The sequence below is a fragment of the Dipteris shenzhenensis genome, chromosome 3 (genome assembly GCF_047967505.1).
Source record: "Dipteris shenzhenensis isolate YYH24624 ecotype China chromosome 3, Dip_SZ_1.0, whole genome shotgun sequence".
Taxonomy (NCBI): Eukaryota; Viridiplantae; Streptophyta; class Polypodiopsida; order Gleicheniales; family Dipteridaceae; genus Dipteris; species Dipteris shenzhenensis.
This window is the reverse complement of record NC_141598.1, coordinates 25,146,841-25,256,607: the sequence shown is the minus strand read 5'-3', so window position 1 is coordinate 25,256,607 and position 109,767 is coordinate 25,146,841. Positions and strand designations below refer to the sequence as shown.

Sequence of the window (109,767 nt, the reverse complement as noted above, 5' to 3'; positions counted from 1 at the left end):
AATGGGGCTACTGCATGGTGGTCTTAAAACATTGATAGTTATTAGTATTGGTATCTAGATTCACCCTAAAATGGAAGAAAATGAAAATGCACAATTTGTGCATGTGCAAATATCTTTTAATAAATCCAACACTATTTACGATTTTGAATTGTTTCTTTTTCCATGCACTTGCTTGCTATATGGCTCATAAGCATGCCAAAGTTCATTACATTTTATAATACATAGCATCAAACCCGATAGCATGTCCTTTGGCCTATTTATGTTTTGAAGCATTTGAGGCCACATTGCAGTTGTTTGGGATATCCAATTCTGTTGACGTGTATGGGTCAGTAGACGGAGTTGTATCTCAAGTTTATGGATCAAAATCCTAAATTTCAATTGGACAGAGGAGCTTTGAGCATTCTAAGTCTTGGTACGTCAGGAATCTCAAAGACATGAATGCTTGTTGTTACAAAAGAGACATAGAATTTGACCTGGCCCGGAAAGCTATGAATGACTTGAGATTTGGTCATGTTGGAGCATTGTTCTATGGGGTTTGATGCCTATGTCTCCCCGATGAATGTGTAGTTTGTAGGCCACTTGGATCCTCATCATGTGTTGCAAGGGAGAGCATCTTGTGTAGCCTAAGGTCTTCGTGGGAGCCAGTGGTTTGTCCAAAGGGAGACCGTGATTGGCACTGCATTGAATGCATTCGTGACACATGCAAGCATTGTAGCCTAAAGTTGAAGAAGAAGACATTTCATGTCGGTCCAAATGAAATGAGGGAGGGCAACCATGTTGCTTTGAGGAGATTTGAAAATGTCAATGTTAAAGGATCCGATAAAAAGAGATGCTCCTATTGCATGAGAGCACTCAGCCAAGGGAACTTATAGGTCGCGTGGTTCAATCCATCCCAAAATATGTGCTTCATAATTTCACAGCCAGCTAGCACGATAAGTCGTTCAAGACATACCTTGCCAATTTTCCCCATGACACTATTTTCTCTCTCATAGATTTTGCTTAAAATTATTCATTTCAAGAACAAGATGAGATACAAAGTGCTCACTGGTACAACAAGCAGATAACAATTCTTGTGCATATCACATATAATCATTTGCTTGATTCTTCTATGACTGATGCCAATCTGCTTGTTGACTCATAGGAGTCCAGGTTAAGTGCAACACACATACCATTTCTACATTTCAGATGATAGGGACCATGACACCTTATGTGTGTACATACAAGAGAGGCCACAATGTACACCCATAGTAGCTTCTCCTTTCGGTCGGGGTCCTCTTCATCTTGGTATTGGCACTCTATACAACTTCGTGCCACCATCATCTCTTGCCAAAAGAAGCCTACATCATGAGCTTGACAAGTACCTTAAAGGAGTAGGAAAAATGATAGTTAGGGAAATTAATATTCACCATCTTTGCTGACTCCAAGTCATACAGCCAATTGCGAAGCATGTCCTCCTTGTAGCTATCTTTTTCCCTTGTCTCTGGGTCTGTTTTTGCGAGAAGGTCATCAAACATTGTTCTTAGATAGAACATGAGCATTCCAAAGTCTTTTGGATATGCCATAGATTTGTAGTAGGTGGATTGGTGTACAAAGTTTCGAGGCTAGATTTCATAATGGGCTCTTAGTTGTGTCTATAGTGCACTTAAATCAGGAGAGAGTTCGTTGAGCCCAGCCTTCTCATTCTTCTTTCATACAACCTGACATATCCACCTCTCATCATTTGACTGTTTAATCAAAATCTTTTGTCTCGAATTAGTTGTTTAATCGAAATCTTTCATCTCACATTAGTTGTTTAATCGAAACCTTTCATCTCACATTATGGTCCTTGGCTTGTCAAAGGACAGTATCTAGTCACATAATTGAGAAAAGATCACTTCAGTCACTTTGGAGATACTATAATATACATATACATATATTATTATATGTATGTATATATATATATCTTAACAATTGTACTTACATTAAGAAATATGAAATCCCATAACTAATCCACAATTCCTAAACGGATGATTTGTATGCCATTCATCTTGTCTCGTAATAATAATAAAAGAAGCAAACCATCGCATTGGTGGCAGTTATATTCATAGTGTGCAACCAACCACCGCACTGGTGGCAGAGTTAAATTAATATCCTCGTAGTAATAGAAGCAAACCACCGCACTAGTGGCAATTAATTTTTGGGTGTAGCGATTAGCTGTACCCAAGAAAACGTTCACCCACATAATAATAAAAGCAAACCATCGTGTTCATGTTATCCTAAAACAGATACATTGCCCAAGCAAACTCTGGTAAAAATTAATAATTCAATAGATTACACACAAATTAAATACATTACATCTCAAAGACTCCTTTCCTTCAGATTACATCTCAAAGAATCTTTTCCTTCAGAGGGCTGGTTCCACATTACTTTGAGAAGGTTACCTTTTTGAGCTCTCTGATTATAGGCTCGGCCCTCCTTGCTCCTTTCTCAAAGGGGGCTGGTTTCTTCCTTCAGGGGCTCGGCCCCTTCCTTCATGTCGCTTCCTTTCCTTGATTTGAGCTTCTTGGTTGCGGGCTCTCGACCCTTCTTTCTCCTTTCCTAAAGGGGGCTGGTTCCTCCCTTCAGGCTCCTTTTCCTCTAAGTCAGGGCTTGTCCTTCTTCAATTTGAGATCCTTGTCTCTTTTGCAATTTTCACCCAAATGGCAAATTGAGCTACAGCATCTACTTTCTCGTCATAGATAGTTGTAGCAGGCAAGCACATTTGATCTGTCCATGACCTGGGCAATGGCAAATGACATTCTCTACATACCGAGCTTGCATGTACAAACACCCCAAAGCAAAAACCATGCACAGGGTGGTAGTATGTAGGCCATCGGATCATGCAATCATCTATGATGGGGTATGGCAGACCACACATTTCGGAATGTGCTACATAACAGGATAGGCATCCAATTTAACTATTGTGGGCATCAATCCACAGTCTTGGTCTGTACATGATGAAGTTGCTTCTTGATTCCTTCCTTCCTCATCCTAAGGCTACAGATGTTCTCCTTCATCTCCTCCACTCTTTTCTCACTCAATGCATCAGCTTCAACTAATTCCCTTAGCATCTCTTGAAGCTACTTAAATTGCTCAAAAACATCAACATGGGCCATTTCCAAGACCTCCACTCTAGTTTGGAAATCTCTTATGACAATGGATTGCTTTTCAAAACTTTCAAAAGACACTGCAAGCTCGTGCACAACCCTATCGTAATCTTGTTGCAGGGTCTTGTAGCTTACGCTTTGAACTTCCAACAGTGTCTCAAAAAAAAAAACCCCCACTGTGGCTACTGCAACTTGCTCCACTGTGGTTGCTCTCTACATCCTTCCTAGCCTGGAGAGCTGCCTCACTATCTTCTCTACCTCGGCTACTCTCTGCCCCATCCTTCCTGGCCTTGAAGCTCTCTCGCATTTCCTGCATCACCGCTCTAGTTTTTGCATTCTCCCTTTTCAATTCCTCCATCATCTAGTCTTTTTCAATGTTCAATGCGTTCTGCATGTTGCAGAGCCATGTGTAAAGTCCTTTTTGGCTCTATGATCTTTAAGCTTCTTTTGCATCATTGCTAGCTCCTTGTCCGCGATGTCCCCACGATCACTTCTAACTTCTTCAAGCCTATCTCAGAGCTTCTTGATGTGCTTTTGTGCTTCTTCTCTTCTATGCCTTTCCATGTCGACCATTTTTGCAATGGCTTCAACTTGCTCTTGTGCCTGAAAGGCCCTCACTTCTACCTCCTCTACCTTAGCTTCTACACCCTCCCAGAGAATTTTCTCAAGTTGCACTGTCTTTGCTATATCGGTGGCTTTCTCTTGTAGAAAAGTCACGTTCTGAGACATCTTCTTATCCTATTGCTCAAAAATCCCTTTGAGGGTAGATGTCATCAAGTGCATTGCAACTCCAATGGACTGAGATAACAATTGGGATTTGCCATCCACACATTTCTTCAAGTTTGTTATCACACTCTTAGAGATTGCCCTTGAGAAAGATACATCATGTCCTTTCAATTGTCTATTGCTGCTTGAACCTGCTAGAACTTCACGGTTCCTCTCGTATAAGGAAAGAAGTGCATTGTCTTCTTCACAGCACATCTTGGAGGTCTGTTGGCAAGCTAGAAAGCTTAATTCCACCATCTTTACTAATCTGAGCATTGGGGTATACATCTAGAATATCTTGTCTCTTCCACTGCTTCTTGAAATTCCTAGTGCATTTTTAATCACGCTTTCACCGATGGTAATCTTTTGACCTTGACAGACTATTTGTCCCTCCACGTTCACCTCCTATACCAACCTGGTGAAGTTACTGAGAGCATCCAAATCGGGATTTTGAAGAGTGAGTGAGGAGCTCTAGTTGTCATGATTTCAAGATCAAGGGAGGAGAGGCTCTCACAATATGCTATAGTAGAGGGGGAGGAAAGATTGTGTGAGGAGCTCCCAGACTGTGCAGGGTCCATTATGAGAGGGGATAGAAGTTGCAAGAAGAGTGCAAGGGAGATAGAAACAGTCGAGAGGGATAGAAGATGAAATAGTAAAGGAAATGGAATAGTGGAGCCTTAAGTTTACAGTCCGAGTGCAAGGGAGAAAGAAATGATCGAGAGGACTAGAAGATAAAACAGTGAAGGGAATGGAATAGCAGAGGCTTAAGTTTGTAGCCCGACACAAGGAACTATCAAGGAGAGAGCCACCGCGGTGGTTGGTCCAAATTTTAATTAATTCAAGGTGGCAGTACTACCTTGCATTGTACTGAGTGAGTAGAGGTGGTGGCATCTAAGATTACCAACTATGTCTATGGTGGTGGCTAAGATTCCACTGGGATGGGAGATAATTACCAGCCACCTCAGTGGCCTGCAATTACTCACCTACCAGTTACCACCACCGGGCTTGCATACATGATTACTACAAGTGCAGTAAATTACCAATCGTCGCCGAGCTTGCATGCTCAATAGAGTATTAGAGTGCATGGTAATGAGTGATTAAAGGTGATTAGAGTTCATGATTTACTTTTGTGAGTGATTAGAGGTAATGAGTGATTAGAGGTGATAAGAGTTCATGATGTACTTTTGTGGTAATTACTACCCAGTGGTGGTGACTCTCATCCACCATGTTTGTGGTGGCTAAGATGCCACCAGGCTGGCAATTAATTACCAGCCATTGCAGTGGCTCACAATTACTCATCTGCTAGTTACCACCACTGAGATTGTATGCATGATTACTACGAGTGTAGTAAATTACCAATCACCGGGCTTCCATGCTCAGTAGAGTACTAGAGTGCATGGTAATGAGTGATTATAGGTGATTAGGCTTCGTGATTTAATTTTGTGGTAATTACTATGGGGTGGTGGTGGCTCTCATCAGCCACATCTTTCATGGCTAAGATTCCACCACAGTTAATTACCAGCCACCACAGTGCAGTGGTCGCTCCAAGACAACCTTGAATTCTGGGCAATGATAGGTCGTCAGCTGCACTGAGGCAATGTTCAGAATGATAGATTGCATCTTATTATTATGCCAAAAACTAGCGCGGTGGTCTCTCGAAGCCAACCCATGATTTGCATGGGCATGCTGCCCAATGATAGACAGTAGAGCTATGGTAAAAGGTTGCATAATGACAAGTGGTCAAGCCAGAGACTACACTACGGTGGTGTTCAGAATGATAGATTGTGTCTCATTATTATGCCAAGAACCAGCGCAGTGGTCTCTCCAAGACAACCTTGAATTTTCATGACCTACATGGGCATGCTGCCCAGTGACAGGTGGTAAATCTGCAACAAAAGGCTACGTGATGATAGGTGGTCAGGCCAGAGACTACTTTGCATGAAGTAGTGTAGAGATGCACGATGTAGTGTAGAGCTACCATGTGTCGAGTTTTGAAGTGTTCAAAATAAATAGATTACATCTCATTATTACGCCAGTGCGGCATCATGACGTTGGGAAAATTTTCAACGAGAGCGCGGGTCTATTTAAAATTCAAAATCTCACTCGAGAGCATGTCATGTCGTGGCCCTACCCTAAAAATAGTTTCGTGATTGGCTACACCCAAGCAAATGTTGACCCAACCACAACCCTAATTTCTAAGTGGCTTTTCCCTACAATCTGATTTGCAACCATGCCTTAATGCTAGAACAGGCTCTTATAGAGAGAAAGTGTTATAAATAACTAGCAATTTATTGAATTTGTGAGTTCAATCTCTGAATTAACTTGGAGACTTGAATTGGCCTTGCTCTCCACTACCTTATGCATGAAATAAATTTTAAAAAATGATTAATTTTTAACGCAAGGTGCAATGTGCATAATGCTAATGTGGCAAGTGCATGCACATGCAGAATCTAGATTGTACTCAGATGGCACTATGTTGAACACATAGAGATGAGGTGGTACTATGTTGAAGTGGTAGGATTTTGATTGGGCTATTGAGATGGACTGACTATGCTACCATATGTAAGTGATGTGATGAGGTGATGATGTGGCCTAATGATGTGGAATCTAGATGTGTTGACATGAACTTGGGTTGTTGTAGTAGACTTTAGGATCATTGCTAATGTGGAATTCAACATGCTCGCATGGACATTGAGATCCACATTTAATGACATGGACTCCGAGATTTGAATTTGATAGTGTAGCACATAAAATAACATGGTAGTTGCTTCCCACTTACCAAATTCAAATTTGATGTTCTTGTGACCTCTTATCTAGCTAGGGTGGTGAGTATTGTCAATGCAACTATGTTGGATATAATCTAAACAATGGAACATATGCAAAAATCACCATTGAGAGAGAAATATGATGATGTAAATGGGATGATAGAGTAGTTGTGAATGTCAAAAACATGTGGCACGACTTCATGAAACTTTTTTATGTGTTTGATGAGAGCTTTTGATGCCATATGTAAATATTATTGGATTTCGAATTGCAATCTTAGAAATGAAATATTAAAGCATTTCTTCCACGAAATTTTACATGCTTTCTTCGTTGATGCACAATAGGTGTACAAGGTCCAACACTGGCAATTGTTTTACTTATGCTTCAAGTCATTAGGTTGTAATATTTGACAATAGAAGCATGGCCTCCAATTATTATATGGAAATTTGAAGTGTATTTTTTACTAATAACTGTCATTAATCCAATAAAGAGAGGATTAAGAATATAGTACAATCTTACTATTTGTATTTGTTTACACAATCTAAAAGCAATATTGGTATTATTAATTTAAATCATTATTATTACATGGCATGCAAGGAGTCCTAGTCACAAATTTAAAGATTGATGTTACTAAATATGTTTTGTATGGCTTTTGAACTATCCTTCTACAGGTGTCATTTTGATGGTAGTTGGTAGAAACCAAGTTTAAAAGAAGTAGGCAAACTGTTTTTCTTTTTGCATTCATCACTCACCAATCTCTTAAGTGAGTGAATATAAGTCTTGTTGCTTGCTTATCTCAGCTTTTTTGACATTTTTGCATTTTAAATCATTTGTACACAGAATCTTTTTTTTAATTTAAAATTTTACACGGAATCTTAAAGAGTAATGCATATAATTTATGCTCAAGAAAAGGAGAGTGTACTCTCTCTCTCTCTCTCACACACACACACACACACAATCTTCTCAATAAAACTTTATCACACATGCACTTCCCCCCCCCCCAATTTCCACTTTTACAACCCCTTTTTTTATCCTCTCTTAGCCTACTTAACCCTTGCAACCGGTAAACTCTTTGTTAAATTAATTAATAGCCAATTTCTTACTTACTTGAAAGTTTTTTTATTTCCATAATAGAGTACATTTTTTTCTTTAACTTTAGTTACGTTTGCTAGTCATATGGAACTCCCCCAAAATTCAACCAAACCACCTAATTGCATTTGGAGTTTGTCTATAATTATGTAAGCTTCATAAAGGCCCCCCTTGCTTTTGTTCTTTCCCCCTTTCTTTATGGGCATTTTTGCTCATGGCCACCCTTTTAATAGTTGGACCATGCTTCGTTTTAGGAGCGCTATTCTCCTTACCATCCCCCCACGTACCCTGCCACCTTCTTTCAGGCACCACCGCCCACGTTGTTTCCCCTTCTTCTATATGGTCGCCTTATTTCAGCTTTTAGTCCTCTCTTTCAAACCGTGGCCCTCAGTGTCTTCTTTGTTTTGCACTTTTGCATTCTCCGTGAGCTCTTCACGATGGAGTATTTACGGTAATCTTACAGCCGTGCCTTTTACTTGTTACTTCTTTTATTGATTTTGTGTCTCCTTGATAGTCGCCTCCGTTGCAGATTAATCGTCTCACTGAAAGAGAATCTCTCGGTAATTTTACATTGGTATTAACCATTTAGCTCGTAGTATTATAAGGATCGCAGTGCTTATATTCGCGGCTTCCCGTCAGTTCTTTAGTGGACAAGCTTCCCTTTAGATCTTTCTTGCTCTGTGCATTTCATAACTCTGGCCACCCAACTTCTTCTCCGTTAAAACTCGTACTTACGCTGTTGTAAGCCTATGAACTTCTCCCAAGCCACCGCCTTCACGTTATTCTTGCTTGCTTATCAGATGATCACCGTGAGCTTTCCCTTACCTAGCCTTTGGTGTCTTTTGCCTCGTAAATCTCTTGCTTGCCCAGGGTGTCTTCTAGCTCTCTATCTGTGTTTACCTGCTTCTGACTCCTAGGTTATAGCATGGCAACCTTTGCAAGCTACGTAATTACTTACTGTTGGTAACCTTCTTTCCCTGTCACGGTCCTATTGCGCTGGACTCTTGTTGCGTTGGATTCACACACACACACACACACGCACACTTACTCATCTGCACCATAGGGAGCCTCGCGGTGGAAGGGGAGGCCAAAAGTGAGTTTTTGAAATGCCAGAGGGAGGGAACTTTGGAAGAGATGACTGGCATCATTAATTACTTTCCCCATGCCCCCTCTCCCCCCCCCCAGCACATAGACTTGAGCTTCTTCATGGTGCTTTGTGTTTTGCGGAATAGTTTACGCACAGTATGTGGATTTTCTTTTGGCTCTTGGCTACGTGTTTTGCGCTCTTCATTTGTGATAAAAGGAGGTCGACTTTTATTGAACAGAGGCTCAAGCTCTAACTTTTTTTTTGGGTTGCATTCATTCGTTTGCCCAGCTACCAAGAAGTTCACCACCTTCTCTTAACACGTTGAGAAACAAAACTATTGGATCCATTTTTTATTTTTCCCTATTTTCTTAGCCAACTTGAGATTTCGTTACCCTACCATCAAACGATTCACTCAATTTATCTCTACATTTATAGTAAGCCTAGTTCCAAGAACTTTGCACAAAAATGTTGGTTTGATAGTAGTAAAACCCTTTTCTAGTGATAAAGTTGGGCAACATGAGACTTGTTTTTTATGTTTAAATATATCAAGGTATTAACTTGATACAGGCATTACTTGTCTATCCAAATTCAACTTCTTTGTTCAAACAACTGGTTGGTTTAGATGGTGGCAGGTAAGTAGACCCTGACCTTGGAGCGTGGACTACCCGACAGATTCGATATTTTTGTACTAATTCTAGTCAGCAAACTCAATATAAAGAAAAATTATTTTGTCGGCTCACCTATTTTCTTTTTTATAAAAGTTTTGTATTGCAATATTCTCAAAAGCTACTTCAATTTAATTTTATTTATTTATATTTTCCAACCAATGCTTTTTTATCCAATGGATTGAATTAATTGTATGGTTCATTTATTGATGGGATTTTTAAATCTAAACACACACACTGATCTCCCAACTAGCCTTTGGTCGGGCTAGTACTATACAAGAAATTCAGTATCATTGGATAATTTTAAGCATGATTAAATCTTTGTCGTTATAAAAATTATTTTGCCAATCCTCCTATTTTCTTTTTTAAAAATAAAAGTTTTGGACTACATTATTATTAAAGGGTACTTCAATTTAGTTTTATTTATTTATTTCCAAGCCGGTGATTTTTTATCCAATTGGTGGAATTAATTGTATGGCTCATTTATTGATGGGACTATTAAATCTAAACACACACACACACACTCTAAAACACACATACATGCGCACATACACAATCACAAGGTGTCAATAATACTGTAATTTCTCCTTGGACACTCTCTCTCTCTCTCTCTCTCTCTCTCTCTCTCACACACACACACACACACACACACACACACATACACACATGTACACTCCTTACATTTATTGCTTTAACCATATGTTGATTTGGAAGTGATACTTATGCTTACATTACAGTGTGCATGTTATGTTGAATGCAAGGTAGCATTACTCCAGTCGATGAATGATTCACTGGGAGAGCCTTTTGGAGAATGGGAAACTTCTAATAAGCTAGTAGCAAGGTAATTTTATGTTGGCTTAATCTAGTTTTGTATGGAGTGTTGATTTATATGGTAGTGCTTTGGCTTACTCTAGTAGTGAGATTTGACTAATGACATGAGCTTAGTTTGTTTGACATATAGTTAGCTAATACAGCATTTTCTTGATAACTCCTCAATTGGGTAGTCTATATTAATTGTGCATCTACTAACGAGTCCTTGTAAGACTTCTTTATTTCGTTAAACAAGCTCCTTGGTGTTCAATTCCTCATAATCCTATACTCAATTTATATGGTAAGTGGGTTCTCTTAATAATTATATTTCTCTAATATGTTTGAATCCTCTATATACACGTACTATTATCAGTTTAATATGTATGAATTTACAATGTAAACATATAATGGTTGTGACAATTATATTGGTATTACTTGTATGGGTATTAGGTGGGGGTATTGCACATGTTATGGCCTTAACCTATTGGATTCTTGTCACTCCTAAGTGTCATGATTGCCATGTGTCTCACGTTGGGCAAGCGGTGTAACAATACCTTTTTTGGATGCACCTTTGATGAGGGTGTGTGCAGCATAAACATGGTACCCTAGACTTGGCGCCTTCTCTGCACCATTTACTAGTTCTCCCAACTGTTGGTTTCAACTTCTTCACATGCCTTTGTCTTCAACATCCTTCTCTAGCTTCCCTACACTTCATTGATCGAGCATTGATCTCACCGGTTGCAGACGCTGCATATTCTGTGGACACGGGGAGTTTGTACACAAGCTTACTAACATTTACTTCCTCATGGTAGGCGTTCCACCGCACCCTTCCCTCATTTGTTTTGATTCTTGCATGGACTTTAGCTGGAACAATGGCCGATTTTGGCCATACCTTTCGGGTTATTTCATGTTGAATTCGAGATTGCTCTTATGTACATGTTGAAGCGTAGTGCTTTTTGGTGGGTTCTTTGCAGAGTTTGTTTCGGGGTTCTGCTTGTAGTGGCATGCTCCTCTGCAGTACACTCATACATTGGCTCTAAGATTTCATCGAAATGTGGTTCACTCTCGGGTGCGGTATATAATATGTGCTACAGTGGTCGATTGGAGATGCGCTTAGGTGCAAATGTAGTGTCTCTAATACGAGGATGGTATTTGGGCCATGACTGTTGTTAGCCCGTATACTCACAATCGCTTATTTGCAAGTGTAGTCTCTTTTGGGCAATCGCCTGTTTATTCGCGTCATTGGATGTGTCTGCTGCTATGTAGTAATGTACTTCGAGTAACTCCTTCGTGTCTTCACATCCTAGGATACATCTGTAGTATCAACTTTTTGTTCGGGTGGATGCTCAACGAGGAGCCTCAGTATCATTGCTGCATAACCTGTTTGGAGTGTTTTTGTTTGCCTCCCTTCATGGATTTGCTTACTACATTCTTCTACAGTCCTCCAAATATCCCATCTACATTCTTCCAACTCGCTTATTACTTGGTTTTGGTCAGATGCATATTAGCTCACCATACGTCTGGCTCTAACTTACGATGCATGAATTATGATGCACATAGAAATCCATTATTATAAGGATGGAAGCGCATTTGTAATGCTCTAATGGTGGCTGGGCTCTACTATGGCCTCAACATTGTGGTTCTCTTGCAACTGGGTGGCTCCACAACTCTTTACGTCGGAATGTTGTCTCTTGGTGTGCTTTTATCCTAGGATTATCTCAACCACTTCTTGTTGTAGCCAATGTGGCACCATTCTCAGTTCACTCATGCAAGCAGTTACATGCTATGTGGCTCGTCAAGGCTCCCTGCTCTTCATGCTTGCTCATTGCTCGAGGGTCTTTGCTTTGATTCCTTTGGCTTTCATAGCAATTGATGCAAGCTCCACTTGCTTATGGCGAGTTCTCAGGTACGAGGATTGGTTGGCTCTTTGATATTCCACGTACATGCTTATAGCCTCTGGGCTTGATGACTGGTATCCGAGAGCTAGCGCTGTGTGGTTTTGGTTAGAGTTTTGGGTACAAAGATGACTAGCTCACATATTAATTTACTTGCAAATGCAATCAATTGCTAGCTGGATATGCACTCTCCAGACTGGAAGGTCCTATAGTTGCTATTACTTACACTTTTTCATTGAAGCTACTTGGCTGGGCTATGGGCCGTGAGTTCAATTGCTTTATTATGTGTTTCTTTGTTTGCAGTTAGGGTAGTGGATCTGAGTTGCCAGTTTCTCTATATCCCAAGCTAGGGATGGGTTGTTAGCTACGTCCATTGTTGTGCTTAGCTCCTTGCTTTTTAGCGTTGTGTTGTTACGTGTAGATTGTGTGCTTGTATCCACGGTTACCTACGCCTCTTTCTCATACCTGACTGCCTTGTAGCTTTACGATCTTCACTATTCCTCTATCGTGGTGATTGATTGCGTGTGGGTACCTGCTTGATAGTTTGCTGTTGTCGCCAGCTCATGGTTGACTTCGTGCTCTTGACCGATGGTACTTGTGTTTTGCGTGTTAGTGTACTTGAGCGGCCGGTTTTCTTTTGCTTTTGTTTTGCACACTGGTTATGTACTACCTGCTTTTTCTCTGATGTTTGTTGCACACTGGTTATGTACTACCTGCTTTTTCTCTGCTTTTTCTCTGATGTTTGTTGCTAATGGCTTGTTTGGTTGGGGGTCTAGAGTGGAAGTTTGAGCCCTTGTGGGTAGTCTATGTTCTATTGAAGTTTGGGTCTACTAGGTCCTTTGTGTGGTAGAGTCCTATGGCTTTTTGTGTGTGGAGACTAGAGCTCCCTCGTGGCCGGGTTAGTGTACTTGGTTGCTTGTTTGGGGTAGTTAGTTTTAAATTATTTTTCCCTCCTTTAATTCTTATACTTTTGAGAACTTGTATTTAAATGCATGCTCCATGGCTTATAATTTTGCACAATCCATACCTTAGGTCTCCTTTAAATGGCTGGCTCAAATCTGTTATATAGTAGTTAACTAGTAATGTCCCACTACTTTAAAATTTTCAATTTTCTACGTGTTTCTTACTTCTAATTAATGTTCTCCAGGTCTATGTTTGGCTGAATTCTTTAGCCATAGACCATATCCCTTAAGTTTTATTCATCTATGTGCTACCAATGGATGGTTATATTTTTCAAAAAAAAAGTTTATGGTTTTTGAAACACATGGCGCATTAAAATGTACTTTTGGGGAGGCATTTATGGATATTATCTTCTCTAAAAATAATGTCTTGTACTCTTGATAGTTGGAAATTTGGAAGGCTTACCCCACACACTTCATGCTTTAGTTTGAAAGTCAATTAATGAATTATTTTCCTTTAACCAATTGTTTACCTTGATTGGTCCTGCACTCCCTTAATGTGTTCCTCTTATGAACATAGTAAATGCATTCCTTCTATATTAATGTCATCTTTTACTAATTGCTTTGGAATTCTTACTATAGGTTGTCAAAGTATAATTGTATATATATGATTTCATTAGTATAGCTTAACTTTATTAGTAGGTAAATGGTATATCTTTTTTTGACCTAGGGATGCTACCTCAGTAGGTATATTTATTTGTGACAACAAATAAATGGGATTAATCTCCCAAGGTTAAGGGTTTACATTCTTATTATTGACTATGCATGGACACCTATTACTTCGCACACATTTCACTTTTAACTCCTGAATCTAGATGGTTGTCTGGATCTTGTCCTGCTACCATCAAAACAAGGTGGCAAAACCACACTGTCCCTGCTTTTAATGAAAGGAAGGGTACATTTTCTATCCATTCTTTAAGGAGACAAATCCCAGAGTAGCCACGTGAAAAGGATTAGGAGGATCGGATTCTAGAGGTTCGGGGGGGAGGAGGGAGGTTTGGAGAGAGAGGAGGGGGGAGGTGGAAAGAGGGGACACATTGTCACAATGAGACAGACTCACGAAAATGCAATGTGACACGACGATGTGAGGGAGATGATTTGGCCAAAGTGGCACACTAGGAAAAACGCGGGTCAGAGGGTACCACGTGGCGCACTGCGTGATGACTGTGCACTGCACAACAGAGTGCAAAGTGCCACATGTGGCAGGCCGCGGTAGAGGGGGCACATGGCAAATGCCACATGGCTCACCACCATTACTTCCTTGGCATGTGGTGCAAATGCTGGCTGATGGTGCCACATGGCACGATGCGATTCACATGGACAAACATGGACTCCAAAGCCCTGCCAGAAGACATGCCGTGCTCGAGAGAGAGAGAGGAGACAAGAGAGAGAATGTGTGAGGAGGGGGGAGAGAGAGAGAGAGAGCACGTGTAAGGGGGGCAGAGAGAGAGAGAGAGAGAGAGAGGGGGGGGGGGAAGAGAGAGAGAGAGAGACACACGCACACACACAGTCTATATATATACATGTATATATATATATATATATATAATTTAATAGTATAGATATAAGTAGGGAGGGGGGAGAGAGAGAGAGAGAGAGAGAGAGAGAGAGAGAGAGAACGGGGGGGGGAGGGGGGGGAAGGAAAAACTAGTAAAATTTCAATATTGAATGTTGAAACCTTGAAACCTGGGAGGGAGGAGAGAGGAGAGACAAGCGAGAAGGTGGGAGGTGGAAAGAGAGGACAAACTATCACAGTGAGACAGACTCACAAAAATGCCATGTGGCATGAAGTGCGGGCTTGCATGTGAGGGAGACGACGAGGTCGACTATTGCAGGAGGCATACGATTTGGCACACTGGGACAACGCCATTCACGTGGATAGACACGGACTCCAAAGCCCCGCTAGAAGACCTTCAGAGAAAGAGAGAAGAGAGAGAGCACGAGGAGGGGGGGAGAGAGAGAGAGAGAGAGAGAGAGAGAGAGAGGGGGGGGGGGGGAGGGAGGGAGAGAGGGAGGGAGAGAGAGAGAGAGAGAGAGAGAGAGAGAGAGGGGGGGGGGACGGGGGGAGAGAGAGAGGGGGTGAGAGAGAGAGAGAGAGAGAGAGAGAGAGAGAGGGGGAGGGAGGGAGGGAGGGAGGGAGGGAGGGAAATAAATAAATATATATATATATATATATATATATTCCCCCAAATATATACAAATAACTAAAATATAGTAAAATTATATATATATATATATATATAATTATATAATATACATAATATATAAGAAGGATGAGAGAGAGAGAGAGAGAGAGAGAGAGAGAGAGAGAGAGAGAGGGGGGGGGGGAGAAAAAAATAGTAAAATTTTAATATTGAATGTTGAAACCCTGAAACCTGCTCTTCTTTTACAAAATTCTCTTGAACTCCCTCAGGCTTCTCCGTTTCCTTCCCTTTTAACATTTCTTATCCTCCTTTTCTTTTGAACACTTCGTTTTCTCCCTATGAGTGGATGGCAAACCTTCTTACTTTCATTGATGAAGTATAGGAAAAGATATGTCCCAAGGTATTCCCATAGCACCTAAATTCTCCTTCTCAATTTCTTCCTTTACCTCACAATATGCTCCCTACTTAAACTTGCTACAAAACCTTTTCCTAACAATAATTGAATTATGAATAGATGTTCTACAAACTCGCTTTGTAACAATAGAGAGAGAGAGAGAGAGAGAGAGAGAGAGAGAGAGAGGGGGGGGGGGAGAGAGAGAGGGAGGGAGGGAGGGAGGGAGAGAGAGAGAGGGGGGGGGAAGAAAAAAATAGTAAAATTTTAATATTGAATGTTCAAACCCTGAAACCTGCTCTTCTTTTACAAAATCCTCTTGAACTCCCTCAAGCTTCTCAGTCTCCTTCCCTTTTAACATTTCTTATGCTCCTTTTCTTTTGAACACTTCCTTTCCTCTCTATGAGTGGATGACAAACCTTCTTACTTTCATTAATGAAGTATAGGAAAAGACATCTCCCAAGGTATTCCCATAGCTTCTAAATTTTCCTTCTCAATTTCTTGCTTTACAGCACAATATGCTCCCTACTTAAACTTGCTACAAAACCTTTTCCTAACAATAATTGAATTATGAATAGATGTTCTACAAACTCGCTTTATAACAATATGCTTCTTACTTACACTTGCTACAAACCTACAAAACCTCTTCCTAACAATAGAATCATAATTGAATAGATTTTGTACAAACTTGCAAGGGAGCCCCCTTAGGGAGACTCTTTAAATGTCACTACATATGGTGCTAACATGAAGGCCAGGTAATCCACAATGGATTCAAAAACATCCCTGTATAGTGTGGAGATTTCCATGGCATGAACCTTCTGCAAATTTCGCTAAACAACAATTCTTCTCTCTCCATGAAGGACTTTTGAGAGAGAAAGAAAAAATACAATCATTGGCTCAACTGCACCCATGTCCTAGCCAAAGGGATATTAACAAAGTTAAATTGTGTTGCCTTTCTCCCAGTCACCCTGCAATATGATTTCAGCTATAGATCATGCATAAATGTGGGGATTGTAATAGCCATTTCACCAATTTTTCGAAGTAGTGTGCGATAGGCATGGCAACTCTATTCATCCCTCAACTCATCTCAGTGATGGAGGTCTAGAGGCATTTCAAGATGTGGCACTGGAGATTTTCTTTTCTGAGGCAAGTTTGGGCAAGGAGCAGGGGAAGGCTCAATCGATGGCAATGGTGGAGGTTGTTCCTATATGGTAAGGGCTGATGAAGTCCTGAACACCACGTTTCATGAGAGAGCAAATAGTGTATTACTAGCACTTAGTAGTGACGATAAACTAGGTTGATGCAATATTGCAAATTAGCACAAATTGAAGTTTTTGGGTTGGTTATGAAGGTGTAGGAATGATTCTCAAGACATCATGGCATGCCATGAAGAAAGTCACCTAATATAAATTGAAGAAAGTCACCTAGTTACTATGATTGTTCGATCAAAAGATGAAACTAGGTACAGATCTTCAAGAGGGTCTTGCAGGGATCGTCGTCGATGAACAACTGCATGGGTGTCAAGCTTATTTTTTTGCTTTTCCCAGTCAAATAAAGGCAAGTTGAAACTTCTCCTATTAAAAAAAAACTTCAAGATTCGAGATGTGAAGTATGTATCAAAGTAGATCAACACACACACACCTTTTTTGTTTTTTAGTTAAAAAGATCAACACACATACACACACACACACACACAAACACGAAGATGGAGCATACAGGTAAGCTTGAGGAGGAGCCTAGGTGTTATGGTCTCTATGAGATGATGGGCTGATGAGTGGTCCAAATGGTAGGCAATGCCATAGCTCAGTGTAGGGAAAATCTTTATTACAAAGGTTAGATTTTTCATTTTGGAGGTCAAAATAGGGGTACATAGTCAATTGAGGTTGTTTGAAATGGCTCGGTTTTTCCATGTATCGCTTGATTGGAGACATGAAGAACGTATTGAAGTAGATCAGAACACACACACAAGATATAAGATTCCTAACAATAATTGAATAGATATTCTACAAGCTTGCTTTGTAACAATATGGTTCTTTCTTAAACTTGCTACAAACCTACACAACCTCTTCCGAACAATAGAATCATAATTGAATAGATTTTGTACCAACTTGTAAGGGAGCCCCCTTGGGGAGAATCTTTGAATGTCACTACATATGGTGCTAACACGAAGGCCACGTAATCCACAGTGGATTCAAAAAACATCCCTATATAGTGTGGAGATTTCCATGGCATGAAGCTTCTTGCAAATGTACCTAAACAAAACTTCTTCTCTCTCCATGAAGGACTTTTGAGAGAAAGAAAAAATACAATGATCGGCTCAACTGCACTCATGTCCTAGCCAAAGGGATGTTGATAAGGTCAAATTATCTTGCCTTTCTCCCAGTGGCTGTGCAAAATGATTTCATCTATAGATCATGCATAAATGTGGGGATTGTAATAACCATTTCACCAATTTTTTTGAAGTAGTATGCGATAGGCATGGCAATTCTATTCATCTCGCATGGCAATTCTATTCATCCCTCAACTCATCTCAGTGATGGAGGTCTACAGGCATTTCAAGATGTGGGGGAGCAGGGGAAGGCTCAATCGGTGGCAATGGTAGAGGTTGATCCTATATGGTAAGGGCTAATGAAGTCTTAATGAACACCTAGTTTCATGAGATCGAGCAAGTTGTGTATTACTGAGCACTTGGTAGTGACAATAAACTAGGGGAAGAATTTGAACTAGACAATGGGAAACAATAATGCATTTTGCAAGCTGATGGTGAGAAGCATTCTCAGCAAGGAAACCATGGTGATATCTAAACCTTCATTCTTCTTCTTTTTCCTTTGCTTAGTCAAAATTTCTCCTTACACTTTGCAATTCATGGCCTGATTTGTAACGAGATGTTGCCAGTGGCAACTAATGAAGCATCCTTTTTTGTTGGGCAAAAGGTGGGCTACCAAGTCTACTCTTTTAATCTTTGGGCAAAGCATTTACAAAAAACATTATGAGCTCTTATGCTATTCATGTTTGGGCATGCTTTAGCTTTTACAATTTCTGTCATAGGAGCTTGAACAATCGGCCGCCTGTGTTGTCAAAGGTAGGAATGTATGGCTCCACATTCTACACATGGGCGTCAAAAGGGGGCAATCAAGATAAGTAGAGGAGAAGTTTAGCAAGGCTAGATGAGGCAATTTGGTTGATGCAATATTGCAAATTTGTGGGCAAAGCCATAATAGAAGCTAGCACAAATTGAAGTTTTTGGGATGGTTATGAAGGTGTAGGAATGATTCTCAAGACATCATGGCATGCCGTGAAGAAAATATGGATTGAAGAAAGTCACCTGATTATGATTGTTCGAGCAAAAGATGAAACTAGGGACAGATTTTTAAGAGGGTCTTGCATGGATCGGGGTCGATGAACAGCTGCATGGGTGTCAAGCTTATTTTTGTGCTTTTGCCAAACAAATAAAGGCAAGTTGAAACTTTTCCTATTTAAAAAAACTTCAAGATTCGAGTCGTGAAGAATGTATCGAAGTAGATCAACACACACATACACCTTTTTGTTTTTTGGTTAAAAGATCAACACACACACACACACGAAGATGGAGCATGTGGGTAAGGTTGAGGAGGAGCCTAGGTGTTATGGTCTCTATGAGATGCTGGACTAATGAATGGTCCATAGGAGAGGGAACGCCATAGCTTAGTGTAGGGAAAATCTTTGTCACAAAGGTTAGATTTTTCATTCTGGAGGTGCAAATAGGGGTACATAGTCGATTGAGGTGGTTTGAAATGGCTCGGTTTTTCCATGTGTCACTTGATTGGAGATGTGAAGAACGTATTGAAATAGATCAAAACACACACACACACACAAGATATAAGATATTTAATATATATATATACATGCATATATATACATATTATGCATATATATAACTTTTTATGTAGTTTTCAATTTTTTTTGTAGGCCAGAGAGAGAGAGAGAGAGGTGTGAGTGTGTCTCTACACACACACACACACACAGTGTACTCTGTGTGTGTGTGTGTGTGTGTGTGTGTGTGCGCACACCGATTAAAGCTAATGATACAATCAAGATATTGATTAAAATTGGGAAGGTGGTGGAGTTTGGAATGTTCAACATTGAAAATATTGTTATGGTCATTGATCATGATAACAAAAGAAGAATTGGTGTCATCAAGCATCATGAGAAGCATAAGGCAAGTTTTGAAATAACTTATGTACAAGATGTAGTTGGACAAGTGTTCCCTACTTGATTGGGTAATGTGTTTACAGTTTCTTTGTTCCTCTATGAAATTTAAATCACAAGATGCAAATACCCAAGGTCAGGTGGGACTTTTGTATCAAACCCAAGCAGGAGGGTGGATTAGGAGTTATTGACATAGAACAAGCTGCTCTGAAACTCTCCTCAACCTGGATTTTAAAGGCAATCCTACACCCTCTTGAAGGTTGGGGCTCAACTTCTCCTTAGAAATGAGATTATATCTTACTTGTAAGATCAATGATACGATCAAATATGCTTGAGAAAAATGATGATTGGAGAAGATTTACACCACTGTAGCTTTTATTAGGGAAGAGTTGCTAAGTCGAAGCCAAAGGGAGAGGTAAGAGGAGACAAGTCATGTTACTCCATGCCAAGGATATGTGCATGTGTGTGTTTGCAGATGTACATGTGGGGAGATCTCCTATGTATGAGTGTTCATGTGTGTATGCATATGAGGAAGACACTAAAGGGAGAGAGCACACACAAATGTGTGATGGAGAGAGAAATATTATTATATGTGCATTGAGAGAGAGAGAGAGAGAGTTTTCGAGGGAAGGGTTGTTTTTTATGAATGCTTTGCCCATCAATCAACATCGCGTGGACGCTCATCTAGCTAAATTGTTGAAGTAAGTGAGCATAGAGCCAAGCCAAGGGTGCCTATGGGGAAAGGGGGTCTTGAAACTTGAAATTGTATTTATCAAAATTAATGGCATTTTTAAGATATCACCTTGAGAGCGAGCGGAGGTGTTCTCAAACCTGTGGTACAAGGGTCATGTTACTAGTTTGTATTATGTTTAGAAAAATGTTTTGTGTGAAGAATGAGTGATCCTATGGTTTGTGTGAAGAATGAGTGATCCTAGTCCCGGTAGGAGGCGTTAGTCGGCCTCGTACCCGACCTAAAATCTAACAAGTGTCTGTGCTATATACATATGCTAGTGCCGACTTGTGAGAGTATAAAATTATCGTCACACAAATCAATTAATTGTGCAGCAGACTGTGAATCAACGCCTCATACCATCTCGCAAACAACGCATGCAACTAAAATCGGACGCTCTCAACTCCTACTTCCAGCATCGCTCAGCGTCATATAATTCATAGCTTGCATTCAAAGAAAATGAGGCGCTCTCATTCCAGCATCGCCTTCCGCGGCCTTATTATCACTACTTTAGCAGCTCTAAGTTTCATTATAGATGTAGCTGTGGCAGAAGAGCGCCCCAGGCCCAAGAAAGTATTAGTAGTTTGCACCTTCCTCTCTCTGACTTTAAACATACGCACTAGTTACGGAGTTGATTTGTGCTCCCGCTCTGTCCAGCAACTTATAAATAACGCGGCCTTTTCTTGCTTTCATCTATTTATGCAGAGATCTCTCGACCCGGTGAAGATTCATGGCTGGCTGATGTACGCTTCCATCGGTCTTCTCCTGCCAGCCGGAATCCTTACAGCGCGTCTGATGAAAAATGCTACAATAAAAGGCGAGAGATACTCGAAGGCTACGTCGATAATTTTTTATTTGCATATTATTGTTCAGGTACGTTACTGAGGCGTGCTGGCAAACGAGTCAGCAATGTGGAAAGTTAGATGGCTTCGAAGCTCGCTGAATCTTGTCGTCATGAAGTTTCGGCACCCGTTAACCTTTGACGTGTATAAAACTGCACTGCCAGACCATTATTGACAGAGTTATTGCGTAATTGCAGACTGCAGGCATCGCAGCAATGACTGCAGGAGCCGCGTTCTCTTTCAAAAATTTCGGTTACAATTTTCGTCACACTCATGAGCGGCTAGGAATGAGCTTGTGGGTTCTCATCTGGGTTCAACCGATCATTGGATTCCTCCGACCTAACCTGTAAAGTTTTCTGACCCCATTGACCGCTAAGGACGATGCCTTAATCTGTCTTAGAATCTGCATACTCTTGCGCAAAATTGTACAATATGGGATAGGACTTGCACAGTTTGCAATTGCAATGCAGCCTGCGGAAGCTACGTTGTTTGGTTTTCTGTTAAATGCGCTGCAGAGGAGTACGTGCAAGATCTATCTTGTATGGAGTTCACTGGCTACTTGGAAGCGGAACAATGATTCTGGGATTTCTAAATCTCTATATTGGCATGAAGGTGTGGGAATTGATAACAAAAGAAAGCATTCGAACACTTAACATCGCCTTCTCGGTGCAATTGTCCGTGATGACATTAGTATATCTTCTACAGGATCGCTGGGTGTATCTGGTCGGACAGGGTTGGGGCTTAACACAGCCAACATCTCCTTCTGAACTGCAGTCGACTTAAGCTCGTCGGAAATATAGAATTTCAGATGAGAAACGAAGCACTCAAACCAGCAACAGTACCCCGCCATTTATTCTTCGTAAAACATTTTTGTGTCGTTCTTGGACATACTAGTGACGCGTGGGGTGTTTGCATAACAGTTGATTTTTTGGCCCTGGTGAGGAAGTGAAGGGTCTTCCGTGTTTTTCCTTTGTATTTGGTGAAGCTTACTTTGTTAAGGAGTCCAAGGTTGAGATCACAGATTGTGTTTAATAAAATTTAAGGTTTCATTTATAAATCTCAAACGTTCAGAAATTTTAATAAAATATACGAAAAACATATACATACATACCAACATGGGCGCACACACACTATACCACACTTCTAAACACACACACACACACACACACACAAACAAAACTCTCTCTCACAAGATTAACCTCCTCTGAAAGTTAAGGCACATGATCTCCCACCAACTTACACATGATTGCTGGGTAACTTCCCAACATGATAAGATCTAGAGACTTGCAGAGAATTCAAAGATAATGATAAGAGGGTATTTCCAAGACATCCAAAGCATGTATCACCAAGGGCTTTACATTCAAGTTTCAACCCTATGTTATAGCTTAGGTCACCTAGTTTTTATGAATCTGTTAATTCCGGCTTTGGAGGGGGACTCCCTAAGAACCCTTAGAGTCCTCAAGTGGAAAAACTACCCCATGTTGTTAGCTATTTGTAACCCAAAGCCCTGCAAACCTAAAGGCTACCAGCTTTGAGTCTCTCTTTCGACAGCTTTTGAAGGGATCAAAAGCCAAATTGTCTTTTTAGGTAAAGGAGCTTTTATGACCTTGGACTCAATTTGGATTTCTATCATTTTCAAAGAAGCTGTGCTTTTTGATGAAGAAATAGCTAAGGCAACTCTTCTCTTTAAAAAGGGGTTGCAAAGCTGGGGGGAGTTGTGGAATAGAGCTAAACTAAGGTGGAAAACATGGACAGAGATTAGGAGAGAGTTCAGCCTAAATAATAAAAGCCAATCACTTGTTATGGGTAGAATACAGCTTTGGAGTGGTAACTAACAGTGGAAGGGTGGATCTTTCCTAGTTTATAGTAGAGAGTTCAGCTAGGTGGAGAGTACCTCTTTCTTCCCTATACCCACACCAAGCAGGGACATGGGAGATCTTTGTAGGGTTCTTAATGACATGTGGAAACTTCATGACTCCAAAGAGAAATGGAAATTTAGGTTCTGTGCCATTTAGTCTCCTTCAATCCCAGACAAAATATCTTCCCTGATGTGGCTCATATTGCATAAATCTGTGTGGACCAATGTTAGAGGACTCAAGATTGGGACGGGTAATGGTAAATGTATGAACTGCCTCTCTACCAATGAAGATATCTTCCATCTCTTTGTGGCTTGTCTTGTGGCCAGAAAGGTTTGGAAAATAGTCCAACTGGAGACAAGTGAGCCAATGAATTGGAAGGCCATCTTACTTAGAGACTCTGCTAGGACAAAACGGGATACTTGGTCACCCCTGAGAGCACATGCACTTTAATTCATATGGGTAACCAGGAATAATCTTTAGTTTAATCAAATTATTTTGCAAGCTGACTTACTGTTTGTTAACTAGCTAAGCAGGACCAGAAGAAAATCATAGAAATGATTCACAATTTCAAAGCAGAGGTTGCCCTCTTCAATGCTGACTTATAAGAACACACTCAAAGCTGCTTTGGGATTGATAATTCCATGACCTTTGTAGTCCCTGCTGAGATCACTAAGTTTCTTAAACAGGTACCCTCCACACCTATCAAGAAGGAACCAGACTCACCTTGTGAAGCCCAGACAGATGACACTGACAGCTTTGGGGACTCAGAGAGCTTCAATTACTGTGACTACTTCAATGATGACAATACAGATGACACTAATGACTCCTATGTCCCCCTCTTTTGACCCTGCTGCTACTGTTTTTTGAGTGTTTTTTACTTCAAGATTATTGCTCAGAAATGTTTTGATGAAACTCTCCCCATGGGGGCTGGTTGTTCTTTACCAAAGAACATGTAAATATTCATGTTGATGATGATGATATTCTAATATAACACAAACTTTTTCTGCACAAAAAAAAAGAGATAGAATCTCATTTGTTTAATTGTTTCATTCTTAGGATGGCCAGTTGGACCCCACCAAGACCCCAAGCTACACAAAGGTGGAGGAGCTTGCAAGTGGGGACACGAAGGAAAGAGAGAAGGCCTAAGGATTGGGCAGAGGTAGGGAGGCTGTGGGATCAGGCAGAGACACGGATGAGTCAAGTTATTCAAAGGACACTTCGAGTGGTTCGGAGTAGGGTACATAGTAATTTACCTTGTATTTATCCTCTCTTCAACAATTTTGCCATAGGAATTAGTCAAGAAGCCATGAATGACATAAATGGGGCCCCCTCCCATACAACTAAGGATGGACGACTAGTAGTTGGTCGATCCTAAGGGAATGCTTTAAGATGTTTGCATCAACATGAGTGGATTGTACTACATAGTTACTCTTGTTGTAATAGCCATAGAGGGAAATGCTACCATCTTTTGTTGGGATTCGGGAAGGCCATGGCTAAAAAATTCAAAGGCTATGCATGATTGGGAAATCAAGATGATGACCATTTAGAACTAAAGATCATGATTATTACTTGACTATTAGAGTTGCAAATACTAAAATCAAGATAGCACCCAACACAAGAAGCATCTCAATTCCACCAGCAAACCTTGCAACTTAGAAGTAGGGGATTTAATTTTCTCAATATGTGGAAATGCATCTCATCGAGTTGAATAGCATCTTTGTACATGGGTTTGATTTGTTGTAGGTAGCAGTTGAGATGGAGGAGGCTCAATAAGCAAACAATGTGGCTTAATAGTGGGACTAAGACTGAGGACATTTCCTTGAATATAGAGAAGGAGAACAATAGATCATGGAAATCTCAAGTACCATGCAATAGCCAGTACTCTATTTTCTTATCCAACCAAGAAGGATTGGGAATTAATGAATTTATCCCCAAGCCTCTATAGGAGTTTGAACTTGGAGCCCTCACATAGTAAAGGTTATCCTCGGGGGGGTCACCATGTATAAACTCTCTATATCACGTGCGTTCAAGGCTTATTTGTAAAATCCCTTATCTGTAGATTTTTTATTAATAAAATGCACCCTTTTTCTATACGAATCTGTAAATTTTTTTTGAAATGATTTTAAATAATCCCTTATGTAAGTTAAATTCTATTAATTTTAGAAATTAAAAATATCCTTCTGTTGAACTCACGTGATAGGGTTACATAATATGAGTGACCTCCCCGAGAGGTTATCCAAATAGTCAAAGTGGCATTATGGCATCAAGTAAGAAAGGTTGTTCACTAAGTAGAAGGATGCTCTTTCTTAGAGTTCTAAAAATATCCAAGGAGTAACCCTTAGGATTTGTTGGTAGCAAATACCAAACCAATCCAGCAACAAAGATACCAAGTAGCCATAAAAATCTATAGAGAGTCCTGCGAGATCTGCTAGGACTAGATACCACTGGTAGTAGATACCAAACCAGTGCAGCAACAAAGATACCCATGATGCCCAATTATGATAGTCAAGTCAAAGTGCAATTGGACTAGTTAGTGCAAGGAAGATTCACCTATGCCATTGATTGAACTGATTAGATATTTCCTATTGTTCTTATGCCAAAGAAAATGGTGATCCCATCCCCTTCATAGTGGATAGCATACTAAATCAAGTAGTAGGACACAAAATGTACTCATTCATGGATCAATAGAATAGCTAGACCATATTTTCAAACATAGAAGAAGATCGATGAAAAATTGGGAGAAAATAGATGCACGGTGATGTCCTTTTCCCTTCAAAATGCAACATCGATTTTCCAAAGATTTATGGTAGACAAATTTTGACAATGCATAATGGATTTTCTTGCTATCTACTTCAATAACTTTTACATCATGTCGACCCAAGTAGAACTTTTAGAAGACCTAACGACTTTCCTCACTATCTACCTAGATTCTTTTTGCATCGACTTTCATATAAAATACGTATGCAAAGCCTTCCATTGGTGTCAAGAAATTATTCTCTCGTTAAATCCTTCCAAGTCTCTCCCTAAAGCCATCCAAGTGCATGCCTTGTGTGCCTTCAAGTATTTTGCTAGGCCATCATGTATCTAAAGGGGGAATAACAATTGAGAGATTGATGAGTCTTAGTGTATGGACGACCCATGGTCCTCAAGGAAGCAGACCAAGGATTGGTTGGATGACACTCCAAGGCCAAACTCGTCACTCAAACACCCCAAAATACCCACTGCTACTAAAGCAAGTATGGTGTTTGCTAATGAGCAGACCATCTTGTATTATGTCGACACTAAATCTAAATTATCCTTGGGAAACCTTTCATGGTAACTCACCCAACCAATCTAAATTTAGTACATTCTACTTGCAATAGAATATGCCACTAATTGCATCAAAGTAAAGCATTGAGGGAAAACATGACCTACAGTACTTCTTGAATTTTGGTTGAAGAACATCATCTATCAAACCTAATTGAGTTTGTTAGTGATTAAGGTACACACTCCTTTCATGAACAAGTTGTTCCAAAACCCTTATGATAATGCATCAAACCACCTTCTATCCCCAAAGTGATGACCAAGCTAAGGCTACCAAAAATTTCATAAAAGCCATACTAGAACAGTCAATCTCAATACAATTGACTCAGTCTCAAAGTTACATGCAATATTGTGGGCATACAAAGTAGCTCACAAAGCGACCACTTTGCTCGCCCCTTCTTGGATAAATTAAGTCTTGAAAAAGATTTTCACACATTGATAGTTTTGAAGAAGCATGGATACTAAAGTTTAGAGTGCACAAGGACACAAAATAAGAGTGAAGATACTACCTAAAGATTTCGAGTGTCTTTGCATTATGGGATTTTTTATACATTCCTTGCTCTTGCCATAACATGTGGTAAGGATTCTCTCTCTCTATACAAAGCATGTGGTAAGAATTTTCTCTCGTTATGTAAAATAGGTGGTAAGGGTTTTCTCTCTCTAAAAGCATGTTGTAGGGAATTCCTCTCCCTATGCAAATAAAGCATGTGATAAGATTTCCTTTCTCTATGCAAAGCATGTGCTGAAGAATTCTTCTCTCTAGTGTACCATTGCAAGTTCGTCTAGATCGTTTCTAGAGACTTTTTTGGTTATATATATCCTATTAGATCAATTGAACATTCTCTCAAGGCTTAAGTTATTACAATCAAAGCTTTGTCGCTACTCCATACACACATTGATCTCATGGCCACTTATCAAAAAAGGGTGAAAATTCCATTTGTTTACCCATCCATGGATAATAGGTTCTTTGAGTTCGAAGTTTTGAGCTGGCCATGGAAATGTTTGGTGGTTGGAATTCGGTTGGTCCACAATTGATCTTGACTTTCTTTAGATGTGGCCATTTTGTTATCGCAGTAGTCATTTCTTCTTAGTTGCAATAGTATTTCGTCGAGCTTCCCTTTCTTCTTGGCTATAATAGTATTTTGCCGAGCTTCCCTTTTCTTTGGTCCAAGATTGATGAAGTTGAAGGTCCTATGGAGAATTCACTTGTGGGAAAAATCTTTATGATTGCTTTCCTTAGGTGATTGTATCTAGAGTTCCTCCTATCATATTGGTTGTAGTAAAATGAGTTGTTGTAATTGGGTCTTTGATGTAGAATTCTATGTGGCATAATCAATTTTGAGAGTATCAAATATCATGGATACAAGATTGTGTGCATTGATAATGATTCCATGGTTGCTTCTTTCTCTTCATTTTGGCATGTAGATTTGTAATGAACAAAGAGCTCCAATGATCTTTGCATTTGATTAATCATTTGGTGATCTTTTAGGTGTGGCTTACTTCATTTGTTGATTTGTATTGATAGTGTTAATTCTAATCTTATCACCTTCCTCTTTTCCCCTATGCATTGTGGAAATGCACTCTTGGAGTTTGTTGACATTTATACAACAATCAAACATGTAGATTAATGTACGTCCAACATGAGAATCCATTAATTTGAATTTCAAAACCAAGAGAAATGGATCTTAGCCACACAAAGAAGATATTAAACATGTCTTTGAGAAGATCAACCTATGCAAAGGTTAAGCAGCCATTGTGGACAAAACAATGTGCACACTAAATTGGCAATGTTTCCATAGGGTGATACCATTTTTAAGTGTGTTTATCAAATCAACTGAGGATGGCCATGGCCCTCGAAGATGGGAATAGGATTCAAGAACACATGCTTTTTGATAATTAACAATTCAAGAGCAATCTAGGAATATATTCTATAAACTGCTAATTCACCAGCTCTTAAGTGCAATGCTTTAATGATTATGAAGGATGAAGTGAACTACATACAAATAAATAATCATAATACCCTTTCTCATTCCACAACACAAACTTTGAGACTAACCACAAAACCATTGCAAGATTTGTGCTTGCTTCTTTCCAACATCATGTTCTCTAGCTTCACTGGCATAGATAAAAGCTAATGGCAATTTTCAAACTTTTTTGCACTGTCAACCCATCATGGGACATGTATGGTACAAGTGGTGTAGGTGAATATTATCTTGCATAGCACCAAGCTAATTAACCTATACAATAATTGATATTTCTCAATGGTTGTTAAACTATCCTCATGGCAAGGGCATACCTCAATGAAGGACATGTGTCTTAGCTAAAAGAGGGAGACACCAAAGAAGGGGTCCCTAATGCATAAGAGAGGCATGCTAATAATGCACTAGCACAAGGGTTCACATAAAAGTGAAACAAGAGTTCATATGATGAGGAGTTATTTCCAAAAAGTAACAAGAAACGCACAAAATTTGATAGCCAACCAATGTGGAGATTGATGATGATGAGGACAAAGAGAGCATATAGGGAGACACAATTGGTTAATATGAACTTTTCTATTACTTAAATTACATAACAATACCTCTACTCTTACCACTAATAGAATCTATCTGCAGAAGTATTTGCAATCTTCAAGATATGTGCAAAACCAATGTAAAAGAAGAGATGTGATTCTAGCAAGAGCATATGGAGTCATTGAAGAGATATACGAATTGAGGTTGCATGCTTATTGATATGGGTCGGATTTCCCACATTTGACAATGTTGGAATGGTGACAAATCCTAAGCTTGAGAGGAATGAAAATGATGAGGAGCTCATAAGAGCAACAACAAAAAATGCTAATATATTCTTTAAAAACCAAAGGTGATTGCTTGTTGCATGCCTTGCAAAGAGATTAAATTACATAACAATACCTCTACTCTTACCACTAATAGAATCTATCTGCAGAAGTATTTGCAATCTTCAAGATATGTGCAAAACCAATGTAAAAGAAGAGATGTGATTCTAGCAAGAGCATATGGAGTCATTGAAGAGATATACGAATTGAGGTTGCATGCTTATTGATATGGGTCAGATTTCCCACATTTGATAATGTTGGAATGGTGACAAATCCTAAGCTTGAGAGGAATGAAAATGATGAGGAGCTCATAAGAGCAACAACAAAAAATGCTAATATATTCTTTAAAAACCAAAGGTGATTGCTTGTTGCATGCCTTGCAAAGAGATTAAATTACATAACAATACCTCTACTCTTACCACTAATAGAATCTATCTGCAGAAGTATTTGCAATCTTCAAGATATGTGCAAAAACCAATGTAAAAGAAGAGATGTGATTCTAGCAAGAGCATATGGAGTCATTGAAGAGATATATGAATTGAGGTTGCATGCTTATTGATATGGGTCGGATTTCCCACATTGGATAATGTTGGAATGGTGACAAATCCTAAGCTTGAGAGGAATGAAAATGATGAGCAGCTCATAAGAGCAACAATAAAAAATGCTAATATATTCTTTAAAAACCAAAGGTGATTGCTTGCGCATGCCTTGCAAAGAGATTGGTAACATAAACTACATGTTTCTCTTCTTTTGCACCATTAATGGATAGCCCTTTACTTTTACTCTTGACAAATTATTATTCTTATATGCTTGTTTTACCTAAATAATTATGTATTTTCATGTATGTTTAAGAGTGTAACCACACCCTAAATCACAAGATTTTTATTTTGATAGAATTATACAAAAGATCCAACCAAGGTCTAGCTTTATTTGAAAATGCATTTATACTTAGTGGGAATGGTCTTGTGTATTTTACATGTATATATAGAAAAGGAGCAACATATTTCCAATGCCATTAGTGTGGATGATCGTGATTGGATACATAATTATTCCTTAATGAAAATCTTGGTTGATACACTATTTAAAATTTCCAATGGTTTCATTTTGATGTGATCGGCAAGTTTTATTTATCGACAACCCATAATGTGGAATACTTTTATTTGGGATGATCATGAATGCCTCTTAGAGCTTCAAGATATATAAAATGGTCTAGGTGGGAGAGAGGTCTTGCTATCATAATGGAAGAAGCTAGAAGCTTTCCAAGACCCCTCTTGAAGATGGAAGAGTACTTGACCTCAAGGGAAATAAGTAGAACGACCCAAAGCAACTTAGCTACCTTTGCAATGGACTATAAGAAATTATGGATAGAGATGCTAGGGGCCTTCTCTAGCATTGGTATTCACCTCCATGTGATTGGACTTTTGCCTATCATAATAAGGTCTTGTTGAAAGGGCTTGGCTTGCTTCGGATTGGTATGTTGACCCCAATCCACAAATAGTTCTTGTTGGAAACTATTTATGAAATTCTTAACTTGGGCACCATTGAGTGGCACTAGATATTTCCAATTGACAATTAGCAATGCAAGGAAAAGCAACCCATTATGAGAAATTCCAAATTAGCCTAGATTTACATTTGCTTTTCGAGGAGGCTTTCGAGGCCTCTAGTAAATTGAGAGATCTATCTTTCCTTTTGGCTTTCCTTCTATGGCAACATTGCTATAAACAATGGAAGGAGACATTTGAAGCTCATCCTTCTTGTCCATGGCATTTTCAAGGGCTTTCAAGTGCAATCTCATCTCCTCCAAGTATACAATGTAAATGTCATATCACTACTACTATATGGTACTTAGCATATTTGAAATGCCAAATGTAAAGAGCCATTGACAAAAAGCAAGTTCACTAAACTCAAACCTTGGCCAACATATGGGCAATGTGCATACTTTGATGGCCATATGATCTAGGTTGCAAGGGACTTCTAGAGTACTTTCAACCAAGAGAAAATTGTTTCTCGAGGAGTGGAGAAATAACCTCTTTTTACCTAAATGCCCCTTTTGCATGATTTAGCATTGCCAACCACAATTTTGTTTCTTTAAAGCTTCACATGGTCTTTGATGCCATGAGTTTTTCATGCTCTACATGATGAATTTCCACCTCGAGAGTCTTTACTCTAGGTGGTATCTTCATACTTAATAAACCTTATTTTTTATGCCATGAGTTTTTCATGCTCTGCATGATGAATTTCCACCTCCAGAGTCTTTACTCTAGGTGGTATCTTCATACTTAATAAACCTTATTTTTAAGGCCAAGGGGGTTATATATACTTATACAAGCTAAGCCTTTTCCTTTATCATGCTAATCTGATTGCTAATTATAAATTCCTTGAGTTTTTCTTGTTGAATGTGAATAGGGGGATCATTTGGCAAACTCCGTATGACATGCTATACAATTTGCTCTATAAAAATGCCTAAGGCTATGTCACGGCTTTGTATGATCGTTGCTTGTGCTATAAATATCTATGGATTTGCCCCTCTACTCTTGAATATAGGTAGCACTTAAGGCACATAAACCTTGAACCCATGGAAGTTTCATGAGCTTTTAAGAGTTTTGTGGGAGACATGACTAATATTCAAGACACTCTGGTTGAACATTATGTAAATTGATGAGCTTTTGAGAGCAATTAGGGGCATTCAGACCACCATTAATAAGCTCTAACACAAAGCATAGCTCACTGTCAAAAGCTTGCCAAGGAGCATTACTTGATTTCTTCAAATGCACTAACTCACATTTGACACCAAAATGCCACAAAAAAGATGCTAGAAAATTCATTCAGCATTGGGCATGTGCTCAAGCGCAACCTTTTTACTTAAAAGAAGTAAATTCCTACTAACACCAGTAAATACCCATTTAAAATCTATTGATTCATATCTACAGTGCAAATAAAGATGCTGTACTAATGCACTGGTGACATCAAGACCTGTATAAGATTCTGAAAACGAATTTTGCACAATATGCATGGTCTTTGAAGTACCCCTAGCACCACGAATGGCAAGATGCTTACTCTGTAGATGGAAAAAAATGACACACATTTCGCAACCACATTATACAAGACTCAAGCAGCATGTAGCTAGCTGCTGTATACACACCCAGCTATGGGTCTTTACCAGATGTCATCAAATGAACACACTACATTATTGACCACAGGTCCACATGAATGAATGACTCAATTCTAACCTAGCAAAAATCATCACCTTCGTACAAAACCTCTTTTGAATAGTTGACAGTCGCAGCAGCCGCCTACGGATAAGCCCGAATCAACAGGCCATTCAGAAAAGATCAAGGGCCCTCTTCTGCATATCTTGCTTCCACTTCGGCAATTCATAGAACTGCTTAATGTCCATTCCAAATACTCTCGTGAAGTCTTCAGGAGAAAGATAAGACTGAGAAATAGAAAGCGACACAGGACATTACAAATCTCACAGAAACCAGACGACATCCTAGATCTGATGACTGAAATGCAGCTCTGATTTTCTTATATTGTAAGATACACCAATACCTCTATTCCTAAGCCTCACTGTTCTAAAACTTCCATGAACTAGAACCCTTCCATGAACAAGGTATCATAAAGATCTTTTGTATCCTAAATTTATTTCAACAGACTGGTGCTTACCTCTCTCTTTTTTGGATCTATTCCAGGAGCTGGATCAGCAGATCTCGTTTTGAGTCTCTCGTAGCTAATAAAAGCGGAGTCCTGTACCCCATCTCCTCCATTCTGGCTTCTTTCAACATTCTCTGACTCATTGCCATCTGTAGGGATGTCCTGTTCCTTTACTATGACATATGTTTCTCCCTCATCCAAGGTTGATTCTACATGTTCAGAAATGCTCCACAAGTTTATTTTAAACTTCTTGAAAATTAAGCATTTTCTAAGTGTTTTTTGTTGCTTTGATTAAAGATAATGCCAACAAACAAAACATAATGGCTCAAATACAGTATTTCAGACATCAACTACCTTCTCTACTCGGTACTTTTTGTTCCTCCTTTGGTGGAAGGTTGTCTAGAATTTCAGGCGACGGAAGCCTGACCTTTATAGGTTTCATAAATGTAGGTCTTGGAATGTCTGCGATGCTAGCAGTGTTCAAAGAGGATGATAAGGCAGCTAGAGCTGCGGCCCTTTGTGTGGCCCCACTGGCTTCCGTGTTACCATGTGCCACTGTATGTTTTGAGGACACCTTTCCAGTGGAGCCGGTCTCTATTTTCTCAATGGTTGCTGTGCGCCTCTTTGGGCCCTAAAAGTTATCATGCAGTAGTTCTTTTAGCAGTATAAAATCAAAGAAAACATAATTTAGGAGACAGATTATATTCATAAATGTGTTTTGGGAAGGTCTCGCCTGTAACCGACCTCTGAGACTGGTGTGGGTTGCCCTAACAGAGCAGTGAGTCTTTTCTGAAAAGAATCCCCTTGCACCTGAAATTAAAATTCATACTTTTGACTTGATGCCTCCTTATTTAACAGAATCAGGCTAGGCAAAAGAAAAAACGAGAACATGTGGAAGGAGAAAGAAACGAAAGGCTACTCAACCCATTCTCATTCAGGTTTGGGGTCTAGAAAACAAAGCATGTTCAGTAAGCAAGCTATTAGTGGTTCTTAAATGAGCGATCCTGACCAAAAAAGTCGCCTGTCTATGGCCTCCCTTATAATGATGAAAAAGAACTCAGGTGTTCCAAATGTTTAGCATTCAGGAATATAGATTATAGCAAGGTGAGCATGTTGCATTCAGAATCCTTGTCTTGCATAGCTCACCATAAGTTAGAAGAAGGAAACCCTGGGTTTAAATTATAACTTTAATTAGACATTTTCTCTTTGTTAAAGCTACTTACAGCTGCTTTTGCTGGGTCCCAATCATCGAAGTACATTGTAAAGAAGAAGGGCTCATTCCCCTCTGTAATCTTGAACATTGGGACATCCTGAGGAAGTCCTTCAAGTGCCGCTGCCCGTTCCAAGTATTTCTGCAACCTCTTACTTCACATACTGAGTACTTCTTGACTAAAAATTAAAAGCTCGATGGACAACAAAGTCTTGTCCAACTAACCTGAGCAATATCCAAGGCCTGTTGCTTCTCTTTAGAATCACAGTGTTGACCAACCCAAGCAAAAATTTCAGTGTATGTATCAAGAATCATCACATCTTCACTGAGCAGGTCGTCCTGTGAAAAATTGAATACTTCTGTGACCTAAAATAGTCGACAGGGGAACAAGTCAGAACCTGGAACAAGAAGGACAAATACTTAGAAACAGAAGTAATACGATATTCTGCAATCCTAATGAGACCCATACTCCCCAGAGAATCTTTACCTGCAGTTTATCTGTCTCATAAGGATCATTCGCCCATAGTCCAGTAAAGGTCAGCATCAAAACAGCAAAGGCTTGTTAGTTTCAAATTTCAACATAAGGAACCTTTTTTTGAGGCAGTAACTTCGTCAATATTCCAATTCTGCAAGATCATAGATCCTTCTTTCAAACTCGTTTTAAAGACCTTTGCTAAGCTTTCAGAGCTGTCTTCTTAAGCTAGCTCACATTGGCAGATTGAGTTAGTTTATAAAGGAACACATCCTCCTTAAAATCAGTGCACAGGCAAAGATAGGTCTCTTTAACAGCTGCATACATACGGTCTACATATATCGCCCTGCATTCTAGCATCATTTCTATTGTGTTTCATCTGTCTATATTGTCCTTTATTTCCATGAAACTTGGCTGCATCAGAATTTCTGGAAAATGGCCAAAAGAACGCACCCTTCACAAAGGTGCAAGCAAACAGGCGAGAATCTTTGCCAGTTTCCTTGGATTCACGATGATTTGCATAGCTCTGCTTCCCACCCAATGGATTCCAAAATGCTGCTGGTTCTGATCCTTCTTTTAGTACTTTAGCAGGTGTTCCCGGCTATATCAGTTTGCCCCCGACCCCAACAAAACAAGCCAACCAACCAACCCAACAACACAAGGAAGTAAGTATATAGCACTGCATTCCCCAGATAGAAGATGACTAAAACAATAAGTAAGCAATTGTGTGGTTGTTGGATCTACCTATCATCTAATTCTGAACCAAAGCACAAGTAAAGCCTTCTATTAGCAGCTTAACAACAATAAAACACTGATTGGATGTCAGCTCAATCTCACAGGTATGCATCTCTGACTGGATTGCTAAGACAAGAAGAACTGAAACATTCCAACGAGAAAAAATGTTTCTACTATTTTCCTCAACCCTTTGAACAATACGTTTATATCCTGCTCATAGATAATTTTCCCTTTGAAAGGAGCATAGGGAAACTTAAAGATATGACACTATAAATGAAGGCTTCTGGACATACCTTCAAAGATTCTGCCATTTTTGCAGCTAATTGTTGCTCTTCTAGAGTGCTTGCATTTCCATTCCATATGAAAACTGAAGTACCGGTTTGCAAAATGTAGCAATAAGATGAATTCAAGCAAGCTGCATCCTGAAGCACGCACAAAAGAACACATGTCAACTTGACAATACAATGTGTCTGCAGCATCACTTGCAATTTGTGAGGGCAATCATCTCAGTAAGGCTGCCTGCCAGTTTGATATAAAAAGACACAATTGGACACCCAAATACATTTACATTTTGAGCAGGTTTTATAAATTCCTTGGGAGAGGGAAACTGCAATTAAGAAACATACACTGTTCAGACATCCTTGTTACATGTCCAAAGCCTCAAAAAACAATGCTGATTCCTCTTATTCTAAGAATTCAGTAACTTAATGGTAATGCTGATACATTCAAAGTTACAAGTGGGCAATATTTAGTCCTTGATCCTTCTCTTGTAACATTGTTAGCAGTCTCAACTAGCTTCAAGGAGCTAACACACACAGCCAAAAAACTAGCTGAGCTCCCTTGAATGTGCTTTCAAGGAGGGACAGTGAAGGGTTCCAGCAATCAATGTTCTTTAATGGCTCGTAATCCCTTTTCAGAGAAAAATGCAGCACCTTTGTCCCACTACATTGCTCCATTTTGGGTACAATTCATACATATCAGCTATGGTGGCTTGGATGTATCAACCACAGCTTATGCCTTTTTTTATCAAAAGACATTAATAGAAAAGGCCTAGAGCAAGAGAGAGAACCTTTCCTCTTTGAGATATCATCTCTCTAGCGATGCAAACCTGCTTCTTTGTGATGCCCATGTTTCTACAAACTCTTGCTAACTGCAAGTATGCCATTCTAGCACCAACTCACAAGGGGACAGGAACATGTGAAGCAATTACCACAGAGACAGTATGCTGGAAGTGGAAGTATGTACACACCACAAGAGACAATCGACATAATAGATCTAAATGCACACAAGAAAAACTCAAGAAAGATGCTCAACCCAAATTAATGTACTGTTGCACAAAATGGGTGAAACAAACTGCAAGTACAAAACTGCATATGAGACTACTCCATTGAAGTCCAATAGTTGAAGGGCTTGGGCACCTAGCCATCCTATTTATGATGATGGGAAAAGTAGGTCTGGCTAACTTTGTAGGAAGTCCTTCCTTCTCTAACCAAATGCCCCTCCACCCATAAGTGGCCTTGGTCAAAGTATGCTAAAATGACAACCTCGTGTCCATTTTCAGAGCGTCCTTTCAACCATATCGATCAGAGGAAGAACATGAATCGGATACAAGCCCTTGTTATACCAACATGCCCTGTAATTATCCCCTTAAAATGGCCTACAGTCCTGTGGCATGCCTTTGCCTTCATCTGGGAACCTACACACGAAAATTTAATCTTTATCCCAACCCGTGGGATACTGACGGATTCCAAAATCCCTGTTCAATCGAAAGTTATCATCTAGATGTCGAAGAACTCTACATAGATTTCTTAGCTCTTTGACTGAATCATGTACTCTCTCTCTCTCTCTCTCTCTCTCTCTCTCTCTCTCACACCATACACACAAACGTGTGTGTGTGTGTGTGTGTGTGTGCATGCGCGCGCAGGAAACTCTAGGATCGATTAGAGGATTGGACATTGACTTCCCTTGGGTCCTCCTCTCATCCTTTGAGGCTATCTCAAATTATTGTGCCTGCATTATACAAAATCCTTTTGCCTTAACCCTGGGTTTCAGAAAGGGGTAATTCTCTTTGGCAAATGCATCGGCCAGCTAAGTGGTGGAGGAAAAGACTGCGGCAACTTTGGGCATATAAGGTTCCACTTCGACAATAGGTTTTTTTATGGCGAGTGCTTCTAGGAGTTTTTCCATCTGGACAATTACTGGCCCATAGGCACATTGCTCCTGCTTCATGTCGTCAGTGTCTAACTTCTCAGGAGACTGTGCCTCATTTATTCTAGCATTGCCCGTCTTCTCCACAGTTTTTGGATTCTCTTCGACAGCGGCTACGAGTGAGATTCCCGACTCTTCTCTTCGAAAATTTTTTTTGGCTCTTTGGTTTTCATCCACAGTGACCGGAGTTTCATCTTTTCTTTGTTTGGGCTTGCTATTGGGCACTTTGGACTTTATGGATAGAACGCAATTCTAAAGTCTTTAGTGATCCCAATTTTTCTTTGTTTGCTTTCTTTAAGCGTTCTCTGCGATGTGCACTTGCATGTTACAAGAATTTGATATGTTATGGTGTCCATGTCAAAGGGCTTTTCATGTGTGTGTACGGGGTTGCATGCAAGCGTTAATGTGCATGCTAATGTGTGTGGAAATTGTGTGACTAAAGGTCCAAAATGTGCATTTAATGTGATTTGGGGGAAATGTCTTGAGAGTGGTAAAATGTCATTGATGAGGTGGCAAATTAGGCTTAGGTGGCTGGACTGATTGGGAAGGCATCCTGCTCATGCGAATGTGGCTACATGAGGAAGAAGGGGAGCTTCTAGATAGCAACGTGGCGGCTAGGAGCTGAACGACCGGAGCTTGCTGGAAGGATCATTAGGCTGTATTTGACGAGGGGCTTCTGGAAGAGTTGGTGGTGGAACGACCAGAGAGGTTGGAGAGGCTCGCAGTTGTTGATGGGAGGTCGTGCGTGAGCAGGAAGCTGAAACCTGTGCATGAAGACATCGTGTGTGTGACGAAGAGAGCTTTGTGAGTCAAGGAAGCTGTGGTGGTGATTGTGTACGTGATGGGTATGGGATTTCGACTGCAGGAACTTGGAGTATATGGGCTCCAGGTGCTTCGTGTTGACGAACTTTGTGGCACAGTTGGCTCTAGCTGGTGGAGTCTTGTAGCAAACTATGTGGCAGTTGCTTGAGGTGCTTCTGCTAGCTGGAGGTTCAGAGCGACGCAGAGGCCTGTGAGCGACATAGAGTATGCACCATGCGCTTCTTGGTTTCGTGGGGAAGGCATCGCTACTACACAAGCTGAAGGACCTTGAAGAGGCGTGAGCTCCATGAGCTCTATGAGCATGAGAGAAGTCGTGAAGGTGGAGATGAGCGACGTGCTGTAGCAAACTAGCGTGGAGAGCACTGGCTATTGCTCTTATTGGGAGCTGCTGGATTTGAGGAGGATGACTATGTGGGCAGTTTGTTTTGGAAGGAGCTATATGGCTGTGGCGTCATTTCTGCTGGCTGGAGGTCCTTGGACGGAGATTGTGTGTGAGTAAGAGGGTGCTGCAATGTGCGCACAGGTTGGCTAGTTGTGGTGTGAGCACTCAGTTGCTTCAAAGCTGGAAATAGTGAGGCCTTTGGCCACAGGTGGGTGCCGGGTGTTGCTACCTCAACTGATAGAATCTCCAGAGATGACGGGCTGCATCATTGCTAGTGCTCGATGATGATCTTGGGAAAGATATGATAAGATTAGCTTGTGGGTTGATATCTTGAAGAGTCACGAAGATAGCCTTCATGTGGGCTGTGGGTTCATAGTATTCTGAGGTTGACTGTTTTCTGAGTTTTGGGGGGAAGTTCAATTCTAAGTTCAGTCTGTTTCAAGCTGTGTAGTCTTTTGTCTCTCTTTGAGTCTGTGTGATCCATGCTCAATCAGTTTTTTTTTTTTTTGTGGGGGTTTGTCTCAGTGCCTATTACAAAGACACATACTCTGGAATCTGGTTCATAAGCTCATCATCTACGAGCCCACATTACAGCTGATCCCTATGAAGTCTCAGCTATCTGACGTGGTGAAGTGCATAATTCCTGGTTGTCTTTCCTTTTTTTCCTTATCAGCGTGTATACGATGCTTGAGCTTTGGCAATGCGGCTTTTCACGGACTCCGTAATCTCTGCCATGGATTCGGTGGTTTTGTTGGCTTCAAGAGATGGAGACACCATCTGGGTGAGGAGTGAGGTAAATCACTGTCCAAACGCCGCTTCATAAGGTGTGCGACCAATACTCGAAGAATAGGTATCGTTCAGAATGGCCTTCTGAACTGAAAAAGTAAACTGGATGGCCTTATGCGTGATGTGTGTGCGCAAGCCAGGCGTGAACCCATCCACTGCAAGCTCGTGAGGCACCAAGGTGCACCCCACTATCTTGGCAAGCTGAGGGGAGATGGCATCTTATGAACTCCCCATATTGAATAAGACAATAAACTGATGCCCGGTAGCTATGCCGTACGCTCGAATGAGCGCCTTCTTTTGATCTAAGAAGTCGCCCTCCTCCTTACCTAGACCACTGTGGGAACGGCATTCAAAGCAGGGAAGACAGCATTCGTAGTTGAGGATGGAGGCGGGGCTGGAAGAGCCAACACATTAGCGACGGACGAAGTAGGTGCTTTCGCAACCTTTTCGGCAAGCCACTTCGGACAATCCTTCTTGCCATGCCCAGCGATGTGGTGGCAATGAAAGCAGTGATGTTCTTGGTGGTACCGCTTCTGCTCGTCGGGCTGTAGATAGCCTCTTGTAATACCCGCTTTAGCCTTCTCATCCGGAGTCATCTTTGGCTTGGACTCCTTTTTTTGGCCAGAAGCCTGGACGTCTTTCTTTTGAAACTGGTTGTCCTTCTGATCCTTACCCGCTGTGTTGTTTGACTGTTGTGGGGCTTTGGAATCTTTCTGGACCTGCTTGGGCTTTCCCCCGTTCAGCATCATCTCCTGATTATGTGCGAGAGTCAGTGCCCGCTCGTAATCCGACGGGTCAAAGTTCAGAATGGTAAAACGTATGTTCATGTCCAAACCTCGAATGAATTGCTTCATCTTGGTGCTCTCCGTCACGCCCAACTGTTGCGCCAGTGTGATGACCTTATTATTGTATGTCAACACAGGCAAACCATTCTAGGAGAGACGAGCGAACTCATTCTCCAGGTTAAGCATATATTGGGGTGGGAGAAAACAAGCTTTGAGGTCAGTCACAAACGTTGCCCAAACGAAATTCGTCTTAAACGTTTTTGGGTCAGTATGCTTACTAGCCCAATGTTGCCACCAAGTCACCGCCTCACCTGTAAGATGAGGGGCTACAAGGTGGACTTTATCTTGCTCATCTTGAATCCGCGCTAATGAAAAATGAGCTACAAACTGATGAATAAATTGCAAAATTGCTGAATGGTCACACTTACCATCATACTTAACAAAATTTGGAGTGAACCCAATGAGTGGTGTTACCTTTGTCGATGGCGAAGCTGTGGCGGAGACGGCCGTTGCGCTCAAACTTGCTTGCATAGCGACTAACATCTGTTTGTGTTGGAGAAGCATCGCCTTCAGGACGGAGGCTACAGCAAGGCCAGATCTGAGGATCTCAGGGGCTGCACAGGAGGCTGAAGTGGAGCTGTAGGAGAACTGAAGGCAGGAGCAAACTGAATGAGAAAACAGGGCAGCCAAGGGGCCCTTTTATAGGACTGGACTGAGCCAACCCAGTCTGTAAACAAACCGACTCAGTCTGTTTTACAGACTCAATCTGTTAATATAATCCTTTGCCCAGAAAGACAAAGGATGAAATACAATCCGGACCCATTGCAGCTTCAGCCCAACGACGAAGAAAACCCTGCCCATAAAGTAGAGACAGACTCCAAACTGCTGAGCTTGTCGAAGACCTGAAACCAAAAGGGCAGAATGCAAACAAACGGGGAACCTGATGAAGGAACATCTGTGACAAAGGCTGAGCATAACTGACATAGAAGATCCAGCTGCAGGGAAGAAGAAGGGCCATCTTCGATGTCAAGCTTTGCCGATTTGAAAGAAGATGAAGAAGGCAAAGCACCGCGCTTTCGTCGAATGAAGACTCGAGCAGAAGGAATAGAGGAAGAAGAAAAAACAAAAGATGTTTCGGGAGCCTGTACGGGCTGTACAGGCAGAGAAATCCGTACGGATTTTGCACATACAGATGAAGCAGGTACTGGCGTCTGCACCACGTCTGCCTGGACAGAGGGTTGTACGAAGGGCTGAACTGAAGGTTGTGTAGATAACTGCAGGGGTTGAGGGGGCTGTACGGACTGTACGAAATTCCGTACAGCTGACGTGAGTTGTACGGATGGCGATGAAGGCTGCAAGGTGGAAGACGGGGGTTGTACGGACAAAACGAGGGAGGGAACAGAGGGGGACGGAGGGTCAACCAGGGCTGCGGGGGCTCCAGAGCTCTCCATCATCCTACACACACACTTTTTTTTTTTTGGAAATATCCAGTGTAGTATATTTATATGCTCATAAATTTACATGATGGGAGGTCTCCGAAATGGAGAGTATCCCAAAGATCAGAAACATAAAAAGAAAAGCTCTATGCAAGAAGCATCCACATCACCCTCATGGCAGGCATCCTACACACACACACACACACACACACACACATATATATACACACACACATATGTATATACATATATGTATACATATATATACATATGTGTATACATATACATATACATACACACACACACTTTTTTTTTTTGGGTAAACCCAGGAGATCTTCCTCAGTCATGCCTGGAAATAGTTTCTCTTTGCTTTTGATTTCCTGTTGAGGCTCTTTGTTTTTTGAGACCCTCATGTAAATCTTGCTGATAACACACACACACACACACACACACACTCGGTTCTTTGCAATTGCAATAAAACTCTAGTTTGCCAAAGTAGATCTCCATAGATTCAACAATTTGGATAACCTATAAATCTTCCATGATCCAGCTAAGTCACAAAGGCTCACATGACATCATACATGCTGCTTCGTACTCTACTTTCATTAAAGACAGAGTCACATTGGGTTTCTTCTTGCTAAGCCACCAAATGGTCCCAAATCCTACCACGAAGAAGTATTCGAAAGTGGATTGTCGTGTGTCCACACCTCCAGTACAATCTGAATCCATACTCGTGAAAGTCAATTCCACTTCAGTAGGTGATTTCATATTTGGTGGTCACGAAGGCATGTCGTCCAATGTGCCCACTTTGATATAGACACAAACTAACGAAGCAATCGAACAATGAATGGGATGTCATATTGGATATTCACTAGATACAATAGACTCCCAACTAGTTGATAACGGATCACATCTATCAACTGATAACATCTTTGACGTTTAGCTTTGCATTGGATTGACTACCAACTTGCAACTCTCCATCATCCTGAATCGCTTCGATATTTTCCAAGTTGTATTTCTCTTGTGAGATATATATCCTATGTTGCTCTTGCCATATTTTGATACGGGGAAAGCAATGAAGAACCCCGAGGTCAGTCCTATCTAACTCAATCTACAAAAGAGTCTTCATACCTTCGATTTCCTCCCACTATGATCAGATCATGAATATACACAACCACCATCAATTTGATGTCCCCCTCTAAATGTACATACATGTTTTCATCTAATGAGCTCCAGATCAGACCAATTCTTCCAAAGTTATAGCCATTCCTCTAGCACCATGCTCATGGAGCATGTTTCAGCCCATATAGTGACTTCCTGTGTTTGCACTCTTTGTCAACTTGGATGCGAAATTCTCTCTAAGGTTCCCCTTCAAGGACACCGATTTCATGTCAAATCTAGATGATGGACCACTGAAAATGGAATGCCAATGAAATCATTGTTCGGATCTTCTCCATTAGAGCTATTGGAACAAATGTCTATTCGTAGGCAAGACCTTCAATCTGTGCAACCCCTTGGCCACCAACTTGACTTTATACTTGCCAATTGTCCCATCAAACTTTTACTTGAGCTTGTATATCAACTTCGTCCCTATGACCTTTCATTTCACTGACTTGTGAACCAAATCCCATGTCTATTTTTCTCAATGGAATTCATTTTCATTTTCATTATGGATTGCCAATCTGTATTGTCCTTTCCCTCTTCAAAGAACCTTGGCTCCTTAATCAACTTAATCTAAGCCATTAAATCACAATTCACTACAAGTACAATGTGAAGTAGCCTCTACCTTTGCACTCCCTCAAATCCAGTCTTTGAAATTTTGCCACTCTTGTAGTCTTCACACCACACTTCTCTGTTGTCGAATTCAATCTCCTCCCAAGGGTCTTGACTAGATCTAACTTTACATCACCTGACCCTAGACCCAAGTTTTGTCTTGGAACCGGATTCTATTCCTCATTGTTTGTAATCTTGAAGCTAGTTCACTATTTTGAAAGTCAGTCTCTTGAAAATCCACATGCGAACGGATCATAGCTTTCTGTACCTCTGGATCAAACAATCACTAGGCCTTTGACTCTACACTGTAGCAGATGAAGATGTGCTTTCAGCTCCTTGGATCTAGCTTGGTCTAGGTGTCACTATGCACATGGACCCACGCGTTAGACCTAAGTATCCGAAGTGCTTGATGATGGGTTTCTTCCCTGTGTATGCCTTTAATGTCTTCGCTTCTACCTTTTTTGCAACTCGGTTTCAAACATGACCAACTGTATTGAATACATTTTCCTAGAATGAACGTTAAAGATTCTTCCCTCTCACCATGCTCAGCCCCATCTCCACAATCACTCGGTTTTTCCTTTTGGACACCCATTTAGCCAAGGACTTCTCGCCATGGTCAAATGCCTCTTGATCCGAGTCTCTTTTTAATACCTATTAAATTAGGCCAATGTGAACTTACCTCCTCGGTCCATACGAAGCATCTTTAGCTTCTTCCCAGTCTCACAATCTACCTTCGGCTCCATTGCCTAAATTTATTGAGGGCTTGAGATTATTGGATAGAGTATAAATCCATATCATCTGATTACGTTGTCAATGAGCATGAGGAAGAACACTGCTCCGGCATTTAACTTCATAGACATAGGCCCATGAATTCATGGCCACTGCTGGAAATGAATCCTGATGTTGCTTGCCTTCCATACCGCCTAGCAAAATTCACAACTACCTACGAACAGGGAAAACTCGTCCATCATTTTGGATCTTCATACATAGCTTCCAAGATCGAATATCTACCATGATAATGTCTGACATGACCAAATCTGTCATCCCGCAATCTTTAAGGCATCTTTGTCCCCCACCATCATTGCACTAATACTGTAGAGACCTTCATCCTATACTCCTCTGGCAAACTTTTCCCCTATGACTTTAGATCGAATGAGGGCATTGCCTTCGTCAATGACCAAACTCATTCCAATCCTTGTAAGTTAGTTCACACAAAACAGATTGTTGCATAGATTTGAGACGTAAAGTAAATCCCTGAGTACTTTCTCCTTTCCAATAATAATCTTAAACGGCACCATTCCAATTCTCTTGATGGACCAACTTTGATTGTCAGACACCTGACACCAGATCGTGAATCAACCGCACGTCTTCAGCTTCTTATGAGATTTAGCTTTTCAGAACTGGAACCCTCACCCAACTTGCTCTTGTCGGATATCCTTCTGACATTCCCTTTTGCCAAGAAGTCCTTGTCCCGAGATCCACCATGTTTCTTCTCTTGAGCCTCTTCCTGCAAGAGCAACGAACCAGTTCTTCAAACGATACTGGTGCCAACCTTTATCATGTAATCATGGTCATCAGAAACCCTTTGTAGCTTTGGGGAAGCATGCCGAACACTAATAAGACAATAAGAGACGAATCCATTTTCTAATCAACTGTGCGAAATCTCTGGCTACTTTCACCTTCGTGATGTAGACTTTCATAAAAATAATGTCAATGTAGAGGCCAAACAAAGTTGGCTCCTTGTTTGACTATTGTATCGCGATCTTGTCCATCCATCTACTCACTGTATGAACTCATCTCAAGACTCGTAATAGAGTCTAACTACAGTCAATAGTCTGCCTTGGTATTTTAAGTTCCACTAATAGGTTCACCTTGAGACCTTTCTAGAGTGCGAGTACAACCTAGATAGTCCCTCCATGTATGTTTCGCGCTTGTAGTCTCTTTACTAGACAAGTGTGAGGGATCATGTCAAATGAATTTCTAACATCAACAAAAAACCAATCTATTATTCGGATAGTTGAGGGGGGATTCAGTGTAGGTCAAAAGGAAGGGTCACCTTTAGCCAAGATGATGATGTCAATCTTGTTTGATGCAAACAATGCAGTTCTATATGCATGGCTTTAAACAAAGACTTTGTGCCACCTTGACTTCTATGATCAAAGAATTTTTGGGTCAACCTTGGCAAACAAACACCAAGGTTTTGATCTTTGACACCTCTAAGCCAGCTCTACATAGGGAGATTACACTTTGCCATAGGCCAATAAAGACTTTTTCATCAAGCACGTACTTCCAATCACTCTAGATCATACTTTTAAAGCATGACTTCTCCATGAAACAACTACACACACGTAGACTCTACAAAAGGGCATAGAAAAATTGATCCTTTTATCATAATAAGTCTTCAGCCTGCACAGGTCTACTCAAGTTTGGCCTGTTTGGCCTACACAAAGTAGGAAACATAGGCTGGCTCATGGCAGCCATCAGGGATTCTTGCACTTCACCATTCCACGAAGCTTAGCATCAACCAAGAGGAATTAATTTGCATCTTGTACTGAGAGGGCACCAGCGTAAAAGCACTTAAAATATTCAGCCTATTTGCACAGCATCTTATGTGATTGAGTTATTGACTTTATCATACTTTTCTCTCAAAATTTATCCACCATTATTCTGCAAGGTACTTTCAGGGGACCACTTTGCAGGGCGACAGCACAGAGGCTTGCACTCAGCCATTTGGGCAGCACCTTACATGATGGATCCGTGTGCAAGGGATTTCATCATTGTTCGCGTGACCTTCAGTTCGAACTTTGATGTAGATGTAGCTTTGTGGCTTACACATATGCTTGTGCATTAGAATTTAGAGGACATGTGCATGATTATTTGGAAAAGGGAGGTTAAGGCAGTCTTTCAAAATCGCACCTATTTATTCACCATCCATGAAAAGACGTTTCAACAAATGACTTTAAGCCTAAAGACTCACTCGCTTCAACATTTAATAACTGAGGTTCTAATTAAAAGACATCTGTCAAAATGCAAGATACATTTTCCTTCTCGCTTGTGCCACAGACCGTGTGTCAACTGTAACTATAGCTCATTTAGCATCCAGATTTATAGTCTACTGAAGTTCTAGGTTAAAATGCATCAAAGGAAACTTGGTGGCTGACCGGGGAAAATTGTACAGCTTTGCTATTGTGAGGACCTGTCCCCTGGACTCGAATCAGAGCTACACCATCATCTTTGTATGTGTCATCTTCCAAACCCAGGTCCGCAATTTTTTCCTTATATTTTGAACTTAGCCCACCCTGTAAAGCGAGATCCACAATCCTGAATTAGAATCTCTCTTCAAGATCAAGATACCTTCAATGAACAATCACAAGCTGTCATCTATTTGATCAAAACTCAGTGCAATATCTCACGCAATAAGCTGGCTTCTATAAAATCAAAGCTCAAGAAATCACAGTATAGGACTCAAAAGACCAATCATTGAGCAGTCAAACCACAATATAGTCTTGAGCTACAAACTAACCTTCAGAATGAATAAATTCTCAAACAGTCCAACAAATTGAGCAGGTTCCTTATCTTGCAAGATGCGTCCCTGCAAGAATCAAATACTAGAAAAATGTCACACACACTTACGTAGGCAAGTCTTTCATATTGCAAATCCTGCAGCTACATAGATGATCCATTGCAATAGAGTACATATCCAAAGATGCTGGAGGAGGGATAGATATCCCTCTTACTAACCTGTGTAGGACGCCCTTTGTAAGAATTGGATATTTGGCTTGCTAGGCGATCAGCTGCAATGCGCTCCTCCTTCATATTTTAAATATAACAAGACATAGTTCAATCGCTGCAACTTTGACTGTATGCGTGTGTATCACAATTTCAGACTCGCACCACAAAGCTCAATCACTAACAAACTAAACTGCATGTTCGGGTCCCAATAATAAACCTCCCTTCCCCCGCCTCTCTCCCTCCCCCCTCCTCTCTCTCTCTCTCTCTCTACGCACACGTGCATGCATGCATATGTATGTTCTCATCCCATCACCTGAGGATCGATGTGGGGAGACATCCAAAGAGCAGTGGATCTGTAGAATATGCACGTAAGATGAGATGGACTAAGAAGCATTTCCTTTGTACCTGCCGAGTCTATTATGAGATTCAGGAACAATACCACAGCCTCCTTCAGGAGGAGCTCGGTTTTGGCAGCTGATCCACTTCTATGATGAGGTCTGTGTTGGCCTCAACCTACTTCAGAAGCAACAGCATAGAGAGACCCCACTTGAGGCAGATCCTGCGACCTACATTAGCTCATGCAGCAGCTCCTACCTTGCTAAGAGTTCGCCCCCCCCACCCCCAGTGTGCCCGCCCACTCCTTCCAACAACTCTCTTCCACGCAACATCCTCTTTCCCTTCAATGCTATTTCTCTTTCCATCTGCCTGCCTCTCACCTCCCCTTTCGTTTGCCACCTTCTCTTCTTCATCATTTGTGCTTTATTTCACTTGCTTCCCTGCCTGCCCATTCTCCCTTGTCTCATGCCTTTATGCCCCTTCAGTTTAACGTAGAAATGCAAGGCAAGGCGGTCTGCAACCCCCCTGCCGATCTTATGCCCTCATGCCGCACAATGCGAAGACTTCTCTTAACTATGAAAGAAACCACAAGAGCAAAGCTCACAGCAGAAATAAATCATGCAAAGCATGAGAAAACCCAAGTGCACGACTAATAGGCTCATCAAAAAGAGCTAGAGAAGTACCAAGGTGAGGCTCATCTCAACCCTGCAATGGACTCCCCACTCCCTAAGATCTTGACACAAGCCGTAAGAGAAGACCCTTGCATGCTCACCCAAATTGCCATCACAATGTGTACAATATATGCCCAAATACTAGCCAATGTGTGTGATGGGTAAGATCTGGGAACCATCCAAATCTTGGTGGCATCTCCCAGTGCTGCTAAGATTGTTGGCTATGGCAAGCAATGGCAACTCAAAAATGGAGGAGAGAATGAGAAAAACGAGATGCTGTAATAGATTGCTGCAAAACTGAGAGTGGAGGCTCAAGAGGGAGCCTACATAACAAAACCCTAGGGCTAACTGCCCTAACTGGACTAAGGACCTATTCCCACTACGATTTAGGTTATGTTAGTGATCTTAACATAACCGATGCCGTTAAGTTATAGTTAACCTTAACAAGGGAATTGCATTGGTAACCCATTATGTTATACACTAAGTGGTCCTAACAAAAAATTTCGAGGTATTTTTCATACAAAATGGTTTATCTCATCAATCCAAAGTCCGTCCTTTAAAGTTAAGGTCACAATGGATTCTTCTTTTCAAGGCCTTTCAAACGAGTACCCATGTCGTATAGTTCCGAGTTCATCTTTACCATGAAAATTTCTTAACAAGAATCTTGCTTAAAGTCGCATTCCCACTGCTCACCCTTAAGTTAACCACCATTAAATTTTTACATTCCAACTTCTTTCTCTTCATAAAAGTCCTTAAAGTACCTATTTTAAAGGGGTTAAATTTACAAGAATTTTTTAGGGGCCGTTAGGAGATTTAACTTAACTAGACTCTCTAAATGCCAACCGTTAAGAGCCTTAACTAGTGCTCCCTAACTAGTAGTGGGAATAGGCCCTAAGTGTCCTAACTGACCTAGGTGGTACATGTATCAATTGTACCAAGAGTCCTAACTGACTATAACTAGGCCTACAAGGCACATACCAAGGAATAAATGACACCTATGGATAGCCCATAGAATGGCCTCAAACCCCCTTCCATGGTATGGCCTGAAGTATCCTGGACATGGCTCAAGATACCTAAATATCTAATGTCATGGTTGCACATGTTCGTCTTGTAGGGATATAGAAACCTATGACTATACAGAGTACAACAGATCAAGTTACAAAAGGTACTAACTTTAAAGCTTGCCGAAAAGCCTCAAACTTAGGTCAAGATAGAGCCTTCGTAAAAAGATCTGCCAAGTTGTCTTCAGTGGGAACATAAGACAACTCAATATCACCTGCTGATAATCGCTCTCTGACATAGTCATAGTGAACCTCAATATGCTTTGTGTGAGCATGGAAAACAAGATTCCGTGCAACAGCCAAAGCACTCTGACTATCAGTGAAGATGACGGTAGGAGCAATCTGACATGCATAAAGATCTGCAAGTAGCTTCCGAAGCCAAACACACTCCATTGTAGCTGTAAAAGCCGCTCTGTACTCAGCTTCACAATTAGAAGTAGCAACTGTACTCTGCTTCTTGCTGAACCAAGAAACACATAAAGTACCAAGCATAAAACAGTTGCCACTGTGTGACACACGAGTGTCCGAACAACCAACCCAATCACTATCAGTGAATCCATGCATGACAAGTGAAGTATCAACCCCATAAAGAAGACCTAAATACTGTGTGCCTTTGAAATATCTGAAAACACACTTCACGGCATGCCAATGGTGCATAGATGGGCTATGCGTATATCTGCTTAACTGTGAGACACTGTAGATTAGGTCCCATATGGCATAGGTAATCAAACAACCAACTGCCTGCTGATAGAGAGTGATAGCACATGTACCACTGCCATCCTCAAAAGAGAAGTAAAAACCAAGCTCTAAAGGTATGGATACTCGCTTGCAATCCTCAAACTAAAAACGCTACAAAAGCTGTCCAATGTACTTGGATTGTGACATCAAAATGCCCCCCTCACTGCTAGCAAATTGGATGCCTAAATAGTAGTGCAAAAGACCCAAGTCAAACATAGCAAATGTCTGATGTAAATCAAGTTTAAAATCTGCAATTTGCTGAGCATGTGTCCCAGTCACAAGCACGTCATCCACATAAAGGACTAAAATCAGCAAATATGTCCCACGCTTGCGGATGTAAAGGGTAGCCTCTGTAGGGCTGTTCTAAAAGCCAAGTGTGAGCAAATGAGTATGAATCCTGGAATACCAAGCCTGAGGTGCCTGCTTCAATCCATAGAGGGCTTTTTTCAAGCAGCCTACCTTGCTTTCAAAACCTTCAACCTCAAAGCCAAGAGGTTGGAAAACATAGACCTCTTCCGGCAAATGCCCATGAAGGAAAGATGTCTTGATATCAAGCTGATGTACTTGCCAATGAAAGCAGGCAGCAAAGGCAATAACAATGCGAATAGTAGTGATCCAGGAAGTGGGAGCAAAAGTCTCCTCAAATTCAATGCCATGCTACTGAGCATAGCCTTTAGCAACAAGACGGGCTTTGTAAACGTCCACTAAACCATCAGCTTTCCGTTTAATTTTATAAACCCACTTAGTTCCAATGGCATTCTTGCCAGGAGGCAAATCATATAACTCCCAAGTGTTATTCTGATGGATAGAATCCAATTCAGCTTGCATAGCCTTCAACCAACAATCATTCCGAAAGGCATCTTAATGACATAATGTCTCTTCATTGCATGCTGTAGCAACCAAAGCATAAGCAACAAAACTAGCATGCTCTTTCTAGACAGCTGCTCTAGTACGGGCTGGCAGAGGAGTATCTTGTTTGCTGTCTTTTCATGTGTCAAGGAGCCAATGGGGTACCTTTTTGGGCTCTTGGATTTCAGATCTTTCCTGGTCAAGAGCCCTGTGCAAATGGTCTTGATCAATGAGAGACATATCAGGCTGAATATCTGGGTGCACATGTGGCTGCAAATGACCAACAGGAGAAGGAGGTACAACCTCAGATGGAACATCATCCCGAGCATCGGATGGAAACAAAGGCATCAAGCTGTCAAATATGTCTAGGGCATCAACAACGGGCTGTTTTTGACAGTCCAGCAAAGGCATAGTGGAAGATTCTGACAAAATACTTAGCTTATAGCCCTTGCTCTCTAAGCTATACCCAATAAAAATGCACTTGACACCTTTATCATCCAACATAGTGCGTGTCTGTGAAGGCACGTGAGCATAAGCTAAGCATCCAAAAGTTCTCATGTCAGAAATGCGAGGCTTACGACCCGTCCAAGCCTCATAAGGTGTGATAGTCTGCAATGCCTTTGTGGGACATCTATTCAAGATGTAATTAGCACACATGACCGCATCCAACCACAACTTGTTTGGGAAATGTTTGCCTTTCAACATGCACTTGGCCATCTCCATCACTGATCTATTCTTCCACTCAGCCACGGGATTCTGTTGAGGAATATAAGGCACTGTGCATCGATGATGTATGCCACGTGAAGCAAAAAAAAACAGCGAACTCCTTTGACATGTATTCACCCCCATCTGTATTAAGGTGAGCAATGTGCAGCCCACTCTCATTCTCAGCCAAGGCAATAAAGTGCTTGAAGCATGAAGAAACTTCAGATTTGGATTTCAAAGAGAAAATCCAAGTGTACCTGGTGAAGTCATCAATAATATTGACAAAATAATAGAAGCCCCCAAGAGCTGCAACCCTCATAGGTCCACAAACATCACTAAGAACCAAATAAAGCTTGCGTGAAGCACCAACTCTCACATCCTTGGGAAATGCAGCACGGTGCATCTTACCAAGCAAACATGCTTTGAAGGCATATGCATTTTGGGAAGATCAACAACCATACCATCCTCATATAACTTCACCAAAGCTCCAAAATTGAGGTGTCCAAACCTCTCATGCCACAAATGAGTATCTACCATGGTAGAATCAAGAGCAAAGGCATGTGCATCTGCAAGTGCAGCATCATCATCCAAACATCTGTCATAAGCATCAAGTCGATAAAGACCTCTAGTCAATGTGCCAGCCAAGACCATGGTGAAGGCATGTGTGGCATCATATATTGCACAACTAACACCATCAAAAAGAACCTGAAAGCTATATGAAGCCACATGTACCTATGGTTGAAATAGAGATGAGGTTCTTGCGAATGCCTAGAACATAAAGTACATTCTCTAGAATGACAACACCACCAGAGACAAAAGTAAGAGCAACTTACCCAATACCTTTCACAGTATATGATGCATTATTGGCACATGTGACACTGCCCCCCTTAGATGTATGGTCTAATGAGCTGAATAACTTCTTGCAGGAAGTGATGTGCTTGCTAGCACCACGATCAAAGAACAAGGCATCATGAACATCTGAAACTGCCATACAAGCATCGTGAACATCAGGATTATACTGACATGTAACCAAGAAAGGCCAATGCTGGTCTTGTGCGAAATTAGCAGACTCATGTCGATCTTCTACACTAGAAGAACCAGATACTACAAGACCAGACTCTTTCTTCTTCTTTTCAGATGCAATGCGCTTCCTGCATTCAGAAATATCATGCCCAGGTTTCCTGCAATAATTACATCTCTTCTTCTTTTTGTTATTCCCTGAAGAAGAGGCACCATGTGAATGATCACCATGGGAATGAGAGGGTTTCCAACTGAAACCTTGCCTTTACCTTTGTGTTTGTGATGGGCAGCAAAGGCTTGATCACTAGCCATAGAAACATTGCGATTCGCACGACTTTGCTCTTCCTGAAGAAGAAGAGCAACCAACTGGTCAAAGTTCCAAAGGAGAGAAAAATGACTAGAACTAACTAGTACTAGGCTACAAGGCCATACCAAAGGACTAAACCTAATAAGTGGTGATACTATTCTTCTCCTACAATCACATGCATTGATAAAGGCTTCCAGCGAACAAGCTTCCCTTGGAGCCCCTCGCGAAAATGCACAAGTTGGAGCAGCATGTGCTGCATGAGGTCCTTACCAAGTCTAATCTCAATTGTGGACTAGCCTCCGATAGAGGAAGGTCTCATATTTGTCTCGCAAGTGGCTCATGGAGGCCTATGCACAGATTCTTGGCTAGAGCAGATGAGGAGAGATAGTACATATGTCCAATTTGTGAGGCAAGAGACTTGGAGATGGTTTCCTGCTGCCTTTGGAGCTGCCCCGTAACACACAGGATTTGGCAATGCTCCCTCAAGAAGGATTCGCTGGTATTCATGTGGAGAATGGTAGCCTAGCTGAGTCCTGACACGAGGCAACATGTGCTTCCATAAAGATGATATCCCCTACCTACAGAGAGAGCATCAGCCGAGGGACCAAGATTATGTGCCTCCCTTCCTACAATGTCCCGAATATTTTCATAAGGATAGCGCTTGCAAGACAATGGCCAACATCAATACCTAGAACATGTTGTAGCCTTATAATGAGAGGGCAACAGGATTATCTGGCTTATATGCAGATGCAACAAAGAAATAAGTATGCTTTACATAATAGACGATGACAATTCTGATATAATAGAATCTCCGGCAGTATTTGAAAATTTCTAGAATAGATTAACTCTCTTCATACTGCTAACGCCAAAAAGGTAGGCATAATGCAGAACAATACCACTCATGCAAAGCCAAAAGAGTGTACCTTTAAAAGACCCTATATCTACCGACTGCAGAAGGGGAGATGGCCTTAGAGAAGTTGCAAAAAGTTATGTATCTCAGCATTGTCTTTGCTGAGACAGTAGCAAACAAAAGAACTATGCTAATAATTAAATTGTGAAATATTACCACTTGTGCAAATCCAAAAAGACATATCTTTAAATGGCACATATTACTCATAACTGCATGGATAGAAAGGAGCTAGTCTTAAAGAAGTTGCAAAAGCTGTGTACCTCAATACTGTCTTTGCCAAGCCAGGAGCACACAAAGTACTCATCCTTCCGGTCTCCAGGATATGTGTACAAGACCAAATAGCAATCACCACTGTAAAACTTGCCAATATCTACTCGGGAAACAGGGGTCTTGGTTGAGCCGTTAATACGCCACACCTGGAGGTTTAGCAAAAAATGTACAATGCAATATCATAAGATTTTACAATTCTGTATATAAAGCCTGTAATGAAATCCACGGTTAGTATTCACCTCAAGCTTTCCATGGGTTTCAAAAAGGGGTGGAATTTCTTCCTTGCTTGGAGCTGCTTTCAAAAGGCCTTTCACATTGACTCCTTGCTGCTTCAATAAAGCTGCCATACGTGTACAGCCAGGACAAATCATTCACACCAGTGATCAATGAAATCTATATAGATAAAGTCCTCAGTGCAAAACGGACTCAACTGAACCACACCTGCAACTTTGCCTCTCCCATCTTCAGACACAGTAGTCCCTCCACTAAGAGGCCAGACATCAAAATTTGTGCGGAAAGGCAATGTCTCAAAGCCCTGAATAACTCTAGTAATGTGTGTATGCTTTGGTCTTTTCTGAAGTGAAAGGAATTCCTACAAAAGTAGATAATACGAAATGGTTTTTAGTTGATACACTAAATATCAAATTTTCCAAACCCCCCCCCCCCCCAAAAAAAAGTATGAGGAGAAAATGAAATGTGTGAGTCGACAGATTGCCTCTGCAGCGACACTTGCTGTCTTCCTCTCTTCCAGCGAAGTAATGCGTCCAACCCATACATAAACTTCAGCTCCACAATCAAGAACATAGCTCTTGTTGGACTCAAGCATTTCCTTCGAAAGTGATGAAGCCTGGATTGGATTCAGCTGTCCCTCTACAACGCTTTTAAAAACAAAGAAGACATGCTGTCATAAACTCAAAATCCACACCAAGGTTTCATAAGCGAACTGTAAAAAAGGTGATCATAAAAAATACAAAATATGCAAGCTTAGTATGAGTCTACAACCAAGTTCCGGATGCTGTATGAAAACTTCAAGATGCAGGGAAATGCAATGAAAGAGCTCCTGGATTCTAGTGGTCACATGGATCCTGTCATCTGGATCACAGAGTATCTAGGGGCCCCAAACAAATTGCAACACCAACAAACTATGTCCAATGCACAGCACCATTTTCAAAACTTCATGTCACAAGAGCATTAATCCCACAAACATGAGCATGGGCTATTTTATGCAGCTTCAGCTTCTAATGAAATCTGCATGTTCTTTTATAAGAAGCACAAACCCAGCTGACACATGTTACTAAGCTGACTATTTCTTCTCTCAGTTAGTGCTCTGTGTATGGAGTACTTGGCCATGTATTTGCACTCCCACCTCCGTCTAAAGGAAAACATGTGTAATTGAAAGTCTTTGCCTCTCTTCCCTCCAGCCGGTCTCTTCCTCTTTCAGCTTCACAGCTCTTTCCCCTTCCACCCTCTTTCTTTCCCGACCATAACAAGTTGCACTACTCAAACCTCGCCTCTTCTTCTGCCTCCAGTTTGCCCCTTCTCATGTGCATCTCCTAGCTGGTCATCATACTCAGGCGACTGTTTGTATAATTCCTCCTCTCTTCTTTTGGCACCCCTTGAATGGCTTCTTCTACCTCACCAAGAAACGAATAGCTACTTTGGGCTGTTTCTGTCCCCTTGCCCCTCCGCTTCTGTTCCCAGCCCTCCAGCTATTCTTTTCCATCTTACCGAAGTGGTGGTATTTCACCTTTCCCTGGTTTTCTTCTTTTCAGTCCTCATCTATTCTCTGGGCAACCCAATAGCCACCCTTTCTTCTGTAGGCTATCTCATGGGCTATCCAGAGATGCCACTTATACCTTGGTATGAGCCTTGTAGGCCTAGTTATAGTCAATTAGGACTATTGGTACAGTTAGTTTATGTACCATCTAGGTCAATTAGGACACTTAGTCCAGTTAGGGCAGTTAGCCCTAGGGTTTTGTTATGTTGGCTCTCCCTTGAGCCTCCACACTTCAGTTTTGCAGCAATCTATTACAACATCTAGTTTTTCTCCATTGTGCTTCCATTGCTTCCAACACCCAACAGTGGTATCAAAGCAAGTCGGGAATCCATTCCCTCAGCCATTGACAGCTTTCCCAAGCTGTTTGGCAGCCTCTAGAGCCCTCATTCTTGCTGGTCTTGCTGGTTTTCACACTCCCACGAGTGTTTGAGAACTTTCCAAGCAATTATGTCGTGAAAGATCTCATTTTGATGCGAGGAGACGCATTTTGGAGCAAATCTAAGCAATTTTTGCAGCAAAAACCTAAATTTTGGAGCAAATTTGAGCAATTTCTGCAGCAAAAACCTTGTTGTACAGACCTATCAAAAAACCCCGTACAGCCGTACGGGCCTGTCAAAAAATCCCCCGCACAGCTGTACGGACACCACCAAAAATTGCGTCAAAAAATTCCGTACAACTGTACAGAAATCCATACAATTCCGTACAGTTGCATCGGAAAATCCGTACACTGCGTCAGGAAAAACCGTACAACTCCATCAGAAATCTGTACACTGCATCAGCGAGCATTTACTGCAGTACAAGAGCTGCCTCAGGGTGCGTGCCAGTCATTTTTCAAGTTTCTCAGCATTTTGGACCTACCTCGAGCTATGTACCAACATTTGGAGCTGCCTCGAGCTGTGTGCCAGCATTTTGAAGCTGCCTCAAGCTGCGTGCCGGCGTTTGGAGCCATTTGCAGTTGCTAAATTGATCCGAAGACTTCTCTTTGAGCCTTCCCTCCTCATTTGGCATCCCTTTGCCTCAGGCTGCGAGCTTCTCTCCATTGGATCTCTTTCACTCCATTTCTATGTGCTCTCCTCCTCGTGGGAGCACTTCTTTTGCTGTAATTCTCATTTCCAGGCCTCATTTGCTCGCTTTTAGAGCTTTTCACTGCTGTTCATCGTTGGGTAAGCCGTTGCTTCATTGGCTTTTTCCAATTTCTGCTTCATTTGCATTTTGGAAAGGCCTCGTGTTGCCTTTGGGGATTTTTATTGCAACAGGTACACCTTGGGACAGCAGAGTCTTTTGTAGACATAAGCTTTGAAGCTTGGGCAGATTTTTGGCACTTGATCCTGAGAGGTTGCCTTTCTCTCATTTGCTTTGCCAATTGGTGCATTTGCCTTATATTTCAGCACCATGTTTGGTGGCAAAGATGATTTGTTTGGGCTGATTGGGGCCGATGACAAGCTTGATGGCACCAATTACCCCATGTGGTCATACATGATGAGACATGTTTTGGTTGCCAAGAATCTATGGCATATTGTTTCAGGTTCTAAGGCCAGGCCTACACGCACTGTTACTGGTGCTACACCTGCAGCCTTTGCTTCTTCAGGTGATGGGTCTTCAGGTGATGGTTCAATTGCTACAGCCAAGACTCCTACACCTCCTACTCCAGGTGCTTTGCCTCCTTCACAGGAGCAAATTCAGCGGGATGGTCGTGATGCCAAAGCACATGCCTTGATTGCTCTTTCAGTGAAACAGGTTATTATCCCTCATATTCGGTCCCCTCCAATGAAAGATGAAGATCAGCAAGCAAACGACGCAGCCCTGAGATACTACAAACTGAAGATCGGGCCGTGTATTGCACAGATATATGAGGCATCCAACCACCTGACTAAAGAGTGTGGCATCTCCAAATTCTCCTGCATCATACATTGTAAGCCTCAGCCCTGGCTCCATGGGAGTAGCTATAGGCTTGCAATCTTGCATCCTGAATCTATCCAAGAGTTTTTGAACATACTTGGATTGAGACATAATGATACCACGTCTCTCTTGAATGAATTGGATCCCCAAATAATAATGTAACATGCCCAAATCTGACATGTCAAAAGTGACTCTCAATTCAGCCTTGAAATCTGCAATTTTATCACCATTTGGTCCTGTGAGCAGTAGGTCAACCTGAAATCCTCCTCTATTGAGTGAGGACACTGAAAGTTAAATTCTTCTTTATGACCAGGCACATAGAGAACATCTGAAATTCTGAAATATGTGCCATCAGTGAATGTGAGAATAATCTCTCTCACTCCACACACTGAATAAGAAGAATTATTTGCATAAGTCGCCTTCTTTTTGTGGGTGGAGGATGGAGAGATACAAACAGACTCTTCTTGGAAGTGATGTGCTTTGAAGCACCACTGTCAAAATACCAAGTATGGAGTGTCTCATTCACACTGAGAGAGCATGCATCCTTTGAAGAATCATAGCTGCAAGTCAAAAAAGCATATGGGTCGTCATCATTAGTGGCTGTAGCATCCGAACTATCCACTGAAAAATCTGAAGTGCAAGACAGAAAGGCATAGTGCTCTTCCACAAAGTTGGCTGCAACATCTCCCCCATCATGAGAATGTGGGGGGCTGATGCATCTAACACAGCCATACCTATGTCCCTTTTCTTCTCTTTGGCTATGCGCTTCTTGCATTCTCCAATATAATGACCTAGCTTCTTACAATAATAACAAATGCCCTTCTTTTTCTGCTTATTTGCATCACCTTTGCCTTATAAGAAGGCTGTCTAGAATCAGCTTTATGCTGATGTGTGGGCTGATTGGCATGTGGCTTTTGCTGCCCTTTACCCTTGGGCTTGAACTTGGAGAGCATAGCATGCTCGCCAGCCCAAGTAGCCATATTTCTACGAGTCTGCTCCTCCTCCAACAAAAGTCCTACCAACTCGTGAAAAGAGAGAGGATTGCTGCCCCCCCTCAATGACAAATTCAGCGAGGTGTGGAAACCGAGATAGGACTCGGGAAGAAAGTTCAAATTGGTGGTGATCATCTCTGAATCCGGAATGACTTCATCAATATTCAGCAACTGTTTCCTCAAGTCCTGAAGCTTTGTGAGAATTCATGGAATCTCCCTCCTCCATATGCGTATGGGAAAGTTCTCGCTTCAGAAAGGAAACCCTGGCATCATATCTTGCTGCAAACATACTCTCTAGTATCTCCCAAGCTGCCATAGATGTTGTGACATGAAGTTGGGGCTAATGAAACTTCACGCACCTCTTAGCTTCCTACTCTTCCCAATTTTAATAATAGGGACCCTTATCACTTGCAAAGAGAGATGAAGAAAATATTTTCATGCAAAGAAAACCACAATATATCTTTCTCCTTGCTTCCCTTAGAGAAGAATGAATATGGTAACATCCCAAGTGATGTTGTAGTCCAGCATCGGGAGAAGAAAAGGATCCGCAGAGGCCATTATCTCACCAAGCCGGTCGGCCCCAAAGAGAAGAGCGATGCGTTCTTGAAAGAAGATCTTTCGGCTCAACATTACATGAACTGATATATATCTAGGGGCTTGAAGGGGCTGATTTGGCTGGATGGGTAAATTCCAAGCAAACATGGCACCTCCTTCACAGAAACCTCTAGAAATGGCTCAAATCATTCTACAAACTGCTAGAAAACATAGAGGTCTATAGCTTCCACCAAAAAGCTGATATCAGAAATTAAAGTACATACAGGGATGTGCCTTGAAGTAAGCTTCGTATTGATATAAGTTTCGTTGAAAACAGATAACGGGTTGAAGAGATATGGACAGTTTACTGAAAGGGGGTAAAAACTGTCATGAAAACAGACTGTCAAACACACTCATAACTTTTTACAGTAGTATCTGATTCAAGATCTAATCACATAGGAACATGCGCCTTGAAAAGAGCTTCGCGCTGATATAAGTTTCATCAAAATCCGACTACCGAGCAGAAAGTTATGAGCAAAACACTAACAGGGGGTCAAACTGTCATAAAAACTGCCCTCCACCCATGCTAATTTCGCCTAAGCAAACTACTCCCTCAAGGCTCCACAATTATCAACGATCCAATACCCCTAGAATTCGCCTAAAAGAGAGGAAGAATCTTGCATGGTGGCTCGGGAAACGGATGAACCATGTGTGCACAGTGAGCGGCCAAACAAGAACTACTTTAGAGACTTGAATAGAGAGAGAAAAGAACATAGGAATGGAGAAAAGGAATGGAGACTCAAGGAAAATGATAAGAAGTAACTTTCATTGCCATGAGAGTAAGACTCCATTCAATTACACTCAAAATACTACAAACACAAGGGAGAAGAAGAGGTTTCATACATACAAGAGGGAGCGGAAGCTCCAAGACTACTCATAGAGAGAAAGAATAAACCAAAGAGAGATGGACTCAAGAGTCTACATAACAAGAGGGAGAGAAGGCTCATGGAAGAAGCTTGAGGAGACGGGGGCTACAGCAACATGAGGCCTAATGGTGGAAGAGATGTTGAACAAGGGAGAGGAGGACTCCTTTTATAGAGATTTTATCACCCTCCTTCACCCATTTATAATTACTGCCTGTAGATTCCTTTCCCCATCAATCACATAAGCCCGTATGTCACCATCCATGTCCTTTTTGGCTACTCTTGCCATGTGTCCCATCAAAAGATGCTCAAGCCTCTTAAAATATTGAGAAAGTCAAGAGTCTCCCCACATGGAGCCCATAGGGACCCTCTCTTTTCCATATGTCCACATCCTCCTTATTCCACATAGGAATTCTAGAAGGATTCCTCTTGACTCCACACTCCTTCACATGCCTTCCACACGCTTGGCATGTGCCCTCTCTTATATTATTGGAACACATGGACATGAGCCCACCTCTTTATATGGCTCACTCTTTCTATTTTCTAAAAACCCCATAATATCCCATACACAAATAACTCTCACCCCATACCAAGGTATTTATAATTCATACCTCCATATTTACAATGATCCATTCCACTCATCCTCTCAATCCCATACAATATCTTAGAAAATAGAAATAAGTGAGAGCCGCTAGGCTATCACTTGATACTCAAACTCTTATCGAACATAGAAGAAAACAATACCAATGCCAAATAAAAAATATCAATTTTTAGCGTCACAATGTCTTGCGTGACCAAATATGAGGTATAATGAACCTCTTAACAGAAAGAGAAATTATTGAAAGACCTTGTGCATCTCTAGAGTCCCATCTTTTCTACTCTATTGTGGGAGCTCCTGGAGCGGCTGCTCCAACTACTTGTGCTGCATTTGCATCTCTACCCCCCCCTCCAACTGTAGGAGTGACAGGTGTAGCCGCTGTATATGGTCTTGCTTCATCTTCACTGACATAATCCCAAAGATGTCTACCAACCAAGAATTGCAAACCATGAAACTCCACATGGTGTCATCCAACATATCCTCCTGTGTGAGAACTCCAAACACCTCATTGGGGTTGTTCTGAGCCATTTTCACCAAATAATCTCAAAAAATACAGCAAACTAACCAAGTAAAATCCCTTCCTGGGATGTAAAAAGCACAAGTAAAACCTGCAAAGAAAAATCTGCCCACACTGACAAATACTGTCACAGCCTATCAAAGGCTCAAAATGCACTTTAATTATCCTGCAAATGCTCTCAATCTGCCAAAAAAACATTGCAAAATTTGCCAATGTCACTCAAAATGAGTCCAAAATTGCCTGCAACAGTCCCAAAATGCTTGGACACTGCCAAATTGCATCAAAATGCCAAAAGCCCCAACTTCTTCATGGAAATTGCATCCAAAAGAGGCCAAATTGTCTGAAAGCCCCAAAAATGCAAGAAATTGCAGTGTAAAGAAAAAAGCCCCAAATTTTTGCAAGAAATTGCAACTCTAAAAGGGGCAAATTGACTGAAAGCCCCAACTTGCAATTTATCTACAAAAGAACCAAATTCTACTGCCAATGTGTGTAAATGAGCACACCCACAATCCCAAAATGCACCTGCTTCAATCCACAACCAAACAATGGCTCCCTACAAAATGCACCTGTGTGCATACGCAAACAAAAAACCCCCAAAATGCACTCTGTGTCTGTCACTTGCAAGAGTAACCTGCAAATTATACGAAGCTGCAACCTAAAAGGAGCAAATCGAAGCCGGGAGCAAAAGTGTACGGACAGCTGCACGAAGAGCTGTACGGACGTCTGATGCACTGTGTACGGACACCTGTGTGATTTGTACGGACGCCTGCGTAGGTTGTCTGGATGGCTCTACTCAACTGTACAAACGACTCACTGAAGTGTCCGTACTATTGTACGGCAGAGTTGTACGGATAGCAGAAGCAGGTGGTACAACGCAAGACCACCGTACGTCTGTATGATTGTACGGCCAGGAAAAGCAAGTGGTACGACGTAGATACCTGTACGTCTGTACGATTGTACGGCCAGAAGACAGCGCTCGTACAAAGCTGTACTGCAGTGTACGGACTGCTCACTGGAGCAGTGTACGGATGGCAATAGCGCTGCTCTGCAGTACGGATGGCAACACTTGTACGGACGGGAGCAGATTGGCGCTGGGTGTACGGACGATTGCACTGTACGTAACAGCCAACTATGGCTGTGCGGAATGATTCGCAGGTAGGTCGCTTCTCACGCTTGAGCTGAAGCTTGTGGGTGAGAGCAGGTCCAGGAGCTCTAGCTGCTCTGATACCAAATGATGAAAATGAAGAAAGAGAGAGCAAGGAGCAAGAGATCGTAAGCTGAACGTCGAATATGCAATAGAATTGAGTGATCAGCAATACAAAGGGGGGATAAGGTTTTGTCTAAGTGACAAACCTTATCCTTCACTAACCGTAGTTATTGAACTAACTATGGTTAGGGGGAAAAACCTCTAAATGAGGGAAAAGTGGCCCTAACCCACTTATTGACTTTACATTGGTCACTGCCTAGAATTTATCAATAATTCTAACAACCTACACCCTGCACACCATATGGGAGCGCGGGACATCAAGATAAGGGCGACCTCTCAGAGGAGGCGTGTTTTACAAGGCTTAGCCCACAAGTGTCTTTTAGGTATTTGAGCTGGTTTCTCTAAAAATAGGTTGGTTGACAACCCGTTTTCTCTTTGTTTCCCATGATCACCACCTCAAGAATTGTTGATTTGTAGGGTTGGAAAGATGGTCATATGTTAGAAGATTCATGATGCCACTTTTCAATCCAAGCTACACCACTTGAGTTTCTTGGAGGACAATGTGGCATGTTGCGGCCTTGTGATGGTGCTGCCAATCACATTAATACATGGCTCAATACAATATTTACCTTGTGCTTGATTCGGGATTGATGTACAAAAGAATCAAAAATTCCACTAAGCGTCGTAAGCATTTATATGGCTTGCAAGCAATTTTTACATTCTGATAGATCAAGGAATTTGTTGATTGTATAGCCCACCACACTACTAGCCCCATCCACCCCATGTTACAGTCGGTAGTGAGCCAGAACCCAAAGATGGAGGCTGCAAGGCAGCTAGGTCTTTCTTTCTTGCCACAGACAGTTGATTCTGTACTGATCTCCAAAGCATTTAATAGACCACTTTTTCTTAAGATTCAGCTTATAATTCTGCTTTCATTCGAGTGATGTCTCACAATGAAGGGTTGGTCTTTTTTTAATAAATTCTCAGGTTAGTGGCTGGAAGCTCATCATTCAAGGCAGGCATTTAAATGTTTACACCAAAAAGCTTTAAAATGTAAAGACATCTTCCTTTATGAAATAGAAGTTCAGATTCACATGATTCACAGTAATACGCCTTTACAGTTGCAAACTTTACCTATAAAGCTTTCCAGAGTGAGCTTCAGCTGAGGAATCATCTTCACTTCCTGCTTTCTTCCCAATGGGAGCAAATCCTCCAAATAAGCTCCAAAATTCCCCTGTATCAGCTTCAGCGACAAGTTTGCCATCATCTGATACAACATGTAGTCACCATTGGTCAAGTGTCCCATTTCCAATCAAAAATGTGTGTCTACAAGATAACTTGCATGAATTAATTGAACCTCACCAATAACTGCAACTTCACACTTCCCATCATGATAAGTGTCCTTAATATATTGTACAACCTCCAATGCCTTGGCTCTTTCCTGAATGTTTGATGTCGACCCGTTGAATTGGTAAATCTTTAACTCCGTGTCCAAAATAAATACATCATCATGATTCAGGGAAGATCGAGAATATGCAACCTGCAAGGAATACCTTGTTTTCATCTGCACTATCCTTGCTTCTCGATGCAGTGGGAATGTGGAATGAATTAATATGGGAATAAAATAAAATATGGCTTGGCACAATGAAGAGGAAACGACAGATAATAAACCACAATTGCTGGTGCCTTACTGACAAACAATCATGTAACGAATATCAGCAGAAGCAATACACCAAGCGCAAAACATGTCTAAATACCCTTTTGGTCCAAAACCAGCTACAACCTCCTTTGCCAAAAATGTGCCAAAATTCTTGGTCCTAACTTCTGAAAATGTATGAAGACGAAGCAAATACATAACCAAGGCTGTTACTTGCCTGTTTAACCCGTACGACACGTCTTCCCTTACAAACATAAAGTCGAGGCTCAAACTTATCAATTACTATTTTTTTAAACCCAGAAGCAACACCTCCTTCAAGGGGTATAATGCAGGGCTTGAAATATGAGAGAAACTTGTCTGTTTCATAACCCTGCACTTCTCTGTACTGCACAGCACGGCCTCCCAAGGCTGCATCAAGTTCCACAGTTTTGATTGCTGCTGTACCAGCCTCATCCTGATATCAGTTTACGATTAGGAACAAAGCAGACAACAGGTGGTGCATTTGCAATACACAGGTTCACTTTTGAAAATAAACTTTAGTCAAAGGAAGCAGATAAGCTTTTAATTATTACCTGACTAGTATCCTTTCCAAGCCAAAAATGAAGGTCATAATGGTAAGCCCCATTCTTTAAAGCAGTTGTCTGTCATTCCATTTAAAAAAAACACATTAACTGATGCCCATGGGTACACATGGTCTTTGTACTGAGTGATTGGCCATGCTCCAAAGATCCAAAGATGAAGAGAAGATCGAGTCAAGGCTATTCAAACTTCATTCATATAAAGAAAGGGTTAACTGACTACCTTCAAGACTATGTATGAGTCCCCAGAGTAGAATTTCCCAAACTCGGATTTGGCCACTACAACAGGTTGGAAATCTTCGATTCTCCATATATCCATTCCACTGAAACTTGATGTAAGGAAGAAAAAACCTTCCTGGCATTGTCAATTAAAATTAAGAACTGAATTTTATGTGTGATAAGCACAATCTCAAACAATTTTGCTCCTTCAATCAAATCTGACCATGATTTATTTCTTCTCTCTTACATTGGAAGGACCCACAAATATTATACGTAGGTGCAAAAAATGTCCAATCATACAGATTTGAGGATATTTGAAAAACAAACACAAAAGAGAAAAAGAACACATGCATGTGCACACACGCACGTTATCATAAGAACTAAAATTTCCTTATGCTCTAGTGTGTGTTGTGGTATTTTGTGTATAAAATATAGGGATATATCTTAAGGTCCTCCTAATGTATTTATTGGACATTTCTTATTGCAAGGATGCTCCATGTCATGGATTGTTTAATCGGTCAAGGCATGGGTGGACTCAATAATGTATGGTTGATTCATGACAAGACTGTGCCAAGCTTGTGCTGGGCACATGAAAGTGGACCCAATGGGGATATGTGCTAGCATATGCTTGGTGATTGGATCCAAGGAAACAATATAAATTTTGATGTGATGAGTTGGCAATCTTTTAGAATGTGCCATCCTCCACATGGTGCTCACAAGCCATGTCAAGACCTTATCTACCATGAAATGTACAATCCCAAGCATATTGGCTGAAAATAAAGGGGAGACGTTCCCTTCAACTATATAAGGTCCCCTTTCCCTCCTCGTTTCATGAAGCAAGTCTCTCGTATGCATCCATTCTACCACCTTCACTCTCCTCCTCCTAGTTTCCTCTTCTCCTCGTCATTCTCATGAGAATCCCTTGCCTCTCATTCTACCACTCTCCTCTTCATCCTCATCTTTTGAGACTATAGCCTCCTCCTTTCTCTCTCTCTCTTCCCTTAGCCGATCCGTTCCTCTCCATGTTGTAACCCTGACTTGCTTCCCAAGGGTGACAGGGTCTTGACAGTCTTGTGCATGATTTCAGCCCTGGCTCACCTGTATGTATTATGTTTGATTGTCAATACAAGCACTCGAATCAATCCTCTCCATATGGGCTCGATCATTTATATGCCTAGATGAGTCTAGGAACATGCCCAAACTCATCCTCTAAAAACACAAAATAATGCAGTTTCAATCCATATGGCTCGATCATTCTCTATCATTGTGATATTATTTCATCCCACTTTCACCCTATTTTAATTTTATGCCTTGTGTTACTATGTACACCCACTCTTGGTTCAGTATCGGGAGTGAGATTTCATATTGATGGATAAGGTTCACGTCATGGATTTATCCATTGTGAGAGTATGGATATCCAAGCTCTTACAATTTTGGTGCAGTACGGTGGAACTTTCCTTTTGCCTTTTGGGTTGTTACGTTTGACGTAAAACGTAACTGGAAAGTTAATTTGATTTCTCCCACTCTCTCTACTCTCATCTTCTCGCTCCTAGTTGCTCTCCCTCCCAGGCACTCCATTTCTCCCTTCCTAGGCCTCGACCCTTGTTACTTTTGTCTTCCCTCTCCATTACAATCCCATCCTTCTCCCTTCAGCAACGTCACTTCTTACTTTCGTCTTTCCTCTCCATCACCACCCCCGTTGTTATCCCGTCACCTTCATCTACGTCCAGCTCGTCGACTAGAAGCATCCCTTCATCCATCACGTAGCCACCTTTGCATGAGCAGGATGCCTTCCTAATCAGTCCAGCCACCTCAGCCTAATTTGCCACCTACGAACTCCTTCCGGAATCCTCCTGCAAGCTGTCACCTTCATCTACATCCAGCTCGTCGACTAGAAGCATCCCTTCATCCATCACGTAGCCACCTTTGCATGAGCAGGATGCCTTCCTAATCAGTCCAGCCACCTCAGCCTAATTTGCCACCTCATTAGTGACATTTTACCACTCTCAAGACCTTTCCCCCAAATCACGTTAAATGCACATTTTGGACCTTTAGTCACACAATTCCCACACACATTAGCATGCACATTTAAGCTTGCATGCACCCCCGTACACACACATGAAAAGCCCCTTGACACAGACACCAGAACATATCAAATTCCTGTAACATGCAAGTGCACATTGACTCAGGAAAATAAAATAGAAGAACCCTTCATGACTTGATTTTCATGACCCCAAAAACATTTCACTTGATCACACACTAGACACCCTTGCACTCGAAGTCTGGTACAACCACATTGCATTTCATCATTTCCCATGAAGTCCCTCCAAAACATACTTTATTATCTCAAAAAAATATACATCAGTCCATCATGCTTGTGAAAGAAAAATCCACAAATGCCAAAAGCCCACACCTACCCTAGATGTGTACAACTATGTGCCTACCCACAGCTATATACAGTGCTAAAAAACTTGATACAAATTTTGTCCTATCAACGTGATTGAAGGTGGTGGCGCCAGGAGGTGCTACCAGAGATGGACCTGTGTACTAGGATGGTGTGCGGAAGCGGAACCAAACCTGGTGGAGCAAGAGCCATTGGATGAAAAGCCAGGAAAAAATTTTGACATCGAAATGTTCCAGAGGGCTACGACCTCGGAGTCACTGGAGGATCGTCATCGACGTGTTGGCATTGGGCTGAGATGTGTCGGTGAGAGGGGGTGTTGGAAAGGTCACCTCCTCATTTGTAAGCCCCCATATGAGGAGAGCATGGGCGGGGTGAACCTAGTGCATGAGAGAAGGTCACATGGGCAGCACTATGGCTGGGCCACGTGGCATTGCTTGTGGGCAGGTATATGACCTGCAACAGAGCTTCCAAGTGGCGCAGCAGAGATGGCAGGTGGACAGCAGAGGAGAAGGCCTGACTAGACAAGCTGGTTGGGCTGGATACAGCCAGCCAACCAGACCTGGTTGAAGGGCCAAACCAAGGCTGGAACCTGCATGAAGAAATGGGGCAGTCAGCCCCAGTTTTGGAGCCCTTATAGGGCTGGACCAGCAACAGACTGGTTGGCCAGTCTGGTCAGCCAGAATGTGCATGCTGGTCGGTTTTCTTTCCAGCCCCTTGAGGGCTATATAAAGGGGCCATTGTGCCCTCATTACTCATCCAGCAAGTCAGCAAACATAGGAGCAGCAGGAGCGGCAGAAGCCTGACCTTTGGGCCTACATCCAGGAGGCAAAGCAGGGCCAGAGTTGCAACAGACTGAGGCTGAAGCCTAGGCTGTCTACTAGGGCAGCAAGGTGCTGAGATCTTTGGATGGAAAGTCTACTTACACTCATGGTGGAGCATGCGGGCTCGAGTCTAGAGATAGCCGGCAGATAGGAGGAGGACCTTGTGGTAAGATCAGAGGACCACACCATTGGTGGGACTCTGTATCTATCTCTTTTGGATTGTGTCCATAGCTTTGGACGGAAATATATTATTTTGGTGGTTTCTCTGTCTGGCTGGTTCATTGTCTATTGATGAGTCTGCACATCTATCTGATGCACATTAAGTTAAGAAGTCTGCAATTCCACACCCCACACCACACTATGTGAGCTCCTGGGCTATTCTATCAGTTTTCCGCTGTGCATACCCTCTGTTGGTCGATTTCTAACAAGGTGGACTCAATAAGGTATATTTGACTCATATCAAAGCGTGTGCCAAGTTTGTGTTGGGCACATAGAAGTGGACCCAATGGGGATATTTGTTAGGGTCATTGGATCTGAGAAACAATGTGGCATTAGTTGGGATGAGTTGTTGAGCTTTAATGATGGCCATCCCCCACATATCAGAGTGCTGCTCACGAGCGGGAGGTACAGTCACACGATGAGTTGCCACAAGCTTATTGGCTGAAGGCAATCCTTTCAACTATACAAGGACCCGTTCCCCTCCTCATTTCATGAAGCAAGCCCAATCTTGGTTGAGAATCGGGGATAAGATTTCCAAGTTGATGCATAAGGTCCATGTCATGCACACATGAACACAGCAAGAGAGAAAAAAAAGTAAAAAAAAGTTCTCCAGGAAACACAATAATCTCAGAATACCAATTAACCGTACCTAAGTATAAGCTGTCCACTGGACATCCAAAGACTCCCAAATCCTTAGTAGACCAGTGCTTAGTCAGATACAAAGCAAAACGTATTACACAACACAAAAAATATGGACAAATCAGACTATACGAGTCATACACTCTCTTGCAATAGCTCTGAAGCGCTGCTCCACTTAGTCAAGATTACATTATTTTTTGTTAGATAAATCAAATGTTTATATTTTCCTAGTTCTAGATTTCCTTCCAAATTTCTGCTATGTAGCTGTGAAATAGCTTGAGTGTCGATCCAAAAAGTGTCTAAAGGCTAGTGTGCCATAGGTCACAATGTTTGACTCCTGTCTGATGTGCTAACTGCTGCAGTGAAGCATAGGGTTTCGACTTCTACAGTTTCGAGGTTTCCCCTCTCAACTGCTCTTCTAACCTGTTTATTTCTGCAAATCAAAAGAACTTACTACGGTCTCATATGTGTTGAAATTCCATCTGGCGGCATGTCCTTTATTTATAAGTGATTATGAGTTAGCCTTGTTTTCTTAGAAAGGCAGTTTATCCTTTGGGCTCCGTCACAGGAAAACCAAGCCACAAAGAGGGAGAAGGAGAGGAAATCGCGACACAGCAAGGGAGCGCAGTTAAAAATCGAATCTCCCATAGGACTCTACACCAAAAAAAGTAGGATAACTTTAAAATCTGGAACATAAGGGACCAAAAATTTGTCTATACAAACTGATTTAGCTTACTTGATGCAGAATGATTGGGTAAAAGTTAGAAAAATGTTCAGATTTATACCTTAAAACCTAGAAGCTTGCTAAGAAGACGACAATTTGGTGACCATAGGAATTATGAAACAAAAACCATGAGAACTATATCAGAAAAAGGCCATGGTAAAGCATAACAAGAAAAACCAAAGGCCAAAGTAAAGGTCTTTTCACAGATCAATTGCACCCTTTTTCACACTTTTCAGCATTAGAACAGGTTGAACCTCCATTAGAGGAATCTGCACCATCAAATTTCAACAACAAAAAAGTCCAAAGGATACACTTTTTGGCCCACTCCTTGAAAAGCAGGATCCACATTTTTCATTGAAACAGCCATCTGTCACTTCAAAGTTGAAACTGAGCAAGTCTCCACACCTAAACCTCAAAATTCAACTTTGTGTACCTGCCAAACCAATAAGTCCTGATGTCATTCATGAATCATTAAAGAGTTTCACATCAAACCAGGTTCTTCAAACTTTGGCCACACAACCTGTGAAATAAGTAGTTCTCAAATATGAAAACTAAACATGAGAAACCAATAATGTAAGGTAACATAGCCTTGGTATTTAAACCTTGCCCTGCAGAACCCCAATTTTTAATCCTCACAGACATCTAATTTGTTGCACAAAGCGATATATACTGAGAAGTTTGCATTCAATTTTATTTTGGATGGTTGTCTACCTTCAATGAAGGTCTATTTCAGCCTATTACCTGATGAATCTTGTGGACTCAACAGTAGGACACTTGCAGACACAAATTTGATTTAAGCATACCGATAATAGCCTGCACAGTGAATGCTTCTCAAACATTGCCCAGGCAATTTTTCAAGAGTCGCACAAGATTTGTCCTCACATATGGAACTCAGAACATTTCATGCATGGGAAGCCTGACCTTTAAGATTCTCTGCCATGGGAGTATATGCGCATCCTTTCTTTGATTGGTGCCAAGTTTCATGCTATCTTGGAACCCCCGAGACAGCAGCCTTAATTCTTTTGGAATATGGGGTGCTGAAAGTCTATTTCTTTATTTTGAATCCCTCTTCGTTACCTTCATGGATTACTTTGAAGACCGAACTAGACATAGTGAGACAGTGGACCTGCAGAATAATGCATGGGGACTTGGAATCGGCTAAATGCAATTACAAAGTTTGAAGGGACTGGTCGCATGATAAAGGAGCAAGAGGTCTTAGGGCAGCTTCAAATGCACCCCCCCTGCGCAGGCGCCAGTTGGCTTGGTCTATTTTCCAAGACTGAAGTTGCACTCTGAAATTTCTTCGTAAATTATGACCTACCGTACCCTGTTTTCTACTGTGTAGAAATGGCAAGGTCACTAGAGCAAGAGACAATGCCCAAGGACAAGGACCCGATGGACAATGGGGTTCTAGATTCTCGTCCATGGCAAAGGATCCGGGTGGTTGGGCAGCTAGGGAGGAGCTGGACCATTGGCCACACACCATACATAGAGCAATACACCCAACGGCAATTGTGGTAGTGGAAAGGACAAATTAAGAGAGGTGCACTAGGATACAAGCGATTGGTTTTTGGCAATCAGAGAGGACAAGGGAGGTGCCCTTCGTCTCCTACACCACTACATTGATAGACACTTAGTTAGAAGCCTCGTCTTGAAGCCATTTGTGGGAACACCATTGGTTGCAACAACAGGTGCCACTTTAGGTCCTTATTACACCTATTGGTCCATGGTTGGAGCACATGAGGAGAGACGGAACATTGTCATTGCTATGAGGAAAGAGACTTGGAGATAGTTGCCCACTGCTTGTGGAGCTGTCCTACAGCCCAAAGGATATGGCTGTCACATGCATCCGCAGCCCGTGGATATGCTGGCTGCCACGCAGATAACGGAGCCACACAGGCAGCCACACAGGTGCACAGAGGCAGATAACAACAGCACCACATCAGCACTAACATTAGCAAGACCCAGAACTACCACGTCACAGTCGGGGCACGTCAACAACCAGTCGGTGGGCCAGCAGCAATTGGGTGACATCAGCACCCAATCGGGTGTCTCCAACAGACTAATCAGCCATTTCTAGAGCCCAAGGGAGCCTCTAAAATGCAGCCCCTTGGCCCTCATATTCTTCATCCAACTCTTCAGTGCTCTCGCCTTCAAGGATCTGGATTAGGGCAGGAGAGTCTGCAGCAGTCCAGCAGCCCCTTCATCCCTTCTACAGTTAGTCTTCACCGCGGTTCAGTCCAGTACAGCAACAGATCAGGGACTTCCCTTCAGCAGCCCTCGGTTCCAGCTCTAAAGTGAGGGATCTCCCTCTCTACAGTATTCTCTTTCCTGTTTTGGCAGTAAGGGTTCTTCCCTCCATACAGAGGTACATAAAGCAAACTAGGATAACAAAATACCAAGTACATATTGCACCAAAGAGGTCAATCTGCGATACACACTCCTAAGTACCAACACATATGCTCACTTTGCTCCTCAGAGGGCTGCTACTGCTACTCCAAAATCTCTCCCTCCTTCATCTACCTTGCTGCATGCCCTGTCTATCCCCCTCCTAAAGATAGCCAAGTCGGGCCTTGCTTTGGCTGACTTTGTAGCCGATCTACCTGACCAACTTCCTATCCTCGCCAACCCCACATCTTTGGCCTGACGACCTAACCATATACTAGCAACCAACTAACCTGTCTGGTGAGCTCCTGGCCTATACATGGCCCAGCCATTTCTTCATAGTGGCTGTTTCGTGGGCTTTGCAATGGCCCCAGCCATGGGCGTGAATTGTGATTATGCCACTAGGGCTGCCCACATCAATGCACACCCAGCCTTCCATGCTAGGTCTTATATGCAGCCCTCTACACAGCTCACGTGGTTATATATCTTGCTACCCATGTCACAGCCATGCTACTATTCACATTGCTACTCATATACGAGTTCATTTTCTCCCAAATTTGCCCCTGTGGCACCAAAATAGTGTGCCCACATGGCAGCCTCTCTCACACCCATACTGCATAGGTCCCGATCCCTTGTCCTCCTCATATGGGAGGTAGTGACCAATGAATTCAAAGAGAGAGGGAATCTTCTTCTCTCATCCTCAAAGAGTGAAACTAACTATCCAGTTGTTAATTTCTACCTGCACTGTTCCCCTCAAAGGTGTCTTGCAAGCGGGTAGATGGCAGATGTATCTGCTGAGCGAAGGAAATTCTGGAGACAATCCCCCACTGCCTTCGGGGATGCCAAACGCACAGCGGATCTGGCTGGCATCCCTTACGATCATGGCCTGCATGCAGCGGATGCAGAGGGACTTCACTTGGGGGATGGTGGCGTGGATCACGGAGGGAGGACATGCCTTCTCGATCGATCCGATCTCACCAGCGTACAAGATTCATGGACAGCAGATCTCCCAGATAGAGATCTAAGATGCAGCCCTCCCGATCATGCCCATCACCTTCACCAGAGGATAGTGTTGGGAGACAGTGTCCAGCATCACTGCTTGGAACATTTGGGTTGCCCAGTGTAGTCAGGAGATGGAGGGCCAGCTGGTCTCTCCAGTGACTACCCTAGTTGCCATTTGGCAGGACATCATTTTCACCTTGTGCGCCACTTGAGAGCGCGGTACTCCAGGATCGAGAGCGACTGCCGAAAGGCAGGAGCATTTCTAAAAGGCCTGGCCTGCAGGAATCTTTTACACCCTTCCCGTGAGGGGTGTTCGTGTGAGAGATTGCGGAGAGAGAGAGAGAGCAAGAGATTGAGAGTTTGAGAGCTGAAAGCTTGAGAGCTGAGTTGCAATAGAAAAGTGCAAAGAGTACAACTCAAAGAGTGAGAGATAAGGTTTTGTCCTAGTGACAAAACCTTAGTAGTCACTAACCATAGTTAGTGAACTAACTGCGGTTAGGGGGAAAAACCTCTTAATGAGGGAAAAGTGCCCCTAACTAGCTTATTAAATTACATTGGTCACTGCTGAATTATATCTATAATTCTAACACCCCCCTGCAATGCCAATGTCATGTACAAGGCTGATCAATCACCAAACGAATATAAGTTCAGGGCACTGCGAAATGCCTCAAACTTTTCACGTGGTAGTGCTTTGATGAAAATATCTGCAACGTTGTCATGTGTGGACACAAAGATCATACTGATCTCTCCTGCATGCAACTTCTCTCTGACGTAGTGATAGTGAACCTCAATGTGCTTCGTGCGAGCATGAAACACTGGATTCTTTGCCACTGCAATGGCACTCTGACTATCAGTGAGAATTGGAGAAGGACCCTCCAAAGACAGATGAAGATCAGCAAATAGACGTCGCAGCCAGAAACATTCAACTGTTGCTGTGACAACTGCCCTGTACTCAGCTTCACATGATGAGGTAGCCACTGTAGATTGTTTCTTGCTTAGCCAGGAAATGCAAGATTTACCCAAAAAGAAACAATTGCCACTAGTGGACTGCCTAGTGTCATAATCACCAGCCCAATCTGAATCACTGTAGGCATGCATCTGCAAGTCACCCCCCCTAGGAAATAGCAAGCCAAAAGACTTCGTGCCCTGCAAATAATGGAAGACGCGCTTAACTACCTGCCAATGCATAGTTTTTGGGCTGTGCATGTACCTGCTCACCTGAGATACTGCAAACTGAATATCCGGTCTAGTGTTGCAGAGATATATGAGGCATCCAACAGCCTGACTGTAAAGTGTGGCATCAACTAATTCTCCTGTATCATGCATTGTGAGTTTCAGCCCCGGCTCCATCGGAGTGGCTATGGGCTTACAATCATGCATGTTAAATCTATCCAAGAGTTTCTGCACATACTTGGACTGAGACATAACAGTGCCACGTCTCTCATGAGAGAACTAGATCCCCAAATAAAAGTGAAGCAGCCCCAAATCTGACATGTCAAAGTTGGTCTGCAAATCAGCTTTGAAATCTGCAATTTTGTCTTCATTGGACCCTGTGAGCAGTAAGTCATCGACATAAAGAAGGATGACTAAAATTTCCCCCCCATCCATCTTAATGTAGAGGGTGCTCTCAATAGGACTATTGTGCAGCCCCTTGCTGGTCAAAAAGGCATGAATCTTGGCATACCATGCACGAGGGGCCTGTTTCAGCCCATACAAAGCTTTGTGAAGCTTGCATACCTAAAGTGCATTTGCTGTAATTTCAAAGCCTAGAGGTTGTTTGACATACACCTCTTCCAGCAAGTCTCCATTTAAGAAGGCTGTTTTTATGTCCAACTGATGAACATTCCACTCAAAATGTGCTGCCATTGCAATAACTGATCGGATGGTGGTCATCCGGGATGTAGGAGCGAATGTCTCCTCATAATCTATGCCCTTTTTCTGAGCATAGCCTTTAGCAACCAGCCTTGCCTTGTATCTGTCAATGGAGCCATCTGGCTTCCGTTTGACCTTGAAAACCCATCGTGTGCCAATGGCATGGTTACTTGGTGACAAGTCGACAACATCCCAAGTCTGATTTTTTCCAATGGACTGCAACTCATCGTGCATGGAATTCATCCAATGCACATTGTCCTTTTCCTCTTCGAATGTGGCAGGCTCCTCCTCATCAAGAAGAGTACCTGCATATGCTGATTCCACTGAATTAGCACCTTCCATGTGCCTTGCTGCACTGCGAGTTCTGCCAGGTAACAGAGCATCAATTTTACTCTCCCTGAGAGTCTGTAACAGCCAGTTTGGGACTGTTTTTGCTGCATGTATGTCTGCAATTTCTTGCTGCACTACCTGTTCCACTGCTTGTGGAGGTGGCAAGACATCCTGTGGCAGAACTAAAGCATCAGGAGGTGGCTGTAAATTCTGATTTGCATGAGAAATATCAGCAGGGGAACCCAAGGCAATGGGTAGCAACCCCTCAAAGACATCCTCTGAAGAAGAAGGCATTTGAAATTCAGCCTAAGTGTGAGCTGAATTTTCTGCAAATATCACATCTCTACTAACAATGATCTTGCGTGTAGCAGGATTGTAGAGACGGTACCCCTTGCTTTCTGCACTGTACCCAACAAATATGCACTTAATGGCTTTATCTGACAACTTGTGCCTAAATTCAACTGGCACATGAGCATAAGCAAGGCATCCAAAGACTCGTAAATGATCCACTGAAGGCTTTCTCCCATTCCAGACCTCAAAGGGAGTTTTTGTTTTTAAAGCCTTAGTGGGAGCCCGATTCAAAATGTAATTGGCACACATCAAACCCTCAAGCCAGAATTTGTGAGGCATGTGTTTGCTTTTCAGCATACATCTGTCCATTTCCATGAGAGTTCTATTTTTTCTCTCAGCTTTGCCATTTTGCTGAGGGGTCAGCCTCACTGTGAGCTAATGCACAATACCCTTGCCTTTCACAAAAGCATCAAAATCTGCAGACAAGTATTCCTATCTCTATCTGTGCGCAATGTCTGTATCTTGAGTCCGGTTTCATTTTCAACCATGGCTGAAAAGTGTTTAAACACCAAATGTGATGACCTGGCTTTTTGCAATAGTGACAAAAACCCTTCTTCTTGGGCTTGCATCATTTTTAGCCTTTTGTGAAGGCTGTCCTGACCCACTAGAAGGCTGATTTACTGATGTCTTTGCCTGTCCCTTTGTTTTTTATTTAAACTTTGAGAGCATAGCTTGTTCACCTGCACGTGAAGCCAAGTTTTTCCTGGTCTGCTCTTCCTGAAGCAGAAGTCCTATCAACTCATGAAAAGTGAGAGGATTTGCACCCCCCCTCAATGATAAGTTCAGCGAGGTATGAAAGCTGAGATAAGACTCACGAAGAGAATTCAGAGTGGTAGTAATCATCTCTGAATCAGGAATAATCTCATCTATGTTTAATAATTGCTCCCTGAGATCCTGTAGCTTTGTGAGGTCGACTGAGATGGAGTCACCCTCTTCCATATGTGTATTACTTAACTCTCTTTTCAAGAAAGATACCCTTGCATCATTCCGGGCTGCATACATGCTTTCTAAAATATCCCACGCTGCCTTAGAGGTCTTACACGACCGGATATGCGGAATGATAAATGTTTTCACTGAAAGAGAGATGCGGAATGATAAATGTTTTCACTGAAAGAGAGATGCATGGCATCCCGTAAATCCCATCTCTTCTGCTCTGGAGTAGTGGCTATAGCTGCACCAACAACTTGTTCTGCAGCTGCACCCTGTGCACAACCTCTTCCACCTCCTTGCTGAGGAGGGGTATTAGGTGCCATACCTGCTGGTCGGATCTCACCCCCATTCACATAATCCCATAAATTGCGAGAAATCAGAATATTGTGTACCATAAAACTCCAGAGGGAGTAGTTGGTACCATCCAACTTGTCTTCCTGTGAAAGACCACCGAACTGAAAGTCATTCTGATTTTGCTGGGCCATATCTGAGAAAGAGATTTAACCAGATACAAAACTGAATTCCCTTACTGGGAATGAAATGCACAACTCCCAAAAAACACAGCCAAGCACTGGCTGTAAATGCAACTCAGATTTCTATACTTGCACTGTCAAAAATGTGTCCAAGCATCAAAAACTCTCCAGAATCTGCCGAAAGTGCTGCAAAACACTTCAAGAAAGGCAGTATGAACTGAAATCTCCAAAAATTGCTCTCCCAACACAAAAGCCCCAAAATAGGCCCGAAATTGCAACCAGAAAGGGGCAAGTTGATCAAAAGCCCCAAATGTTGCAAGAATTGCCCTCTGTCTGCAAAAGCTCCAAATTTTACTGCAAAATTGCAGTGTAATCACAAAATCCCCAAATTTCTTCAAAAAATTGTACTGCAAAACTGAAAGCCCCAAATTTCGAGCTTGAAATTGCAATCAGGAAGGGGCAAATTCAATAAAAGCCCCAAATTTGCAATTTCTGAACAAAAGCCCCAAATTTCAAACCAAATCTACAGATCTGTCTGCAATGTTTGCTTCGCAAGTAACTATGAACCTGAAAATACCCAAATGACATCAAAGAACTGCAAGTGTCTGCTGGTACAGTGAGTACAGTCGACCAAGTACGAATGTACGACTGAGTATAGAAAAGCACGTACAGATCTGCCACACGTGCGGATATACGACAGAGTACAGATTGTATGGACAGTTACACAGAACCGTACGACGATGACGCAGGCTGTACGGAATCAGGACCTGTACGGAAGCAAGGCCTGTACGGAAGCAGGGACAATGACATGCTGTACGGCTTGTACGCGCAGGTACGGATCTGACAGCCAACCGTACGACAAATACGGAAGCAGGTACGCGCATGTGCGAATGGTGATAGCGAGCCGTATGGAACTGTATGACGAACCATACAATCTGGCGACGGACTATACGGCTGAAGATTTGCTGTACGGAATGGAAATGCAGACTGTACGTCGCTTCACTTGTACGGACGACGAGCTGTACTACGACCACGCAAGTACTGAAGGTACGGACGCAACAGGAGCAATACGACACGGTACGGTACGGCAGGTAGGTAGTAGGTACGGCAAGGTACTGAAGGTAGCAACAGGAGCGTGGGCTGTAGGCTGGAGCTGAACGGGGAAGGAGCAGGGAGCAGGATCAATTGCTCTGATAGCAAATGTGAGAGATTGCGGAGAGAGAGAGAGAGCAAGAGATTGAGAGTTTGAGAGCTGAGTTGCAATAGAAGAGTGTAAAGAGTACAACTCAAAGAGTGAGAGATAAGGTTTTGTCCTAGGCAAGAGATTGAGAGTTTGAGAGCTGAGTTGCAATAGAAGAGTGTAAAGAGTACAACTCAAAGAGTGAGAGATAAGGTTTTGTCCTAGTGACAAAACCTTAGTAGTCACTAACCATAGTTAGTGAACTAACTGCGGTTAGCGGAAAAAACCTCTTAATGAGGAAAAGTGCCCCTAACTAGCTTATTAAATTACATTGGTCACTGCTGAATTATATCTATAATTCTAACAGTTCGCAGGATGTATAGACCTCCACCCTGGCTGCTCGCTCTTGTTTCGGAGTCTCTCTAGGCAGTGAACTGGGAGATCCGGAAACAGGCTGGCTTTCCTCTGGCTGGCAACCAGTTCGTTTATTGTGTACTTACCATCCTTAGCTCCTTCCAGAAGCTATTTGCATGGTGTTTTTAAAGCATTAATAGAATTTTCTTTTCTCTGGGAAAAAAAAAGTTATCTTGCATGTTGAAGTCTTCACAATCATTATATGATTAATAAGGGGAAACCATGACATTTATAGAGAGAATGAACATTGCTTTTCCATCCTTTGGTCTCCAACTCATTGATTCTCTTGGCATCTTTAAGAGGCTTTGTGGATGTGCTTGCAACAATTTTCCAAAGCCTTCGCCAATAAATAGCATCTTATAGTGAACTACCACACTTATAGTTCTGAGTACCACTCAACATCACTATGATTATCTAAAATCATGCCTACAAAAAAAAATGGAAAGAGAGGTAAATATCTCAGCAAAAAGTGAAAACGATGTAGCACTTACCAAAAAATGTAATTTCACCTTGAATTGCAAAGACACTTGCCAAACACCTCAAACTGCTTTGAATTGCATAGGAATACACAAAAGGCAAATATCCCCTTATTTATCACCACAAAATGTCTACAAATGTGCTATCCTCCTCGTCACATGCTTTGTAGAGGCTTATGTGGCTATGGGTGGATTAGGAGAATGAATTGCAACAGCTCTTTCATAAAGCGAGGGCTGGCTGCCCTCCACCTCTTTAGATCTAAGCTGCATGGCCCCTCAAGATGACTAACAAACTGACCCAACCCATATAGGGGCCTTCCATGATGACTAGGCCAACCCCACACTACAGCCGAACCTGGCCTTTCAACCCGATCTTCTGATTCACGTGCCAGACGACCTCCAATGTTGCTCACCTAGTCTTCCTCAGCCCAACCTCGGCCTCTATACCGGTCATTCTCCACCTTCCATGCACTATAAAGGCCTCTACTCACGTGTCTTTCAGCCCACACAGCTAGGCTTATGTGCTGCCCATGTGGCAGCCTGATCTGGTGCCCACATGGCAGCTTAGAGTACTGCCCACTTGGCAGCTTAGGTACTGCCCACATGGCAACCATATCATGGCACTATCTGCTGCTTTTATGGCAGCCTTTCCTAGACTCAATGATGAGCCTCCATGTGGCTGTCCAGTTGGAGAACACACTCATCCATGGGCTGCATGAAAGACCTCCATGAATCATGCACAAAAGCCTAATCAACCCCTGGGGGCTCACATGTGGGGCATCTATCCATAACAAATCTGTATTCCTAACCACAGCTGTATGTACGCTTCAAGATTATACTAATTTTTGCATTAGACGTGCTTTTTTTATTGGCTCCAGCCAATTCTTTGTTTTTGTCATAGTCAAATATGAATGTATTCCACATGTTCCCATACTTTTCGGGACCGGAAATGCAGGGAGCATTTGTGAAGTCCTGTCTACATGTCGCATTCTGAACACAATGCCCACATTTGGGGACCTAATTTTGTGGACAGTGAGGTTGCATGGCAACCAAGGAGAGAGCTTCAAAGAGAAGTTTGGAATAATTTCTGGATTTTTGCATATAAATCATGTTTTGTATGGCATGTGTCACAGCATTTCCTCATTTTTTGCATGCTTTCATTCTCATTCCCATTTTTGGAGTGCTGTCCCCACTTGGTTTCCTGTGACGATAGTTTTGACCACATAAGGAGAGTGTTTTTTCGAAAGGCTTGGCCTTCGAATCTCTAAATTGTCTTGGGCTTTATGAATACAGCAAGTTGAGGGGACCCCATGGCCTCCTTTGTTCTGTTGCTATTCCAGTGATCGCCCTGACTAAGTCATGGGTACATCCATTTTGCTCTCATGGGTACTGTTGTTATTTACTAAAAGACAGAGCTTCAACTGCCGCAAAAATGGGCATGCATGAGGCAATGCAAACTAGTAAAAGTAGCGAGATGTAGAGTTATGAAATAGGAACTCCTTGGCTTTCAATGTTTGGCTAGTATGCCAGTGCTAACCTTAACTTTTGCACTGAGACTTCTCTCCCGCCAGTGTGAGTGCCTAGTTGCCACAGCTCTTATCTCATGAAAAGTCAGACCTTTACTGCCAAAAATTTCAAATGAGTGCCATGTAAGTAACAGAGATCATGAAATGAATGTGATCCAACCCTAGTACGGAAAGATGGAAGAAAAGAACAATCGCATTCACCGTAGCCAATGTCTGTAGTGTGTTCTGTCACCTTCCACAAACGCATTACTGGCAAGGTAGACATTTGTTTCTTGATAAGCTACCACTAAAATCTTCTAGATCCCAGCTTACAATTTATGTCAGGACTGTTTTTCACTCTGAATAGAATAGTTTTGCCGCCACACTATAACCCACCAGTAACTCTCCCTGCTCCTCCGCATAAAATTTCCAGGCATCAAACATACGGCAAACGGATAGAGAATCGCTCTTGAGCGATCAATAAAATGTCTTAAGAAAGAAACGCGCACGTTGAATTAAGTTGCCTGTTTTTGTCAATACGACAGGAACATCTATTAAAATCGATGGCTGCATGCTCAAAGTAAAAAGTATAGAAGCAAAGCAAATAATGCAGCCTTGGCAATCTAAACACCTTCAGAGAAGGAAACCTCGAATCTAGTTTGAGAGATTGAGGAAATTGCTGATCCATTTTAAATGCTAAGGTCCAACGGTCCTTTTCTCAAAGCCTACAGAGAAACGTAGTGCGCAGTTCGAACTTTCTCCTAAGCCTCTAAATAATAAAATCGTGCTTCTTAATCCGTTGCCAGTATAGTCTACATTTGACTCTCACGTATCATTTTCAGGGCCCTTTAATTTAACAATCTCATACTGCTGCTGGTTTTAAGCAGCCTAGCAGATCATGCCCCTGCTACCCTTGCATCGGATTCAGGGGACTAGATAAGGAGCTGTAATTTCGCGGAAGTTTCATCTACGTTTATGCCTTCAACGATCTCCAACTACGATCAACGAAAAATCGTCTGGTCGAGTTCGTTGCATCACTTAACGGTGTAGACGTGGCCTTGGAAAGTCTGAGGGGCTGGCTGGGCAAAGGATCTTTCCGAATATGTTTTCTACCGAGATGCGGGCTCGAATTCTTCATTCCTTACACAAGATCCCTTTTTCCGATCGTCCTGCGCCACGGTTAATCCACTCGACGCCACCGCAAGCGAAGCTCCGCCGATCCGAACGAGATGGGGGGGGGTGGTGGGGAGGAAGATGGGCGACGGGGTTGTGGGAGCATCAACGACGGTACAGCGAGAATAGGAAAAGGCGTAACGGATCGTGGTCTCACCTGAGGTGGAGAGGCAGGGGGGAAGCATAAGTGAGGAGGCGGTGGGGATGCGAAACGGTGGATGAGCAGGGAAAGGGGGGGGATGAGAGGAAAGAGGGGAGGGAGAAGGAAGGAGGGGAGAGGTAGGAAGGCAAGGGAGGTGGAGAGATCGGCGATGGAGGAAATGGATGAGCAGAAGAGAGGATGATGAAGAACAGCAAGCATATCACAGAAGAAGAAGAAGAGAAAAGCTTCAGTAGCTGCTGCTGCTGCTTGAGTGAGTCACTCACTTTTGCTTATTCCTGAACAATTATTATTATAACATTAAATTAACACTAATCTCCATATTTACATAACATAGCACCCCTTATAGCCTATTTATTCACCTCCCCATTGGCTTGCTGGCGTCCAGGTTCACAGGCCACCCTGGCAGTACCCCCAAAAGTGCCCTTTTGATTCCTTCGCTTTTTTTCCCCCTGCATCATGCCCCCCACATGCAACTTCTCTCTCTCACATTGCCTCCCTACAACCAACCACATATCACATGATTTCCAATTGCATCCTAATCCAAACACAACTTCTCATCAGGTTTGCCATTATTTGGAAGTATAGAATCGGCGTGGTGTTTAGAGGGTTGCAGAGTGTGAGGATGCCAATCAACGTCTTTGTAGAGGAAATTAGGCAAACTGTTCGATTTTTGAGAGAGAGAGACACATGATGCTTTCAGAGCAATAAGTCATACTTGGGACTAAGCGCTCTTGCCTTCTTTGAAAGGCACCCGGTTTTTTCTTCTTTTTATGTACATATTTTCTTTTCTTGATAATACAATTTTTATGTTTTTACTCGCAAAAAAAAATTCGCATCCTAACTTCCCCAACTTCTCATTTTCCTATGTGCTCATCTAAAACGGTTTCCAAGTCCATCTTTACAACAGACAAACAGTTTCCCATTGCATCCTAATGCATCCCAAACTATTGACACGTTTCATTATTTCAAAACCCATTTTTCTTTTCGAATTCTCCAGATCTTTGCACATGGGCTAATTAGAGATATGGGTCTTGAATTCCCACTCTATAGTCTAAACCCATTCTAAACCACAACTTTCCTAATTCAAAAGAAGCACCCATGCTAGTATGGATTTATGAAATAAGTAGCTCTTCTCCTATCCTATTCCAAATACAACATAAGGATTAAGATGGGTTTACAATGGGGAATCACATGTAGTCACTATAAACAAATGCATCCATTTCCATCCTATCTCCCCTCATGTGCTAAGATCCTCAGCTAGTTATCCAAACAACACTTCAACAAGAATTAAGGATTTCATCACGTGCTCCACTCAGGATAGCCATTCACATGGGTTGCTCTAACATAATCCACCAACACACCTATCAACACACTCATGTTCCCCCAATTCTAAGGCAAACATGTCCATTTTCTATTGAAACATTAATCTTTACTAGAATAGAATTTCCAACCACATCCATCACAAAGGCACTCTTTGCACGCTCAAAAAGTACATAGATTCTACCTTTTCAATCTTTTATGTTGAAAGCAAAGATGGTGTTACGAATTTCTTTCTTTCATTCAAATATCATGAGGAAACATAAACAAATCATGTAAGGTAGGACATACAATGGACAAAGTTCCATTTTCCCATTTATTGGCTTCTTGTAAGTCCCCTTAATGAACAAGCATTGCAATAATTATTCACCTTCTTAAGGCTAAAATGAAGGGCCAAAATATTGCAACCATATACAAGGTGCAATACCCTCTTTGGCATGACTTAAAACTTTGTAACAAGTTTCATTCATTCAACAATATGTTGTCCAAAAGAAAGGCCTTTTTGCCTCCATCCTTTGATTAAAGATGCAAAATGTGATAGAGAAAATATTCTCCTTAATGAAACAAGCATTGCAATAATTATTCACCTTCTTAAGGCTAAAATGAAGGGCCAAAAGATTGCAACTACATACAAGGTGCAATACCCTCTTTGGCATGACTTAAAACTTTGTAACAAGTTTCATTCATTGAATCTAAACTCAACTCCATGCTTTCTAACACGTACATTAATCGTACATGGCTTGCCAAAATAAAGGCTATAACATTAACACGTAAGAGATAGCACAATTTGTAATTTACTACACAATGGGATCAAGCGTTGGAGGCATCTCAACTAATCAGCCTTACACTTTAGAATCTTCCTTGAGCCCAAAACTAACCCAACGTGTGCTACTAGATACTTTAGCACATGCACACACAGGTGTGCACAAGCACTTTTTGTCTTCTACCCTCCTTCTTACCTCTTTATTTTTAGTAATATCTTTCTAAAGAAACATTTAAGCTTATGTATCCTTATGCTTTGACTCTAGTTTAACTTCATTCTCCTTGCCTCCTGATGGCATTTTTGAACTCATTCAAAACTTTTATAGTCATAAATTCCGAAGAGTCTTTATGAGCCTTGCCTACTACTTGTTTCCAAGATCCCTAGATATTGCTCTTTTCAATATATTGTTTTTGGTTTTAATCTTTACTTTACTTGCTTGTGCCAAGATATTGAGATAAGAAGCCCTATTTACCTAAAGAGAATTATATTCTTCCTATCTAAAAGAAGACTCTATTTGTCTAACAAAATTAGCCTCTAGCATACTCACGTTCACTTTATCCAATAACCCTAGCCTTGCCATAAATCTTGTAATACAAGGAGTGAGCTCAATTACATAAGTTATTATGGTTTTATAAAAAGGAAAGGCTTACTAATGTGTAATTATTGTTTATCCCCTAGCTATGTGCAAGGTCTTTGGAGTTAGGGGTTCTTTTTCGTTCTTTAAATAATTAATGTATCAATGAGGCACCTTAGTCTTGTTTTAACTATCGTGAAATTTCCTTTCTAAAAGACATGGATGGGGTGGTCGAGGGAAAGGGGGGGGGGGCAGTGGCAGTAGTGTGTGTGTGTGTGTAGATGTAATAGTCCCATCAATAAATGAGCCATACAATTAATTCCACCATTTAAATAAAAAGTTATATATGAGACAAGTACAAAAATCTTTACGACATCTAAGTTGGGACTTACAAAAATTCTAACAAAATTGAGAATTTATAATCATATTGAGTCTAAAATAAGAACACAAGATTGGAAAAGGATGTTGAATCCATCAGGTAGTCCAGGTTCCAAGGTTAGGGTCCACTTACTTATCACCATCTAAACCAACCAATTGTTAGAACAATGTAGTTGAATTTGGGAAGACAGGTAATGCATGTATTCCCTGGCTTGTTATCGCTTTACCTATGAACTTGAACACACCTTAAAGATTCAAAAAAGATTATAGAGATGGGAGCTTTAGAGATTAAAAATTTGTAAGTACATTGATTAAGGGGATAAAGAAAGAAAGGGAAATTAACTACTGTAAATGAGCTCATAAGAAATAGCCAAACAAAATTTTTAAAAAGGGTTTAGAGTTAGAGGAGGGTTGATTAGTTAGAGAACAAAAATTAATAAAAGACTATAAAAATAGAGACACGCATATGTACAAGAAAATGTAACGCAAAGAGACTAGAAAATATGGGATTAAACCATACAATTAATACCAAACATAGAAGCCAAAAAAAAGGGGGGGGAAAGGGTGGGAATTTTGATTGAGAAAATTGTATGCGCGCATGTGTGTATGTGTGTGTTGGGGACGTGGCACAAGCCCCTAAATATTGGCCCATATCCCATATAATACACTCTAAATCCATGGTGTATTAATAAGATACACCCTCCCCAACCTCATGTTCCACTTTTGACACTAATCAATAAAGTCTCTCACCTTTAACACAACTTGTGAACCTGAGCAAATCCACCCATGTGCTCTCTCATGCTTTGTCTCTATTTCTCCTCCATCCTTTGGTTAGTCCTTTTATTGCACTCGTAAATGCCTCCTTTAGCCTTGTGTTTATTGCATTTAATGTAACTACTCCTTCAAGCCACTGCTATGCAAAGTCCCTCCCCAAAGACATGAGGGGGGATGCATGAGGGGGGAGTTTGGTCACTTTATGCTGCCCTTTGTGTGTTATTCTTTGAAAGATGTCATTGCAATATGCCATTGTCATATCTTATTGATGTGTATTTGGTATAGAAGACTCGTCTACGTACAAATCGTGCCTTGACGTTTTGTTTATGTCATTCTCTCATTATTCCATAGATCCTTTTTTTAAACATGTTTACATATGCCCTATCGACTATCTACTCAAGAATTGTGCGTATATGTTCTTCTCCTCTTCTTTGTACTCAATAATGCTTATGTATACTGTCTTTTTATCTTAGATCCATGTCTGTTTAGGTCCCATATGCCCTTCTTCTAGCTTGTTCCACCCCCCACATATTGGGCCTTACTTTGATACCAATAAACTCCATGCAAATCATGGGTTTGTTTGACCTTATATGTTGCACTTTATATTAGTTTGACATTCTCATGCTTACTCTTTATCATTTTGATCTTAAGAAACTATGCTACTATGCAATGCCTTATGGCTTACTCCAACTTACTAATCTTTGACTAATTACTTGGGTACTTTGTTGAGCTCTTGCATGAGTCTTGCATGCCCTTAAGATATACCTTTGAGTTTTCTTGGGCCCATAAATTTCAGATGGTTGCTCATTCATCTTATGGATTCTTTGTAACACTCTTTTGGTTATAAATTACAATAAAGTCTACTTGACTTCTTAGTTTATGTGTCTACCTCCATAGTTCCATCTATTTGGATTAGTTACTTAATATGAATTTGAACTATGTGTTCATCACCACTGTGTAATATCCTATTAATACATATAGCCAACCTTCGAGTAACATACATTTCCTTCATTATTTAGTGGTTTCTATTAGTATTCCTTAACTACTTCATGCTTAGAGGGCCACCAAAACATTTTTTCCTTGCACATGCATGATGCATGGTCGAAATTATGAAAAGACAGCTTCTTGACCATGCAAATGGTACCCAATGGGCATGGTAATTTTCACAGGCCTTTAAGTAGGTAATTTTAAGGCTTTCACACAGTTTCATGGCCATCATGTCCTATTTGTAAGTTTAGAAGTCCATTGGGGCATTTTTTGTATGCCCATGCATGATACATGGGCAAAAACATGGAAATATGGCTTCTTGACCATGCAAATGGTAATCAATGGGAATGATAATTTACACAAGCCTTAACATAGATGCCCTTAAGGCCCATGCAAAGTACCATGCCCGTCGCGTCCCATTTTCATCCCTAGAAGGCCATTGAGGCATTTCTATGTATGCCCATGCGTGATGCACGGGCAAAAAAATGGAAATATGGCTTCTTGACCCTACAAATGGCTGTTGTGATTTTAGGGCTTTTGCAAAGTTTCATGGGCATTGGGTCCCATTTTCATATGTAGAAGGCCACAGAGGTAGGTTTTTGTACACCCATGCATGATGCAGAGTCAAAAACATGGAGATATGACTTCTTGACCGTGCAAACCGTGCCTACTAGGCATGATACTTTTACTATAATTAAATTAGGTTTTCAAAAGACCCACACAAATTATCATGTCCATCGGGTCCATTTTCATGTTTAGAAGACCATCGAGGCTTTTTTTTTTGCACATGTATGATTCATGGTCAAAAACATGGAAATATGGCCTCTTGACCATGCAAGTGGTATCCAATGGGCATGATACTTTGCACGAACCTTAGATTAGGTGATTTTAAGTCTCATGAAAGGTATCATGTCCATCATGCCCCATTTGCATGCTTAGAAGGCCACCAATCCATTTTCGCCCCTACACATATGTGATGCATATTCATTTTTTCCCTACACTTGCATGATGCTTGGTCATTTTGCATGCTTTTAGTATGTAATTTTGTAATGCAACATGTCAATCAAAGAAAGTGACGTGTATTCTTATAATGTTAGGAAATAAAAATGGATCGAGAGTATATAGATGAGGAGTATGAATATGTGTATGGTAACAATATAGAAGCTTTGATGAACTTCCTCAAAGAGACAGGGGAATTTGTGCTTTTCCTCAGCAAGATCACTTAAATCAAAAGGATTCCCCAAAGCCTTTTCTTTTAGGAGTGATCACCTTAATGTCAGACCTTACTACACCCATTTTTTTCAAATGCTCAAATTGAAAAACTAAAAGATACTAACTTCCAACACGTGTGCTGGCCAGATGAACAAGAGGATGGAGATGAGAATTTGAATGAAGCCCACCGAGTGAAAGGAGAAAATGGAGCTGGCAAAAGAGGCGATGGTGACAGTAGCAGCAATGATGAAGATGTCGAGAGTAGTGGCTCAAAGGATGGGAGCAACCTTGTAGACTAGTTTCTTTTATATAGGATGTACAGGGAAATTTTGACCTCAAACAATGTAATAGGTCAATTTTGTACTCAAGAAATGCAAACAATACAATACAATTGATTACCAAAATTAGTGTCAATTTTAGCATCGAAACAACTTTGGGATATTTTACTAGTGTCATATTAGCATCCATCTTAGCATCAAAAAATATTTACTAGTGTTGATAATAGCATTGATATTACCGTCAAAAATAGATCTAGGAAATAACTGACAAGCGTCAAGAATACCGTTGATATTGGCATTTCTACTAGCATAAAAAATGCCATGTATCGACAGAAATATCATCGTCTTTTATGACCATAATATCGACGCTTTGCTTTTGATGCTAAATGTGTCATTTTCTTGAGTTGGGAGAAAAAATTCCTATGTGTTTTTTATCAAAAAAAGCATTGAATATGACAAACACTTGTAGTGTAGTGTTTTATGGATAGACACACGATGATTGCCTTATGGTATAAATATACAAGTTTGTTAATTATGCTAAGTATATTGCTCGTTATTTATTTATACAAGTTTGTTATTTATGCTAAATATATTGCTTTCTTTTAATGCTCATTTTTTAATTTAAAAAATCATTTCCTACATGGAGAAGACACTATACTTGCTTATTTCTTAGAAAAAAAAAGTCATTCTCTATGTAGATACTTACAATTACTACATATAAAAATATACATTCTTGCTAATTTGCTAGATAAAGCCTCATTTCCTGTATAGGAATTGTAGAACCCTCTTCATTCTCCATATCAAAACTCTCATTTCCTAGATATCGATGTAAGTGGGCTATATAGGAAATACAATTATCTACTTTGCAAATGTGGAATCCACTTCACTCTCTATATAAAAGCTTACATTTCCTAGATACTAATATACATGGGCTATATAGAAAATAAAATTCCCTACATAGCAAAAGTGAAATCCACTTCATTCTCCGTATAAAAGTTCACATTTCTTAGATAGCACTATATAGGCAATCAAACTCCCAAGATAAGAAATATAAAAACAAGTTCGTTCTCCATATAAAGACTTACGTTTCTTAGATAGCTACATAGGAAATACAATTCTCTAGATAAAGAGGACAAAATGGTTATTTTAATCTAGTAGATATAGAGTATATCCAATAAATATCAAGTAAATAAGCTTGAATTTCCTAGTTTGGTAGCAATTCATTATATAGACATTGCTCAAAAGTTCCTTGTGGATCGCTCAATCAGGCTTTATAATGTTGAGTATTCAAGAAAGGCACACAATTTGTTGTTGTTCCTACTAAGCGGGAACCCACGTTTCTCAAACACCAAAAGCATGAAAGCTTTTGCACACATATTTGAGTCTTGCTTTTGCGGATTGTTTCCTGTCTCAACCTTGCAATAATTCCTCAAAGCAAAGAGCGTTGTTGTCTCTATTTGAATTGTTCTTTGCAAAGTTGACAATCATTCATCATCAAATATACTAAAAAGGAAAGTGTTTCAGTTGTGCTGATCTATGTTTCAAAATTTTCTTGATTGGATTGATTGCTCTACATGCATGGAAAAGCAAAAAGAATTAGAATATGGAGAAAACAATGAAGGATAAGAAATTGCCATACCATGCCTTACCATTAGGTCACAAATCAAGACTACATTCGATGTACTTGCAGTAGCAACAATCGTGCCTCCAAGGTTTTTCACTATGGTACATGCCCTTTAACTGATGAAGAAATTAAAGAGACTCCTCCAAAAAAGAATACCACTTTTCTTATGCTCAAAACCCTTGAAGAAGGTACTCTGCAAGCACAAGTGTGCGAGTTAGAAACAAGCTTGAGCGGACTTGCGAAAACTTGCGCAGAGCTTGTTGAATATAAGAAACGGGAAACATAATTATAAAATAAAATGTTTTGCATAAGAGAGTCTATCATGTGCAATATGCTAAAAACCATTTCATTTCATATGAATGAAGTTATAACGTATGCAATATTTCATTGTGCAAATGATACAATAGCGAATGTGACAAACGGAAAGGAAAGGAAAAAGGTGAAAGAGGCCTTTTTGGAGGAGAGTTGTGATGCGTAGCCCCAAAAGAATCTTGGAACCTCGAAGGTAGAGACCAGCCCATACATATATGCCAAAAATTTAAAGCTTGAGAGAAAGGAATCCAACCAAACCTAGGCATTATTATAGTGTTTAGCGAAACATTAATGATTAAGAGAAGAAAGAGGTTGTCACATTTTTCTACACAAACAAGAACACACAGAAGCATTATTTTAGTGTTCACACTTCTCTAACCTATGCTTCTAGTCTTCAGCAAGGTACCTCCTCTAACCTATGCATTGACCTCTATTGCGAGCAATGCGCGACAGTTGAGAAAGTCCCCACAAGGCAAGCCTTCATTTATAGCTTCTTCTAGGTCCTTCAAAGGTTCATTGACAAGAGCCTTTCACCTTTGAATCTAAGTAAAATCCTCTTCTAGAAGCTCCTCGAAGAACTGCAACCCAGTGTCCCTCACCTTCTTGAGATTAGTGTATGACTTCATGGCTTGACGTATATCCATACGGCTGCTTTCTCGTGTTCGGGGAAGCATCAAGCCTTGTCGTATATATTTAGAAAGCATCAAGGCTTGCTATATATCCATATGGCTAAGCCTTGATGCTTCCACGTATTCTATTAGAATATGAGGAAGCATCAAGGCTTAGCCGTATGGATATATGGCAAGCCATGAAGGTGTACTCCATCCTCAAGAAGGTGAACGACGCACCTCTTTGAGGAGCCTCTAGAAAAGGATTTTAATCAAATTTAAAGGTGAAAGGCTCTTATTTTAGCAAAGCTTTGGACGACCTTGAAGAAGCTATAGATGAAGGCTTGCTCAGTTGTGGGGACTTTGTCAACTGTCAAGCACTGCTTGTGCAGCAGAGGTCAAGTGTAAGTTGCAAGGGACAACTAGCTACAGCGCTAGTTGGAGGTATTTGAACATTGAAATAATGCTTCTGTCTATAGAAGAATGTCACAACATCTTTCTTTTGTTAATCCTATAATGTTTGGCTGAACACTAGAATAATGCATATGAACTTGAACTACAAAGAAATTGTCTTGCTAATCTCTTGCTAGATTTTGGAATGTTGCTTGTGATGGAGCATTTAGAAGGATCCTCTATAATCACTCACAATGTGCCTCTTAATAATGCCCATCCAACTCTCCTACAACTGACCATTTTGTCACAAAACCACGGGCCTTCAGTTTGGCACTTCTTTCATTGTAAACATTGCAACATCGTCCCGCATTGTTGTGTTTTCAAATCATCCCACATTGTTGCATTTTCAAATCCAGCATCTGGACGCAGCTTTAGTCTTAGCTCAATCTGCCATCCTCATAACGCGCATGCACAGTGTTTAATTCCAACAAGTCTCACAGTGCAAGCCTAGAAGCTTTTGCCTATTGATGTTTTGTCTCCTCAGATGGTTTATCTTTGAAGCGATGGAGAGTCAGCCACACATGGAATGCTATGGCGAGCTTTGTAGTGGAATAGGAGTCAGCTTTGTATAATGATTTTGTTGGTAGTATGCACAGCTTGTGTCTTGTCCATTTTAGGTAGGCAATAACTTCATGGAGGCCAAGAAAACTATACATTAAAAAATAATCTTTTGTCCATAGGGGCACTCCCTAATGTGGCTTGTCCTATAAGGTCAAGCTTTGAAGGCTTTAGGTCTTTAACTAAAGAATATTATAATCCAAAAACCTTACAAGTCATGCAACTCCAAGAGCTAAGGTCTTTTTGGGCCTGACAATTAAGTTTGTTTAATTGATTGATTGACATCTCACTTAGATTGAACCCAAACTAAGGACCTATAAAAAACATACGATTTTTCCTTATCTCAAGCTAGGGCACTTTGAAAAACCTCAACATGGATCATGTTTAATGATGACATATGCTAGGTATGTGAATATCTATCGTAATGGGGCTAAAATTTTAAAACTCTTGTTTCTCAGAAAGATTTTATACATGGATTTATTACTTTGCTACTTTATCAAAAATTTCCAATAGGAGAACAGTCTTGTCAAATCCCTCCCTAGTATGAGACACATTTCAAAAGAGCATGTTGTTCCTCTCCTACTGACTGGTCTAGTGGTGGAGAGCTTTTCTTCTCAAATACACTTTTCCTAACATCTAGGACACTGGAAATCATGGTACAAAATATGGGATAGGAGGAGCAGCCTAAAGAAGCAATTGGTACAAGGAAGAGATTGATTCAGTGGCTTCGTTACGCCCAACAAGAGTATGAAAAGGATGTTAAAAATACTTTTTATAAGTGAAATAGGATTTGAATCTCATGACCTTCCTATGAATCTAGGAAGATGGAAAGTGACTAAGGGAGAAAATATGGTTTGTAAGGAGTGCCTTATGAGAGATGTGGATATGAAAGTGACACAATCTCACTATCAGAAAACCGTAGGACTAAAGGAGAGGCTATGTTTGTAAGGAGTGCCTTAGGAGAGTTGTGGAAATGAAAGTGATACAATTTCACTCTCATGTTACCATGTCATCTAGTGACAAGCAGAACAACAGCAGACAAGAGGGAGAATAACATAACCTCCAGAAGCTTGCAATAGATTTGTAGCAAGGTTCAGGGCAGGTGGGGGCCTTTTATAGGCTCAAATCTAGCCTAGATGTGGTTTGACCGGGTTGGTTATATAGATGTTGAACAAGAGTTATAGACTAGTTTGTAGATTGGAACTAGTAGACCAATCTATGGAATGCAGCTACAGGAGCTTTTCAGGCTATAAATTGAGCCTCAACTCTCATTCAGGAGGACTACTTGAGTGCAACAATCCATACTTGCTCTTTAGTAATAGGCTCGTCATTCTGTACCTCTTGCTTGAAATTTGTTCTTTTCCATTCTTATAGCACTCTTTAAACCCCTAGGCACAACACTCATATTTTTGCCACCTAGAGCTGCTACAACCTGAGCTCCTGCCTCCTTCTGCCTTAGTCTCCTCCCTCTAGCTTGCTCTCCGCTTCGCCTTCCCCCTCCTCCTCCTGCCCCCCTCCTGCATCCTCTCAACCCCACAACCTTCCTCCTCCTACCTAGCTCCTCCCTCCTGCAACCCGCCCCTCCCTGCCTTCTCCCTCCACCCTCCCTGCCTCCTCCCTCTTGCATCCCCCATCTCCATCTCGCTCCTCTTCACTCCCTTTTGCTGCCTCCTTGCTCTCTCCTTCTACCCCCTCCTTCTGCCTCCCGCCCTCTCCTTTCACCCCTCGCCTCCTTTCACACCCCGTCCCCTTCTGCCTCCCCGCCTCCTCCCACCTCCTCGCCTCCTTCCCTCCTCCACCTCGCCTCCACCATCTGCCTCTCTCCCCTATGCTCTCTCCTACCTCCTCACCTCTTCTCTTCCTCCACCCTCGTTCTGCCTCAGACCCTCCACGTCCACCTCACCTCCTCCTCGCTTCACGTTCATCCCCTCTTCGCCCTTCTTTCTCTTTGAGGGTTCTCCCTCTCCATTGTTGGCAGCCCACTGTAGGGGTGTGTAGCATTGTGCCCGCTGTCTGCAGCTAGCCCTTGGGCCTTTTCCTTCCTTTCCTCTAAGCAGTAGTGAGCATTGTCTTTGTCTTGAAGAAAATTTTTCTTAGTGGTGACCCTTGGTCTGGCCAGAGGGCCTCTATGGCAACACCCTGGAATCCCACAACCATTGAGATTCTTCTTTCCCCAATCAACAAGTAACAGGTAAAGCATGCACTACAGTAACTTCGGATAATGGCAATAGTGGGCAGAATAGTTGGTCTCACACCGATAAGGAAACAAGTGAGAGACTGGATTTAGGCAAGTCTAGCACTAGAAGGGGACCACATCCAGGAGGCCACCATATACAAAAGAGGCATTTTTCTCATCTAGCTGAGCTCTCTTGCTACTACCTTAACACTCATGGAGTAGAACCCCATCCTCCTTGGCCTGCATCTGGTGTACCTCTTCCCTTGGTACTAGGGTTTCACAATGGACATGGACAACACACCATGTTCCCTGATTTCCAATTGCGCTCCCCTTCCCGGGGGTTCCAAAGGAGTACAAAGCCATTCTTCCCTCCATTGACAGAGTGTTTGCCATGGTGCTAGAGTCCCTGCTAGATTTGGTAGCTTCAGTGGTAGCAAACGACGAGGTCCCCAGCCTCGCCATTCCTGTTATGGTCATCCTCACCACCCGCCCCCTCCCCTCGCATCCCCCCCTCCCCTTGCATCCCCCCCTCCCTCTGCCTCGTCGGCCTCCCCCTCCATAGTAGCTTCTTCAACTTCCCCCCCTATCACTCCCCTATTAGACCTTCCCCAGCTTCCCTACCAATAGGTAAGAGCACAACGGCTTCCCCCTTCAGTTCCTTGTCTTAGCGGCCTATCTCCCTCCCTTCTAAGCCCTCCCATTCCGAGAAGGTTTTAGAGGGAAGGGGGCTCGTCCTCCCGATCAGCAGCTCCCATTCTTCATCTTTGGTGCACTCTCCCAATAGATTTTTGGAGATTGGGGCCTTAGAACTACTTGGAGATCTCGGACTCTTACCCTCTACCAGTGGAGATGATGCTCATGATCTTGCAACCCCAGAAATGGGGTTCGATTAGCCTAGTAGCCTCCTAGACACATCCGATTTGGAGATTCCAGTTTTCCTCCACAAGGTTGAAGAAGTGGACACTAGGGATATTTGATGTTATGATGGGGGATCAGATGTGATGCAGGATGGAAGATTGGAAGGGTCCACTGGGACGATCTTTGGCATGCTCATGGTGTTGAAGAACTTCTAGCTAAGCTTCATGTGGGAGAAGTCAATTTATGGTTTGACAGTAGGGGTTATCAGATTGCCTCCTGAGGCAAGGATTGATTTGACACACTACTCACCACTCCAAAAGTTTGTTGAGATGTTTGGAGTGGATGTTTCCTTCATGTTGCAATGGGCACGGAAGATTGGCATAGAGCCAATGTCCACCTTGGTATGTCGTCATACGAACACGGACTACTTGCCCTTCAAAACCCCCTCAAAGTCACTAAAGTAGTTTTTATGGAACATGCACCCACTCATAGGAGAGCCTTGTTTCTTACTTCCCTGTCCTCATGAGTTGGACAATAGTGAGTTTGAACATGCACAGGCTCCACAACGGTGCATATAGTTAGCCATAGTATCTGATCCTTCGGCACGAGTTGCAGAGGGCAGTGGTAGGGTGAGTAGTGGAATTCCTTTTGATATAGGAGCACATGTTATTAGCATTAGACATCAGATGACAAAACCACCTTCTTCCCGGGAGAGGCCCAGAGGTTTGGTCTCCTGTCGTAGGAGGGAGCGGAGGGATCTGCATCTCGGTCTCTCAAGAAATGGCCCCAAAGGTCTATGATCAGGGTGAGCTTATCCTAGGGAGGGCAGTCTGGATGGGAGAGTCTAGGATTGGATTCCTGAATGTGTATGCCCTAGCATGCAGGCAGCATCGGTCAGCCTTTTGGGGCAGTTGACATAGTGTCTGCCAAATGTTGACTCTTGGATCGTTGGAGGAGACTTCAACAACCTGGAGTTTGGGGAGGACAAGCAGGGTGGTGCCTTCTTTTCTAAGATGGTAGCAATAGAGTGGAGCTTGTGGGCACAATTCATCTTCATGATCAGTGGGGTAGAGACCTGTGGCAAGAGCCAAAGCTCAACAGGATACCTAGAAGCCTCCTCTTCTTATTCGGCCAAAGGAGACATGATGGATTGCTTGAGAGGCTAGTTTGCTTCTACATTGGGGACTAGGCACTCCATAGAGGCAGCTCTATAAGGATTCTAGTAGGCATGATGATGTCAAACCACTCTCCAACAGTACTCTACCTAGAGCAGTCTCATCAGGGTCTTCCCCAAAAGGCAGTCCTCATTCTAGAGGACCTCGTGCATAATGAGGAGGTTGAGCTGGTTATGGCAAAGATTTGGCAGCAGCTAGAGACAGCACCTTGCGAGGGCTGGGCTAACTCTTTTAGGCAGAGAGGGTTACTCTAGCTTGCCTTGTGGCTTGTGAGCTAGTTGGGACCACATGCCAATGATAGTCTCGCAAGAGTTGTGTAGGAGTCTAGAGAAGCCTTTCATGGATGAGGAACTCTAGGAAGCCCTCAAGGCCGTCCCGCAAAGTGTCCTGGCGAAGATGGCTTTGACTCTGGCCTTCTTCTAAAAGTTTTGGGAGACTGTTTCCACCCCTTTTTGCTTAGCCTACCAAGAGATCGTTGATATGGGCTCCCTTCCTCAGTCCCTGAGTAGGGGGTGGATTTGTTTGATCCCAAAAGGGGGAGATAGGTTAGACATTTGGTAGTGGAGACCAATCACCCTCCTTGACATCGGATACAAGATCCTTGCTAAGGTCGACTTTGCAATTGGCCTCATCTCACTTACATCATCATGGCATGCATATCAGCTTTGTTCAAGAGCGCAACATCCTGGATAACATTTTCACTTTTTTTGGAGGAATTGGATTGGGCACACAACCTTGGCCATCCTTTTCTTGGATTTTAAGAGGCTGTCCAAATATGGGATGACAGGCTGTAAGCCTATTTCAGTTCCTTTGGAGCAGAATGTGAAGCTGAGCACAGATGCAGGTGAGCTTCTGGAAGACCCTAGTATGTACAGACGCATAGTAGGAAGTTTGATTTACATGACTATTACCAGGCCAGATTTGAGCTATGCTGTTGGGTTGGTAAGTCAGTTTATGCAGGCTCCAAGGAAACCGCATTTGGATGCGGCTAGACGCGTACTCAGGTATGTGAAGTCCACATTGCAGTATGGACTATTTTATGAGGCTGGGGTTCAGATACAGTTGCATGGATACACTGATGCTGATTGGGCTGGTAGCATTTCTGATAGACGATCTACCAGTGGATATGTGTTCTCTTTTGGGAGTGCTGCAGTCACTTGGAGCAGCAAGAAACAGCCTACAGTTGCCTTGTCGAGCACAGAGGCCGAGTACAGGGGTGCAGCAATGGCTGCATGTGAGGTAGCTTGGTTGCATAAGCTACTCTATGATATGCATCAGTCTACAGATGAGCCAATTGTCATTTATTGTGACAACATGAGTAGTATACATTTGGCAAAGAACCCAGTCTTTCATGCCAGAACAAAGCACATTGAGGTGCATTATCACTATGTGCGGGAGAAGGTTTTACTAGGTCTCATTGATCTAGTTTATGTCAGCACAGAGGATCAGGTAGCTGACATCTTCACGAAAGCATTGGGCGCAGAGAAGCTGCGCAAGTTCAGAGACCTGCTTGGTGTGCAGGAATTGGGATTGAGCTCGAGGGGGAGTGTTGAGATATCGAGCTCCACTCGCGATATGCCAGGGTGACTGTTGTGCATTTATGTCACCGACCTGTTAGCTGGAGATGCGGTTGGTACACCGCCCACGAATAATAGCTGGATGACAGCTATCCTTATCTACTCTAGTTTGTGGCTCAGTTAGTATGCCACCTTAGTTAGTTGAGTTTGGTTTGAGACCCACATATAGGGTTCTTCTATTTCTTTGTACTAGAGTTCTTTTGGCTTTCACAACTAAGAAGAGGAAAACTGTTTTCAGCCTCCACCTTTGTGTGTATTCCCCCATTGTGATTGTGAGAAAGCCTCAAGTGAGACTCCTTCCCTCTCTCCCACAATCTTCACATGCCTTTGGCTTCCACTAGATACTTTGGGTGAGACTGCAAGATACCTAAGATGCCAGGTGGGTATTGATAGTGTCTATGCAAGCTTCCTTACTAGAGCTTGGCCAAACTCTCCCCAGCAAGCCATGCCTTAGTGGCAAACCAGGTCCTTCTTGCCAAGGCTTAGTATAGTGCCTATTGCTGGTGTTTTCACAAAGGGTACATTGGACAGCTGCAACGTTTGGTTTGGAATTTCCTTTGGCAGGGTCAAACGGCATGAGGAATACAAGAGTTCAAGTCACTTGGTAGATGGTGATCATGGTGTAGGCACTCGAAGGCTTGGATATCATTGATTTGGAGATGTAGAGTAGAGCTCTCTTGGGCAAGTTGGTTATGCATGGCCTCACCCCTGGCGCAGAGCCCTGGAAGCTCCTCTTACAGCAAGGGCTTCTCAAGAACACCCCACACATTGGGGGGCAGTGGCAACGTTCACACAGATGGATCTTTTCAAAGGCCCCCCTTATGGGGAAGGGTTCCTCCATGATGAGGAGCCGAGTTTGCTGGTAGAGATTAGCAAGGGGCCTTGTCTATGCTCAACCCTACTGTAGAGAGGAGTTCAAGCATTAGCCCCTCATTTGGCACCCGGAGATCAGGGATCAAGATGGACATATGCTTGGGTAGCAGACTCACATTGGTTGGGGACATTGGGATAGTGGCCTGCCGACCTGCTCCTTTAGCAAATCAAGCATATTACCCGTGGAGGTAGAGGCAAGGCTTGGATCCTTAGAGCACATGCGAGGGGTAGGGAAGCAAATGAGGGCGATTGACATAGCCATCCCTGAGTCTTGGTGGGAGGGACTCTGCATGTGGATGGACAGCAGATGGTTGGGTCAGTTTCTCATACTGGGGTCCCCTTGAGGATGATGATCCAGTGAGGTAGCACGTTGCCAGGTTTCTTCCTTGTAGGTCCTTGAGGCCAACTTAAGGCACTTACTAAGAGAGACCCATGGGAGTCTGGATGGGATTCATTGGTAGATGATCAAAGTTATGGGCCGTTTGGGGAAGGAGTGGCACATCGATCCTCCTAGCATCCCAGAGCAAGATGGTCTTAGATGGCACCTCTAGATTTGAGAAGGTAGGCCCATGAGGGAGGTCTAGTGGGATTCGAGAGAGTGGTTTTGGCCTTCCAACAGAGGCCTCGCCAAGAAAGTGGATGAGATGCCTTTCTTTTCCTGTACCACTTAGATTGGTAGGAGGCTTCAAATGGACTCTTCGACTTGGACCCCTCAAGAGAGGCATCGGGTGGCCCAGAGGGTTCCCCAAAAGGTCCGTTCCAGGTTTTGGATGTGTTTATGGTTCAGTTTGTGGCCGAGGAAGATCTCCTACTTCTTTTGGCTAGCTGCCCATGGTGGCTTGCCCTTAGGCCCATGGTTGGAGCAGATGCAGGTGGAGGGGTAGTGCCACTACTGTTTAGCTAGACTTTTGGAGATGATCCCTCAGTGCCTCTAGAGTTATCGTAGCACAATAAGGATTTGGATGGGAGCCCTTAGATCATGACCTGCATGTAGAGCCTTAAGAGCAACTACACATGAGGGATGATGGCTTGGTTGACTAAGGGAGGTCACACGTTCTAGATTGATGAGGTCTCTTTAGCTTACCAAATACAGGGTTAGAGCATTCAGAGGATAGAGCTCCATGAGGCATTCCCTCTTGATATCTCGGATCCCCATTGCCCTTTGGAGCATAGCATGCGGGAGGTAGTAGCCAGTATCATGGTGTGGAACACTTGGGTTACTCACTGTAGTTTGGTGATGGGTGAGCATCTGGCTCCACCTCGGTTCCACCCTCGACTACTTTGGTCACCATCTGCCAGGATATCATCTACACTCTATGCTCCACTTGGGAGTGGGTGACCCCATAGGCTCTAGGATGACTGTCACGAGGTGCACATATTTTTGCAAGGCTTGGCCTACAAAAGTTTTCTACATATTCACTCCGCGAGGAATTTGCTAGTTGTATAGTCCCCCCACTTGGCTGTTAGCCCGTGTACCAGAGATTCCCTAGGCAGTGAGCTGGGTTTCTCTAGAATAGGCTAGTTTTTCTTTTTTCAGCCTTTATCCCTGGGTTTTTTTCCATAGTCACCTTTGGGGCTATTGTTTTGTATGAAAAGTTTTTCAAGCATTGATAGAAGGTTCCTTTCTTTGCAAAAACAATCCATACCTCATCCTCAAAAGGGTCCCTCCCCACCAATCCCTATTGACTTCTCAACCTTTAGTCCTAGTCAGATTCAACCATGAGCAACCAACTATAGCTTGTAGATCCACCCTCTTCATTGAGCATAGAGATATTGAGAATTCAGCCCCCTTCATTGAAGCAAGCCTACAATTATAATAAGTGGCTAGTTGGTGATTGCTAAGGCCTAGCTAAATAAAAAACCCAACATTAGCTTCTTAAAACTCATGAAGATATCTCTCATGGGGCACCCCCTTTCTAAACCTCGGAGGCCCATCAAAGAACTTGAAAAACCTTCAAAATATCTATTCATTCTATTCTTCTTTGACTGATATTGAAACTCTGGAATCTAAGGGTTAGATTTAAGGATTCTATTATTCACATTGCCATGCTTTCAAAGAAAGAATGATCTTATTAGGTATAAAAGTAATGATTTATGGGGTATTTATCATATTTTGTGGTTGCTCTCTTAAAATTTTGAAAATCTTTGTGAAGGGACCAAAGTTATGGAAAAAATGGCATCTTGTAATTAGTGGAATCCTTACAAATGAAAGCATAGAGTTTGTGTTTAAAAAAAGGTTATCCATAGAATACCCTAATAATAGGCAAGAAATTTGGCATCTTATAGCAAGTGGATAATTTTTAAGAATCAGAATATAGAGGCAATAAATTTCTCCATACTATACCCAAGAATATGTATGTTGATGTGTTGCATTCCAAAACACTCTTGTAGTTTATGCAATGATGATGAATGATTGTGCTACTTGGCATAGATGTAGCATATGAAGATGCAATGCCATGTTAGAAGATCTATGTAAAAAGTTGGCTAAGGCTTTAGAAGTAGCGATTCTTTCATGTTGTGGACCATGGGGATAGGCTGATGAGTTCCCAGCCATGTAACATGTTTTGGCTTACAATTGAGAATAACCCATCATTCCCTTACATCAAAGTTGGAAAGGGCTGTAATGATGGCAAGAAGTGATATGTATGAATGGTGAGAAGGTGAAACATGACAGAGTACTTAAGAAGGATGATTTTGCCAAACCTGATAATCCATAACAAGTAAGTAGACAATGTATATGTGATCTAGTTTGTAGATAATTAACTATCATACATACAATTGGATGATATGGTGCAAGAAAAATTGTGTACATGTAATGTAGACGTGCATGCACATGCACCCCTTGCCCCCCATTTTGCCCCAGCGAACACCATATCTCTGCTTGCTGGGAGCCTAGATAGAGGATATGTGTGAGGGAAGAGCTCACCCCTCTTTCATTGGGTACGGTCGTTTTGACCTTCCTTTTGATTTCATTTGTCATTTTTGAGCTTGTTGTTTCTCTTTTGGCTATTTGAAGTTTCTCCCCTAGCCAATCAGTCTTGATAGATGCCCTCTATGGCAGCCATAGAGGGCGTGACTAGATTGCTGCTAATTGGTGTGACTAGTTAGTATGATAGGTTATTCTCATGATAGTATGGGCTACTCGTAGGATTTCTTACAAGGGATGCCATCATGCCACAATTGCTCATTTGAGATTCATGGGCTTATTTCAATGCTCATGGGCTGATTTGAAATGGAGAGATTTGCTCAGTTAGTGTTCTCATGATGGTATGGTCTCATTTGAATATGTAGGACTTGATTGTAAAATTAGGATAGATCAATCTCATGATGCTCTAGGCTGATTTGAGATAAGGGGTGCCATTAATTTGAGAATCATGGGATGATTTGAGTGCTCGTGGGCTGATTTGCGATGGAGGAACTTGCTCAATTAGTATGATGGGCTGTTTTAATGATGTTATGGGGTTGGTAGTATGATGGCTTTCTTATGATTGATGAGTAGGAGAGTAGTCTGCTTGGATGCCTTTATGTAGCTCATCCACAAATTTAATGGAGAGATGGCATAATTTTTCCCATAGTATAGAATATACTTATATGGACACTTTGCAATTGAGTGTAGACAGAAGGAAATATTAGATTGTGGACTCTTATCAAGTAGGAAACTACCATCTACCTACTTTTTGAGGAAAATGAGCAAACATAGTACTTGCAGTGAGATATTGTCGTGGCTTGCTCCTATGAAGCATGGTGGAGCTAATGATGTATAAGTCTATGAATGCCTATGTATGCTTATGTAAATGCCTATGTCCATGCTTCTATGTTCTATATGCTTTATGCTTTATGTGAATGCTAGTATATGCTTTATGCTGCTTCTATGCTTACCTATGTTGATGCTAGTGTAAGCATTATGACGTCTCTTTGTTAATCCATTTGGGTTTATGCTTTATGTTCATGTGAATGCTACTATATTCTTTATGCTTTATGCTTTATGTGAATGCTAGAATATTCTTTATGCTTAATGCTTTTATGCTTTGCCAATAGTATGTGAATGCCTATGTCTATGCTTCTATGTCCTATATGCTTTATGCCTTATGTGAATGCTAGTATATGATGTATGCTTCTATGCTTGCATATATTTATGCTAGTGTAACCATTATGTCGTCTCTTTGTTAATCCATTTGGGTTTCTCTTGAGTGTGATTGCATATAATAGGAGCAATACAAGAGGGGGAGACCAAGAGGGAGTAAGACAAAGCATGGGAATTCCATATGCTTGTGTTTTCTTACCCTCTCTAGGACAGTACTTGTCATACTTCTAATATGAGTAAATGCTTTATGCTAGTTTAGGGCTTCTATGTTTATGTATGCCTATGTGAATGCATAATGTATGTCGGTGTGAATGCCTATGTCTATGCTTCTATATTTGTATATGATTTATGATTTATGTTTATGCTTTATGCTTTTTATGAATGCTAGTATATTCTTTATGCATTATGCTTCTATGCTTGTGTATGTTTATGCTAGTGTAAGCATTATATTGTCTCTTTGCCAATCCTATGTGAATGCCTATGTCTATGCTTCTATGTTCCTATATGCTTTATGCTTTATGTGAAAGCTAGTATATGCTTTATGCTTCTATGCTTGCCTATGTTTATGCTAGTGTAAGCATTATGCTTCTATACGGTTATGCCTATGTTTATGCTTATATGCCATTATGCTCCTACATTTCTGGGTGGTAGCACGATTGTCTAGACTAAAAAGCAGTGTCCATGGACAATGCTTTTTCAGTGCTGTTGTTTATAAAAGCATCTTTCAAAGTGATTGTGAGACTGTTTCGGAGTGTAAATTTAAAAATAAAAACCACGTCCCACTTCCATGATGCATAACTAACAAAGACACTGTAATAACTGTTAGTCCCGCTTCTCTTTCTGAAACCTCTCTCTCTAAAACCTCCCGCTTTGAATATGCAACCTAAAATCTCTCTCTCTCTCTCTCTCTCTCTCTCTCTCTCTCTATTTCGGCACTCCTGGTTCTTTCTTTGCATTCTATCTCTCTATATCTCAGAAACAACCTCAGAGTAGCAGCACTTAAAACAGATGTTGAAAGAGGTGAGATCCTGAGTGAGGTGGAGTCTGCGAATTCCACTACCAGCAGTGAGGAACATATCAACTTGAGACCAAAATAGAGTAGCAACATTTCAAACCGACGAAATCTTTGCAAACACTCTTGTTGAATTAGAGCATCCCAGGACCATCAAAGTTCATACTCAGATTTCCCATCGAAAAATGGTACGTGCCTCTACAGGAAACACGTTGCTTTTCTATTTCTTAAATGACATTGCAAATGAGGGCAGGTGGCGATGCTTTATGCAACTTTTTGCAAGTGCGTCTAGCTTATTTGTCTTCAAGAGGTAGGCACTATCAGAGAGTACGAGGCTGTAAAGAAAAGAAAGCAACGATAGAAAGCAAGAGTGAAGTGAGCTATGGCAGATCAAGCAAATCTTGTATCTGACATGGACAAGAGACAAAAGATAGCAAAGGAGGTTGTTTCCTTCTTTCAAGAACAAACAAGAGGAATGGACTCAGAAACCAAAAAGGATATCTTCATGCAAACCTTGTTTCATCCCAATATTAAGCATTTGCACAATGCCAACGAAAAAGTTTAGTTGTTGCAGGGAGTAATCGTAACCAATATACGCAACACCTTAATCCATGTCAAATAACCACGAAGCCATGATGAAGTTTTCAAATGGTCTACTATGATGATGTTGATGAATTCTGATGGGAAAGAATGCCAAGATTTCAGCATTGCAAAGGATTCCAAGCTTTTAGGTGTCCACAGGAGAAACTTCTACTCTGCAAAATCTCGCTTGCCCATCAAAGAATAGGGAATGTTATCGCTATCCTCTTGCCAAAGATAACAACAACAACGATGCAGCAGCATTACACAGGAGGTTCAAGATATTGTGTCTGCATTTTGTACTTAGGAAACACGGGTGTCCCCCAATAAGAAAGATGTTTATAGAAAGAGGATAAGCGGAAAAACCTATGTGAAGCACCCTGTCCATCTTTTTGAGGAGCCTCAAGTTTGGATTTGCCTCCCCATAATTTCTTGTCTGAGTCATAATGAACTGCTTCTAGATTGGTATTTGCCATGATGAACTGCTTCTAGACTAGTTTTTGACATGATGAACTATTTCTAGACTGGTTTTTGCCATAATGAATTGCTTCTAGACTAGTTTTTGCCATAATGTACTGCTTCTAGACTGGTTTTTACCATGATGAAGTGATTTGAGGTCGCATTCTCACTGCTATGTGACTGCTTGGAGCCATGTAGACTCCAAGTTAAGGAATCACACATTCAAGTGGATCTTCAATTGGACTGCTTTTTCAATGCCACTTAGTCCTCGTGCATGGCCGTGTCACTCATGGCTGTTCTTGTAAGTGATTTAAGAATGGTTTGTGACTAGTTTCTACTTCTAATTTAAAGTGTGCTTTGCATGTGCTTTAGCGATGTTAGAAGTGTTTTCACATGTGCCTAGCAATGTCTATCACTTTAGAAGTGCTTTAGGGCTATCCTTTCACTTTAGAAGCTTCTATGGTATTAGATTCATGCTCAGTGAGACTACTTTACAACTGCTTTCTTTTTAAAAACCGTTTTTTGACAGCTTGATTTTTTGACTGGTTGTTAGTGCTTCAGCAACGCTTTGTGACTCTTTTGGCAGTGCACTTGTCGTTTTCTTAACTGATTGATGAGTGCTTTTCCACTGCTTTCTACTTGTAATGTGCTTTGCATGAAACTTACAAGTTCTTTGTATGTGCTTCGTGATTGCTTTGAAAGTGCTTTAACATTGATTTGTGGCTACTTGTCCACTGCTTTCTATTGGAGGAGTACTTTACATGTGCTTTTTAGTGCTATGATAATGCTTTAGTGGTGCTTTGTCACTACTTGCTTTTGTGATTGGTTTAGTAGTGTTTTAGCAAAGCCCTATATGTGGTTTGGCATGTTATTTGCATGTGCTTTTGACTTCTTAGATTATGGTGAGAATTGCTTAGTGATTGCTTTGCTCTGCTTTCTTTTTTAAAACTGCTTTTTGACAACTTGATTTTTTGACTGTTTGTCAGTGCTTTGGCACTACTTTGCATGTGCTTATTACTGCTTTGGCAGTGCTTTACATGTGCTTGTTACTGCTTTGGCAGTGCTTTATGAGACTGCTTGTCCTTTTCTTGACTGCTTTATGAGTGCTTTTCCACTGCTTTCTACTTGTAATGTGCTTTGCATGAAATTTACAAGTTCTGTGTATGTGCTTTGTAACTACTTTGAAAGTGCCTTAACATTGATTTGTGGCTGCTTCTCCACTACTTTATATTTGAAGAGTGCTTTACATGTGCTTTGGCAGAGCTTTACATGTGCTTTGGCTGTGCTTTGCATGTGCTTGTACCTACTAAACCTCATCATTCTACAGGCAGACTCACAAGGCTGCTCTAGGTAGAATACTGCTGGAGAGTGGTCTAACATCATGGTGCCTACTAGAATCCCTGTAGGGTCGTGTCTATGGAGTGCTGAGTCTCCAACGTAGAAGCAAACTAGCCTCTCAAGCAATCCATCATGTCTCCTCTAGTTGAATAAGAAGAGGAGGCTACCAAGTATCATGTTGAACTCTGGCTCTTGCCATGGGTCTCTGCCACCACCACTGATTGTGAAGATGAATTGCTCCGTGCTCCACTCTGTTGCTACCATCTCAGAAAAGGAGGTAGCACCCTACTTGTCCTCCCCAAACTCTAGGTTGTTGAAGTCTCCTCCAATGATCTAGGAGTCAACATCTGGTAGACACTCTATCAGTTGCCTTCAAAAGGTCGGCTTGTGCTGTCTGCATGCTGGGGCATACACATTTAGGATCCCAATCCTAGACTCTCCCACCATCCTAACTCCCATCCAAACTACCCTCCCTGGGATAAGCTCATTGACCTTTGGGGCCACCGCTTGGGAGACCGAGATGTAGACCCCTCTGCTCCATCCTACGACAGGAGACCACATGTGTAGGCATCTTTGGGAATGTGGTGTCGCTGTTTGATGTATGATACTGAGAACATGCACTTCTGTATCCGAAGGAAGTCCATTGCTCGCCCTACCACTGCCCTCTGTAATTCCTGCGAAAGGATCAGATATTGTGGCTGACTATGTACACGATCGTGGAGTCTGTGCACGTTCCAATTCACTATGGCCCAACTCATGAGGATGGGGAAGTAAGTAACAAGGCTCACTTGTGGGTGGGTGCTTGTTCCAGAAAAATAGCCTTTAATGACTTTGAAGGGGGTTTGGAGGGTGAGTAGTCCATGTCCATGTGACAGCGTACTAGGGTGGACATCGGCTCAATGCCAATCTTCCATGCCCACTGCAACATGAAAGAAACATCCACTCTGAACATCTCAGCACACTTTTGGAGTGGTCAATAGTGTGCTGGATCAATCCTTGCCTCATGCCGCAATTTGATAACCCCTACTGCCAAACCTTAAATGGGCTTCTCCCATGTGAAGCTCAACTGGAAGTTCACTTCAGCGCCATGAGCGTGCCAAAGATCTAGTCCTGGTGGACCCATCCAATCTTCCATCATGCATGAAATCTAATCCCCCATCATAGCATCAAATACCCCTGGGGTACACTTCTCTAACCTTATGGAGGCAAACTCAAATCTCCCAATTGGATGTGTCTGGGAGCCCACTAGGTTGATCGAACCCCCTTTCCGGGGCTGCAAGATCATGAGCATCACTCTAATGGTAGAGGGTAAGAGTCTGGGATCTCCAAGGAGTTCCAAGGCCCTCATCTCCAAAAATCTCTCTGGACAGGGTGACTAGGCTAAAGAATGGGAGCTGCTGATTGGGAGGACGAGCCCCTTCCCTTTGAACCCCCCCGGAATGGGAGGGCTGCGAAGGGAGGGGGATAGGCCGCTGAGACGAGGAAGCAGAGGGGAAGCAGTCATGCCTTGCCTACTGGCAGGGGAGTTGGGGGGCAGGTCTGATAGGAGAGTGAGAGGGGGGGAGGAAGTTGAAGAAGCTATTATGGAGGGGGAGGTTGGTGGGGTGGAGGGAGGGTGGGAGGCAAGGGGAGGGGGTTGGGTGGTGAGGATGACCATAGTAGGAGTGTTAAGGGGGGGAGGAGGGGGAAGGGGGAGGAGGGGGAGCTTGGAAGGAGGGGAGGGCATGGAGAGGGAGAGGGGTCCAATGGGGGAGGGGGGCAGGAGGGAATAGGGGTAGTCACAGGCCTACTGCCCTATTGAACAGGCACACCCAGGCTCTGAATTCGCTTTTCCTCAACTGCTTTCGTGCTACCCTCCATAGTTTCTGCCATTGCAACATCAGGAGCTCTTAGGGTGCTAACACAAGGATGACTGTGGTCACTGTACCTCCCCTGATGGAGGATCATCTAGTAACTATATGCTTATTTGTGGGATTTCATAGGGAAACTAAGACTCAATCATCACCTTTGTGCCCTAGGTTGAAACTAATTAGGTCTACCTATATTTTCAAAAATGTGCATATGCTAGTGAGTGTGCGTGTAACAATATAGTGCAAACTATATATGCAAAAATGTGCATATGCTAGTGAGTGCACGTGTAACAATCTAAAGCTAATTATTGAAGACTTGGGGTTCCCAAATCTTCATTATTGTTGGGGATGGCTTGCGTGTTGATGAGTAGTGCTTTAGCCAGCTCCCATCGTTTATGATTGTGTTGAATTGGACTTCATCCAATGTCTCCAATTGCACAGCTCCGATGGGATTCATCTTTTTGACCCTGTAAGGAACTTGACCATGATATTTTAGTTTGCCCTTGTGAAATTTAGCATTGTATAGCAAAACCATGTCGCCTTCCTTCATGTTTGTGGTTTTAAGGTTTTCGTCAAACCATGTCTTTGGTTTTAAGGTTTTCGTCAAACCATGCCTTCCTTCTATGTTTTTATGTTGTCATGGCATGGTAGGCAACTAATCTAGTCTTTGTATGCTTCTCTAATTGATAGAGCCTTTCTTTCAGGGATGCATGATCTCCCATGTGTTCCTATACTGCTATGCATAGGCTTGGTATTACAAATTCCAGTGCAACCACAGCTTCAAGGCCATACACCAATTGAAAGTTGTATTCCTTGTACTGATCTTGGGTGTGGTTTGATATGCACATAAGGCTACATTTAGTTTCTCTGCCCAATTAGAGCATTTTGGTTCTAGACACTCAGTAGATGGAATGTATACCAGCTCGATGACAAGAATGCTTTTCTCAATGGTTATCTAGATGAGGAAGTGTACATGCAACAACCAGCAGGTTATGTTGAACCAGGAAAGGAGAATCAGGTTTGCCATCTTAAGAAAAGTCTCTACGGCTTAAAGCAAGCACCCAGAAGTTGGTACAATAGAATTGACAAGTATTTCGCTGATCTGGGATACATGAAATCCAATGCAGATCATACTCTCTACTACAAAGTTCAAGGAGAAGACATTACTATTGCACTTTTGTACATAGATGATCTGATTGTGACCGGAAGCAAGGATATCTTCATTAAGAAATTAAAACAAGACTTATCTGTAGAGTTTGACATGAAAGATCTTAGACTTATGTACTATTGTCTTGGAATTGAGTTCTCGAGAGATTCAGACAGCACCTGTATGAGTCAGCTCAAATATGTTGACAATCTCCTAAAGATGTTTCATATGGTAGATTGCAAGATTGTAGCCACTCCCATGGAATAGAGTTTGAAACTTACTAAAGATTGCTCATTGGATCTCTTATATATCTGAATATCACACGGCTAGATATTTGTTATGCAGTAAGTTCACTAGCACAGCTTATAGCAAATCCAAAACCGTCTCACTGGAATGTAGCCAAAAGAGTCTTGAGATACATCAGAGGTACAAGACAGTTTGGGATAGAATACAGAAGAAGTAATCCAAGGTTGCATGGATACTGTGATAGTGACTATGCCGGAGATCATGAGACTAGGAGATTGACACA

General features: G+C 41.9%; 2 protein-coding genes across 3 annotated transcripts; one reads left to right on the top strand and one right to left on the bottom strand.

The window, feature by feature from the left end:
* The first annotated feature begins 21,070 nt into the window (after positions 1–21,070).
* On the top strand, positions 21,071–22,236 carry LOC147903556 (cytochrome b561 domain-containing protein At2g30890-like). Its single transcript, XM_087372083.1, has 4 exons — positions 21,071–21,184; positions 21,317–21,484; positions 21,651–21,799; positions 21,969–22,236. The coding sequence occupies exons 1-4, from the start codon at positions 21,071–21,073 to the stop codon at positions 22,234–22,236; spliced, it is 699 nt and encodes a 232-aa protein (XP_087228209.1).
* A 10,136-nt stretch (positions 22,237–32,372) lies between these two features.
* On the bottom strand, positions 32,373–82,481 carry LOC147903555 (villin-2-like). 2 transcript variants are annotated; one of them, XM_087399785.1, is made up of 23 exons: positions 82,267–82,481; positions 70,330–70,451; positions 65,216–65,315; positions 64,987–65,055; positions 64,632–64,868; positions 64,120–64,297; positions 63,892–64,024; positions 55,026–55,188; positions 54,752–54,902; positions 54,550–54,650; positions 54,301–54,456; positions 47,453–47,521; positions 47,235–47,303; positions 46,873–47,010; positions 35,813–35,941; positions 35,238–35,385; positions 34,800–34,810; positions 34,538–34,678; positions 34,326–34,454; positions 33,847–33,912; positions 33,457–33,733; positions 33,115–33,311; positions 32,373–32,884 (listed from the first exon to the last, which is right to left on the bottom strand). In XM_087399785.1, exons 2-23 carry the CDS (start codon positions 70,383–70,385, stop codon positions 32,771–32,773), a joined length of 2,832 nt encoding a protein of 943 aa, XP_087255911.1. In that variant the 5' UTR covers positions 70,386–70,451; positions 82,267–82,481; the 3' UTR covers positions 32,373–32,770. The 2 variants fall into 2 exon arrangements, with proteins under 2 accessions (XP_087255911.1, XP_087255919.1); XM_087399793.1 differs by lacking the exon at positions 82,267–82,481 and adding an exon at positions 81,980–81,996.
* Positions 82,482–109,767: the final 27,286 nt, after the last annotated feature.

What these genes read in the sequence shown, in the direction of transcription:
- LOC147903556 (XM_087372083.1), top strand. Translation starts at nt 21,071, where the DNA reads ATGAGGCGCTCTCATTCCAGCATCGCCTTCCGCGGCCTTATTATCACT. An exon ending in AGCGCCCCAGGCCCAAGAAA is followed by an intron (nt 21,185 to 21,316) that starts GTATTAGTAGTT and finishes CTATTTATGCAG; the next exon opens with AGATCTCTCGACCCGGTGAA. An exon ending in GGATTCCTCCGACCTAACCT is followed by an intron (nt 21,800 to 21,968) that starts GTAAAGTTTTCT and finishes AATGCGCTGCAG; the next exon opens with AGGAGTACGTGCAAGATCTA.
- LOC147903555 (XM_087399785.1), bottom strand. Translation starts at nt 70,385, where the DNA reads ATGGCTGTTTCAATGAAAAATGTGGATCCTGCTTTTCAAGGAGTGGGC. An exon ending in AAAAGTACCGAGTAGAGAAG is followed by an intron (nt 33,312 to 33,456) that starts GTAGTTGATGTC and finishes CTGAACATGTAG; the next exon opens with AATCAACCTTGGATGAGGGA. An exon ending in TAGATCCAAAAAAGAGAGAG is followed by an intron (nt 32,885 to 33,114) that starts GTAAGCACCAGT and finishes TCTATTTCTCAG; the next exon opens with TCTTATCTTTCTCCTGAAGA.